The following is a 140,654-nucleotide window of genomic DNA, read 5'->3' as shown; positions in this document are numbered from 1 at the left end:
GTGAGTGGCTGGACAAGTTCTGCTCAGGAAGGATTGATTTCCACTCATTTTGGTCTTGTGGCTGTGAGAGGCTTGCAAAACCTTTCACCTTCTTTCCCTGGAGTCATATATATTTTATGAGAAATTTAAGAATTACCTCTTATTAAAATGGGGATAGTGTAATTACCAATAAAAAGCAGATGTTATGGCACGACTAATGCTCGAAAATGTGTGTGCAGCAAGCACAACGTGCCGGCACATCCAGGCTTTTCACTGAGATAATAAACATTGTCTTTGTTGAAACGAACTGGCCAAGTCTCAGAGGTCTGAAGTCGCAGGGAAATCGCTGTGGAAAATGCTGAAAGGCTCCACAAAGGGCCAGCTTGGCTCCCACTGATCCCAGCACCAAAATGTAACTCCAGAAGGCTGAAGGGGAGACTCCCCATCCCTGTTCACCTTGACCTTGTCAGGAGGGGTCTGGAAAGGTGTCCTGTGAAAGCACCTTGACCCTCTGTGCTGAGAGCATCCTTCCCCTACAGGCTGTAATGAGCCATAATTAGTGATCTCCCTGACACCTCCAGCACCTCTCAAGGGTCCACAACCCACCTGCAGCAGTCAAGATCATTCCCTTGGATCCCTCCCAAGGATTTTGGCAAGGCGTGCCGGGAGCAATCCGCGTAGGCTGACTATTGAAACAGGAACGTGCAAACAGCATGGAAATGGAGTTCAACAAATCTGCTCAGGCAATCCCAGGGTTCACAAACTTCTGCTCAGCTCAAAACTTCCTCTCTCTTCCTTTCCTGAAAATTGCATTTGTTGCTCTCTACAATGAGCTGAAAGGAGGTTGTGGCGAGCTGAGGGTCGGCCTCTTCTCCCGGGGACCCAGACATAGCACAGGGGGATACAGCCTTGAGTTGAACCAGGGGAGGTTCAGGTTGGACATTAGGAAAAACTTCTTCGCTGAAAGAGTGGTTAAACATTGGAACAGGCTGCCCAGGGAGGTGGTGGAGTCACCATTCCCTGGATGTGTTCCAAAAACAAGTAGCCATGGCACTTTGACTGGGGGTATTCAGTCGTTAAGTTGGACTTGATGATCTCGGAGGTCTTTTCCAATCTTAACAATTCTATGACTCTGTTACTTTTTGGCGTAAAAGAATCTTTAAAGACACACTCGATTTGCAAAAGAGCCTTTGCAGCTCAGGAGGAGCGTTTGGACATCGGGGTGTGGGTGTAAATCTGGGGACACAGGGAGGATCTGTGCCTTGGATGGGGGAGGCTGCCAGGGCAGCGGGAGCTGGAGGTGGAAGCTCAACAAGCAGAGGTGCAGGAGGGCATGCAGGGGATGCCTGTGGGACTTCTGTCCCTATTTCTCCTAATTGTTCATGCTCTGCAGAGCAGACCTGCAAAGTCTGTGCACCACAGCCCTTGTGGGTGCTGCTAATGTGCTCAAAAATGGGGAGCTGGTCCTAAAATGGCACGGATGTGGATCCCCCCTCCTGGGTGCAACTGGACCGGAATCACCGTGCGGGGAGTTGTGCAAGATCAGGCCTGAAGTGGGGAACAGTAAAAGTTTGTGGGTTGTTTCCAAGTGTTTCAGACCCTTTAGAATTGCAAATAGGTGTTCAGGAGGGCCTGGGACACCACAGCAGCCACAGGCTGGTGCTCAACCCTGCCTTCTCCTCTTCAAATCCCAAGTTTTGGAGTGTCTGAGTCCTCTTTTGTCCCAAAGCTCATGCCCTGCCCAAAGCCTGGTGGTTCAGAGTGTGCTGGAGGCAGCAGAGGCATCCCCATTTTTTCCTTAAGTCCCTCCCACCTTTCCTCTGCACACAAAATGCCATATTTCAATTTAAAGAGGTAAAAAAAAAAGCAAAGTCTCCAAATCCTCAGACTGTTGTTGGCCCTGTGGGAGTGTGAGCTCGCTGGAGGAAGCTCCAGCCCTGGGCTGGGATGTGCTGCAGGCTGGGGGGGTTTGTTCACTCTGGTTTGTACCAGAATTAGCTCTACCATTCTGAGGAGTGAAACCAAGGCGTGTGCACGAGCAGCCTTGACAGCAATTAGTTCTGGCAGAATCTTTGTGGCAATGAATTTCAATGATGCTGGGGTTTTGGGTGCCTCAACACTTCATTAGCTGCTGGTCTATCACACTGATGCAGCTGAGAAATCACATTATAATAAACCACTTTTTACTGCAGGCAGCAACCAGGATAATAAATGGGATGAATAATAATACAGTCCATTCAAAATTGTTCCTGTGCTTTCGAGCTCTGGAATGTCAGTAAATAGATCAAATACTATGCAGGGATGAATCTTATTCTGAATTTCTCCATTACCCAGGTATTTATGATAATTTTTAATGTACTGTCAGAGGAGCTGCTCCAATCTATTACACTTGCCAGTTAAACTCTGAAATACATACATGTTGAGCCAGTAATAAGAAAAATCATCTATGATTTAGCAAAAAAATATTTTAGGTCTAAATGGAGGAAAATAGATGATAACTATTTCAGTGTGAAATATCACTGTGTCTGTTTCTATAGATTTACAGGATACATTCTTTTTTTTAAAGTATGGAAAGACATTATTTAGAAAATAACTTAAAAATCAGAACAATACATGGCTGAAAAATACCTTAAAAGGCACAACTGAGGCATTCTCATGCTTTCTTCTGTGTTTATGAACCAGAAATGAATTATTATATGGGCAAATATTGGGAGAGCAATTCAACACAAGCTGATAGTGATAGGACAGGGGAAATGGTTTTAAACAAAAAAAAGGAAAGATTCAGATCAGATGTTAGGAAAATGTTCTTTACTCAGAGAGTGGGGAGGCTCTGGCACAGGTTGCCCAGAGAAACTGTGGCTGCCCCATCCCTGGAAGTGTCCAAGAGCAGGTTGGACAGGGCTTGGAACAACCTGGGATAGTGGAAGGTGTCCCTGCCCATGGCAGAGGGTGGAACTGGATGATATTTAAGTTCCCTTCCAGCCCGAACCATTCTGTGATTCTATGATTATGTCACAGCAAAATGGAATGTTCCTTGTCACTGTCTTTGCAGGGTTTGGTATGGAAATGAGAAAATAAGCACGAATCTGATGCTGTTTCTGTTAAAATTTATCCTCTGGAATGTGTCACTTTGGCTGCTGGTCACTTGGTTGGAAGTCCATCTAACAGGCTCTCCCTCACCAGTGAAGGAGGTGGAGGAAGGTGCTCTCTGCTACCAGGGCTGATCTCAGCAGTTCAGTACCTCACTGGCAGGGATAAAAGCAACTGATGCTTCTTTAGAAAGAAGCCAGGCCATCTGTGAGCATCCCAGTAAAGCCTGGATGGCCACAAGCCTGTCCTGGGGAGCAGGAAAGGGTCAGCTCTGCCAGCAGGGAGCTGGGGGTGGGTGGGGTGTTCCCCCTTTGTGATGCTACCCCAGAACCCCATTCCCATGGCAGCCAGAGACACGGGATGATTCTCTCCCCACTGGCTTTCCCTTCTTGGATTCTTCCTGAATATTTGGTAACTATAAAAATGTCTTTTTTCTCACCCTGGTGAACAGGTGGGTGGCATTTATGTCAATGTGGAGATTCAGGACCATTTGAGTGAGATATTTGTAAGATATCCTTTAAATGCGAAAAAAAAGCCCCTTAGAGACAGGGCTTTAGATAAGGAAAAAAAGCAGAAGAAAATAAATGTAGATGGGGAATTAACAGCACCAGAGTGGCAAACAGCCAAGAGCAGACAGTTTCTAGTACAAAAATATTTGTGTGTATTTATCTATAACAGCAAGATGACCTTTTCTTCCCCAGTGAAATAGTGTCTTATGGTTGTGATGATCTGATAAATTAGCCTTTCAAATAAAGACTGACATAAAAGTGGAGTCGAATTGAAACATCAAGTTCAAACTCTTTCAGAGACCTGAATTGCATCTGCCTGTTTTGGTTGTATGGAAAATCAAAAAGAATGTATCTGGAGGAGAGGAAGATTCTACAGTTTGTTTTTTTTTTTTCAGGCTTTACCCAAATTTTAATGTTCTTCCATTTCCAGAACGCTCACAAGCACTGTTGATCTACCAAGATTTTCAGGAGACCATAAATCACCCTAAATAGCCCAAGCCTGTGGGAGTTCCTTGTCTTTGGCCTGGAATCTGCCAAGGCAGCTCATGAAAGCTGATGTAAGTTAAACCTCAAATGAGGTACAAACACTGTCTCTGTGGGCCATGGTTTCATACAGTGCCAAACTAGTAGGCTGTGGAAAATCAGGTAGCAGGGTGTGGAGACTTTGTTTTTCAAGCTTTGTTCTTGCTGCTTTTCATCAACACAGAGAAAACATCAAACATCAATCATATTTTTCTGGTGTGAACTGCTAAATCCTGCTTGAGAGGAACTAACTTGGTATTTACATTTAATTAAAAACCCTACATGAGGAAACATTTTAAGACTGAAGGAGAAAGACAATGTGAAATCCTTGTGATCCTCAGTCCTCTGACTGGCCTCATTCTCCCCCAGCAGTGGCCGAGGTGCCAGGCCCTGGGTGTTCAGCAGAACAGATTAACATTGATGGTTGATTTTGCTTGTGGCTCTTTGCCCATTGACAGCATCATTTTATCATATTTAATTAAATACAAATTCATTTCAGGACCTTCCAGGAGGATAAAACCACATCCCTGTCACCCAGCCCGGGAGTCTCGGATCACATCCTGCTGAGCGCAGAAAGTCCTGAAGGCTTCAGTACCAACCTCCTGCTTTGCAATGAGCCATTCCCAGGTTCCCTGGTGCTGGATCTCGCATACCTGCCCTACTACAGAACATCTGATGTCTGTATCAGCCCATCTTCCTGCTCTGCATCATCACACACCCTCACAGAAGCAGAAGAAAGCTCCGAGGAAGGCAAGGCTGACACCAAGCAGGATGAGAAAGTGAGTTATTCAGCCACCTCCACAGGATATTTTCTGTACTGCAGAACATATGAAGAGCTTCTGGGCCAACCACCCACATGTGGATTAACTGTATGGTTAAATTGGGTTAAACACCTGCAAATTAGGGGAGGTGAACTCTCCTTTAATGTTTCTCACAGGAGTAGGAAGGGAGGAAGAGAGGCAGGCACATCTCACACCACACTGTTCCTCAAAGTTAGGGCCTTAGGAACAAAGTGATGTCTTGTGCCCTGAAAACGTGATGCAGGAGCAGAGCTATCTGCAAGGAGGAGATAACTAGGGCAGCCCTGGCAAGGTCCCTGTCCCTTGAAGCAACTTGTGGACCCCAGACTCCTGCTGTGTGGGACACTGCTGCTCTGATGGGATCTGTCCCACTGCTGTCCCTGCTGTGTCCCCAGGGGCAGTGCAGTTCCCATCTCTTGAGCCCTTAGCTCTTGGTCCTGTACATATTTTTTTCAGAGCATCCCACCAAGTCTGGAGTTGAGCAAGAGGACAGTTTCTCCTCCAACCCACGGAAAGAAACCATCCCAACAGCTCCCATCAGGAGCCAGCAGCTCTGAACTCTGCCCGCCCTCCTCCCCCAGCAGGCTCCCACCCCTGAGCCAGCCCCGTCCCCCCAGCGGGTACTTCCCTTACTACAGGACAGAGGGAGAGATCTGCACTGGCCCAGCTCATGGAAATGGGACCTTCACTGGGACAGAAGGTCCGGAGACCAAGGAGGGAAGGCAGAGGGGAGGAGCAGGTTTTTGGAGTCTCAGTGCCAGCTGCTCGGTGTGCTGAGAAGAAAGCAGGGGTGTTGTGGACAACATGAAAATCTGCATGAATATGAAATATGAGTATTCATGGATTGGATATGAAATAAAAATATTCATTCTCTCTAACAAAACAACAAGTGATAACCCAGACTGTGTAACGACAAGAGAAAGAAGCAGAGCAGGAACTGACTGATCTGGGGAAATCCAAATAGATTTGTTCTAGAGGTGAGGAAGAGAAGTGTTTTACTGTGGCTAATCCCAAAGGAGAGATGCTCACTCAAGGGATGTGTAGCTATGGGAAATGGCTAATGGGGAAAAAAAAAAGAATTATTTAAATCTAAGCTGCTTGGAGGAATTAAGCAGAGACATAATTTCCAGTAGGGATTGGGAAATACATTTCCTTTCCTCCTCGCTACAATCCTTCCATTGTTTTACTGGCATCTGTTAGACCTGGTTACTGTGCACAACAGCCATACACAGGAGAAAAAAAAGCCCAAAACATTTTTATTTAAATTCTTTGTCAATAAGATTTTTTGAACACATTTCCATTATGTCTGTCTTCATTTCACTTGCACAGTCAGTAATGAAAATCCTCCTGATTACTTTAATATGTGCAACTATGAGCTCCTATAAACATCAGTTTTGACTCTGGAAATCTGGGAAACAGCATCCAGACACAATTTGGCTTTGGTGAATCTGGACTGATTTACACCAGATGAGGATTTGACCAAAAAGGTTCAGCTTGGTGTTTCCTTTGCAGTTGTGAAATCTTGCAACATCCTCTCCTTGCTGCCAACTATGTCACCTCTTTGAGACACCACACCAGTTGATGAAACACGGCCCTTTCCCATCCCTGTGCTCTGCACAGGCAATTCCTGCTCAAAACAGAGGAGTTTATTCCAACCATTTAGTAAATCTTGGAGTGCTTCTGTAGGGATGACACTGGTGTGATGGTGTATGGATAGGCTGGATCTAAATGTACCAGTGTCACCTATTTTCTCTTAAGGAACAAAGGAGCAAAACACAGCATTTTTAGTTATTTCACATCTCCATGGTCAGACCAGTTTTCCCTGTGCTGAGTGTGACAGAGACCAGGAATCCTGCAAGGTACATGATGGTTGGGATAATAATTTCTGCCCACACTGCACTTTTGTGAGATTTGACCAGCTGGGAAGGGATTTTAGTTGGGTGCTAAAAACCAGCAAAGCTCCCAGACTGGAGCTTTGATCCCAGTCTCTCTGGGACTGCTCAGGATGAAGTGGTGCCTCACCTCCAGGTTTTTAGAAAACCTGGGTTCAGCCAAACTGGTAAGAATTCATCCCAATGTCCACACACAGCTGCCCCAACTGGAAACAGGAATGCCTTCTGCATCCCTGCATCCCCACAGCACCTCAGCATCATCCTGCCACCTTCCCACTGGAAAACAATCTGACTGGATGAAATAAGTTTGACTCTATGAAACAGCTTCTGGTTTTAAGCACAAAGAAAACTGATTGAAAGAAAGCCATGAAAAATACAGTGAGATTATCCAAACTCAAGGGAGTAGGCAGAGGAGGGAAGGAATTCTCTCTGAAAAGCAGGTGTGGTTTGTTCTGAGAATATTAAATTCAGCATTTCCATAAATTTGGCATATTAAAATAGCTTCAACTCTGGAGCATCAAATCCACAAATCTGCCTGACTTCTACTAGATAGAAAATAGCTGCTTTCTATTGGCTGTACTTGATAATTTATGGGAACAGTGAACATCAAAAATCAAGGATTTGGGAGATGAGTATTACAAGCTTTACGCTTATGGATCAGAGAAGCGTAATTTTAATCAAAAGCTGGCAAATATCATATCATATGTTGCCATCTTGAAGTTGGAGCTGAACCAAATTCGCGATTTTAATATATTTTCCATGCAGAGGTAAAAAGGAAGGGATGGAGGGCAGTGTTGGAAGCTTCTGGGTTTCTCTCCAAGGCTTATGCTGCTTTATTGCTTTTCCACATAGTTAACATCCTGCACACAGGCAGCAAAGGATTTTTCTCGAGCTGCTCTGTGGATCAGGCTCTGCCTCAGTGAGGACATCACGTACCCCCCCTTCAAGAGAGGTCCCTGTCAGCCCAAAGTAACAAACAGTTTGGTTCAGCCTTATGTACTGGTAATGCATTTCCTTTCATCTCTCTGTTTGAAAAAATCCATAATTATTGCTCTAAACCTTCAGTACTTCAATACCAGCAGCCCTCTGGAGTTTGAAAAACAATCTGCAATTACTTTGATGCCTGCTGTGTAGTCGTCATTGATCCCCTTTAAGCTTTTAATCTCATGAATTCACAAACTTGATTCATAAAACAAGCCAAACAAACCACAGCAAAATATCCCCTTTAACAACAAAACTGGTGATGACTGGAGATGTCTTTGGGGACTTCTTATAATGCAGGTTCTCCTTTCTCAAGAGCTGACGTCAGATTTCGTTTGGAAAGGGGGGAAAGGATTTAGTCACACTGTTTGGTAATCTGTGTACCCCTAAGGAAAAACCTACTTCAAAGTAAATAAAAAGACTCACAGAGACATGGCAGGGCATAGAATCTATCTCTGAAATCACACAGAAGATACTTTCTTTAGCAAAGCACTTCAAGCCTTAAGATCTAGACCCAGAGGTTCCTAAAATCAATAAGAAACCTCCCTCAGCCTCACCAAGGTGGATCTTGGGGCTCCAATCTCCCTATCTGGGATAGAGCAGCAGGCTGAAATACTCTTTTTATAAATCTGAACCCCAGAAAATGCTGTTTTAGGGAGAAAACAAGCTCCCCAAGGTTTAAATGTATTGATGTGTCCCCTGCCCCAAGGACTGTGGTTGGCTGAGCTCTCCTTTCTCTCCCAAATCCTTATTGCGTCAATGTATTAATTAATAACTTTACTTTGAACTCCTAGAAACTAGAAATGAAGCTTTTGGCAAGCAGAATTTATCTCAGAGCAGCAGAACTCAGCATTAAACAAAGAAGCTTAAACAGGTCCCTGCCCAGCAACGTGATGGGGAGGAATGGAAGTGAGTCATTAACATGAAACCACCTGGCTTCCTTTCAGAGCTGTATTTATGGACAGTGATTAGAGAACACCTTGAATATAAACCTCTATGCAAATATCAGCACACACACATCCCTGGCTGAGCCCAGGGAGGGGGGAACCACACAGCTCTCCTGCTGGGACAGCCTAATCCAAGATTCTGGGGTTTGCCAGTGCAGTTTAGGAACCACATCAGGGATGAGGGACCGTGTTCTGCCGAGCAGGGAGAGGTTGAAGGTAGTGCCTGAGGGCTGTGCTGAATGCTAATCATGAGCAGGAACACGTGGAAATGCAGAGGAATGAAGAAGCAAGGGATGCAAGCTCCAGGGATCCACAGGGAAGCTGGTGCAACAGGAGGGAAGCAGCTGTGCTTCTGCCACACCTGGACCCTGGAAGGGATCTGATTAGTCTGTCCTGACACACAGACATATATCTGGATCTACCTGGAGCTGTATCCTAATGAATGTGTTTGGACCCCAAGTGAGGCACCTGCCCAGAACAAATGCTCCCCAAAACACAAAGAAAAGGGCTGGGCTGGATGAAGGCACAGGCTGGACTCGTGTGCAATCCTTTCTTGGATACAGGTGGGAAGGGATGATGAAAAAGCAAACAGCCCACTGGCCTCGGTAATCCCCCATAAATCCATCTGTCCCCACCCCAGTGCTACCAGTTCTCATTAACTCCCTCCAGGTTCCCAGCCTGCTGGGGACACTTTTGCCTTTCCCAGGAAGGCAAGTGATGGGATTTGCAGGTGTGGGCAAGGTAGAAATACCTGCACCTGATCCAAGTTATGCAGTCTTTGACTTCTGCAGCAATCATTAGTCTCACACATGGAAAAATGCATGTGCTGTGTGTTTTAGTTAGCAGCCTTTTATCAAGGCTGGTGTTCTTGGGCTGGTTCCTGCTACTGGTAGGTGTAAAGAGGGAAATGCATTCCCCAGGACAGCTGTACTTCAGGATCACCTGAGCTGTGCACTCCTCCAGAATCATGTTTGAAATGCACACACTGTGCAGGGGAATGGCTGTGCTTCTGCTTTTCTGAGTAGCTACCCCTGTGCATGAGGGAGAACTTCTGTACTGGGAGGGTGACTGAGCACTGGAACAGGCTGCCCAGAGAGGCTGTGGAGTCTCCTGGAAATGCCCAAAAGCCTCCTGGACACAGTCCTGAGTAATGTGGTCTAGGGGATCCTGCTTGAGCAGGGAGGTTGGACTAGATGAGTTCCAGTGGTGCCTTCAAACCTGAACCATTCTGTCATTCCTGTGCTTTGGTCACTGTGCTGGGCACGGAACCTGCACCACCATCCCCTGCACTCTGGGGGGAAACTGGGGCACCTTCTGCTGGGTATTGCCTGAGAAAAAGATAATGCCAAAGCCTAGGGTGGCACACAGCTACTTCTGCTGCAATTACACTGAGGAATAAGCACACACTGTGATGGCTTGTAGCAAGCAAAGTTAACAAAGGCAAGCAGATAAAATGGAAATTCTTGTTGGAGCAAGATCGGAAGGAGACTGGTGACAGGAGCAGTGCAAAGGGTGCGTGGTGGAGAGCGAGGAGTTAAGGTTGCCTGGCTGACCAGAGCTGTGAAAAGAGACATCAACCTGCCTGGGAGGAGGCAGTGGCCTCTTTCCCACTCCAAAGCTCTGCAATGGCTGAGACATCAAAACCCCAACACAATATAAACCTGAACAATGGGGTCTGACAGCTGCAGAGTGTTTGAACAACTGCCTCAGAAGGGGAAGCTTGTGAAATCCTCTATATCCCACTGGAGCATGGGAGTTGCAGCTTTTCCTGGTTTCTGGGGCTGCGTTTTCCCTGGACAGCAGAGTTACTGACAGTGTGGGGTGAGATGGGTCCTGTCAGCAGAGGGGAAGCAGAGGGAATCCCCCAGCAATACCAGGCCAGGAGCTGCACCTCCACTTTCTTAAGCCAGAGACTGTGCCCCTGCTCCTCCCTGGTCCCATCACATCCTTCCAGGGACCCAACACACAAATGGGTGCTCTGGGTCAAGGTGACAGGGTCTCACTCCAAGCAGCTGCCCTGTTAGCACCTGTTGCTGGCTAATAATAATGATTAATGAATCTTCATCTTTCTGCCACAATTCCCTTTCATTAATATTAATATCTGGCAGATGTACCCCCACGGGGGAACTTGAGCTGCTAAGTATTAGTCTGCTATGTACAGCTGGTATTTTCTACAGAAACTTTGAGGACATTCTTCTAAACAGCACATTGTGTGCAATTTTATTTCCGGTTGTTAACACTGTCATGTGTCAGCAGAGAGAAGAATGTTTATTTTAGGCCTCCTTACCTGATAAAGTAAAAAAAACTCTTTTAAATACCAACATTTTCAGAGAAAAATAATCTGGTGTAAAGGAATGATTATGCACAAACAAGAGGCATTGTCACAGAGGTCAAGCTCAACCATGAATGCACCACTGAGCCTCCTAATTACAACAGGGTGTAATTTAAGGCATGTTTAGTCAATGATTTTAAGTGTGTGCCATTTGCCAGATAGTTGTATGTGCCATTTGCCAGTTAGATGTATGTGTTCAGCTGCTAAAAAAAAACTCTTGTGAAGCACTTTTGGAAGCATAAACATTCAGTTAAATGATTTAGTTGAGTCCTTATAATTGGGCTGAAGTCTGTTTACAACTAATTCATAGTACAGCATCATTAGCCCAATGATTAATTGGTAATTACTCTATGAAAACAAATTAATCACAGTGTTTCCCAAATCATGATCCTCTTCTTACACTGTTGCAACCATTTGGCTCCGGTCTATGATTGTCTTGATTTATGTCTAGCTATTCATCTATGTCCTGGTTATTAAATTTGGAGGAATCTCCTCCTGGCTCTCAGCAATGCACTGTCAGCTGCAGCAACAGGCAGCATCAAAAACATTTTCCATTTTTTTTATCATTTTATTACCCTCCCCAGACATGCCTGAACCTTGGCTGGCTGGCTGTGATTTCTTTGACGGTGCTCCCACTTGAAAGTAGGAATGTGAATCCTGAGGTTATGTTCATGTAAAGACTGAGAAAATCAGCAGATGAGGATGTGAAATACAGGCAGCCTTTGTGTCTGAAACATTCCTCTGCCCACAGAGGCTTCAACCTTGGAGTCAGAGGCTCCAAAATGATTTGTTAAACCATGTGGGCGCAGGGAAAGCACGAGCAGGTTGTATGCAAAAAAAATAAAAAAAAAATCAAATAGCTGCCTCCACAGTTGGGAGTTTTCTTCAGGAATTGATGGAACTGCTGTAGGATCTGGGAAATATGGCTGGCACCCCATGAAACTATTATTAAAAAAGAAATAAAAATCTGAGCAGGTAAAAATATTCCATCTGTAAAAATGTCTCAACTCTAAAGGGCACCATCACCCTTGGCCTGTTCAGACCAGTCTGTTGGCTGCATCTGTTATCTGGCCCCACTGTGTTCTCACTGAATGGAAAATAATTGCACAGGTGATGAGCCAAATGCTGAAAATCACAGTCCTCAAGGTGGTCTGGAGGTGTGGGAGAGCTGCCACTAGAGAGGCAGGATTAGAGGAAACCCAAGAGTAACCAGGAGCAAAACCATGGCCGGAATTTTAAGGGAAGAAACCAGTTTTTTAAACCATTGTGTAGATGATGATGATGATGAGCAAGGCATATGCATTTAATGCTGAAATGAAACGGATTTAAAAGCTATCAAGAAATAATGATGTCAGCTGCTGAGTGCTGTGACAGCTCCTCAGGATGTCCCATGGTTGGAGAGGGCTCAAAGTCCCCACTGTCACCTGCCACCCACATCCATGTCCTCATCTCTACCCCATCCTGGTGTCCCCTGTGAGCACCACGGTGAAACCTGTGTCATGCTCCCCCCAATCAGAGAAAATCAAGGTAAAGGGCAGAAGGCAGCATTTGGTTTCATCATTATTTATGGCAAGAAGGTGCCTTTGGAAACAGAAAATGAAGTTTTACCAAAGGAGTGAATTACCGGCTCCTGAGATGCAAGGCTGCAGGTCTCAGCCTGAAGGGTAGGACTGACACAGCCTGACTGTGCCTGTACCATTCCCTGTGAACAAAGGGCAAATTTTTAGGTTGGTAAAACAAATAACAACTGGTAATGAAATTAAAATGTTGGGAAGGGGACAAAGATCCTTAGGATGAAAATAAAGCACTATTTTTATACTTCATCAGTGCAGGGAGGCTGAGCTGTGGTTTCCTCATCATCAGAGTAAAAAAAAATAGGGTTATACATCTTTTCTCCAAAGCAAGGAAAATAAATTTGTGTGAAGCTCATTGATCCTTTCTGCTCCAAGAAATCATCCTGGTCTCACCAAACCCCCTCCTCTGGCTTTGTATCCCTCAAACACACTGCTCTGGGGACACTCAGGGTGTGCTGAGACCCTGAAAGGAGCTGCAAGATCCTGTTGTGCTCCATATTGAGACTGGACAGTGTTTTTTCCAAGGTACCAGCTCAGGGTGGGATGTGTAAACCGGGTGGGAAGTGCAAACAGGACACGGATTTTTTCTGTCATGTTCAGTCAAAGTCTTCAGGTGGGATCGCAGAATTAAGGTGTGTGCAGAGCCTGAATTGACATCCCAGCAGGAAAATCCTTTAATATCCCTCTGAACTGCACAGGTTCTCTCCTGCTCTGCAGAGTCCCGAGTACTGCAGGTGAACAGCACCCTCTGCAGCCCCCCTGGCAGCCAAGGCTGGGAAAACACCCTCGGAGCAGCATTGGAATCCATCATCCCCTATAAATGGAGACTGTTATTTTTGCCTTCTTGTAAATTTAGGAGAAACTTGCAGTTGTGATGTCAGCTTGATGTAAAGCTGATGAAGTCCTGACAGATCCAGGCTTCAGCTGGATCTCATCCATGATGAGACCAGGATGCTCCAGCAGCTGTGGCCAGAGCCTGGCCATGGACCAGGATCAAGGCATCCTGGAGCAAAGTCAGCTACAGCAATCAGTACTTTAAAGATCCAGGCAAACTCTAAAATGTTGGGGTTTTTCCCTCTGGTAATGCTTGCTTGGAAACAAACTAATAAAAATATTCCAGTTAACCACAAGCAGGTTGTTTTGCAGGAAATAGCATGTTATCCTAAAACAAAGAGTAAGATTTCTCTGTGTGAATTTAGCATTCAAGTAATTTTATATGATCGTATAGAGCTGGAAAAATCTTTAGGTGCCCTGCTAAAAGAGACTCTCCCTCAGCTGAAGGACTAAAATAGTAATTTCTCTTCCCTGGTGCCTTAGGAGGGCTGTGTGTTCTCCAGATAGAGATGGATGCACTGAACGGGGAGTAAAGCAGAGATCTGGAGGAAGGGCAGGCTGAGAACTGCTCCAAAAACACGGGCAAGAGGCATTTCTAGGCTGGGTAGTTTATCCCATTTCCTTTTGGTGGCACTGTCTGCCCAAATATTACCAATCATCAGCTGCAGGTTGAAATCCCTCCTTGATCTGCCTTCCAGAAATCCAGCTCTTGGTGCCGTGAGAAATATATATTGTAGCAAATTGTTTCTGCTGCTTGCACGGGTTCGGGAGGAAAGGTGGAATGAAGGGATTATTCAGCATTGCAGCTGTGACAAACATCCACCAGGCGAACGCTGGACCAGGCTGGACCTGAGGGGTTTGTGCATCATTTCCTCTTGGTGGTGGTCACATTGATGGGGTATCTGAAATGACAGCAAGGAATGAGCCACTGGCAAAAATAATACATTTTGGAGATAAGTGTTTCCCTGAGCTTTAGAAAGATGCCACAAGAGCAGCACTCAGACCAGATCTGGGCTCTGCTCCACGTTCTCCAAGAGCAAAAAGCTCTAGAACTGTGCACACAAAGACCCAGCTCCTGCTGTAAAGCCCATCAACCTTAGGTATGAGGAGCCAGCATGGGGACATGGGTGCTGAGAAGCCCTGTGTCCCATGGCAGCACCAAAAACCAGCAGGAGATGCTGCCATGCAGGGAGGTGACCCTTTGGGGCACCCAGGCTGCTGACACCCTGCGAGTGTGACCATGTGTGATGAGCAACTGCATTTGCCAGCGTGACCTTGATTTTATTCTTTGAAATACTTGCCACAGGTCCCCTCTGTTGAAGCTCAGCAGAGGGTCTGGCTCTTTGCTTTCCCTGTTTCTCCAGGAGATGGACAACCCTTAATTGCACAGCCCCTCAGTGAGCACCAGGGCAGGTCTCACACGTGTCCCAGGGAAAGGGGACACATCAGTTCTGGAGGCGTTTCTCATCTTCAGTAGCTTGTGGAGCCAAAATGCACAAGGATACATCCAGCCCCAGCTGAAGGTGCAGCATTTTTCCCTTTCCTGGCCTCCAAGGAGCCTCCAGGGGGACCTTTCCAGAGTCCTGTTCATGATGTCAGATAATTGCCATGAAGGGGTTTGCAAAGGGTAAGCTCACAACCACCAGGATTCCTCCAGCACACTCCCACTCTGCTCTCCATTTTCCAGTCTTCACTCTGATGGTTTTTCCCATCCCAGCCCTTCTCAGCTGCTGGCTTGGTTTTTCCCTTCACTACAGTGATGCTGTGAGTCCTTCCAGCAAGGATGAACACAAAATTCTTCCTATAGAGTCCACAGGGAGTTAATGGAGCTTAAATAGGACATTGTGAGCAGGGGATGAGGAGACTGAGCACAAACAAAAGATGTTCCTCCATTAACACAAACGAGAAACTGCCTCACTGTGCCCTTTAATCAAGTCGTTGCCCACAAAGCAGTGGTGTTTGCTTCTCTCATGTAAATTTTCCTCCAGCTTTCAAGCACCTTGATTGGTACTTGCAGCTTCAAAGATCTCCACTTAACTGTCCTGTTTGCCGTTCTTCTTCCTGGTGTCATTGACTGCAGAGATGTTTCCATGCAAATAGGGTGATCACCTTGAAAAATTAGCCTGCTCCTCATTCCCCCAGGAGGAGTTTCTACCCCAGCCCAGCTGGGTCTGGCAATCTAAAAAAAATCCCTTTCCTACAATGGAATAATTGTAAAAAAAGGTGGAAGGATTTTTGGAGGGGTAAACACAGAGGAAACTTTTTAACTGCAGACAATCACGAACACACACGCAAAACTCACAACATTTAAATTGGATCACATTGCTGTTTCAGCAGCACACCTTGGACTGTTAAATTCTCCTCTGGTTGAACATCAACCCATCCCTTGATCTCCTCTTTGGCAGCTCTCTCTGTTCTCTGCCTGTAATAAAACTAATATTAGATGGTGGTGCTGGTGAAAGTGTCCCTGGAGTGTTCCTGAAGGGAACCTGGAAGAGAGATGGGGAGAAACTTTTTACAAGAGTGTGTTTTACATGGGAATGACAGGACAGGGGGGAATGGTTTCCAACTGAGAGAGAGTAGGTTTAATTAGCTGATAGAAAGAAATTCTCCACTGTGAGAGTGGTGAGACACTGGAACATGTTGCCCAGAGAAATTGTGGATGCACCATCCCTGGGAGTGTTCAAGGTAAGTTGGATGGAGCTCTGAGAAACCTGGGATAGTGGAAGGTGTCCCTGCCCATGGCAGGGGGTTGGCACTGGATGATCTTTAAGGTCCCTTCCAGCCCAAATGATTCTGAGATTCTGTGATATGACCACGAAGTCTGGAGGGGCTGAGTTGAGCACAGTGAGCTGGTGGCTGTTGGTGGAACAGTCAAAGCTCAGAAACCTGTTCATGGCTTTGAGCAAAGTGCTCCACCCAGGCTCATTGGCAGTATAACCACATGTTCCTCACCCAGCTGCCTCTGCCAGGGAAACTTACTGTTCTTTCAAGGTCTTATCAATAGCTGCTGTGTGGAAAGTGAACCCGGGGGTTGGGAACAGGGAGCATGACTCACAACTGGCTGTCTCCTGCTGACAGGACAGAGAAAAACACCTTTTCTGCCACACTGTGGCTGGATTTACAGCATTGCTCTCCTCTCAGCTTCAAGCATGTCCCTACTGAGCTGGCTCATCTCTGCCAAAACCTCCTCAGCTTTGCCTGGATGGGAGCGTGGCTGCAGTTCACCAGGCTCCAGATCCTGCTGTTCCTCCTGCTCCCCACAAACTGTGCCAGAGGAAGACCTTGGTGCAGCAGACAGGGCTGCTCGTGGCTCTCAAGCAAAGATCTTGGATGGTGCTTGGGAGCTGCTCATGGAATGCTTGCCCTGACTGCTGGTGCTCAGCCAGGCTGGGCTCTGGGGGGATATGTTGGATGCAACTGGGAAGTGTCCTGGTCCTTTAGGCTGAAGGCAGCCAGTCTCAGGAGGTCCAGCACTATGGAACTGCATCCTGTAAGTTTGGAGATAAATCTTCTCACGGGACATGAGCTACTGCAGGCATTTGTCAGAAGTGCTACCTTTATAAAAAAAAAAAAAGATAGATATGATATAGATAGATACAGATTAGATATAGATGTAGATTAGATATAGATAAATAGATATTAAAAGACCAGAGGATTCCCTTCACTGCCTAATTCTTCCTGGAATGCTGCTCCTCCAGTAAAACCTACCCAGGTCCTGGGCAAGGAGGGGCAGAGAAGAGCTTTGCAGCAATTCATAGTGGGGCCCTCCATGCCTGTTTCTGGTGTGTGTGTGTGTGTGTGTAGCCTCTAATTCATCTTCCACACACATTCCTGCAGAGCAGCACTCATGTTTTGCTACCCACAGAAACAGGCTTCTTTGGTAGCTCCTGGAGGGGAAAACTATTTCTGCTATGTGGCCCCTGACATGTCTTCCCACAGCCTGGGTGGATCTGTCTCTTTGCTGTAGCCATGAAGTTGACCTCTCATCACCACTCACCCATTGCTTCAGGCTGTTCGTACATTGCTTTTTAATTTATTGGGCTCTGCTCGTGTGACTCAGCCTCTCAAAGACACACCATGCATTAGACCCTGATGACCAGTGACTCTGGCTGCAGCAGTGAGGTTTAATGTCCTTTTACTTGTATCTTGTACAGCAGGTTAAGACATTATATGTCACTAACAGGTTAATATTTAAAGGGATTTTATCCCTGGATCAGCTGTATTTCCAGTGAAATGCATCCTAGCCCAGAAATTGTTTACAGATGGATAAGAAATTCATAACCCCTTTTTATCTCTAACATGCTCTGTCCCTGCTGAGTCGATTCTTTAATTCCCAGAGTGGTTAAGGGGGAATCTACCATGAGTTCCTGAGCCTGCCCCAATTCCTGTACTGCAATGCTCTCCCAGAGAAAATATAAAGCTCTGGGTGAGACAGTGGGAAATTTCTTCCCTTTTATCAGTAGCATTATAAACCTGCTGTGGAAAAGATGTAAACTGGTCAAAGGAGTGTGGCACTGAGAAAGACAATGGGTTTGTTGGAGTGGAGGAGGCAGAACCAAGAGTGTCCAAGATGACACAATTTCCCTGTTCCCCCTCTTGGCAGCAGGAAGAGGATTCCTCATCCATAATCTAAACCACACTCATCTTCCTCTGACCAGCACCTGTGAGTGGCTGCAAGCCCAGGCTGGGATTCAGAGCAGCAGGAAGCACGGATCCCTTCCCAGTTTTCCATATGGCACTGCTGCCTGTTAGCAGTAAGAGGAGATCCCCTGTCAGCTGGGAGGTCTATGCACAGGTCTCCACAAACAGCACCGTACCTGGCAGTGCCAGGGGGAGGTGAGAGCCACGAGCCTCTCAGCCCGTGGGCAGGACGTGGCACCGGGCTGGAAACTACTTTTGAGTGCAGAGATGCTCCTGCTTGTGCCACTGCCCCAAAGTAGCTTTGCTTCAGTGGTCCCAGCTCACTCCAGTATAACAGCAGTTTGGCAAAATCACGTCCAGTATTCCCCCTGACTCAGCAGATGTTCTGAATTTGGCATGGAAATGTGTTACTCACAGTTAAAGAGAATTCATATAATTCATGATTAATGCTGCTATGTGAATAATTACCTCATTCAGCCAGCTTTTCTTCTGGCTTTGCAAGAAAACGTGCATGAAAAATGAGGACAACATCCTTTCTCTGTGTTACTGCCTACGTGGAATAACATTCCCTCTAAAAAGGAGAAAGAGATTTTATTTGGGAAAACAAATAACTGACAAGTTTCCTCAGTGCCTGTGTGCCCATGTTCTCTCCAACATTTATCCAGGATCACAGTCCCCCCCAAAATCCATTAGAGACCTGGTGCTTGAGGAAAACTCCCCTCACGGAGAATGCACATCGTTGTATGCATTGAAAAATCTAAAGTTTCAGGTGTAGATTATCTGAGCTGATAACCATGCAGGCAATATCGAATTTCTATAAGCAATTTCTAGACAAAAGCTCCCTTCAGCCAACTCGGTGATCAGGTTTCCTGCGTGTAAGCGCAGGCACATAATGGAACATTGTTTCAAGGTCTTTTTGTGCAACGTATTAACTTATCCATGGAAATTAAGATATCAGTTTTAAATCTCGAATTTTAAGGAAAAAAAAATTCAAGTATTTCTATTTGCAGCCAGAATTTTGGCACTCGGGATTTCTTGTTCACAAACTGCCATTTTTTGTAGTTATCAGAATATGCAGACAAAATACATTTTCACAAAACCCAGTCAAGATGACTTTTCTGGAGCTGGTGAGCACAAGTTAAGGACCAGATCACTGCATTGAGTGACTGGGTGCTATTCAGGTGTAAACCATTAGAATTGCTATTTGAAAGTGCCACATAGGAGGCACAGCAGCCAGGTTGGGCTCAAGATCAGGTATTCACCATTCCAGGAGCCCAGCCTTCAGTGTCAATCAGAAAGGCGTGTTAGGAATTCCCAGAAAAGGGTTTGAGGTCAAAACTGAAAGTATATTTATGCTGCTGAGTGTCTGGTTCTTCCCTATCACTTGTGGTCCTGGCTGCACAGTTCAAAGGCTTCAACAAAAATAATTGAGGAGGGTAAAAAGCAGCAACTTGCACGAAAGGGGAATAAAAGAGAAGTGAGGTCTTGACTCTGGGAAAGACAGGACAGAGGGAGAAGTGGGTAATAGTTGTAGAAGAAAATTGTGAATGCTATGTAGAGGTAATGGGGTAGGGAGCAATTGTTCACTGCTTGCCAAAAAAAGAAATGGGGGGGAGTATTTCCCAAAAGAAATTGAGAGTATGTCCTGAAATGATGAGGCAGTGTGACTTCAACAAAGCAAACAGAGATTCTTTTTCAGTCGATTAAGGCTGGTACACTCTTTACCTCTGGACTTACATCTTTAATTTGTGAATTTGCTTCACACTCCTCAAATCCTTGTGTTTTTCACGTTGAAGTCGCCTGCCCACGGAGCGATGCTGCCCCTCGGTGCGACCACCCCCGGCGCGACAAGCATCCCTCTCTGTCCCCATTCCTCTCTGCCCCTCATCCCTCTCTGTCCCTCATCCCTCTCTGCCCCCATCCCTCTCTGTCCCCATCCCTCTCTGTCCCCATCCCTCTCTGTCCCCATTCCTCTCTGCCCCCATCCCTCTCTGTCCTCATCCCTCTCTGCCCCTCATCCCTCTCTGCCCCTCATCCCTCTCTGGCCCCCATTCCCGGACGGCTCCCGCGTTCCCCCCGGGCAGAGCGGCCCCTCCCCGCCGGGCCGGGCGGTGTCTCCGCGGCGCCTTTAACTGCGCCCCGTGATGTCACAGCGGTGGAAGCCTCGGGCGGGCGCGGAGCGGCGGCACCGCCGGGGACCCCCTGAGCGCTGGGGACCCCCCGAGGGGCGGGCCGGGTCTGGCGGGGCAGAATGGGGAGCCTCCAGCTGCAGGACTTCGTGGCCGGCTTGGTGGGAGGTGAGCGATGCCGCGGGCTCGGGGTGCGGGCAGCGGGGGGACAGAGAGGGGGCACGGCGGCCGTGCCTCGGGATACGATCCCCCCGTGTCACCCACGGTCTGCGCCTTCTCCGCCCGGGCTCTCCCGCTGTTTGCTTTGCTTTGCTTTGGCTCGGAAGTGCCGTTTTAATCCCATTTCCACGGGCGGGATACTTAAAATTGAAGTTTAGGAGAGTGCGGTGCTGCGGAGCGGGGGCGACTTCCAGAGCCCCCCGCACACCCCCAGCCCCCGGCGGCTCTGCCGTCCGTGCCCCCACGGCTGGAAGAGCCGCTGGGCTCGCAGCACAACCCGGGGTTCCCCTGCCCCATCCACTGCCGGGCTCTATCCCAGCCGTCCCGCCGCAGCCACCGGGCTGATGGCCAGGGCAGGGATCGACCCTGTCTGCTGGGAATGCCGATGGCAAACACCGGGAAAGAGATACCAAAAAGAACAGGAAACACAATGACCCGTAGAGGCGTCAGTAACGGCACACTGTTTATGGCACTGAGAGATGCCCACTGAGCTTCCCAGCTGAGAGATGCCCTCCGGGTTTGACAACTGAGGGGGTGCCCAGCTCTGCTGCCAGGCTGCAGCAGGACAGAGTGTCCATCGTGGCATCAGCCACCCCAGAGCAAACCTCTGCCCAGGTGACCCCTCATCCAGAGGGTGTGAGGTGGCTCACGGGTGACCTGCCAGACGTGGTTAATAAGTGAGCTGACTCTGGAAGACCCAGAACCTCTGCCAAAAGCTTAGGTGAGCAGCTGATTTTTTTGGATCTCTGTAGCCTGCATCAGTCTGCACCACTGACCTGTGCTGTTGCTGCACATCCCCAGGAGTGGGACAGGATGTCCTGGGGGTTGAAGAGCCACCAGCGCTCAGCAGTGGTGGCAGCTGACAGTTTTCATGTGTAGCACAAGACCACAGGTGGTCTCAGGTCCAGGAGGAGAGGGGACATTTTAGAACACATTTTTGAGCAAAGTCATAATGTGTTGACCAAGGACATGATGCTCTTCTCAGTACTAATCCACTGCGGGTGAGAAATCTCATGTAGTCTCCAGAGCACTCCTGGGCACTGGTTTGCACAGAGTTCCTGATGAGGAAGCATCACAAACTACCCACCATCTCCACAAACCCTATAAACTGCCAGTGCTGTTTGCAATCAGCACACACACCCATATCCTGGCCATGGCACACAGGTTGTTCCATTCTCCTGGAGAAGAGGGAAATGAAACTGTGCTCTGTCCTGCCACGAGAGCTCCTGGCAGTGAATGTGTGGGTAGGTGGGCAGATGGTAAGAGAGAATGGGCCAGTTTCTCCCCAGAGAACCATGGGGAGTGAGGCTGAATGGGACTGTAGAGATCTATACAGAGGAAGATCCTCTTTATCTGAATCATTTCTGACAGATATCTCTATAAACTTCTCTTAAAACAGCAAAGGAGGAGGGGTTCACAGGTCCCATCAACAGACAGCTCTAGGACATCTTTCTCTGAGCCAGGAGAAAACATTTCTTTATGTCTAACTGGAATCTCACCATTCTGAGGCTAAAAATTTGTGTGAGCCTACAGGAATGCGAGAGGGGCTGGTCATGGACAGGACACACAAGCACAACACCTCCTTCTCTTGCTCAGATGCCTTTGAGATGTAAAGCTGATGGAGTCCAGGAGAGCATCCACAGAAGGATGTGGAAGTGTCTCTGCCCTGCTTTTGCCTGTTGCCAGGGACAGGGCACTATGCTGGCCATTACAACTGTGCCTATGGAAATCTCTTCTCCTCTCCTCTGAACCCATCACACCCTGTCCTGTCACAAAAGCTTCTTCAATGTTTTGTGTAATATTTTGTTTCCGTCCCCAGGAATTGCCAGTGTGGTTGTGGGCCATCCCCTGGACACAGTCAAGGTAAAACAATTTGAACTGTGCTCTTCTGTCACCACTGACTCTCTCTCTCTCTAGTTGATGCTTCAAAGGACCTTCACTTACCCCAAGGAGGAATTTAGCCAGGGTAGAAATGTTCTCAGAGACTCTCCTCCTCTCCAATGCTCATTTTGAATGAGAAACTAAAAGAACTGGCTGATATGGGCAAGTTCCTGTGTGGAGGATTAACACTGAAAATTAAACCTGGCCTTCCTTAATGTGTGGTTCACTGAACAGTTCTGCCAATGTTTTATTGAACTTTACCACAGACAACTATTCAAAGGGCAATGAGGGAACTCTATTTGTTTTGCTGCAGGCACATTTTTGTGTGTTTTCCTGGTGCTGGCAATGCTGGAAGAACAGAGTGCTGAAATTCTTATCCCAGGGCTGTGATACAGTATTTACAATTCCTACAAGACAATTATTCCTCAGAGGGAAGGGTTTAGAGAAGTAAGAAGATATTTGTCTGCATGGTGCAGACAAGTCCCTGCACACAGCAGTGCATCATGAGTCAACCACGTTGACCATCCCTACTGATGCAGAGATAGAGAGGAAGATGCTGTTCCTTTCTTGTTTTGTACAGGCATTTCTGGGCAGCTTTCATCACTTCAGCTACTCTGCCCAGGCTCAGCCTAGAGAATAGAAGGCTCCGAAGAGATCTTATTGTAGCCTTCCAGTACTTGAAGGGGGCCTACAAGAAAGACACTTTTTAGCAGGGCCTGTTGTGATAGGACAAGGGGTAACGCTTGTAAACTGAAAGAGAATGGGTTTAGATTCTATATAAGGAAGAAGTTTTATGCAGTGAGGGTGGTAAAACACTGGCACAGGCTGTCCAGAAAGGTGAGGGGATGCCCCATCCCTGGAAGCATTCAAGGGCTGGTTGGAGAGGGCTCTGAGTAACCTGGTCAGGTTGGAGATTTCCCTGCTCACTGCAGGGAGGTTGGACTAGATGGCCTTAAAGGGTCCCTTCCAACCCCAGCTATTCTATGATTCCCTGATGCTGCATGCCCTGATCTACTTCCAGCCTGGTTGATGGCACCAGGCAGGGCTACCACTTGTGGCAAACCCAAACCCCACTGTTCCTGTTTGCACCTTAAAGCCCTTTGGAGGGTGATGGGGGCGAGGCAGGGTCCAGCACAGCCCACACCACATCCCTTCCCCAGCCATTCCAGCCATCCCCTTGCACACAGCTGGCTCTCCTGGGCTCAGCTGGCCAGCCCTCTCCTTCCTGAGCTTCTGAGGTGACACCAGCCCCAGGAGCATCACCCTGCACAGACGGGTGCAGACCCCACCCAGGAGGAGCCACAGGGCTGCTCACACGCCCCAGCCACAGGCAGGGCACAGGCAGGCTCTGCCCAGGGCTGCCAAGGCAATGCCCATCTCAGGCTGGTGGTCAGGGTGTCATGGCCAGATTTGGGGGAGTTTGGCAACAAAGATCTTGCTGGGAAACACTGAGTTTCTGCATGCCAAGAAAGAGCAAGCCCATCCTTCAAGTGTTTATAAAGGCAACTGTCAGGTTGCCTGCCCTGTTGCTGTGCCCTGGGAATACCAAGCAGGCAGACTTACAATCTTTCCAAATTTGGGGGAAGGAAAGTGGAAAGGAGAGTTTTTACACAGCACCAAGCCAGCAGAGGGATTGCTCAGTAGCATCTACAGCCTCCAGGGGATGTAGGGGTTCCTTCCCCACCTGGGAGAGGAGGCAGGACTAAATATGAGGCTGGGAGGGGTACGTGGTACCCCCACCAGAGCTCCCATCAAGCAGGCTTCCTCCTTCAGCCTCCCCTTCCCAGCTTTGCAGCTTCCATCAAACCCCAGGAGCTCTGGTTTTCCCACAGCCTTGCAAAACTCTGAAAGTTCTGCCTCTACTTACTTTTCATTCTCCCCATTGCATTCATTTCCCCAGAACTTTCTTCAGTTTCTAGGTGTCACCCAAGAGCCCTATCAAATCAAAACATAACAAAAAAAGAGAATTTTCCAGAGGGACATCTATACTGGTAGCAGTTGACTTTATCAGAGATGCCAGCAGGGATTTCAGCACTGGGTGTTAACAGATTAGCTAAGGAGTTTGTGTGCAAGAAACAGATTGTGAGGACAGTCAGTTGCCCTCAGTTACTCAAAAAATATATTAACTTGAACCTCTAAACACCTCGTTACTGTGTAAGAGAAAAAGCCCAAGCCCATGGAGGCAAAAAGGCAATGTCTGAGCTGAGCATTCAGGTGAAGCGGGGAAGGAGTTCAGGGCTGGGCACTGCAGTCACTCTGTCCTGGGGTGCAGCCCCTCCCTAATGTTCCCCCCAGCCCCCTTAGCCCCAGTGTGAGTCACAGAGTGCACAGTCTGCACCCCTGGCCCGGGCCTGCCTGTGTTGCACAACGTGTGCTGTGTGAGCTGCGGCAGCATCTTCATGTACCAGCTTGTTCCTGAGGGCTCAGTAAATATCCTGCTGCCTTTCCCGTGGCCTCTGGCCATGCAGGAGCAGAGCACTGATGCTCCATGTGTGCAAACAGCTGCATGGAGCCGTGCCAGGGTGAGTGGTGAGCCTGGGGTGAGGGGTCACCCCAGACTTTGGTCCCTCCTGCTCGTGCCAAGGTCCCACTGCAGCCCCGGCCAGCCTCTGGCAGGGCTCTGGGCCAAATGATTGTGCCATTCAACCTGCTATTTGGCATGCAAAAGGTCTCTCCAGGTGTGAACTCTGAAGGACACACACTTTGGGCTTTAAATTCTCAGAAAATTTCCTGCTTCACCCTGGTGTAAGTCAGGGCTGAGCCAACAGAGGGGACTGGGCACTGTCCCTCCAGATTTCATCTCAGCATTGCAATTCTGATGGATATGGTCAGAAATGCTGTCCCCATTCCCTAAAAACATCCCTGACAGAGCATGTGTGAGTGTCTTCCTATAAAAAAATGAGCTCTGGCCTCAACCAAGAAGAGTTGCTGAAGCCCCAGGTCCTGTGAAGTGATCGGTGTTTCCATTTCCTTGCACACCTCTAAGGCCAAAAAATGCATCCTTCCTTAGGATGTTTTTGGTGCAAATTTGTGAGCTGCTCGAGTGAAAGATGATCTAAATATACATGTGTGTGTGTAGATATATAAATATATATATATATATATTTATATATGTGTGAGAAGGGGAAAGTATGTCAAATCCTACAGGCCTTGGCCATTTCTTACAGCTGTTGGAAGGCACACAACCAAACTGCTGTCCAGAAATAAGATGCCTTTGTTGGAAATTATGTGAAAATGTATTTTTGAGTGAAGCATGGAGAATTCCCGAGATCATGCTGAATTATTTTGGCTCCATTTAGTATTTCAATGCCTTAAAAGCCACCTTGGATCAGAAGGGCCCCTGGGGTCTCCCAGGGGATCTCACCTCTCCACTCTTCAGCAGCACATCCCAGCCTTCCCTGAGAGTCTCCAAACAGAGGAGACCACACCACTCTCTAATTTCCACATAAATTAGGCCCTTGCCAGTGACAGCCCTGCACACCAGCAGCCTGCTGTGCTGGGTCAGGGTGGCTGGTCCAGGCTGGAGAGCAATTTGACAGTCATCGATTCCAGATGTTGCCGAGAGCTTCAGACCTGGGAGATCCCTCTTAGCCTGGATTCTGGCAAAGTTCAAGAGGGTTAATGCACATGTATCTTATTTTATTGCTCTTTTCTCTTTATGACTAAGGAGGGACATGCTCTCAAAGCAAAGTGCACATTGTTTACAGAGCATGAGCTGTTGTTGGGCTGGAAACGGGGGATTTTAATGGCCTTTTATGAATGTCTTTTGCAGACTCGTTTGCAAGCTGGACAAGGATATGGAAATACACTCAAGTGTTTTCTCACTGTGTACAGAAATGAGTCTGTAAGTGCTTTATCTTACTTTAAATGTGCTGGTAGAAAGTGCAAGTCAATAAATAGATAAACACATAGAGCAATTACACAAAATCGCTGTTGGTACCAACAGTTATATGAAGACCAATAAAGTTGGTGCCATTGAGCTGCAAATCCCTGCAGCCTTCTCTTGCTTACCTCTAAGGTAACCCTCTTGGTTATTCCTGTAGGGAAAAAACATATCCTTGGCATGGCACGATCAGGGTCTCCACATGGCTTTAACATCCACAGTGGCTCTTTTGCCTGATCCTGCTGGAAAAGGTCTCCCAAAGGGATCCTGCTGGAAAAGGCCTCCCAGAGGGATTCTGATGGCGAAGGTCTCCCAGAGGGATTCTGCTGACTCTGGTGAAGCCAGGACAGAAGCTGTCCATGAGAGGGATTTTTACCTGGGTTCCTGTGCTTTCACCATGTCCTGTGTTCTGCACAGTCTTTATAAGTCTTTAGCAGCATGAACTAGTTTCCTTTGCTCAGCATGTGCAAACAGTTGGTTCCAGGAGACATCTGCTGCTTGGATGTGCATTTCAGCCCTGTTTATGGCAGGGCTTAGAACGAGATGACTTTCAAGGTCCCTTCCAAGCCAAGCCATTCTAGGATCCCACGATTCCCGGCCCGACAGACAAGTTGGGGCTTACACTGCTCAGTGCCGCTCACTCCCCTAACCCCTGCTCCCTTCCCTGGCTAGGTGACTGGCTTCTTCAAGGGCATGTCCTTCCCCATGGCCACCACAGGCCTGTACAGCTCGGTGGTGTTCGGGGTGTTCAGCAGCACGCAGCGGTTCCTGGGCCAGCTCCGCCACGGGGACGCGGCCGCCGCGCCCTCGCTCGCCGACATGACCGTGGCCAGCTCGGTGGCAGGGTTTGTCTCCGTGGCCATTGGCACTCCCGTGGACCTGGTAAAGATCAGGCTGCAGATGCAAACACAGCCCTACAGCAAAGGTAGGAAGCAGGAGTTTCTCCTTCCTTCCTCTGCCAGTCCTTGGTGCTTCAGGAGAGCTTTGCTCCAAGGCCCGGCTCCCTGCTGCCCTGTGCTGGTGCAGTGGGGCTAAAAATTCCCCCTTTCATCTCCCCACCCTGTTCAGCTCAAGGGGAGAGTTTTTTTCAGTGGCATTTCCAGCCAGCTGGGATCTCTGAGGAGCATGGGACAGGTGTGCTCAGGACCAGGAGCTGCAGGAACTGCGAGTCCCTGGGCTGTGGGGTCCCCTGGAGATGCCAGCAGCAGCACCACAGCCGCCAGCAGCAATGCCAGCTCCCCATCTCTGCGTGCTCTCAGTCCCACATTTGTCTGCCCATAAACCCCTCTCTGGTACTCCACCTCCTCTGTTCAACAGCAAAATTGTCCCACGTGCATTTGCAAACCACTGACTTATTTGGGGCAGGGTGCCAGGCAGCCCAGGCGTGGGCAGGATGGGTCAGGAGGGGGCACTGGCAGGATGGCAGGGGGTGGCTCTACCCCCGTCCACCAGCTGCAGGCAGAAGGAGCTGCTTCTGCTCTAGACAGCAGCTGAATTCCATTGCAGGCTGGAATGTCCATTTTTAAAACCTCCATGCAACTTAGTAACCTAGTGCCTTTTACAAAAGCAACTTGGTCTGCATGGGAAGGGCCAGACTCTGAAGACATCAAGGCTTTCAGTGATGCCACTTGGCACCAGATGTGGTTAAAATCCATGAAAACCAGGCACACAGCCTTAAAATAATTTAGAAATCTCACTGGGCACACACCTATTGGGAGGTATGCCACACATCTAAGAAAAATCTGACCTGAAGTGTCTAAACACCTTTTGAAAATGGACTTAAGTACTCTTTCCTAAAACTTTTTTCCCATGCTACATATTGATCCCAGGAGAAAAAAACGTGATGGCAGCAAGTTCTAACCAATGGCAGTGGGCTTTGGGGATGAGTTCTGTGGCAATGTATCTGTTCTAAATGTTGTGGTTTTTCTTTGCAGCGGACGTTAAACTAAAGCCCACAGCTCCTGGATCTCCTGTGTACCGAGGCCCAATCCACTGCTTTTGGACAATCCTACAGAAAGAGGGGATAGCAGGAATCTACCGAGGCACAGTGGCAATGCTCCTGAGGGATGTTCCTGGGTACTGCGTCTACTTCATCCCTTATGCAGTTTTCTGCGACTGGGCAACTCCTGAGGGATGCATTTCTCCCAGTCCCTTCTCTGTCTGGCTGGCAGGGGGTGTAGCAGGTAAGCACCTTTACTTCCTCACAACACTGGCACAGCAAGGTTCTTGGAGTGATTCCGAAAGTGCCTCAAGGGCCACCACATCCTCCTGAATGCCAGGAGGGGACATGGGACTGAACGACCTTCCTCCCCAGGGCCAGGTCCCCTGGCACCACAGCTGCATTTCAGGGCTTGGCAAATTTTATGGAAGTGTTATCAGACCTTCATCAGGCTCAGTGTCAGTGAGGAGGAAAAAAAAAAACCGGTGCCCTCATCTCCCTGGATGCCTCAGGCTGGCTGTAACACTGCCAGTGACACGGCAGCCAAGATGCCACCAGAAGAGGACTTCAACCTGTTGGCTGCCCACCAGGAGGGTGTGCACCTCCCCACATGTAGCAGAAGCCAAGTTGGCTGTTACTGATCTTCTTCTTCTCCTTTTTAACGTGTGTACACCTGCCAGTAAGACTGGCTTGTCTGTGCCTCACCACGCAGGAGGTCACCCCCACATCCACTCCCCATTTCTTGGCCCTTTCTAAATTGCAGAACCACAAAGGCAAGTCAATCCTTAGCTCAGGTAATGGTAACAAAATGCCTTCTCCATTTCTCCTCAAACAAAGAGGCCCCTGGCCCATCTGGACAGCTTTTCTAGAGTGCCCCAGCACTCATGTGGGTCCAAACAAACTCCTGTCTGTCCAACTGGGCCATGGATTGTGGTCATGTGCTGATCTTTCCAGAGGCAAACCACCCCACTCAGCAGCAGGCTAATCAATGCACACAGATGTTTCTTTAGAGCACTGACAAGGTATCTGAGCTGTGTGGAGCCCAGTCCTGGCAGCCCCAGATAGACTTGCCTCTTATTGGCATTCTCAGCTCAAACTTTGCTTTGCAATTACCAGAATTATCAGAAGACTCTGTTTTTTCTGAATTTGCCCCAAGTGGCAGTTCAGGCTCTTCCCACTGCATGTCCACGTTCCACCAGAGGCACAGCAGAAGATGTGTTTTCACCTGGAGGAGCCCCTCCTGGGCTGCCTGTATCTGACTGGCAGCATAACCTCCAAAATTTCCATGCATCTTCCAGAAAGAGGGACCTTTGCCCCCAGAAATGCTGTTTCTGTGCCTGAGCAGGGTGAATGCCCTGAAATGAAAATTGCATGAATATGATGTTGTAGATGAGAGGTGAATTTTTGAGTTCACTGACCTGCAGCCAAGCAAATATAAAGAGGGAATGATTCAAATACTTCTGCATTTTTCTAGGAGCCATTTCCTGGGGATTATGCACTCCAATGGATGTTGTGAAAAGTCGACTTCAGGCAGATGGAGTTTATTTAAATCAGTACAAAGGGACCCTTGACTGCATCTTGCAGAGCTACCAGAATGAGGGCTTAAAAGTAAGTGATATTTGAAGTAAAATCTGGTTATTAGGCATTTAATTGTCAATTGGAAAATACCATGGCTGTTACAAACCTATCTGCAGGGTTGAGAGACAGCTAAAGCCAGTTACTGCTAAATTATTATAATGGCAGGAGGTAATTATAGTGCAGAACCTATCAAAATAGTGAGTAATAAGTGCAATAGTGTGCCTTACACAATGAAGAAATGAATGACTGGGGGTCACACACTGCTGGTGTAATTAACCTCAAATAACACTTCATGTCAGCTCACTTAATCATGAATATGATTTGACTTATCAGAAATCAGAGGTAGGAAATCTCACCTCAGTGTTTGCTTCTGCAAAATGCAGAGGTCAAATGTTCCCCACTGACCTCGGTGCCAATGAACCGACTCTGGTGGGACTGTGCTGGCACCCCGGGGGTGTGTGCTCACCTTGGGCAATGCTCTGCTGGAACTTTGGCTTTGCACTGCTCACCCTCATTTTGCACCAAGACAGAGCTGATTGAAAACGTTCTTAAATCAGAATTGCTTCAGTTTCAAAGAGGAAGAAGGGCTGCGTGCCAAAAAACTTCTCTCCTTTTTCTGACTTTGTTGGTGTAATAAAAGATACCTGTTCTGCCAGCAAACTTTGCTTCAGTCAAACATGAATGGCAGAGAACAAGGATTTGCAACTTTATTGCGTTGCTGAGAGAAACATCTTCTGACATTGAAATAAATCTGTATTTATCATCGGAACATCATGTGGGCTCTTAGCTCCAAAGTGTTGATTTTCACGTTCTGAGAGAAGCTTAACAAGTTACAAACAGAAAAACAACCTGCAAAATCACAAGTCAGTGTGATTTCAATATTTGCCAACATGCCTCTGTGTTATGCCAGCTGTCACAGGAGCCTGTGGTCTGGTTCAGTTTTTGCCACTGGGTGAAGAAAGTCACACTGATGTGAAGCACAAGTGCCTGGAGAGATGCTGAGGACTGTGCTTGGACAGTGCATGGAGGGACAGGGTGCCCAGGCTCTTCATTCCATTTGGTGTGCACTTACACAGTAAACACAGGGTGGCTTAAAAGGGCCTTTCCATGTGTTTTCCCTTCTCTCTCCATCCTCATCACCTCCTTGTCCTGCCTGAATATTAACAGCCACGGTGCTTGGGGGTTTTGGCTGAGGTCTGAACTGCTTGCAGATTTTGTGCTGCCACACCTGGCACCCACATCAAAGCCAACAATAGGATTGAGTAATAGCTGATGGCAAGACTGGATCCTGCTCTCGTGATGAAAACCTTTTGAAATGTTGGGAGCCACACAGCTGACAAACAGCCAACGCAGAGCTGGATGTTTTCATTCTGGGACAAAGGAACACCACTCACAGTGCTCCAAATAATTGCCTGATGTACACAAAGAAATGTAAATATAACACTTGTCTTTTTCCATAGCCAAGTGTGTTCATTCTGAGGAGAGAAATTTATGCCTCTGGGCTTTTCATCCTAAATCTTCATTATTATTTAACTTGGTTCTCTTTTGTTACTTTATGGATAATTCCAAAAAATTGAATTTCCTCCCAGAAAATTCTCTCTCCTAGCAAAATAAAACACCCCAACAAATCGAATAATATCCTACATATCCCAGTGCTGCAATTTCACATTGCAAGGTCCATCCTAAACTATGTGAACACATTTTGATCCTGCCTCAAACAAGTCAGCACTGTGCTCTGGACTAATTGGATACAAGATATGATGGTGTTTAGTAGAGCTCAGTAATTTCAGGGGAAAGACTGGTTAGACTCTTAAATCCATGGGCTCCTGGTTTTGGAGCCAAGATCTTCCACAGTTCTTTACAGTAGCTGTGGGAACTTTGCTGTTGTAAAGCCTGGAAAGGGGCTGGATTGCTGATGTTCCTTTTCATGTCCATTCTGAACTTGTGATGTTTAGATCAGTGACCAGGGTGATGAGCCTGGGTGGTGATTGGAGTGATCTGTGAGAAACAGGCCAGCAGAGATACCATCATTTTGTGACCAGGCTCACCCCAAAGTGGGCTGTGCACACACCAGGGAATGGTGTTTGTGGTGAGGGGGGTTCAAAGGGAGATGAGTCAAGGCCAGGAGTCAGGAGTGACAAGACCTCTCTCCGCTTTCCAAAGGCACTTTACTGTTCAAGATCTTAAAAGCTGCAGGGTCTTTCTCTCTTGTACATGCCAGCATCTTTTAAAAAGTCATATATTGAGCAGAATGAGGAAATCTGACCGATGGTATTTATTACCTTGATGAGAGAAAGCACTGGGCTGTGTATGGGTACCAAAGGTTTACCTTAGGAACACTCCTGTGAAAATATCAGCTTCTACTGAACATTTTTCCCCAAGGTGGTGAGAGCTGGTTCTCAGTAAGGTACAGAGTGAGTCTAGTTTTCTGCTGATTGAGAAATTCCTTCTATGCTCAAAGGTGAAACCTGAAAACCAGTCCCCGTGGCTCAATGCCCACATCAGCAGGGCTGGCCCACAGCCACACTGCTCCCTCTGCACCTGCCAAACACCTTCTGTGCCCACAGACCCGGCCCTGGGGGTCAGAGAATTCCCTGCAGGAAAACAACAGCCTTCTTTAACCCTGGGCTTTGCATGACCCCCACATGCAAAGGGAAGGAAGGCCAGGCTGGACAAGGCTTGGAGCAACGTGGTCTAGTGGAAGGTGTCCCTGTCCATGGCAGGGGGCAGGAACATGATAAACTTTAAGGTAGGTCCCTTCCAACCCAAACCAGTCCATGATTTTATCATTCTGTGACTGTACCAAGGTGGGACAATGCTGGAAGACGTTTTAGACTTCTTGCTTTCTGTTCTACACCAGTGGCATTTTGTCACCCTTCACCACTTGTAGATCTTGCTGGCATGTACAGATGGGTGGGGAGCAGAGAGAACAATGACACCAAACCAGGGACTTTTGCCGTTGCATTTCCACTCTCCAGTGCAGATTTCAGCCAGGACCAGCAGTGAGAGCGCATCTTCCAAGCAAACCAAGATGTGGTGCTTCAGAATCTCACCGTGACTTCATTCAGTGTTTTCTTCCCCTTCTTAAAATAGCCAGTTTGTTCCTATGCTCTAACCTTTCTCCATCCCCAACAGGTGTTTTTTAGGGGCCTCACGGTCAATACAGTGCGAGGATTCCCATCGAGTGCAGCCATGTTTCTTGGCTATGAACTTTCCCTCAAAGCAATGAAAAGAGGCCAAACTGAGACCAATCCCTAACTTCCAGGTCAGCACATAAAGACCCTCTAGCTTTGTTAAAATCACAGAATTAATCTTTGAATCAAATAGAGTTGCAATTGCATAGATCCTCTGACAGTCAGATGACACGTGGGTACCGACACCCGAATAGCCACTTCTCTAACTTGGGTCTGTGGGATTCAGGGCAGACAACAGATGTGCTGATGGATTTTAGTTTCAGTCCAGTTCCCCTGGAATTTCACTGCAATATGTTCTGATTGTCATGATTGTTTTGATTAATGTCAATCAGAAATGAAAATATGAAGGGAAGGGAAATTTTTCTCTAACACTTTATATGTTTTGAAATATTCTCACCACAGTCCCTGAACAGTGTTCTTTCCTCCTTCGTTCCATCCACAAAGACCTGAAATTAAGCCCTTTCAAAGTGTCCTGACTATCAAGTCACTGTGTCACTGTGTCACTCTTTCCCTCATCAACCTAGGGTTGCACAAAGGAGCAGCATTAAAAATATCTGATTTAAGAAACTTTTTTTAGCAGATTAAAAGAAAACTGATTAAAGAAACTTTTTTTATTCACGATTATTCTTGGCGGTCTTTGCTGTTTTCTGCAGTACTTCATAAATCTCCTTCTTTCTTATTTCAAAAGTGTTGCCAAGAAGAACCAGAAAGTCCCCTGCTTTCCTGAGCCAAATCAGCAGTGTGGTGTTGGTGTGGGCTCAGCTGCTCTGACTGAAGATTCCCATCCTGCACCTACAGCACCCGCTGGGACTGAGTCTGTGCAGGACTCTGAAAATGGCACCAGCTCAGTCAAACCCAAAGACCACTTTCTTATCAAATCTTTCACTCTGTTGATTAAGAACATCTCAATAATTGGTGGGCTTTTTCACCAATGACATTTTTTCTGTTGAGCCAGGAAAACAACTCACCTCCCTTTCCCAAGGGATGTGTCCAAACCCAGCCCATCTGACATCACCGAGGGAGTGTCTTTTGTACAACACTGCAAATAATGCTCATCTTTTGTGTGAACAAGGAGAGGAGGAGGTGTGGTGGGTACACAGGTGCTTTTCCTGTAGGAAGGTCTGGATTCCTATCAAATCCTAGCTTGCTTTCAGGTTTAAAGAAACAGATGATTCCTCCTGTACAAATACACACTCGTGTTTTCCATCACAGTTTGCCACAATGCAACACATTATTATGAAAAAACATGAAGGGCTTCAACAACTTCAGTCTGTTATCCAAGTTTATATATTAAATTGGAAAACAGGAGGATGTTACATTCAGAGAACTAAGCTGCTTTTTTTATTCAGGAAACAATAAATCAAGTCTGGATTTCATGTAGAAGGCTGACTATTGATTTACACAGCTTGCCTGGTGCAGGCCTCCAGGGACCTGCTGGAGTTATCTCAAAAGACCTTCTGAGCTCCCTGACATGATGGTCCAGCTTGGCAACCGCCAAATCCTGCAGACATCACTTCCCAGCCTTGAAGAGACCATCACCAAAGGAAGTCTCTTTAATGCACAGAACACCTTTGGACCTCCAGCTCTTCACTGCAATCCCACTGAGAGCACTGGGGCAGACCCAGGTCTCTCATTGGTCTACCTCAGCCTTTCAACTATTCCAAGATCTTTTACACCATGATTATTCCTGTTTATGCTGTTGAATATCTCTGTGATTTATTTCCTAACCATGGAGTTTTTGATGCCAAAACCCAAGAAGAGCCAGCTTTGCTGGGAGAAGAGGGCTCTGGTAGCACTGGCAGAGGGACACATGGTGTGGGGAACAATCAAGGACAGCACTGTCCTTCAGGAAATGTTGTAGAAGGACAGCTCTTCCTCTGGAGAAGGACTCTGGGGGAAAAGCCCAACGATTGTAGTTTTAGCAGATGCCTTCCATAAAGGTTTCTGAAGACAATGTGGAGCAGCCTCCATGAAAGGAGGAGAAGGAAAAAGAAACTCCTACGTCTTCTTCCCTGGATAAATGGAGGAATTGATGACCAGACTTGAAGGTTTCAGCAAAAAGTGCCTTAAACTTTGGGTCTGGAGCAGCACTCAGAAATGGAGTCACCTACATTGGGCTTCTCATCACTGGGGCCCAAATTAAAAACAGAGTGTTGGTGCCCCCAGAACTGGCCTTAAAAAGTGGAAGAACCAGCAACAGCTGGTGTTGCTTCATCTCAGGGCTCGCAGGCAAGGAGGTTCACAGTGCCTTTGACCTTGGTGAGAACTGTTTTTGATAAACAATACGGATAAAATTGATGAGCCTTCACACAAGTATTTGTTGCTGGCTGCATTTAATGATTCAACCTTTCCATGTTGTCTATTTTTATGCACGCATGTAAAACATGTTTTTTAGATGGATAATATCATGTGTCTCCAGGGATAATACTTGGGGAGACCGTTTTTTCAATGCAAATAAATGGTGCTGTTTATGTGCCTATATCACGTAAAAATGGCCCATGAATTAATTAAACTGATCAGGTTCACGACAAGCTGTGTGACAAGCTGTGTGTCTGCACAATCCTGCCCTCGTGGTGCCCACATTCAGTCTGTTCAGTGCCCCCTGGGCATAAAGCCCTGAGACCCACGTTGGAGCTACATGGTGATCTTTCCTGTTATTATTCATTCAATTAAACCAGTTGTGAGATGGGTGCCCAGGACTTACTTGGACAAAGCTCTGGTGTAACATACACCTGCCAGAAGGAGCTGTCAGGGAGAGCTGTGGGCAACCTGGTGTGGAAAGGGAGCAGAGGACAGAAAGCTATTTGATATATTATAAATATATATGATAGAGATATAGGATAAAAACCAGGAAGAGCAAGTGGGAATTGAATATAAAGCTTTGGCCACTTGATGGCATCCTCATCCCTGTCAGGGCATGGCATGTGCTGCTCACTGGAGCTGCCAGGCCTCCTCTCTGTGTCTTGCTCTGTTCGACCCCAAGCCCAGGTTTGCTGGCAGACCAGCACACACTCCCTTCCCCATGGGCACACTGGACAGCCTCTGGGTGATTTTGGGGTGACTCTGCCCTGCCAGTGGCTGCCCTGGTCCAGCAGCATGGGAGACAAGCCTTGGACACACTGGTTAATCAGTGCATCACCCCATCCCTGTTCACAGAGTGAGGCAAAGCAACACCAGGCTAGAGCACGAAGGTTCCAAGGGGATGGCAGCCCTGGCCACTGTGCAGGAGATTGAGCTGCCTCTGGGTCACAGTTGGTGACCAAGGACACCTTAGGGTTGGGCCAAGCAGTTTTTTGGGCACAGCACTTTGTGGCACCCATTGCTGTGACCGATCCCATCCCTAGAAGTGTCCAAGCCCAGGTTGGACAGGCCCTGGTCTAGTGGGAGGTGTCCCTGCCATGGCAGGGGGGCTGGAAGGGGGGAAGCTTTAAGGTCCCTTCCAACCCAAACCATTCCATGGTTCTATGATCCCTGCCTATGGAGCCCCACAGATAGTTTGGTCTTGCTTTTGCAGTAGGGAGTGTGTGGCTGTGTCACCAGTGAAAGAGGTGGTGGGGTGGGGTGACAGCACAGGGGGCCAGCCCCATGTCCCAAAGATGAGGGATGGCCATCACAATTTATGCACACAGACACTTGACAGGTCTGTGTCCTGTGAATGATCTTCTCCATGATTCATGCAAATGCATTAATTTTTAGAGCTTATATCAGTATCATTATCCATGGGTAGAAATTAGGATCTCTAAGGAATTTTTGGGGGACCTGGTGCTGTGAGTTTAAAGCAGAGCCTTGCCTGGCAGGCAGGCAGACATACATACAGCTGGTTCAACGGGGCACTGAGTGCATATGTTGGTGATTTTGTCCCTGAGCTACACGAAAGATAATTCCCCTATGTCAGGTCATGGATCAGCTCCTCTGCCAGTGCTGTGTCCGTAGTGACCTGCCATCAGTGACACATTCCACTCACATGCTGGAGTGGACAGAGCCACCTGCTTGATAGCTTGTTCAAGGTCCTTACAGAGCCACTCGTTTCTAAGATAAAAACAGTAAATCCTGAAATTGTCAAAAAAATGAGAAGGGAGACCAGAAGGCCCAGGGATACCCACTTCTGGTTTTGTTGCCTGGATTATGAAAGCATACTCAGACCTGTCATCCCTCTAATACGTCTGTAATTGCCCAACTTTCATGTCTCTGGTGGCATTCCAGCTCTTACAACAGCTCTTATTTAATGAGATGCTGGCTGTGTAGCTGTTTTTAACAGTTTATACACTATTTAGTGCTATGAAAGGAAAAAAAGGTAACAGCAGCTGATTTCCCCGTTTGAAATAAACTGACCAACCAGGAACCAAGTGAAAAGCTGTTTTTCTAGAAAACAGCCCTGACCTGGAGGAAGGTCTCTGGGGCTGGGAGAAGCTTCATGATGCCCATGGGGCATGGGGTGGGAGAAGGCTGGGGCTGCCCAGCAGTTTTAGCACTGACTGAAGCCCTGCCTGTAAAGGTCTTTTCCAACCTAAATGATTTTGGGATGGCTCTGAGCCAGGCTGAGATTTCCTCATGCCTTGGGAGTCCCTGCCTGGCGTGTTCCCACCACAGGTGAAGGCAAGATCACAGTCCCCATCTCAGTTTCTCTTTTTCTGCTGTACTCTGAGACAGAGGAGTAGCGTGACGTCTTCACAGGCATTAAGATACATCTCCTTGGTTTAATCTGAAGTTCTTGCTTTGTCATAGAGATTCCTCTCCTACACATGGCAGTCATGTCAGCCAAGAAGGTCAAAGCCTGTCTTGTACCTGTGAAGAAAAAAGGTGAACTGTGGAGTTGGAAGAAATGGTGAGATCCAAGAAGACAAGTGGGAAGAAATTCAAGTGCTAAAATGAATGTAAACTGCACAACAGCTCCCTCCCTCTAAAGACATCATCTTCCTATATATGGTCCCTTAGTGATGCATAGACTGATCACTGCCAACCTAGATAAGCAGTATACAGAGTATCCTTCCAGACACAGGTTCCAAAAGGAATGAAACCACGCAGAGAGGGGAAATTTAAGTTGTCACACTGATTTTCAAGGCAGTTCTCTCAAACTGTGGAACCTGTGACAGCTCCAGAGTCAGACCCTAGTGGAACAACCAGCCTGTTAGGAGCCATACATGCAGCAGAAGGAGAGTGTCTTTCTAAGGAGGTCTCAGAGGTCCCAAATGGAGTTTCACTGTAAAATATAAAATGCTGGTTACATCAAGAAATCTTTTCTTAGTATGGGTGAAATTCTAAGGCTACAGGGCTGTAGAACACATAAACTCCAAAAAGAATATGAAGGTCCTCTTGAATGATGGAGAAAGCAATGGATCCCAAGAGGAAACATTTGGGGAAACCAGAACCTTGCCAGTGTGGAAGGACACGCTGAGACTGCCCTGCCACCGGCACCTGCGTGGCCTCACCTGCTGCAGAAGCACCGGCACTTATGGAGCTCATCTCCCATGTTTCAAAACATTTTAGCACTAATGTAGCCTGCTTCACACACAGAAGAGAAAATGCTGCCAATTCTCATGGAAAAGGGCCAGCCTGTTCTTACTCATACAGCTAGGTGGGAACCGGCCTCATTATTGAGTGACGACTGCCGTGCTCCTAGCGAGCGCTCCGCAGGTGGATTCTCAGTGCTTCCAGCAGGAAAAGTGAGCTGTGGAGCAGGGCTGGCTGGTGAGGAGCTCTAGCCCAGCCACAGAGTGAATGCCTTGTGCTGTCTGCGCGTCCTGAGTGTGCAACCTCTCTCTACGAGCCGTGCTGAGTGGGAAATCCAGCCCGCGGGATCATCGCACAGCAGGACAGGCAAGGAAGGGTGAGTGGACTTGTGATGTGAGAGAGCTCAGTGTTTCTCTTTCCTGATGAAAGCAGTCAGCATACAAAAGAAGACACTGAAGTGAGAGCAATGGCATCAGGAGAAAACTTAAAATACAAGAGAGCTGGTGACCCTTTTGGTCAATTCCTGCCTTCTTCTGTCTCCTTCTGGAGATGGTTGGTTGTGGGAAGCACTTGCACTGTGCATGACACCCAGAGTGGCTGGAATGTTGCTGTCAGGGCTTTTTTGCTGCAGATACCTCAGCTCTTGCTAAATATCACTGCAACATGGAGACCTTGGGACAACCCAGGAAAGCTCCAGTGACTGTCCTATTGCATGAAACAAGGAGGACTTGCAGCTCTGAAGGTCTCTCTCTTGTGTGCTCTCCCCTCTCCTGAGTGCCGCTAGTTTTTGTTAGTAAGCTTAAATGATGTCAAATTAATTAATATTTCTGAAAATAATGAGAGCTTAATTATCTACACTCCTGAGGACATCCCCTGGTCCATCTGCTAGGGCAGAGCACAGGGTGTGGCTCTCAGGGGGTGCCACTACCCTCTTCAAGCTGGCATATGAAATGTTCCCTGAGTTCATCAGGATTTGATGCCTTTCTGTCATAGGCAATATTGGTATTGCTGTGCTATGGTTTACCCTTTCACAAAGGAATTAGAATGCCCCTACTTTCGTTCATTTCTACATTAGTATATGTCATCTTTATCTAAAAGAAAGGGGAAGAAAAATACTCCAAGCCGCCTTATCTCTGGAAAATGAAACTATGAATAGCATCTCTTCATTTGTGGTCTTTGCAGCTCTTCTATCTTGATCAGTGCACACAGCAAATGTAAAGCAGTCTGCATTTGTTATCTGGGTGTTTTTCCTCTACAGGGAGTCTTTTTTTTTACATTAGAAAACCCAAACTGAGCAGGGTTTCCTGGAAACTCTACACTGGGATGCAAATTCTCTCACGAGAACTCAGATCTGGAGGTTTAGGCAAATGATGTTAAAATATCGATCTGGAAATTGGATGTTTGTGCAGCATTTTCCATCATTCAACCTATCATCAAAGTAAGTGCATTGAAAGAAAATATATCCTAAAGTATTTACACATAAACCAAAAATGTATAGGACATTAGATGAGGATTTCCAAAGCAGCCAGAGCAAAGTGCCTGTAACAGATCATAGAAATATCTTGGAGAGTTTTGTGTGTTCATCTTTTCCAATTATCTGTTCTGGGTTAAAATCCTGTCACTTGAAAATTGTTGGGCTGCCCTGGTGCTGGCATTACCCCTGGTGATGGAGCTCTCTGCCCCTTCCTTATTCTGCTCCTCCACTGCACCCTGTCAGTGGGTAGGGAAGCAGTAGGATATATAGGGATATGCCATCATTTCCTCTCCACATTTTGGTCTGTGTTGCTGAAAGAGAGATTAAGGGAGCAGAACAGAGGATGATCAGCCACCTAGACATGAGGACAGAAAATTACCCCACAAACAATAACCTATTTGTCAAAATACATTGCTGCATCTCGTCATCAGAATGAAGAGTTTTAAAATATCAAAGCTAAATGTTTGAAGATTCTATTAAAAAGTTGGTCTTTCTGCTGGGATGGCATCAGATATTAATTTCTACACTCCTTGGATCAGCCTCTAAATGCCAGAACAGAGCCTAAGCTCTCTAAAGAGAAGCTGCAACTGGTGCCACTCGCTCCTGCACCTCATCCATCTCTGCTTTAACCAAGACAGGGAAAGTTCTTTTGCTGCCAGTTTGACTTCTGGTGATTTCTGTTTCACTCTAAATTGAATGCAGCTTCTCTGACGACCCATTTGCCCTGCAGCAACAACAGTGTGAGTGAGATCTCAGTAAGCAATCAAAGAGAAAGGCAGAGATGTGGAGATAGCGCTGGCACTGCTGGCAGGGAGTGACTGCCAGGAGGAACCAGGGCTGGGAGCAGCTCCAGAGAAGCTCTGGAAGCTCTGCCACTCTGATTTTCAATTAGAAACAAAAACACAGATCTTGCTTTTGGGCTGTAGGCTTGGGAAGAAGTTATCTAAACTGCTCACTGCCCGTAATTACACTGTCCATAATTACATCTCATGTATGGAAAGGTCTTAATTATGTATCTTGCATATGATTTACACCCCCAATTGCTTTATGCCATCAATTGTTTTTACTTATAGAGCATGGCAGCTACACTGAGACATCATTCCTTAGGTGATGAGGCCCTAGAGACCCTGCTAAGTATATCAGATTTTCTAACACCCCTGCCAAGACAGTGTGGCAGTTCCAGGGAAAAACTGAATCTCTAATGAGCATAATTTCCTTAAAAACAGACACAGTAGAACCTCCTGGCTGTTATGAAGAACATCTTGCCCCTCTCTGCCATTGTTACCATATTCCTTGTACAACCTTGGCTAAATCAAAGATACTTGTGAATTCTTTCCTTTAAAAGAATGCAATATCATTTTTTTTCAAGCTTCTGAGAAAAAAAAGTGTTTCACAAATGTTACACGTAATTTATTTCCTTCAGGGATTTGTGCTTTGGACTAATTGCTCTCACTCTTGCTGTGGCTTTACTGGCTGGAGAAACAGAGAGCAGCCTGCCCATTGCTCTGAAGGAGATGTACCTGTAAGTGAAGTCTCTTTTCAGGGAATCCCAGGCTCTGAATTGCTAATCAATGATTTTAGTCCTTCTCTAACCATCCAGTGCCTTGAAAGGCGCCCCTGCCCTGCTTCTGGATGCCAGCCACCCCCACAGTGTGTTTGTGCATCTGTTGATCATAACACAACCTGCTGCCATCAGCTTTAGCTGCCAAGGGAGGGTCTCTGGCTTTTTCTAGGTGTTCCCTGGGGCCTGTGTGTGAGCTGTACTTGCCTAATGGGATGTGTACACCTTCCACACCAAATCCCCTACGGGCAAATTTAAAAAAAAAAAAAAAAAGGCAGGAAACGTCCACTCCAGAGTGGAGGTGGTGCTGGGTGTGCAGGCAGGGAGGCAGGGGCAGGAGCAGCAGGCAGGTCCTCCTTCATTCCCCTTGCTGGCAAGCAAAGCCATTCTCATCCAGATGAATCCCTTGCTGGTACACTTATGCCAGAGAAAAAACAGCTAATTGCAACCCAATGTTTTCTCTTTCCAGGACAGTTTCCAGAGGGATCTCACTCATTCTTCAGCCAGACTGACCAGAAAAAGGCTCAAGCTTTCAGAGAAGACCTTTGAGGCATAATGGGACTTAAACAGGAGGGAAGCTTAGAAGTCAACACTGGGGATTTAAAAGGAATCTGAAGGGCTACCACTTGCTTTGGCAAGGTGTGCAACTTGAAAGAAGGAAACCTCTGTGGCCAGGGAGGGCTCTAGCCAACATTCACCTCATCTGGAGACGCCATCTGAGAGGATTTCCAAGTTAATCCCATTTTGGTTACCTAGGACTACTTTTGCATCCAGTCCCCTCTTCTCCAGAGGGAGCAGGTGTGTTGCGACGCTGTTGGCACCCTGAGGGCCCCACCCTGAGCTGCACCCTGGGGCACCTGCTCTCAGCAGAGGTGGGATCACACTTCAGGACCATGGGATCACTCCTTGAATGCAGCAGCTGTAATTCAGTGTGACAGCTTGTCCAGGCACTGCCCCACCACTGTCCATCCATCTTTCTGCCCCACAGACCCCTGCAGTGTCACCCGCTTTCTCTGAACAAGGTCCTGCCCTGAATCCAGGGGGAAGCCACCCTGCAGCACATCAGTTGGCTTTCTCAGGGACTCTGGCAATGCTGAACATTATCATCACTTTGCTTTCATGGAACTATAACTTACACGAGTGCAGGGGACAAAACCCACATCTGAAAAAAAAGAAACGCTTTCGTAGATTTTTAACCATTGTTTCCTGCTGGGGTGTGATATCATAATGTTCAAATTAATCACTTCTGAGGAGCATTTGTGAATTTCCAGAGTGCTGAAGAAAAGTCACTGCAGTAGGTGACTCAATTCCACGTTTGATTTCGTTAAAATGCTGTCCAAGATAGCGGGAAAAAATAGTGGGCACCTGGTATCAGTTTTATAATTGGGTTTTTCCATATTAGAATGGGAATTTCGTGCAGACTCAATTAAAAGGAGCGTCCTCCCGTTCTTCTGTCACCCATCAGACCGAGTTGACATGACTGCCAGCATGCTGTCATACATGCTCTTCTCTTGCCTGCTGCTCTCTGTGCAAGCAGAGCACTATTGCGGGGGCCGGGAAATTATCCGCTACACAAAGCGGCTGCTTGTAAGTGGCTCTTTAGCACCTTCCTTCTGTCAAAGCTGCACGTTTGTGCAGGAGATGGGCATAAATCCTGACTTCTCACTTGCTGTTCTTCCAGGATGATAGTTCCCTGAGTTGCCCCTGTAGGCAGACAGCTGGCAGCGTGAGTACATGGCTTTTGAGAATATCAGACTTAGACAAATCTGTATTTGTACATTGAACGCTGGGTTTTAACCCTCACTCTTTTCATTTTCAGTCATGTTCGTGTCTTCCCATTCCTGAGGTGAGTATATTTTTTGTACCTTCTGTAGATGTCAAAGAAGTTTGGTATTAACTGAGTTTGCTAAATTTACTCACTTTGCTCCTTACACAACGTTTGCTTTCAGTTATGAGGAAGATTTTAAATGCACCAGTAGCAGTAAAATTTATCTTGATGGACAGTGGTGGGGAGGGAAGCAGAAGCCCTCCCATTATAGTGAAATCAGGAGCAAGCTCAGAGGCAAAAGTCCTCTGTGGGCTTGATTTACATATCAAGAGATACAGGCTCTTGCTTTGAAAATCTCTGCAAGCCTTTGTTTTATGGTTGGGTGCTTAAATACTGAAAGAACCTGGGCCAGAGATGTCACCCTCAGACTTAGCTCTAGGTGTACCCAGCACTATGAAATTCTTTTAAGCCTCATCAGATACAGTGAAGCCCCAGTATCAGCTGAAATTATACTTCAAAGAGGTTCCTTTTACAGTTTGAGGTTTTCTGAGAGATGGGACAGGTGTTTCTCATGGCACACATGAGGATTCTGTGTTTCACAATCCCCCCAGAGTTCTTGCAGCAGTTTCCAATATATTGCAAAATCATTGCATTTAACTGTGACGTGCTGCCATATTGAGGAATACAGATTTCTTCTTTCTGTAGACAAACACAAAATGCATTCTAGCTTTTTCTAATTCCTTCTTCATTTACCAGCCTGGCCACGAACTGACATGCTTTGTGGAAGGAACCAAACACATGCTGAAAACCAACAGGTCTTCCAAATCAGTACTTGCAAGGCTTTACCAGACCTTCCAGGCTCAGCTGGATAGAAACCTCTGTGAAGTAAGACTTCCTTACTTTTCTACAGATCTTTATCTGTCTTTTACAGAAAAGATATAATACATGTAATGTCTAATTTAAACATTTGTAGAGAAGTGTTTAATTAATTTCAGATGTGTTTTAAAAGCCCATTTTGTGCAGGTATGATAACTGCAACAGTGGAAAGCTGTTACAGTTGGCAGAGGGAGGAGGGAGATGGGCTCTTTCTTCCCTGCTCCAAACCCTTTTAGCATGAGGACCTTTAAACAAAGATCTCTGGGAGAGGAGCGGTATTTAAATTGCTTTTCTACTCTCCTTTCTCCAAATGTGTTTAGATATTAAGTAAAAACTGCAGAGTGGCTGTGCAGAAGCTGCAGGGCTGGGGCCAGGTGGGCAGAGCATCCTTCCCTCTGCAGCATAAATTCCAACTAAGTTGCAGCTTCTTCAACAGTTCTTGGACATGAACTACTGCTGTGATTGCATCTTTGAGTTCGTGGTGATGCTCTCTGGGGGCCCCAGGTGCCTTTTCTGAGGCAGTGAAACATCCTTTTTGGTTGAATAATTCCACGAGGCACAGAAGATGCTGACAATGCAGTGTTTCCAGCTCCTTTAAGCTGGCTTCAAATTTGCAAGGAAGGAATATTGTCAGGATGGCCTTGCAACCCCAAGCAGACCAGTCTTACCCAGCTTCTCACACCATCTGCCCTGTTTGCTGGCTTGGAACAGTCTGGTTTAAATGACTTCAGCTACAAGGATATGACAATCCAACTGTCACCTTCTTAGTCACCATGAAAAGCCACTCTTACACTCACTGCTTGAGGAACAAGTCTTTAACAATTGCTTTTTGAATTCTTGTGTAGCTCCAAATAACGTATATCTTTACTGTTTCACCTGAATTCTTTACTTTATCATAAAATCTTTTGCTAATCCAGTCTTTGTTCTTCCTATCCCAGAGCCTGCCACGTGGGGATCAATGCCAGTACAAGACCAAGGGAACTGTGACAGAATTTCTGAATACAATCCTGACAACCTATCAAGCAATTAATAAATCCAGTCCTTAGTTTAAAAAAAAAAAAAAGCTTTAAAAAAACCCCAAACCCTTTAAAAAAGAAAAGGGAACAGAAAAGTTATTTATTGTATTTATTGTCCTCCTGAAATATATAAGGTAGAAATAACAACTGATAAACCAATAAAATTATAATTTACCTGAGCACCAAAAGTATTTAAGTGTCTTCATTTTATGTTTTGTTCTTGGTGAAAAGTTGGAACATCCTGCTTTCATACCAGTTGGTATCAAAATGCATATAATTCCATTTCTTGTTTTCATTGGTGGGATGAGCATGTTTCTGGGATCAAAAGGATGATGGAAATGCTCAACAACTACACTGTTGTTCTGAAGCTTTCCATTCATGGGCTTGGGGGAAAGACAGAACTAGATGATAGAAAATGCATCTGATACAATTATATAAAAGGAATGAAACTCGTGTAATATATCATTGTGTTTCTGCCATCTGATTAAAATATGATAAGGAAATAATAAATATTAAAATAGAAAAGATTATTTCTGCGGTAACACCTACGAAGATGAAGCCAAGAAATAAAACACCTATTTCACCTTTCTCGCATTTTTGTGTCTCCCTACATTTTCTACTCCACATTCAGCTCTCCTAAACAACCTTTTTTTTTTTTTTTTTTTGCATTCTAGTGCAAAGAAAAATCAGCCACATTTCTGATGTATCAGCAGAATGCTTACACATGCTCCTGGCCCTGAGCAGAAGAAAAAGGTTCATTAACATCCATCCATCTTACTGAATCTATCATGTCAGACCTCAAATTTCTAAATATCAACTCACCAAATTAATATTCAGTTTTGTTAATATTTTCCAAGTGCAAATCCAAGCTATTTCAGTCTTTCCATGATGTATTGCTCATTATATCTTTGTGTGTGCAGCTCACCAGCACTGTGTCCAGCCATAATCTGCAGTAAGTGTAAAATCTGAAAAAAACCTGATTAATTTTTATAGGTAAGCACAAGACTTCCCAGATCATAGGACTGCAGACAGCAAGGAGATAGAAAATTCTTTGCCTAATACTTTTATCCCCAAAAATTACTTCATTAATTTTATGAAACAAATAAATGGTGAATTCATGACATGAGCAGAAGACACATCATAAATTCCATTCTGTCCAACAGAAGTAGTCAGTCAGCTTCCAGTCAAATCACTTCTACAAGACAGCAACAGGAAACTCCTGCAGAGAATTTGAATAAACAACCAAAGTTAGTAAAGTGCAGAAGAAAGGTCTGCAAATATCTCCTCATCTGATGCCTCGATTTGCATCCGCGTGAGAGAAATGATTGTTGTGTGCTCAAACCATCCAGTGCCGGGTTGTGTAGCCCGAAATAACTCCCTCCACTGCCAACTGCCATCAAGCCCTTGCACCTCTGAGCTCATGCAAAGTGTTTGCTTGCACTGGTGACCTCCCCAGACCCTTCGATGCAGAGTCCAGGAATGTGGCAGTCCTCCATCCTCAGGTTTTGCACTCCCCGCCTCTCCACAGGCACATCCAGGCCTTCCCCGGGGGACTCTCATGCCCTGCAAGGCTTTGCAAGCCCCAGGGCAGCCTGTGGCAAGGGTTGGATGCCTCTTGGCAAGGTCAGAACATCCCTTCAGCCAGCCCTGGGCCAGTCCCTGAGCAGATGGGGGAAGTTTGGTTCACTATAGAACTGGGAAATTGTCAGATGAAAACAAAAGGCAACTAATCCGTGGAGTTACTTAATTACCGTAACAAGTACCTTCTTCTGTTATCTCAATTATCTTTTTCTTCTGTTATCTCAATTATCTTTTTTTAACAGCTCTCTACCACAATGAGTCATCTCACACTGATGGAGAGGATGTGGCACAGGGCAGGGGGACAGGGGAGGTCAGATGTTCAGTGTACAGATAACCTGTCTGCACAAGTCAATTGTACTGTGGAATAGCTTTACAGTGGCTAATTGATAATCAGCAGTGACTAATTGATAATCAGCAGTGACTTCAGAAAAAGGCCTGTCTTTCAGCCATTCAGATCTGCCCAGGAGTCCATGGCAAGGTGCATGTTTGTTTTCAAGTACACCCAGTCCCACACCTGCCTTGCTCCTACACCTCACGTCAGGAGGCCTGAACGATCTCTGCTTTATGATTTCAGAAACAGAAACCCTCAATAACTGGGGATGCAGGGCAGGAGTGGCTGCTTTCTGCAAAGTAACACTGTTGTCTCTTTACATAGCACCTCTTTCTTCAGGAATGCCTGTCTCAGGAGAGTCAAGCGTTGGGAATGTGCACACAATTCCATATCACAGACCACCACCACTCATTAGCACTCATTTCCTCATTAGCACGAAGCAATGCTAAACTGTATGTTATGAATGACCCAAAGGCACTGAGAAGTTACTTTACTCCTCAGCAAAGAAGAATTCTCCCTTTCTTTGAAAGTTTTGCTGCTGACAGCAGTCAGCCAGAAACCCATTCAGAAAATCTGTGGTTCCATAGTAGGATTTTCTCAGTTCAGGTATCCACTGTGCAGTGTGAATATCACATAACTTGTAATGTTGTCTTCAGAAACCTGGCTAGAGCAGCTTCATGTGTTGGAGTCTCTGCTATGTTACTCAGCAGGGCAGAAGTACAGCAGCAGAGCCAAAGCTCTTGTGCTCCAGTCTGTTATCTTTGATTTTACCTTGGACAAACCAAGCCCTGAGCAGTGCCAATGGTCTAATAAGAAGCTGTCTGTGATGACAAATAAGTGGACATTCTTTTTAAAGATATTTTTGAGGGACAAGAACTGCCCCAGTGCATCCACTATGTTGTTGTTTTTCCCTTAATCTCTTGCACCCCTGTAAGAACAAGTCACCTGGTAAATGCCGAGCTATGGGAAGGAGAGGCACAGTTCAAATGCTTCCCAGACATAAATCACACTTGGTAGATAAATGCAGCTTTATGTGCTCATTAAAGAAAGCTGATTTTATCTGGCTAATACTCACAACACCCTCCTGAGGCATGTGGACAAGTCTCACTCTCCTAGTTTTACAAAAAGTAAGGAAACAAGAGTTTAGGGAGATGGAGAACTCATTTCTCCCAAAACTCTGGGTTTTACAATTGTCTGAAGGCTGATAGCGTAAACCAGGGTTTGACACTGCAAAGGTTGAACTTAATAATATCACATAAATAATATCATATTAATACTCTCAGGTGGTGCTACTGGGAATCCTAAAGCCAAAGTAACTACCATTTCCAGTCCCAGAAGAGCTTATACCTGCCCGACAGTTGGTTACAGCTCCCTTCCCATCTTCTCTATTGGGCTCACACTTTTGATTCAATCAACTGAAAAATCTCCAAAAGTTAGAACTAAAGATTCCCAGGACTTGTATGTGCAGTCTCTCATGGAAGCAACCATGGTGGTCTATAAATTACAGCATCTTCATGGACACACGTTCTATAGCATAAGCTGGACATGTTCAAACAGTAAATCTTTTGTTGTCTTACATGAACTTCTGTAAACAACCCTGAATGTTCACACCACTGTTATGAGATACAAGATAACTCCTGTCTTCTTCCTGTTGAGACACAGAGTGGATTGTGCTCCTCAGCAGCACAACTCAGGCAACAAAGGAGTGAAAGGACTGAAGGAAGAAGGCAAAAAGCTTCACTAACACAATGCTGTGAGTGCCATAATTTTTGTTTGGTTTTTTTTTTCGTGAGTCACATATGAAAAATCAAACGAGCAATGTGTCTGAATTGCTTCTGCTATCTTAAATCTAGTAGTGAAGTAATACATGAAACAATCCTAAATTTATATCAGGTTTTAATCTAGAAAAAGGATCAACGGGTAAGAAATTACATCAAGACATTTATCCATGTAAAATACCAGTGAGATTTCTTTCTACCCATGTCAGAAACAGCATCATCAAGAGATGTTTGGAACATGAAAACAGATACCTTGATTTGTTTATTGCATTCATATTGCTAGTTTTTAGTTTGATAACTTTCAGACTAAATTTTTCTCAATAAGTCAACAAAAAGCCCAGGAGTGAAGGGAGTTTCCCCCGACTTCCCACAAAATTGGAATTGTAAAAGAGCAAAATAAGAGGGAAATCATGACTTGAGAGATGCAGATAATGATCAGCCTAGTTCTGACTTTACAAGCAGCCTGTGGGAGAGGAGAGAGATGTTCTGTCTGACAACTTCAGGCAGGATATCAATCAGCCATTGTGATATAAGATTGTTCCACAGTGGCAGAAAGTTTCTCACTCTCATTTTGCCATGCTTCCCTACCACTGACATCATGTGGGTAAGTAAAGTGCAACAGAAAAGAAAGCACAAAGACTGAAGATCCCTTGTGACCAAAAGGTATTTTCAGTAATATAGTGCAATTAGAGGCTGTGGCATTCACAGGGAAGGAAAAGTACAAAAATGCATTTAATTGTTATCACTTATTTAGAAGAAAGCACCCTAAAGACTAGTTGCTCTAGCACATCTCACAAGGATTTAAGAGAACAGGCCAAATGAACCCTTCAGTGGTGGCCGACTGAGGCAGCAAAAGTTGTACAACACGTTTGGGGGAAGAGGGAATGGAGATTTAAGAGTTTTAAAGTACAGTCTTCCTGCTCCTTGCAAACTTTGTGATATTGGTGGGCCAGAGAGGGCAAGATGGGCCAGTGAAGGACAGTTTAATGCAGCTTTCACCACTCCAATAATCCTCTTACTGATCTATGTGCAATTAAGAAAAGCTCTGAGTATATAGAATATATTCTGTATATTTCAATATAATGTCCTCATTTACATAGAACAGAAAGATGAGAAAGAAAAGAAGGAAAAAAAGAAGTGGTAAGAGCCAAAGAATCATAGAACTGTTTGGGTTGGAAGGAACTTCACAGATCATCTTGTTCCACCCTCTGCCATGGGCAGGGACACCTTCCACTAGATCAGGGTGCTCAAGGCCCCATCCAACCTGGCCTTGGACACTTCCAGAAAGGAATCCGTCAGACTTCTTGTGTTAGGTGGGAGGTGCTACTCAGTGCTGCTGCTGGAGCTGTTCTTGCCACCCTGCCCCAGCTCAGCTGTGTCAAACCTTGGGACAGACCAGAAGGCCAGAGGGTCCTGCAAGCTGCTGAAGCCTTTGTTCACTGCTCATTGACTCCTGCAGAGGTCCAGCAGGTAGAAAATGCTTGGGCTCTGGGACAACCTGGCTATGGGGAGCTATGTCCTCTTGTCCTATCGCTGGTTGCCTGGGAGAAGAAGCTGCCCCTCACCTGGCCACAGCTTCCTTTCAGGGAGTTGTAGGGAGCAATAAGGTCACCCCTGAGCCTCCTTTTCTCCAGGCTAAAAAATGGAGTAAGTCTTAACAGCATGAGACATGTTCTGGACTGTAACACCTGGCTTGAGGTCTAACCTCATTAGTTCTAATTTTCTTGGACTAATCTCAGACTTTCAAGATCTTCAGAATTAGGTTGTGCAAACTCTGTTATCCCACAAAGGCAAACGGAGAGGGTAATGGTACGCAGGTGTGGTGCAGTTAAATGAATAATTAAATTGTTTAATAAATCAGATGTGCAGATTTTAGATGATGATTAGTTATACAATCCTGTTCTGGGGGGCACCAGGCACAGCATCACCAGCCAGGCAAGGGAGGTGATTGTCCTGCCCTGCTCTGCACTGGGGTGGCCTCACCTGGAATACTGGGGCAGTTTGGGGCACCACAATATAAAAAAGACATTAAGCTATAAGACATTAAGCCTCCAAAGGAGGGCCATGAGGATGGTGAAGGGTCTGGAGGGGAAGCCTTGTGAGGAGTGGTTGAACACACTTGGTTTGTTCACCCTAGAAAAGAGGAGAATGAGGGAAGACCTCATTGTGGTCTTCAACATCCTCACAGGGGGAAGTGGAGTGAAGCTGAGTAGGGGGAGGTTGAGGCTGGATATCAGGGAAAAGTGTTTCACTCAGAGCACAGCTGGGCACTGGAAAAGGCTCCTCATGTCACAGCACGGGTATATACATAAATATAGAATTATACACGCACACTTACATATCTGGCACACACGCATACACTAATATGTCTTTATTAGTCTGCAGAGTCCTCAGAGTTTAATATAAAAATAAATCACAGAGACTGATATGTGAGTTCCCTCTTGTGACCGAGCGATGTTATAGCAACACCTGAAAGTACACACAGCCTAAGTGTTTACAAAACCAGACCTTTAGAGAGCAAAGAAACAATTCAAACGGTAGAGAATCCATCAGTTTTGCATTTTTTTGTTCATCAGCCATTGGTCTAATATTTAAAAAAAATAAAAATTACATCATCTGTGCATAATACAGAAAAGAATTAACAAGAATATGTCTGTGAAGAAGACTATCAGAAAAATGAATCAAAAAGGAAGATGAGGTTGCTAAGGCTAAAATATTATTTTATCTATACAGGGATCCTAGGCCCCATGGATAAAATCCAAAGAGGGTGGAGAAAACTGGTCGAAATCCCTTTTACAAGCTTTAATGGTGTTAGAATTTTCCTTCCTGGCAGAGGAACTGCAGCAAATCCACTTTTTTCCCCTGCCAAGTGGGTGAATAGATTTCCTCAAATCTGTGAAAAAAACCCCAGCACTTGGCAGTGACAGAAAAAGGAGATATGGACATAAATAGAGTGTGAATGATCAAAATATAGGATTGAAGGGGAACTTAGAGCATTGTTGAATCCTTTGCTTTGATCTGACCATTCTGTATATCCAGACCATCCTTGCCCAACATTTTGCTTGCCTGATCTGAAATCTTACAAAGAAGATTCTGGAGGCTCCAGAGGCAGCCTTTCCAAGCCATAACTCAGCTACAAAACTACAAAGCTTTTTCTAGTATTAAAGCTCAAAATTCTTGCTCCTGCTTCAAGTGCTAACTTATTATCAGGTATTTCTACTACCAGCTATTTTTCTGATCAAATCAAATCTTCAGCTGCCTGCTTTGGACAGCCTCACCCCTCTAAGGTTTGTGTTTTCTCAGTGTGGAGGCCACTATTTGCTAAAGCAAGTAAACAAACCCAAGAGTATTACAGATGGCATCCTAAAGGCAATTTGTTGTGTGCTCAACTGCAAGACATTTATCAGAACCCAAGTGGCTACGGCCATTTCAGAGGATTTCATTACCCAGGTCAGCCACACTGGGATCCACATATCAACACCAGTAAACAGAAGCTGGATTAGCTGCCGAGTTATTTTTAACCCTGCTCAGATAATATTGAGTCAGAGGATCAAATAACCTGTATTTTAGGGATTAGTGGGCAGACGTACCTATCGAAAGTGTCAGGGCACTAAGACATTAATAACCTAATAGGCATTAACAGCCCTGAGCAGCCTGGGGCCTCCCCCCCACCCTGTCCCCAGGGCCTGAGGTGCCCATTTAAGCTCAGCCCTGCTCTGGCAATCCCTCCCTGAGCAAAGCAGGAGCTGTGCTGGACTGCAGCCACTGCCACCCCTGAGCCTGGCTTGGCTTGACCTTGGACCTGCCTCATCCCCAGGGACCTGCCCCGTGCCATGGGCTCGTGGGTGAACCCGGTGCCCCCCCTGGTGACCCCTGCTCAGCCAGGGCAGCACCCCCTGGCTCCCAGCCAGCCCTCAGTGTGCCTCAGCTGAAATCTTATTCAGGAATTTAATGACTGAAAAACTGATCTTTGCCAGACAGAGATGTGTATATTTAAATTAGAGATGAAAACACGTTGGCCCAGCGGGGTTTGAATAACGTGCCTACAGGAACACAGCATCTCCACATAGTTTATTTTCAGACAAGTTATAAACTATTAATACAGCTTTGTGGTGGTTTTTTCCACAGAAAGTACAAAGAGCACCTGTATCAGTAATTTTTCTTGTACTTCTTTTGCAGTTTGATGGGCACTGTTAACTGTTAACTGTACCTATTAACAATTTTGTCTAAAATATACATGTCTAGTATATATACAAGCCAACTGTAATATACCTTCTTATAGAATCACAGAACTAAACAAAGGGATTGGATTGCAACATACTTGGAGTTACTTCCTTTAGTGACTCAGGCTTATTTATGGAGAGACAACATTAGACTGTTTTTGCACTTCTAAAAGCTCATCTCATAAAGATTTGTCCATTTAAACCCACATTTTGACTCATTCTTATAAAGGAAAGTATTTGCAAACAGGATGTAAATAAGCCATTGTTCTCCTTTATTGTATTTCAGATTCAGTGTGGGCACTAGAAAATTTTACAAAGGAGTTTGGGTGATGTCTAATGCTAAGACAGGTTGTTCCCTGCTGCCTGCCTGGCAGCAGCTGGTGTCTAACAGAGCAGCACACAAGCCTCCAGCTCACACGACATACTAACCCACTTTCTGGGCATGAGGGTCATTCACTGCTCCAGCCTGCTCAGCTAAGTTTAAATTGTTAAAGCTGCAGAGTTTGATCACAAAGTTTGAGTCTTTGGGGTTTAAATTTAGATTGACAATTAAGCTTTTAAAACGAGAGGCTACATACAAAATAGGAGGCCCCTGGCTTAGCACATGGATACAAATGCAACACTAGATTGAGCCTGAACATCCTTCAGCTTGGAAATGATGGTGCCCGTGTGAAATTCCAGCCGAAGTCCAGCACCGTGGCCTCCACTGGGATCTTTCAGGAGTTCAGGACAGCAAACATACAACCAAGAGTATCCTTTGGTCATGTGGATTTGTCAGAATCACTGGTATGGTGACAACAAAGCAGAGATCGCATTAAAATGTGTAAGTCCTGCTATGAAATTCAGCTATGCCAAAGCTGGCATGATAAAAAAAGCTGGCGGTGATTTTTTTTTGAGAAGTCTCTGTATGAACTGGCTTTGAACACTACAATACTGCATAGTTTCTAACTTGATCTGACAATAAACATCCTTGACTTTATCTCCTTAGATTTTTTTTCCAGCTCTCTCGTCTCATTTTTTGAGTACTTTGTTAAAAACTGGTTAAGAAAAGGTCAATAACCAAGACTTTTCACACATTTTTTGTAAAAGTTTCAAGTGCATGGCATACTGATTCTGAAGCAACACATGTTCATTCTTTGGTTTCAAGGAAATTCTGATTTCCTGAAAGCTTTTTTATTCTAATTAACTCGTGGTTTTACTCAAATTGTTTTTCTTGATTATTACTTCAAAGCCCAATGATAAAAAATTTGAATATCACACTTGATCAAAGTACAGAAGGAGTATATGTTACGAAAGCTATGTGAAATAGTATGCAAAGTATTCCTGTAATCACCATAAACATGAGAAATGAGTAGAATATATCTTTCTGTAAATCTGGCTCCAGGAGAGACAACCACAGGAGGAAGGCTAAGCTTGGCTTTGAGTGTCTGGATGACGTGGGCAGCAATGGCTTGGATAAGCAGGGGGTGTATAAAGTATCCTGGCCTGTATCAAGGCCAAGCTGGTGGGGCTCTGAGTGACGTGGTCTAGTGGAAGGTGTCCCTGTCTGTGGCAGGAGGTTGGAACAAGGTGACCTTTAAGGTCCTTTCCAACCCAAACCATCCTGTGATTCTATGATCCAGTGCAGCAGTTTGCTTTCACCTTTGCATCTTGTGCGTGAGAGGGTGGATTTGGAGACACAAGCAGCAGCTCTGTGCCAGGCACCTGGAAGATGAGTAGAAGACAGAACCTCCTGTGTGTGCCCATGTTTGTGCCTTTTTCCTTCCAGCACTGTCAAATCCACAACTGACCTTTCTTTTATTAATATACAGCTGAAAGCATTTGAGCAATAATGAGTACAGCTATAAAATGCATAGGATCCTTCTATGCTATTCTATACTTGTCCACTTAGGTGTAAAATATGCCTCTGCTAGACTAGATCAAAACAGGAAACTCTTCTATACAGAGATTAGCCTATATGAATCTTTCTAAAGTACATCTGAACCTGCTCTTGCACAGCAGCCCAAAGGTTATTGGCAATGCACCAAAGAAACCCATGACTGGCGGATTTAGATACTAGCTGCAAATCTGCATTAATCTCTGTTTACAATCTATCCTCTATTACCATCTGCAGAGTGTAACTCCTAAGTTAAAGATGTTTTTTGTAGCAGCATTGACTAAGAAAAAACCAGTCTAAAACCATATACCAGGAATAAAATGCTTGAAAAAAACCCCTGGAATTTGATCTCCTATTTCCTGTAAGCTCTGAATAAAGCGGTCGAGAACCACATAGGTAAGAGTGATTTTGGTAGATTTTCTAAATTATATTGATTTTAAATGTGCAGTGTATTTTGTCTCTCTTTCTGAGGAAATCGTGTACTTTGAAGATGTCACAGTCACTGTATGATAAATATTCTTTCCATTAGCCCTTCAACATGCTAATTTTCCATTTTTTTCAGATGGATTTGAAGAAACTGTATTTTGACATCACACAAATGCTTAGTCACATTTTGCCAGCTTTGGTTTTATGTAGGGCAGATGTAAACTACCTCAGAAATGCTGCTCATGTTTAGCATTACCTCTTGATAAAAAGATGACATAAAGGTTTGTTGTTGGTTAATAATTGCCATACACCAAGGCCAGGAAATCCGTGGCTGCAAGTGTTTTGTAGCAATTGGTAATAAAAATTCCATTGTTCAGACATAACCAGAGTAATAAAGCAGCACTGACTAGTCACGAGCTGTTGTGCAGTGAGTCTGCATAGATAAAATCTGAAAGGTTTTTAAAAATTACGCTTTTGGTGGTAAATTAAAAGATATAGTTTTGGCATCTGCAGTTTGGACACGATGCAGCACTCAGCCCTCTCTCCCTGGTGGGGTGCTTTGGGGAGGCAGGCAGTGGGGATACACACAGCAAGCAGAGAAAGCCTTGCTGTTCAGAATTTTTGGCCAACAGATAGCTAAAAATCAGTAAGAGCTGCTTGTCCCCCATCTTCTTTTGAGGTGTCAGCTGGGGGCTGAGCAGCCTGGGCTGGCTGAGGCTGCCCTTGAGGGGGGAAAATGCAAGGGTACTGAGAGAATGCTGCTCCTGCATCGGTTCTGAGCCTCCTGTCTGAAAGGACAGAGCAGGGCCCACGGAGCTGCTTCCCAAAGGCCTTTCTTGTCCTCAGCACCAGAAGAACATGGACCTGTTAGAGCAGGCCCAGAGGAGGGCATGAAGATGATCCAAGGGCTGAAGCACCTCTGCTCTGGAGACAAGCTAAGAGAGCTGTGGGTGTTCAGCCTGGAGAAGAGAAGGCTCCGGGGAGACCTTGGAGCCCCTTCCAGTGCATAAATGGGATTTATAAAAAGGAGGGAGAGGGACTTTTTATTTGGGTAGATAGTGACAGGACAATGGTTTCAAACTAAAAGAGGGTAGGTTTAGGCTAGATAGTAAGAAGAGATTCTTTACTCAGAGGGTGTTGAGGCCCTGGCACAGGTTGCCCAGAGAAGATGTGGCTGCCCATCCCTGGAAGTGTCCAAGGCCAGGTTGGATGAGGCCCTGAGCAATGTGATCTAGTGAGTGGCATTCCTCCCACGGCAGAGGGGTTGGAACTGGGTGATCTTTAAGGTCCCTTCCAACCTAAACCAGTCTATGATTCTATGCCTAGCTCCCGTGGGAGGAGCAGGGGATGGTCGTGCCTGAAGGGAATGGCCTGGAAGAGGCTCGTGGGCTGTTTCCAAAGGCCAGGGCTGTCCCAGCTCAAGGATGACAAGGGCTTACAGGCACTTCCTGTCAGGAAATGATGGAAAATACATGAGGCAGGAAATGAGCAGGAGATTAATGTGAGCCAGCAGTGTGTCCAGGTGGCCAAGAAGGCAAGTGGCATCTTTGGCTTGTATCAGCAATAATGTGGCCAGCAGGACTGGGGTAGGGATTGTCCCTCTGTACTTGGCACTGGTGAAGACACACCTCAAATACTGTGTCCAGTTCTGGGTCCCTCAATCTGGGAAGAACACTGAGGTGCTGGAACATGTCCAGAGAAAGGCAATGGAGCTGGGGAAGGGGCTGGAGCACAAGTTTGATGAGGAGCAGCTGAGGGAGCTGGGGGGGCTCAGCCTGGAGAAAAGGAGGGTCAAGAGGGACCTTCTGACTCTGCAACCCCCTGACAAGAGGGGGAGTCAGGGCGGGGGGGGGGGGATCAGCCTCTTTTCCCGGGCAACCAGCGACAGGAGGAGAGGGCACAGTGTTAAGCTACACGAGGGGAGGTTTAGGTTGGACATTAGGAAGAATTTCTTCACAGAGGAGGGTGACCAGATATTGGAATGGAGCATTAGACACTGGAACTCCACACAGGGAGGTGGTGGAGTCCTTGTTCCTGGAGGTGTTTAAACAGTGGACGTGGCACTCGGTGCCATGGTCTAGTTGACAAGGGTGATGTTCACTCATAGGTTGGACTCGACCATCTCAGAAATCTTTCCCACCCTAATCGATCCGGTGACTCCGAGGCCTTCTGGGGGGGGGAAGCACCATTCCGTGCTGCTCCGGAGGGGGGGTGGACACAGATCCGGCAGGGAGCAGGGGCAGGACTCGTCCCTGAGTGCCCGGGGGTCACCGCCGGCCCCACATCCCCCACACGCCCACCACGCCCCATTTTCTCCGCGGGCCGAGCCCGGCCCGGCGCGAAATGGCGCCTCCGTCACGTGCCGCCGCCCCGGGGCCCTCCCGGCGCCTGCGCTCGCCCGGCGGGGCCGCGGCTCCTCCCTCGGGCCGCGGCGAGTGCGGGGCGGCAGCGGCGGCGGAGCCTCAGCGCGGTCCTGCCCCTGCTCTGCCCCTGCTCTGCGCTGGGCACGGCCTGACTCTGCGAGGGAGCCGCGCCGAGGCGGCGGTGAGCGGGGGGACCCCGGGGTGGGGTGGGGGAGCGGCCGCGGGGGCGGCCTGGGCTGCGGGACCGGCGGGCAGACAGGCGGACACTCAGAGGGACAGACAGGCGGACACGCACAGGGACAGCCAGCCAGTCGCCCTCCGCTCCCGGAGTCTCCAATCCACCACCCCCAGCTCCAAACCTCGGGAGGGGCTCGGCGCGTTGTGCCCCCCCCATCCCCCCTTTGCTCCGGAGCTGGGGGAGCACCCGGGAGTCGATTTTATGGTGTCAGGAGCTCTTAAACGGCTCGTTAAAGTCGGGTAGGAACGTTTCCAGAGAAGCTGGGAGAGTAACGATTTTTTAAAAATTTATTTATTTATTTATATTCCCGGTGTGTGGGAGAACCCTCGAGAGAGCTTTTCCGTGTGCAGCAGCTTCAGGTGCGGCCCTGGGAAGGACCGAGGGGTCCCGGGTGTTCGGGCACGGTCTAAAGGCTGTTTCCTTCTAAAAATAGTGCGTTGGTGGAGCACCAGTATCTAAATTTCATCCCTGAAAGCGCAGTGCGTTTGGGTAAAGTTAAAACTAGCGCAGCTGAGCGTGGTTTATTTTTAGGTCTCTTGAGGATGTGTCATAAGCATGCTAAAAATGCGATAAATCCCTTGAGAGGGAGGCTCAGAGGCGCAGTTTTGGGAAAAACGAGGACTGGTTAAAATAAAATAATAATCCGCTTCAGAAGCAAAAATGCCGCCCCTTAGAAGTCTGCTGTGTCCTAGATGAAGAAAAAGCTTAATCTTGGAGCTCATCGCTCTGCAGGAGGAGATCTTCTGAGATTTAGGCTTAAAATGTATTTTTTACCTAATTTTTGAAACGCGCTCAGCGATTGGATTTGAGGTGGTAGCAGCTTTCCGGGGCTGCCTGCCTTGGGTGCAGTGTCTGCTGCTCCTGTTCCCCAGACAGACTGAATTCCGAATTCCTTACTCCCTGGACTGGGATTTCTTAAAGACACTGCGACTAATGGGACCGGTATTTCAGCTGTTAAAGGCACGTCCCTAAACATTCATTTCCAAGTGTTAGAAAGTTAAAGCTTAATTACCAAGATGCCTGCTTTATCCCAGAGGATTTCCAAGCTTGGTTGTTTGAAATGGTTTTTAATATCTCAGGAATTGCGTTTAGTTTTGGTGGTGTTACTTCAGTGGTTTTTTTTTTTTTTTTAACACTGTCTCTACTCGAAACCTGTTTTTGTGGTGTTTTATTAATTCCTGCTGACTCCTGCTGTTGAGAAGTGAAAGGGAAATCTAGAAGTCGGAGGAAGCAGTTATTTCTTTGGGGCTTGAATCTGTCATATGTTGGGTTATAGTAGTAAAACCTCTTTTTTTTGGAGCTGATACTGTAACGAGGGAAGCGGTGAATAGCTGCTTGCTTAACAGAGCCACTGCTGACCAATTCTCACATCCCCCACCGACCCTCCCCCTGCCATGGGAGAGGTTTTTTAATGGCTTAATTTTAGCAGAAGTTTATGGTTCTATTACCAGGATAAGTTGCAGAGTTATTTAACCTGATTTTTCTCTGAATCCCTGTTGTTTTTTGTGGATTTGAGGTGGTTTGAGTAGGATAATGTGCAGCTGTGCAAAGTACCTGATCACAGGACGTTTAGGTCAAAGAGCTTGTAGAGGAAAAGAGCTGGATGGGTAAAATTGTTGATACTTTGCTTTACACTAATGAGGATATGAATAGATTTGATGAACCTCATCAGTCACTGAAGTGTTTCATTTCAATGACTGTGTTGCTGCTGTTTATCTTCGATAACTACCTTAGATAACAATTCACTGTCATTTGCATAACAAGCTTGTATTTGATTGCATCTCTGATAACTAGGGCTTTTTAAATATTATAAAAATTACTACTTGCATAAATTAACATGATTTAAGGTGCTTTGGATGGTTCTTGTAGCCCAGGACACTCAGATGTACATTAGGTATACACCTGATTATATATATATATATATTTTTTTTTTTTGCTAACAAGAATTTTTTGCTACCCTTTTTTCTAATGTAGTGTCTAAAATTTGCTACTTTTTATCTACAGTGTAAAAGTAGGAACTTCCTTCTGTACTGAGGGTCTTAGGACAGGTCTCTGCAAGAGCAGCTCCCTTCCTCTTGGGGGTAGTCTGTGGTTATTCAACTGTTACAGGTAACCAGTCCAACATTTGTGACATTCAGAAGCCTACTGAGCACTGTAGGCAGTCTTTATTGATTATCTATATTTGATACATTTATTACTATAAATGGCTATTGCTGTCCTATTCTTAATTTTCAGGTGTGACTTTACTGTTAATAATTACTTTTGCTCGCAGCCACACTGAGAAGTGTTGGGAAGAATACTGAATTTAGGACAGGTGGAAGGGTTCCCCCACTCCTGTGATAGGCTTGTAAAGTTTATCCCAACAAAGATTTCGGTTATTTGGCGTGTTTTTATAAAAGAAAACTTAGTGATACATTTGAGGGTAAAGCTTGGAGTGATTGCTTATGCTGGAAGACAGCGAGACACAAACTCATTTGTAATGTAGTATTAAAATAGTGCAGAGGGACGTGGGGGATTTTAACGCGAAGCCCTTGCTGCGGTGCCTTGTGATCCTTCTTCCCAGATGGTTCAAGCTGCTCTGGGAGCTCGTAAACAGGGAGGAGGCTGCGGTGGGTGGGTTGTTGTTGCAGCTCCTGCCATGTGACTGCAGCCAGAGCCGGGGCAGGTGCTGAGTGAAGGCTGCGGCACGTTTGGTGGCAGCAGCCTGTGCCATGTGGCCTCTGTGTGCTCATCATCTCTCACAGCTCCCCTGGCCAAGGAGGAAAATAATTATTTTTTTTTAATCTATGTTTTTTATTACTCCTAGATTACATTAGTAGTTACAGTGTCGTTTACCAAATTTCACCACTAGTGGTGATGATAATGCAAATACTGAATAACTTACTGTTTGCCTTGTGCTGTTGGCAAGTACAATGTAAATGCAGTTGCAACACTTGTTTCCCATCGGTTTTATGCTTAATCTGATCTCACAGTTCTGTCAGTGTGGGATGAGCTGCCTTGTGTTAAGATGGTGCCCTCAAGCTCCTTTACTAAAGCAAGAAAATGTATAAATTGATGCCAACGTACTTTCCTGTAATTTTTGCATTGTGTGTAGTATGAGGATTATTTTTTTCAAAACTAATAAAGGTTTTTGTGGCATTTTACCTGGACAGGAGGGGAAAGCAGACAGATGCATGTGAGTGCCCCATGGCTGCAGCTGCCTCAGTTCATTCACTTACTGCCAAGTGTAACTTGGAAGCATTCTTTAGGTAAGGAAGTTGCTTCAAAATACGTGGTTTATAAACTTAATACACTTCTGTGTTGGATCTTTAAATTGCATCTCAGTGTTTTGTACTCTCAATCATAATATTATTTATGTATTCTGTTTATATGTGTCCTAAGCCTACCTTCTATTTGTTAGACACTGACAGTACTTGTGACAATGAGTTCTGTGTCCTGCACAGACTCTGCTCCCTTCCCAGGAGAGAGAACACGTGGCACTTGTGGACTGTGCAGTGCAAGGCCACCATAAGTGACAGATTTCTTCAGGTGCCACCCACGAACAGAGCTGCTAATGAATATCAACTTTCTCATGCTAGACAAGCATGACTGTTCAGCTCTTAAATTCCCTGGTGTGTGAGCTGAGCAGCAGCATTCCTTGCACAGGTTGCAGGGCTTGAGTTGGGTTTTGCAGAGGAGGTGGGAGCTGCTTCTCCCGTGTTCATAAATAACACATGTACTCCAACAGTGTTAAACTTTACAGCTATAAAGCTGATATTAACTGAGTAGTTTTCCATAAGGTGATGATATGATCTGGGAGAATATTAAAGCCTCGTGTCCCATCTTTTAAAGAAAAATAAAGAAGTTCAGCGTTGGAAGGTTTCTAAAGATGTTATTACTGGTTGAACACAGTACTTGGTAAACATCTTGCATTTCTAAATCTACTTTTAAAATCTGTCATGATTTAGTGAGGTGTGTGTTGCTGTTCCTGTAGCTTTCCATTAAAACATCTTCAAATAATGTAAAATGGGGAACTGAATGTGGAGGTTTTGGGTGTATTTTCTTATAGCAGACCAAGATACTCTTTCATAGTAAGATACAGGGTAGTTTTTCCATATTAGTATATGGGAGGATATTCATATATATGAATCTTTTTTCCAGAAAGAATTTAATTGACCAAAGTAGTTTTTTCACTTTTAAGATTATCATGATGCAGTAAACATACTTTTGGAGTAAGACTGAGTAAAGTTGAAAGCCAAGAGTCTTTACATTTCAAAGTATTAGAACTCATATCTTTAACTCTTCTGATTCATGTGGTTTTGGTATAGAGCAAGCTGAAAAAATAAACACTTCTTACCCAGGTTTGTAATTTCTTTAGGTAATATTCAAGAATCCAGAGGTGTATCTGTGTTGCATAAGAGTGCTCATGTGACTAAAATTGTGGTTCAAAACTAGATTTTTGCCAACAATGACACCTTCCCATTAGTTAAATGATATTTTTCAGACAGTGTTTGGTAAAACTAATCTGCTTGGCACATACTGTTGTTCTGCTTCCACATCTGCCCTGCAGAGCAGTGTATCCTACTCATCTCTGTTCCAGAATTGATTTTAATCCTTCCTGGGGGTTTCCCAGACACTGCAGAACAGTTTTAATTTGGTTGATGGCTTCACAGGTTGGTTCATCTTCTGGAACCCGTCCCTGCCTTCTGGTTAAGGACTCCATGCACACACACAGGATGACTCAACAGTGGGATGGATGTTCAGATACCAGAAAGGTGCTGGTAACTTGACAGGAACCTCCACATTCTTTGGGGTATGTGTGCCTGTAAACCTCTCAGTGAATAGTGCCTGGATTGTATCACGTGGAACTATAATTCAGTGAACTTCAGTCGTGTTTTCAAATATATACTGCTTATAGTTTCAGTATTCAGAAGGAAATAAGCATTCATATTTCACAGTAAATACTGGGGCTTCATGTTTGGTACAAAACTTTGATGCATAACCAAGGGAACCTTTTTCTGGCTTTGCATCCCACAGCAAGTAAAATGAACTCATTTTGGTAGATTTAAAGGACTGCAGTATAAGATATTAAACATAAAAATTTTGGACATAACCAGTTGCTAAAGGATGTAGCAACAAGAACAAGTTCTGGCCATGTTCCTTCAGGTCTTCATCCATCTGGAGGGGATGTGCTGCTTGTGGGCTGTAGCCTGACCTGTGGTTTAGGGGAATTCCCTTTCTGGTTGTTCTCAGATGCCAGAACTTCTTTGTGGGAGCCAAATCAGCACCCAAGTAAGTTTTGAATAAGGTAGCAAAAATTTCCATTTTTATCAGAAACTTATCTTTAACCAAGATGTTGCAGATCTGCACGAGAACAGCAGTAGCAAAGAGAAGCTTCTCAGCCAACAGAATTTGTTAAATTTCATTTTTTAATCTGGACTTCAGATTTAGCGAACAGCTAAATTTGTAGTTCCTCTGGAGGAGGGAGGAGGAAAAACAAACAACAGGTATTTGACTCAAAAGGTGTTTAACCTTTGCTAAATTTAGCAAGGCTATGAGCAACTCTAAGAGTTGTGCAATGGTTAATTACTACATCCACACTTAATGCTTTGGAATGCCCATTCACTGTGTGACTTAAAGCACTCAAAAGTCATAAAACATGGTTGTGTGGGTGATAATTTGATGGTCTAGTAGCAAAATGTTTATTCATGCTGAGATTGCATCTTCATTCCATTAGTAACAAGCCACGTGTCTATTCAGGGAAGAAAACCTGTTATTTAATATCATTTAAAGAGTGTTGGTAGCTTAGCTTCATATATTGCTGATTCCAGTCACTGATGGAACTCTGAGTAGACTGAGTGAAGATTTGTAACAACTGCTGAAATAAATTTCTTGGTGGTTGAGATAATTTGTCAGGAGGTTAAACAGTGGTGAAGCTGGTCATGTGAACAGCTCTTAATTAATTGGGTAGGTTGTTCTTTCCCACTTCTCAAAGAATGCACATGCTTTCTTTTCATGCAGGTGTGGCTTTGGTGTCAGACACCTCCTCAGCCAGACAGGTCAGGTTTTATAAGTTGGGAAAAAGGCCAGGGAAGTTTTTGATAGGATACTGTGTATTTTGGCAGCTGTTTCTGCAGTATTGGGGATTGGGAGGGGTGGATTTTTTTTTTCCCCATAATGAGGATACTTTGGAAAATTTTCAGATCAGAAAAAGCATTCTGTGAGAGTTGCCATGGAAGTTTGTTCAGTAAAAAACTAGATAATGTGCTCTGTTTGTTCTTGAAACACGCATTGGAAAATCCTTCAGACTGGTTGGGAAGAGAGAAGGTCTGGCTGAACATCTGATTAGTGGGACAGTTGAGAAAGGGCCTCAGCCTGCTGTGAAATGAAGTGGCACTTGAAACAAAGATTGTTACTGAGAATTGAGTGAATCACAGAATTCAGTCCAGAATGTCTTGGGTAGGTTGCACTGCTTCAGCCTGGCAAAGTGGAGCTTTTCCTTAGGCTGCTCTTTCCTGAGCTCTGACTCATGTGGCAGTTGGCCCTCAGTGAAGCAGATCCATGCAGTTTGCTGAATTCCAAGGTCACTGTCCTTTCTCTTGCTGAAAACCAGCATGTGAACCTCACTTACTTTGCCCTGCTCTGATAAGTGGCCTCTGAAGTTTTTTGTTGTTAGTTGTACAAACATTTTTCCCCTGCCTGACATGATTTAAAAGAAAAAAAAAAAAAAGCAAAGGGAAAGTGGGCAAAACTTTTCAGTCTGACTCTGACATACCTGTCCCAGGTTTATTTGTTTAAATAGAGTTTATGAATTAGGTTCTGTAGTTGATAAACTTTTTAGAAATCATTAGTAGATTCCGTAGTTTGTCTACTGAGTTTAAATTTAAACTGAAACAGTTTTTTACTGCTAAATTAAATTGCTGTTATACTTCTTTTTCCCTACAAAGTGCTTTATGTACTGTGAAGTACTAACACATGAAACTACACCTGGTAAATTAACAAACCCAAGTTCTCCAGATTCAAATCAGGTTGTACAAAATAAAAGGTACTGAGAGAGAAGGTCCTTGCCAACATCTGTGCACTGGATATGGACATATGGCCATGCTTCTTTTCAGAGTAACATGCTGTATTTAAACTTTATTACCTTGTTATCTCTTCCTGTGTTTCCACTGCCCTGTCTGCCTTCCTCCCCTAATATCCTGTATTTTTCTAGAGCCCTGTGCTGTGCGTGAGCCCTTCCAGGAAACTGCGGTTTGAACACATCGGATCGTTACAGCCCCTGAAACTTCCACGATGAAGAGAGCTGGGCAGAGAGTTGGGGTTGGAACTGAAGCTCCTCACACATCACAGACAAGCAAAAAACAGAAAACTAGTTCATATGGCTCAGTGTTTGGTGACTCTGCCCTGTGCAACTCGATGGACTGGAGCAGCCTCCCCCACCACGTGATCCTGCGTGTTTTCCAGTTCCTCACTCTGGTGGATCGAGCCAGGGCGTCTTCTGTTTGCCGAAGGTGGAATGAGGTTTTTCACATCCCAGATCTCTGGAGGAGATTTGAATTTGAACTCAGCCAGCCAGCCACTTCTTACTTAAAGTCTACCCACCCAGACCTCATTCAGCAGATTATCAAGAGGCACGCTGATCACCTGCAGTACGTCAGCTTCAAGGTAAGCCTGGAGCTGGATCTGCTGTGTCACCTTGCTGTGTGCAGGGCTCTGTGCCAGCTGCATTAAGGGTTGGACCTGGGAAGTCTTGTTCTTGCAGCAATTTATTTCCACATGTGCAGGCAGCTTCCTTCAGTTTTCCACACTCTAATCTCTACAAAGTAAAGAAAGAGCTGTTGTCGTGCAAGGCAGAGGAGGGAAGGTGAGATGAAACAGAGACTTGTCCAAAGTCACTCTTCAGGCTAAGGAATTGAGAACCAGTTCATTATTTAAGATGCAAAGGTGTTGTCCATGCAGATAAAATGGATTAAATCTAGACTTTGTCGAGTCTTTTTTGGGCTCCAAGAGTTTGGCATTTTAAAAAAAATATGTATCACTGCCTGTTGTAGCACCACTACTGTTACAGTACTGTAATAACATGAGGTTATTTGAAGAGAAGACTCAGATTTGAGGTCTCTGTTCATACTAGAAATGCCCAGCAGTCATACTCAGGAAAATTTTCCTGAACTTTCCCTGAACTTGTTCTTATCTTGAAATTTCTGATTAACGCTGCACTTTGTCCCTGTGGTAATTGCAGGCTGGAGCAGCACAGCTGACCAGGTGTGGAACTTGCAGTCTTGGGTATCCATGGTGCTGTTTTTTCAATAATACTGAAGAATGACTTCATTATTTTAAAATTGCTTTTACAGGTTGATAGTAGTACTGAGTCAGCAGAAGCAGCTTGTGACATCCTTTCTCAGCTGGTGAATTGTTCAATCAAGACACTGGGTTTAATCTCTACAGCAAAGCCAAGCTTCATGAATGTCTCTAAGGTAATGTTCTACAAACTGTAACTAAGTACTTTGGGCTCATCACTGTGTCCACTTATCCCTGTTTTATTACAGGGAAACAATAAATCAGAGTGGATGAGTTAATTACTGAGTGTAAAGTTGACTTCTGTCATGTGCAGCAGCATGTTTTTAAACAAAGATCCCCCATGTTCATGTTCAAATAAGCCTTTCTTTGTTGCACAAGAAAAGGGAGTGACTGAGAAGTGATTATTTTTCTACTTTCTGTGTGTGCAGAATGTGAGGTTGGGAAACTGAAGTTCTGCCCATCTTTTCATAAGATTTTTTTTCCTTCCTTCCATTTCTCCAAACAGGCTCATTTTGCTTCAGCACTGACAGTAGTTTTTGTAAACTCCAAGTCATTATCATCAATCAAGATAGATGACACACCAGTTGATGATCCTTCCCTGAAGGTTCTTGTTGCTAACAACAGTGACACTCTGAAACTCCTAAAAATGAGCAGCTGTCCTCACGTTTCACCTGCTGGTGAGTAGTGAATATATGTGAAAAACGGAGTCATAAAGTATCAAAACAATAATGGGAACACACACACAAAATCCCTGATCCATGAATCAGCTACTGCTTGGTGGGATAAAGGAGATTAAAGCAGTGTCAGTAATGGCTTTGCAAGGTGCTGAGTGTGTACAAATTGCACAAACTAGTGGTTAAGACTGGGAGTGTTTTCAGTTTCTGTAGGGCCCTCGTGTGTCCGGATCTGGATCTGAACTCACTGGTTGGTGAAGGGCTCACTGCCTTTGGAATACTCCCTTGCTAGAAAGTTCAGAGGGCTTTTGCATCCCACTTTCCTTTCTCCTGAAACCCTAATGCTAGGAAAAGGGAATCTGGGACTGGTCTATCTCCTGTGTTCTTTTCTGGAGTCCACAAAAGGTGATTTAATCTGTGTACTTTGTATTCCAGCAGATAAAGAGTAGTTATGTTGTTTATGTCTTAATTCTTGAAAGGCTCTACTTTAACTGTTAAACAAGGTTGTTGGTGGTGATTTAAACAGTGTAGATGTAAGTTGAAGGAAGAAGGGAATAGTGTCAACTTCAGCTGCATCTGAGCTCGTTTCAGTTGCTGCTTCAAAGCTGACTAGATGTGTCATAGGGAAGGGCAAAGAGGAAGATAAGCAGATCCAATATGAGTGTGACTAGTTAGACTTGGGTCTTTTACTAATAAGTGTTGATGGCCAAAACCCTGTAAAATGCTGTGGATATCTAGAACTTCAGTATTTCAGGGGTTTTGGATATAAGCATGAAAACTCAAACCAATAGTACTTGCTTGAGCTTTACAGCGAACAATTGTGGTTATATTTGCTTTTCATTTTACAGACTAATTTTTCTTGTTCCTCAGGCATTCTTTGTGTCGCTGATCAGTGCCACGGACTTAAGGAGCTGGCTTTGAACTACTACATCTTAAGCGATGAGCTTCTACTGGCTCTGTCGAGCGAGAAGCACGTCGACCTCGAGCACCTTCGCATCGACGTCGTGAGCGAGAACCCCGGGCAGGCGGAATTCCACACCATCAAAAAGCAAAGCTGGGACGCTCTGGTCAAGCACTCCCCCAAAGTCAACATCGTGATGTACTTCTTCCTGTATGAGGACGAGTTCGATGTGTTCTTCCGGGAGGAGACGCCGGTCACACACCTGTACTTCGGGCGCGCCGTCAGCAAAGCGCTGCTGGGCCGCATCGGCATCAACTGCCCGCGGCTCATCGAGCTGGTCGTGTGCGCCAACGGGCTGCAGCCCCTGGATGCTGAGCTCATCCAGATCGCCCAGCGCTGCAAGAACCTCACGGCCATGGGCCTGGGGGAGTGCGAGGTGACCTGCAGGGGCTTCGTGGAGTTTGTGAAGATGTGTGGGGGCAGGCTGACCCAGCTGTCCATCATGGAGGAGGTGCTGATCCCAGACAGCGATTACAGCTTGGATCGGCTGCATTTGGAGGTCTCCAAGCACCTCGGCAGAATGTGGTTTCCTGATATGATGCCAACGTGGTAAATTCTCTCTCCGTTTGTGGATAAAGGGGTGAAATCAGGGTGTTGCTTTCTATGCAAATAAGGAATTTCAAAAGGAAATGTGAAAACTTACTTCCAGATTTGAGTTTTTCTACCTTGAGAACCTCTGGTAGACTAACAGCAAAACACTCTAGAATATAAATTGTATACTGAAATAGAAGATAGATTAAAGTGTACTTAACAGTTCTGTGGTTTACAGGTGCTTCAAACTTCAGTGAACTTGGGCTTCTCTGAACTTCAGTTTAAATGTTCTGTTCACTTTAAAGTGGTTTGGGGTTTTTTCTCATGTCTTTGTTTAATCTTTCTGATGTAGTCAGAAGAGGAATAGGGTAACTTTTTCCTTTAGGAAATCAATCTTTATGGAAAGCTGTATACAACTTGGAGTACAGTATTATTTGTCATGATGTTTTATATAGCTTTTTTTTATAAATATCCTTGTTTTAATTGTAAAAGCTTGTACATTAAAATACACTAGCCCAGGTTAATCAGATGTAATCTAGTTTAAACTCACGGTATTATATTAAAATTTTAATAAGCTGAAACTGTAAAGTTTTTTTGTAAGCATTAAATTGCACTTTAAATAATTCTGTCACAGTAGTGAAGCTGTTGAGACTGCATTGTACAGTATGTTGGTTTTGTCCTATGCATTAAAAGGGTAGGAAAGAGACTTTGTTAAAATTAATGAATGTAGAAGTTTGTAGCTGGATTGACTGCTTGAGTGAGTAATAAGGCACTTTGGAAACTGTTGGGATATAAGGAATAGCTTTGGATTTGGATTTGGTCTTTCAGACTGTCTGAAATGCTGTTCCATGCTTTCATAATTGAGACGTAAGAAGGATTTCATGAATGTGGCTGGTGAGAAGGAAGGAACAAATGGAATACAGTTGTCTTTGATCCCTCTCTGTGTGGAAGCCAGGATTTAGAGCACTTAAATTACTTGTCACTGACAGACCAGGATGGCCTGTAGTGATCTTGGCTGTGCTGTAAGCCCTGATTTCTAGAGAAAGGATTGCTGGAAGTGATCCTGAAATATTTAATTCAGGACTGTTTAATACTTCTTGCTACTAATTGTTTTTTAAGAAAGAAGATTTTAATATATTTATTTTCTTAAAAGGGGAGAGGCACGGTGAGTTGATGTAAATTAGAGTCTGTATTTTTGTGTTGACATTTTGCTCACTGTAAACTAAAACTCATTGTATATAAATTTTGCTGTAATCACTTTCACGCTGTACTTGGTTTGTCTTCCTGTTGATAGTGGGAATTCTACATTAATTAGCTGGTGGTGTTTGTCACTGTCGTGGTTTAACCCTGGCTGGCAGTTCAGCCCCACACACCCAGTGGGGTGGGGGAGAGACTGGAAGGGGTAAAAGTGAGAACTCGTGGGTGGATATGAAGACAGTTTAATAGGTAATGCAAGAGCCACACATGCAAACAACCCCAAAAAAGGGAATTAATTAACCACATCCCATGGGCAGGCAGGTGCTCAGCCATCTCCAGCTCCCAGTTGGAAGCCAAAGGATTGAAGGTAACACACAATACCTGAATCAGTTATTTTCTTTTAAGAGACTGAAATATTTCCAAACAGTATTTGGTTTAAGATATATTGATTTGCTTTAAATGGAAATGTAACAAAGTGATTTAATCCATGCACTGATTAATTAGACTCTTATCCATCTGATGCCCTGTGTCCTGTTAGGATTCTGTCCTGGAAGAAACCATAAATGTGACAAACCTTGGGAGAGGCCAAAGGAATGTTTAACTCTTAGATTATGGCAAATGAGTCATTGTCACGTTCATGCCTGAAACCTGAGGGTTTCTGACATGGAAACTGTAAAATGGAATGTGGACAAATTGTGTGTGTGGTTGGGGAGTCGTGGAGTCCTTTTTGTCTCTCCAGCCATCAGAACAGTGTTAGTGAATAACCAAACACTAGTGACTGTAAATAGAGAGTTCAGGGGGAAGTTGCTAAAATGCTGCTTTGAATATTGTCCCTTTTCAATCCCTCTCACTGAAGCAGCTTTTCTGTGAAGCCATGAAACATAGAACTGCTAAGGCTGGAAAAGGCCTTTAAGCTCACCAGGTCCAACCGTGGAACATTGGCTTGCTCCAGCTCCAAGCTTCCAGAGAAGCAGGTCTGCATTTATCAATACTGTGATTTTTGACGCACTGATTTTTTTGGAGCATTTGCTCTGCTGGCTGATCTTAACAAGTGAGGCTGGCTGGTACTTGAGGGGGAAGCTGGCGGTCATGCACCTTCTCTGCCACATGAGGGGGTAGCTAGTTGGCATTTTAGCTGATTTTTCAGACTCTTTGAGAAAGCTTATAACTAATCATTGCTAATTCCCCAATTCCCTCCAACAAAAACAAATCTTTTTCCCTTGTGTGAGCCTCCACTAGAGACACTGCTTGTGTAACACTCAAAGTAGTGAATCAGTAATAGCATAGAGTTTTTCATGAGAATCAAAAACAACTGTTGGATGCTGAGATGAATTTATTTAGAATTTGCTGCATTTCCATTTCACTCTCTTTGCCCTTTCCCCCTTTCGAGATTGCTTGTAGGATCCGAGTGATCGCAGTTCTCAATGTGGATGTGAGATGTGATGCCAGGAAATACTCTTTGCATTGGCAACATTTTCCCAAGGACTTGTCCCTTGGAAATTGCCCCGTTGTATCTTATGGGATGGATACAGAGTAGTTTTACACAGAACCCTGGTGAAAGCAAGGAGGGAAAACATCAGATGACTGATGAAGCGTTTGTTTTTCTCTACTAACTCTGTTTCAGAAATATTAACAATTTCTGTCTTATCCTTTCCACTGAGATAGCAATAGTGAAAATACCAAAATAGCAGAGGCATTACGGTCATAAAAAATGGTTGCAGTCATTGACTTGGTGGAAGAGGGAAGATGGAAGGCAGGGAAAAGGTGGGAATTCCTTCTTTAGTAAAGGGAAGAGCTCAAAGACACTCTGGCGTTGTAGCAGGAGCAAAAAGTTCTGCAAGTAGGTGGATAGAAGAAAACATTTACCTTGCTGAAGTGCTTGGTAGCTGCAAGGTCACGCATCCTGTGTGACCTCAAAGACATTAAATGAAGAGCAGCCATTTACCTGAGCCTCGGATTTGGACTCCATCATCGATGGCATTTCCGTTGTGGAAGAATTTGACAGGCCCGGAGAGCTGCCCGGAGAAGGGAGCGTACACCGTGGCTCCATCAGCACAGATCACATCCACTGCCCTGTGCTTCCCTTTGCCATTGCGCCTGGAAACAAGGACGGAATGAGAGACATCTCTTGTTATAGAGGGAGATCAGGCAGCATGGGGTGAAGCCTGGAAATGGGTTGTTAGGAGGGAAATAGTGTCAGACTGGCTGAAGGGTCTGTAAAGGATTTTTTGATGTGGGTGGTTTAATAGGGTGGGCAACCTGTTAGGGCTGGAGAAAAAGCCTTTCTTCCAAGTCTTAAATAGGGCTGTAGAGTCACAGAAAGTTTGGTTGTGTGAAGGACATCAAGTCCAGCTTTCCCCTCGAGTCAGGACTGTTCCCAACACCAGGTCAGGCACAGCTTAGTCGGAGTGATAAAACCCTCCAAGCAGAGAAGTGTCCTCAACAATGTGTGTGGCCTAGAAGTTTGCTCATGTCCAACCCAAACCTTCAAAGCTGTGATTCTTAAGTGACTTAAACAGCGCTCAACTCTTATTTCAGTGGAGGAACGACAAAACCCCACGTGTTCCCATGGCACGGTACCTCGGAGCTCCGTAGTATCCGCAGCCGTACTTATCACAGCCCCTTATCTCGTTGGTGGGATTCCCAGCACACACCGTGGCCCAGCGGCTGTCTTGTTGTGGCAGTGGTGGGACATCTTTGAAACACAGAAACACAGCCCATCAAAGTTAGCTTTCTGATTGTTTTAAGCCTGGCATGTTTGTGACTGCTGTGTTTTAATACAGTTGGGTGAGAACATGTTGGAATTACATCCCACGCGTGCGGTCGGATTTCCCTCCACAGGATTTGTCATCTTTACAGGAAATGTAAATAGAATGTACAACTAAGGTGGATAGTAATATCTCAGACAAGAAACATGCCTTAGAGACAAAAATTCAAAGAGAGAATCACAGGTCCTTGAGTGCAACTCTACTCCTATTCTGGGCTGCTTTTTTTGTTGTTTGGGGTGTTTTTACCGGGCGTAAGCAGGTGGGTAGGATCGGAGTGGTCGCAGTTCTCGACGTGGATATGAGAAATAATGCCAGGAAATACTTTCTGCATGGGCAGCATTCTCCCAAGCTGTTGCCCCCTGCGGATCTGGCCGTGGTACCGGATGGGGTGAATGCAGACGAGCTTCACGCAGTAACCTGGAGGAGACGGGAGAGGAAGCGAGGTCAGGAAACATCAGCTGCCTCTGCTCCTTGGGAAGGCCAGAAGCATTCCCTGCCAGCCTCTTACTGGAGACTGTAAGGATGAAGCAGAAATGTCGTCAAGGTACCAGCAATCGTGAAATCAAAATTACTGGATTTGCTGTGGAAAAGAGGAAAAAAGGGAGCTGGAAAACAGGGACAGGAAAACATCCTCTCAGCAAAGCTGAGGGTGTACTTGCGATGCTTTATTTTTACTGTTTCCTTTTTGTTATTATTATTTGGGGTTGTCGTTTTCCTGCTACATGTTTTCCAACTCCTTTCTTCCCTCCTATCCCGGAAAAGCTTAGGAAAGGACTGCATCCTGCTGGTGCTGCCTTCCAAAATTTCAGCGTGCTAGAGAGGGTGTGACACTAATCAGCACTGTGCTTCAACTGAAGAAACCCTACTCAAGGAAATGGAGTGATTACTTGTGTGCACACCTCACAGCATTACCCGGTATTCATTACTTGCCTGATCCGCTGATTTGGACTCCATCATCGATGGCATTCCCATTATGGAAGAACCGGATGGGTCCGGAGAGCTGCCCGCTGAACGGAGCGTACACGGTGGCTCCATCCCGGCAGATGACATCCACCCCCCCGTGCTTTCCTTTGCCACTGTCCCTGGAAGCATAAATCCATCCTTAGAGTCATCTGTCAGCGTTAATGTTATGTATCAATATCAGATACACATCTATCAGGGTTAATGTTATGTATCAATATCAGATACACATCTGTCAGGGTTAATGTTATGTATCCTTATCAGATACACATCTGTCAGGGTTAACCTTATGTATCCTTATCAGATAACTGAAGCTTGTCTAACAAAATTTTTGTACCTGCAATCAAATTAGAAAACAGCAGCTTTGGTCCATTTTTTTTTTTTTTTTTAAAAATTGCAAAATGTTCACATTACTCTGGCCTTCTTTAAATATCAAATTTAAGCTTATTTTTAGTTTTCCCAAGTTCATGGGGTATTTCAAGGTGTTACAGTGAAGTAGCCTTATTCTACCCCAAAATACATCTGTGCCCATGTGAAATGGAATCTTATGTTTGGCATTTTCTCATTTAGAAGTTTGGAAGTGACATGATGAGGATGGAAACTTCTTACAGAGCCTGGGGAGAGGAGACAGCAGGAAAATGCAGGGAAGGCAGGAGACTTATACTTATAAAAGCATTTTTCAGGGACATATAACTTGCTATGTTGTCAGGTCTCTCTTTGCTGACAGACTTTTAGTTTGTGTGAATGAAACTACTGGGCTGCTGCTGAATGTTAGTTGAATACCTTGTTAAATAACAAGAATGACACAAATCCTTTAAATACTTTCATTTCCTTTGGCTGTGTGTCATGTAATGGTCTCCCTGCTTCACCCCTACATTGGCTGCCAGCAGTGGCATCACTGCACTTCTGGGAGATTGCCGAGGAATATCCCAAAAACGGGTAAGAGGTCCTGCCAACAACAGTCTTCTCTCATTCTGAGTGTCAGCTCTATTTAACTGTACTCTCTCCTGCCTGAAAATTTCCTTTAGGAAAGCACCAGTGAACCCCAGAGTCCCAGAGTCCCAGTGTCCACGGTGTTACCTGTCAGCGCCGAAATTCCCGCAGCCGTATCTGTCGCAGCCCCGGATTTGGTTGGTGGGATTCCCACTGCAGATCGGGGCCCAGTGTCTGTGCTGCTGTTGGGGTGGGTGTCCATCCAGCTGCTTGGCAAAAACTTCACGTGGAAGAGAGAAAAAAAACCAGGGAAAATTCAACCATCTTCTGCCCAGTGCAACAGAAAGCGTTAAGGTGCAAAAAAGGGTGTTTAAAGTCGGAGACCTGAACTCACAGGAGTTTGGAATCTCTGAAGCTGTAGGTAAAAGGACATTATACAACCTGCTGTACAGATGTGATCCACTTTTCCTTGAGGTCTTACTTTAAGGTATATATACTAAAAACAAAGCAAAGCTATAGATATTAAGATATAGGTTTTAAAAAGTAGTTTTGGAAGTAAATCAAACCAGTGGTGCCTGGTTGATGGTTGGACTCAAAGGATCTTAGAGGTCTTTTCCAGCCGTAACAATTCTATGATTCTTCATGGCACCTCTGATCACTTCAATATATGACTCTTAGTGCCCACCTAATTCCATATTTTATATTAGTCATAACTGTACAAACCACCGTAATCCTTCATACAATTGGATTGAAAAAAAATTAGCATTATTTGCAGTGGAGTGAGTTTCAGTAATTCATTAGTGTCTGCCTAAACCCAGTCAAGACAAGCTGTAACAGAGCAATCCCAACTCACCAGTGGACACCAAGCTGACCAGAGCCACCAGACTGAGAGCTGGCATTTTGGGGCTGCTTCACCCGTGTTCTTTGATCCAGTCAAAGACGTTGCACAGAAGCCACCCGGGGTATTTATGTGGTTTTGAACAAGTCTGTTGTCTTGACCAATCAGTCTTGAGCAAAGTGTTACATCTCTGGGCTTGTGGTGTTGCCATATTCAGCACTGGGGGTGTCCATGGGCTCTGCAGTTGTTGGAGCTGGTTGTGAAAGGCAGATAAAATCATCGGGCTCTTGGCACACAGGAACAGATGGAAACGGGCAATCCCACAGTGCAGGAAACTCTGGTTGAACCGTTTCTTATAACACCTTTTCTTCCCCTTCCTGAAGTGAGGACACACTCAGGCCAAAAATGGTGAGAACTCAAAGGACTCGGAGGGAAAAGGTGGGCAAAGCTCCAGGGTGGATGTAACCAGTTTGTCCTTCGCTGCTCATTCCAGTGCCTCCTCCCAGGTGTTTGTGCCAACCAGGAGCACATGGAGCTGTAGTGTTGGGCACAGCATGAGCATTCACTTAGGCTAAGAAATACAGATGCTTTTGCATGGAAGCATGTCTTTTGTTCTTGTTCAGCTGAAATTGTCAATTATGTCACTTAAATCCATGGAGTCTTTTCACTGAAACCCTAGTTTTTGACAGTAAAATTCTTATTTAAACATATTCAAGTTCTGAAACAAGTGTTGCAAACCCAAGTTCCGTGGGCAACACTGATGTGGAGTTCAGAAATTCTAGGTTTTAAGATGTTTCATTTAGTACCTGCTTGATTTCAGGTGTTGTGCTCAGGCTCCTTGGTGCCTCTTGTAATTCTTTAATTTGATTTTTTCTGCTCTAGTTACAGAAAAGCATTAGATTTTTCTTTACAAACCTGTCTTGGTTAATATGAAATTTAAATAAGTCATGGCACTTTGACATAAACTATCTGATATTCCAAGGTACAGGAATCTCTGAAAGTCCTGCAGATTTTATTCAGAGGATAAGCAGATGTGTCTCTGCCCCATTTCTAGTTTGCAGATAGCATCTGTACATCATGTTTTCTGAAAACCTCCATGGAACAACGAGTTGGAGACAAATTTTTCACTCGTGGTTCCAAGCATTTTATTTTTTTTTCCCCCAGACAATATTTAATCCTCAAACAATTTTTTAGCCCTCCCTGGAGTTATGAAAAGTGGTTTGGCTGGTTTTATCCCTGCTGCTTTCTCCCTCATCCTGCCAGGAAGAACTGCTGGTTTCCACACTTGCAGCCACCAAACAGATATTTATGAAAGTGTTATGTCCTTGCAGTCTAGTTTTGGTGGGGCTTTTGGTTGTAATTTGCTCAGTATGACAGAGTCCAGGCTGATAAATGATACAATGTGCTGGTGAGAGCTCTCAGTGGATATTCAGGGTTTGGGGATGGTGGTTACCCTGGGACTGAAATACAGGATATGTGGCTTTGTGTGACCCTTGCCAGAAACCACTTTGGTTGCTTATTCACCTTCATTTGGCACACACTGTCAGCAAAACCCCTCAACTCTCCTTAGCAGAGAGACTCAGCAGGGGAGGTGCCATGGGTGGCATTTTCAACAAAGATTTCATAGCAGAGAGGTAGGAAAGTATTTCCAAGCTTGGATAACTCAAGAGTAGCTGCTGGAAGCTTTTTCCTACTGTAATCAAACCCATTGGAAAATAAAGACTCTTTTGGGTGGTGCCCTTCCCAGCTGAGGGGTCTCCAGTGGGATTTCTGCAATAATGGTCTCAACCAGGTTTTATTTCTGATTTATTTCTGACTGCCAGTTTGGATTAGTAGAGTTTTAAATATCTCGCTAGATAACTTTTGCCTGAGGAGGACCTGAAAAAACTGATGATTTTTATAGACTTCTGTGAACTCATATGCTCCAAATTTTACCAAGCCAGGAATTGCAGCACTTCAATCCACCCTATGAAGTCTTGGGAAGGAAAAGCTCAGTGCAAAGCCAAGCTGGTGGGCACGACAAGGGAAATACAACCATGTTACAGGTGCACAGACACTGAAGAAACTTTTCCTTGAGTCCTGTTTTGCAGTCTGGCACTTTGTAAAATGGCTCTAAGCTCCCTGTTCTTTGCAATTTCTTCCCCTGTCTCATCTGTGTGCAGAGCTGACTCCAAATTGCTCAGAGCTGTGTACAGTTATTTTTACCCCCCCCCCCTCCCCCAAGAGATCTTAACAGCCTTGTTCATGTAAAACACATCAGAATGTCATTGCCACTGTAATGTTTCTAATGCACTTCTGGTACAGTACTCTTAAGAATAATGCAGTTGAGGTGCAGCAGTGCATGCCCCACCTTTCCTGGGTGAGCTGGCAGCTGCAGATTCCCTCCCCTTGGGCAGGAGGAAGCTCTGAGCCGAAGTTGGTGGGATCCTGTGTTGGGCAACAAGCTGTTCATGGACAGTTGGGAGGTGCAGTTGTGAAAGTCCTGAATTGGCTGCTTGGCACACGCCAACAGCAGGATATGGAACAACCCCCTGGCATTGCAGTCCCGGGAGCTGCAGTTGCACCATTTCCTTCCCTGTGCAGGGGAGAGGGTGAGGATGTGGAGAGGAGCCAGGGTGCAGAGCTGCAGGGAGCTCATGAGAGCAGGGGGGCTGAGCTGGGAACTGCTGGCTCCTTTCTCCTGCAGGATTGATGTGAGGTCCCCATTCTTTCCCTTTTATGTCAGTAGTAACTTACCTGGCTGTGTAAGGAGACCCTTCAGGGTCTTCTCATGGACTGAGCAACTGCTCAGAGGGCAAATGGGAGTGTTTGGGCTGATGGCATTGAATCCTTGAATCATAGACTGGTTGGGGTTGGAAAGGAACTCAGAGACTATCTCATTCCAAGTTCCCCACCATGGGCAGGGACATCAACCACCAAGTTGCTCCAGGCCCTGTCCAACCTTGCCTGGAACATTTCCAGGGATACAGAGGCAGCCACAGCTTCTCTTGACAACCTGTGCCAGGGCCTCCCCACCCTCACAGGGAAGAATTCCTGCCCAGTATCCCATCTAACCCTGCACTCTGGCAGTGGGAAGCCATTCCCCCTTGTCCTCTCACTCCAGTCCCTCTCCAACACTCTTGGAACCCCTTTAGGCCCTGGAAGGGGCTCTAAGGTCTCCCCAGAGCCTTCTCTTCTCCAGATTGAACATCTCCAACTCTCTCAGCCTCCAGAGCAGAGCTGCTCCAGCCCTCAGAGCATCTTCATGGCCTCCTCTGGACTTGTTCCAACAGGTCCACGTCCTTCTCATGTTGAGAGCCCCACCAAGCAGTGAAGGAGCCAAGCCTGATGCTGTCTGTGTGGGAACAAGTCGGTGCCGAGCACTCCCCTCCCAGCTGAGCTGTGACAACAGGTTACTGAACACCCTAAGAGCTATTCCTCTGAAAAATGAATAATATTCTTTGAGCTAATCATTACAAAATGAAATGTGTTTCAAGAACCGACTGCAGAAGAATTCACTTGTGCCACCAGCAGTGCAGGCTTTTGTGGGGAAAATCCAGTGTAATCCAAAGTGCACTGGCGAATAATTCCGGGTGCTGATCATTGAAATAAGGGGGATTTTGCCCCAGAGATTAACTAAGCCTCGCGTACAGGGCTGAGATTGTAGTTCCGGTGGGATATCAGCAGGTCGCGCTCGCTGACCAGCCAAAAAGCAGGGCTGGGAACGTCATTTTGAGCAGCTCCCAGGCTGTGGGAGGCATGAGTATCCTGCCTTTCTTCCTTGCTACGTGTGAGCTGAAGAGGAAGCTGCAGTTGTGCTAGTGCACAATTCCGAGTGAAGGCTCTGTCTCAAATTTACTTTGCCTTTATCAACAAACATCCTTGCTAAGCCTGACCTGGGCGGGTTTCATAAGGAGGATCGAGGAACACAAAATATCTTTTTGCTGCCCACGTCCTGTCTCATGGGGAGGACAAAGCTTTGGATGAATCATCCAGAAGTCCTCCAAGGCTTGGGGAAATAGGAGGGCATGGTGTAGATGTGGGTTGCAGCTTTAGGCACTTAGACCTTGTGATGTGAACTTGTAAAATAAAAGGGAGAGAAGGAAAAGAATCTCTGCAGAAGTGGTGCAGAAATGAAGCAACGCTGCATGGCTGAGTTTACTGGCTCTTTCCTTAAAAGCCTAGTTGTCCCTGTTTCTTCCCCCCCCAAAAAAAAATATTTCCAAAACTGTGTATTTTACCAGCCTTTTATTTCCCTCCCAGAGTCAGCTGCAAATTGTACCTTCCCTTCCTCTACACCCAGTTAATTTTTAATAGACTGAAAAGATAAAGCTGGATTTACTCATCCTGTTTGCCCCAACTCCTCTGTAATCTGAAATAGAAAAGTGATATTTGCTTGTTCTCCTCTGCTCCTGGGTGACAGCCCCAGATAAAACTGGAAGGATTTTATGCAGGAGCATCCCACACCCCCGTGCTGCTGGAAAAACTCTGATTAAATAAGACATCCCTGAAGAGGTTTGTGAAACCCACCTGTGGGACACACCAGAAAAGTGCTGAGCTTTGTCACTGATGGACAGGGGACAATGTAACTTGTAGAGGAGCAAAGCTGGGGTGTTGCTGGAGGCTCAGAGCCCTGAGCAAGGTCAGCTCAGTCTTCAGTATATTTGCATGGAGAGGTGGGGGCTTGATTGGCATCTTCCCTTTTCAAATATAAGCTGATAACTGGGTTAGAGCCTGGGATTTTAACCAAGTCAATCTTAGGTTGGAGTCTTCCTTTCCTGGGGGCAACAACTTTATGACAAAAATTAAAAAAAAAAAATTGGTCAAAACTGGAGAACACTGGGGAATTTTGCTGTGATATTTCTTCTTTCAGTGTAAAAAAAAATGAAGGAAAAGTGTTTTTTTTTCTCCAAGAGATTTTCACACCTCCATGGTATTGACTTGTTTTCAACATCTGGTCATATCTGCCCCTGCAGGTAGGGCTGATTTTTAAATTCACAGCAAAACTAAAGTGGTTCCTGGGGCAGGTGAATGGGACACAGCGGGTTAAGCACCTCTAACAGGTGCAGCAAACACATTTCTGTAGTTTTTTAGAAGAAAAAAATCATGTCAAGCCACACACAGCCCTCACTGAAGCAGCTTCCCTGCTTCTCCAGGTTTGGAGTTGCACTAGGAAACCCGTGAGCCTGCAGCACTTCCAGAGCACTTTAGCCCTGGACACTCCCAGTAGCACATTGGCAGCCTTGGCCCGAGAAACCCTGTCCTATTAACAAGAGCTTGTTGTCCCAGGAAAGTCTTCAGCTGATTTACTAATGGAAAGAAATGCCTCACTTGGATGAAGAGAAACCCGGGTGTGCCAAGGCAATCCTGAGGCAGGAGCCTGGGGAAAAGGAATGAGTTACTTCATCACTGTTGTTTTATGGCTTTGCTGATGGGCCCTCGGGAAGATTTGGGTTTCAGCTTTATACAGGTTTTTTTCTCCCCAGCTGCCTTAAAAAAAGCAGAACCCAGCCCAAACCCTATGACAGCACCAAAGAAATTCAAAGCAATTTGTAGCGAGGCAGCCCTTTATTAATGTGATTTTCCATGTTCAGGCACAAGTGAAATTCCTGGCTTGTTGAAGAAATCTTGTGGTTTGCTGCAAGGAGAGCAGGGCAGTCTGAAGAGGAGTGAGCTGCAGCAGGGCTGCTGGGCTTGGAGGATCCATCCCCTCTGCCACTCTCCATCCCCTCACCCACCAGGGCACGATGTGCAGGGTGTGGGAACAGCTTTAAAGGGGGTGTTACACCTCACACACGCTGCACTCTCCTTTCCCCTTCGCTCGGTGAAAGGTCATCCCACAATGTCACTTATGATTGTCACACAGAAACAGTGACAGGGCAATGGTGTGGCTGGGACAGAGCCAAGCCCTGAATCCAGCTGACACCAGCCTGGAGTGGACTTCAGAGCCTGGTGCAGACCAGGGGAGGTGTTTCAGCTCCAGACAACCCACTGCAGACCAGCAGAACAAGGAGGGGAATCATGCTGGTCCTGCTACATAAGGGGTTTTAAGCCCTTAATCCCTGTGGGATTTTCTTCTCCAGAAGAAATGTTCTTGGTTTCCTGTTTTCCTGCTCATCGGGTGTCACACGTAGAGAGGGGAAAATCTATTTGATGGGAAAATTTTGAAACAGTATATTCAGACAGACTATGTAGGCGAAAAAAATGGCAGCAGCTACCTCTGTGTGATGCTTCTCGTGCCCAGGGCTCAGCTAAACCAAGTCAGATAAAATTGCATCAGCTCAAATTCCTTTTGTTAATTACTGATTTTATTAGAGAGGTCCAAAAGGAGAAGAGAGGAAGCAAAGTAATTTTGTACATTTCTTCAGAAGCTCAGAAAATGAGCTTTTTTTTTACCTAATTCTGTCACTAATAAATACCCTGAGGGCCAAATACTCTCTGTTTCAAGTTGCATGCTGGGTTTAGAGCAGTGATAATGATCAGGGAGGTAAAGAGTGATTCATGAAGCCTTTGTGTGAACTGGGCAGGAGCAGTGGGTGCTTTGCTCGCCTTCTCTGCACCCACCAGGCTGCATTTCATGGGGGTCACAGCCTTATTCTGGGTCTGAACAACATCCCAAGGGCTGAAGCAATGCCCAAAACCAACCAACTCTTTCACATTTTGCTTGTGGCTTGCTGGATTCAAAGGTGTTCCTTTTTTAATTTGCAGGAAAACCGATTGCAGGAAGGTGGCAGCAATTGGCAATTGATTTTGTATTGATGGCAGGAGTGTAGAAGACATAAAGCAGGACAAGGGGAGTAAAAGCAAGGGCAGAGTGTGTCTGATGCTGGCAGTGAAGGGTCCCTCACCGAGGAGGAGATGGGGGAACTGCGTGGGAGGTAAGTGAGGCAGGATGGGTCTTTTCCTCCTCTCACGTAGTGCTGGGAGGCACTGAGATAGAGGGAAGGTGTCTGTGAGGGAAAGGTAATTCCCTTTAGCTGTGGCTGCAGAGCCTGGAGAGTGTGTGTGTCTGGAGGGGGGGAAAAATCACAAAAAATATACCAAAATCACAAAAAATACCCCAAACAGTTCAGCTCTGGAGGCTTTGCAGGACACCCCGTGCTGTGGGAATTCCCACTGCTCTGTATTTGGGGGATCACACCAGGAAAGGTGGCTGTCTTGCTTGCAAAGGGGTGAATAAGTAGCAGAACTGCAAACTCCTCATATGCAAGCAAGCACCACAGAACAATCAAATTAAACGTAATTGGAGTAAGATTAAATTTAAAAGACAATGACATTAAGTTCTAGCTCTAAAACTCATAAAACTGTCTAAAAGCTGTTTCCAAAGCTGTAACCATGCTGAGATCTAATAAAGTTTTCATTAAAGAGGAAGTGTTTGACTCAGCCTGTCCCTTAGCAATAGGAGGGTTGTTTGCCCCTGTTATGGAAGGGATGCAAGTAGCTATAATAGTTTCCTTTCTGTTTTACCAAGTACCAAGGCATGACTGAAGTGGTTGGCAATGCTCTAAGAGCTGTGAATGCTCAGCCTATGCAAAAAAATGCTCTTTTCTCTGCCACCCACCCCTTGGATGTTGAGCTTTTGGTGACCCAGGTGTGCTGAAGCTCCCACCCTGCTCTGGGGTTTGCTGCACCAGCACAGCCCCAACACATAAACCCAACAAAAAAGATCCTTCTTGTTTTCTACCAGTTAGTGCAACCTCATAGACCCCAATATGCCTAAAAGACCCTTGGAGTCAGAGAGAAATCCCTGGGTATGGGTGGATTGCAGTGAGGGAGAGAGGGCGGTTTGATTACCTAAATGTCAGGTTTTGGAAATATCCCGATTTTGCAAGACTCTAGTTTAAATTCTAACGTGAATTTAAGGGAAGTAAGCCCTGAGTCACAGTACTGCAGATGCCTATTATCAATGTCTGATTTTCCCTCTTTCTTGTTTTTGTTTCTGATGGTGGCAAATGCCACATGAGCCACATGAGGAGATGATGAGCTGTAATCCCACGTGCCAGCACACTTTCCCTGAGTTGTGTTGTCCATATTTCCTAGAGGTTGCAGAGCAGAGGGCCTGAATTAGAAAAAAAAATCTGTCTATGGGGATAACAACTTATTGCTTCTGTTAATTATGCCTATAAAAATAATAATTTGGATGAACTAGAGGGCACTGTGATGTCCAAAGGCATCTATTCCATCTGCCCCCCCCCTTCTCTGTTAACACTTCAGACCTCCAAACAAATAAGAACTAGTTTAACACCAAAAAGTCATCTTTAAATTTTTTTTTTAAAGGAAACGTTGTTGTTGTTATCATATAATGGATTCCTGAAATGCAGCATCCAGCTTGTGTGATGGGCTCTGAAGGGAAGGATGGTAATGAAACCCAATTTAACTAATGACTGTAATTACTGCGGAGTTTCACAGGAAATAATTTAGAAACATTCTGCCTGTGGAAAAGAGGAGGGTTGTGGTTCTGCAAAAAACCTTGCCTCAATCTGCAGAAACACACAGTGGGTTTTATCAGTTAATGTGAGCAAGGGAAGGTGCTGTATGTGACCATGGCACTGCACTTGTCTCTCCTGTTCTGCCCTGGATGAGGCAGAGCTGCCCCAGCAGGATGTCCCACAGAATGTCCCTCCAAACCCAGCAATGGGCCATTTGTGACTCTCTGCACCCCTTTGTTAATTCAGTCCATCATCAGCTCAAAATCCTGCAGTTTCCTGTGCAGGTCTGGCTGTTGGCTCTTGCAGAAAGAACTTTCTCTGGGGTCCTGGGTCCCTGTCAGTGTGGCAGGGACAAATTGCACAGCCATGTGTCCCCCTGTCCTGCTGTGGTACATCAGCCCCAAGATGCCCCTCGTGTCCCACCAGGATAAAGGCCACTGCCTGTGTTCTCCATCAGTGGTCTTGTCTCTGCCCTTGTCCTGTTGCTGGGTTTGGGAGTATTTTGGGCTGGTTTTTTTGCTTTCAAAATACATATTGAGCAAGATTTCATCTCAGCACAGCTGGGCTCATCCAGGAGAAGCCTGTGGAAACCTGGTGCCAGCCAGATCTTAGCCTTGGAGAACCAGGGATGGGCAGCACTTGTGCTCCAGGGCCTGGAGGTGTTGGTGGGATGAACTGGGCTGTGCAGGGACAGTGGGAATGGCTGGAATGCCACTGGCCTCTGATGGAAAGCAGGTGAAGGCAGCCCCACTGAGCAGCCCATCCTAATCTTCCTGGATCCTCCTACCTGTGTATTTAGGGAGAGATAAAATGTCTGTTTCTATACATAGATATTTGCCCCCTTTACTGCTCCTTCCCTGATTAAGGGAAGCTCATCCCCAGAGCTGGGATTTGTAGGGATGCTCATCAGCATCTGCCCACGGGGTTGAACTGGACTGTGCAGCCACTGGTTGCTCAGATACCCTGTGACTTTTGTCTTTCCTGGTCTGCTTTGCGTGTTCTGTAGTGCAGAATGAGTCCCTTGCCTCCTCTGAGGACATGCTCTTTTTGTGACATGAAATGATGACCTGGTGCCTGCTCATAGCAGAGGTCTGGGGGCAAAATAGAAAAGATGCTTTGCTTTTCCTTTCTTTTTCAACATCTGTTTGTCCCTGTACCACCTGCCACCCAAGGTTGAGCTCTGGCACCTTTGCTTTCACTTGGAAGAAGGAAGAGACATTTATCTTACCTCAGATAATTTACATCAAAATCCTCAAACTGGTCTTGTGGTGCCCAGGATCCCAAATCTCCCCTGTCCAGGTGCCTCAGCTTCCAGGGTCAGTCCACAAACTCCTCAGTGCTTTGGCATTAGCAGGGTGGATGGCTGCAATAGACTGGATATCTAATGATGAAAACACATAAAGAGGGCTATAAAAATAAGTGACATAGCTGGCTTGGTGACTGCTACTCTTTTGTGTTCAGCAGATTTTCTTTTTAAGAGGAGCTGCTGATGGATTTAAAAAAGCTGCAGACAGAAACGTGGGGCAGGAGTTGAGCTGGTTTTGCTGATAAGCAAAGGCAGATGGCACCTCTGCCCCTCACCTTTGGGCTGGCAGAGCCTTGTCCTCACTAAAACACAGCCTGTGTGGGGATGGCCTCTTGGCAGGTCTCTGAGAGGAAACCGTATAATTATAAACCACTGTCTAGCCTGAAGTGCTGTAAGTGTTTAAGTTATCACGTTTCCACGGCTCAGTCAAGGGTATTTTTAGTGTTGGTGGAGTAAGTTGCTGACTCTGGGTCAAGTATTCCCTCCTAAAGTTTGTGGTCCTGATTCGGGGAAAATTAACCATTTGTTTAAATGTTTGTTATGGTGAACCTTTTCTCCCTTCCTCTACCCAAGCCTTTCTATGGATTGGAGACATGAAGAAGACCAGTTTGCTTTGACACTCAAAGTAGAAAAGTCTGATACTGTTAAAATGTAGACAGCTGTCTAAATATCCCCTCTGAGTGAGGAGACATTAAAACCACAAGCACTGGAGCCACAGAGGATTATTGAAGTCACCCAAACTCTGATTTAATTAAAAATTAATTCTAGAAAAACCATCCCATTTAATTTTAACCTGCCAATGGGTATTCAGAAGCAACTCTTTTTTCAGGGCAACCAACCTCAGAGTCAAGGACACGAGCAGGGTTTCCCTCTATGCATTTGAGGGGGTACAGCTGCCTTGTGATACCTCAAATGCTCCTTCAGTGGCATCAGGCCCCTGCTGCTGAGCATGTACAGGTTTGATAACTACACTGTACCATTAAGAGAGGGTTTTTAAATAACTCCTCCTTGTACCATTAAACTCACTGTTCATTCCTTGTGCTTTTATTACTTTTGTGCTGATAACTTTCCTGTATGGCTTCTCTCTGAAAATATTCCTTCCTGCTAAGATTTTCTTTCCACTGGTGCACGAGGATTAATTAAAACATCCTCAGGATTTGGTGCTTTGATGCAATGAGTGCTAGGGCAGCTTTTTTTTTTTTCCTTTTAAGAAATAATCAAGTGTCTGCAGGTAGTCTACATGTTCCTGCAGCTCTGATCAGAGACTCTGACTCATTTGCAAGGTCCTTCTTGGATACACAGCTTTGGATTAGTCGGTTGTGTTGTGAAATGGGGGAGACCTGTGGCTCTAGAAAACCTCATGGGCTAATGGTTTGATAGGGAAACCTGGAGTCCTCTGTCTCAGGCCATGGTTATCCAGCTCTGGAGCTGGGTGATGCCTCTGTGTTGCTTGGTTGCTCCTCAGAAGTGTGGACCATGTCCCACCAAGAGCTGTGAGATGTGTCCAGCTCCCACAGGGCTGAGGATCCCCAAAACCTGCTGCACTGGGGAGAATGCCCTGGGCTGTTTTGGCTGCCTGGTGGGTGCTCCTTGGGCAGCAAGGGGTGCTTGGCCCTTCTCCAGCATTTCTGACCCTCACAAACCCAGACCAGTGGTTTTGGATCTCCCCCATTTGCCCCCGGGTGCTGCTGCAAGGCTGTCCCAGAGCTGCTCTGCAAACACAGGCTAAAAAGGTGTTTAGCTTTAATTATTGCTGAAAGCAAACTTGTCTGCTGCCCAGTTCACTTGTAGCCATGGCTGATGCTGGATTTATCATTCCTGATCCCCAGAGCACTGTTTGCTCCACTGGTCATTTCTAACTTGGCTGAGAACTGCTTTGGGGCTTGTTGTGCTTTCATCTGTGCTGCACAACTGGAAAGACACAGTCAGGAGAAATTAATTTCTCTTGTCCAGGACAAACATAACGTTTGCAGCTTGCCTGAAGTCAGTCTCGAGGGCTCCCCTGGGAAGGCTCCAGCAGAGGGTGCAGTGGCTTTTTCTGTCTGCCCAGCTGGCTTCTAGGAAAGGTTGTCGTCCTCCCTCACTTCTCTTTATTCTATTTTTTTTTTAAGGGAAAAAGAGCTTGTAAGGCCCCTCTGCTGTCTGAAGACTCAAGTTGTTTAATGCCCATATCAAAAACAATCTCTACTCGATTTTAGGAAGAATTATAGCAGTGTTATAGTTCATTCAACAAGCTCTCTGATATCCAACTGTGTGAAACCTTTGTCAACAAGCAACAGATGGGAGGCTTAAAGTGAGCTTTTATATTTAGTTTTATATGTTTCTATGAAGCCTTTATGTATTAATTGTGTTGGGGCTGTTAAAATTTCGTGCTGCTTTTTGGGGTGTGCCATTCCTAGTATTTGTAGCGAGGGAAGGACGCTGCTTCCCTCATGTTACCAGTTCTCTGTGTCACAGATACCACAGCAGAGCGTTACCCAGTGGATCATTTGAGCCTTTAGACTCCTGCTTTCAAAATACACATACTGTGGAAAACTGGCTGTCCTTGAAATCAAGTAGGAAACCTCTTTTAGTGCTCAATGGCTGCTCCTTCCAGTGTCTGCATAGACTGACATGAGCTTTTTTCCTTGGAATAACAAGTTTTAAATGGTGCCTATCCAATACTTGCAGCTGGACAGGAGGAACCCGACACCACAGTGATGAAGCCCTCCTTTGTGGCACTGGTTATGATTCTTATCTCAACCAGTTGTGAATGATTCCTCTGCCACCAAGGGTCAGCCAGAGCATGCTGGAGAATTGCTGAGCTTTGGTCAGAAAAGTCTGGTTGGGTGCTTTTTATTTAAAAAAAATTAAAAAGAAAGAACAATCTCCCCTCAAACACTGGTCCTGCAAAGGGCCAGCAGGTATTTTGCCCCTGGCCAGGCAGGACCAGCATGGTGAGAGCTGGGCAGACTCACCACACGCTTGCCCAGTTTCGGTGCTGCCCCTGAGTACCCATACCTGGTGAGAAGGGGCAGAGGATAACTTCCCCAGATTACAGAGCAGGGTTTAATGCTGCAGACTGAGCTGATCAAGGCCTTGACATTCTCATAGCAATGAGTTGTTGTGCCAAGTTCCCCCAGTGCCGAGCACCAAGTCCCCAGAAGGTCCCTGACCCTCTGCAGCAGTGTGGGGGATCATTTATTTTATAGTGCCAGTTCTGATTGACAGGAATTGGCATGGGGATAATGAGGACTGCTGCAGAAATGATCTGTGGGTCTGCAAAACCTGCCCTTTGAACACCCAGCTTGCAAACTGTACATCTCCAGTGGGATGGGGCTTTTGGGGGCTCTTTAAGACTCAGTGCAGCCTAATTGGATTCAGCCTCCTAATTCAAGTCTGTGTTCTCCCCATAATGAGCTACAGATCTTACAGAGATTATTGGTGGGACATCAGTGAGTTGTTGTGAGCAAGGCACCAAATTTATTCTTCTTGCAAAGGAAGAGAGAGCCAAGGCCTCCACGATGCTGCTGGTGCACCCCAGCAGAGCCCCCCTCCCTGCCTGGCTGCTCTAACAGCTCTGTGCATTGATCTAAAGAGGGCCAAAAAGTGATCTAATTCCTGCAGGAGCCACACTGAGCCATTCAGTTTCCATACTCAGACCTGCTACTCCCTCTGAAATCTTAGGGCTATGCCAAGGACATCAGCTCAGGCCTGGGTATAGCCTGGGACCACGTGCTGTCCTGCTTGTGGCCATTTAATTCATCTATTTGCCTTGAGCTGTCTCTAGACATCACTAAACATCTTGCTAATGTGTTTGAAAAGCCTATGGTTTCTCTAAATTCCCTCATTTCAAGGTGACTTTTTTTTATGTTTGTATGTGCCAATGTGATCCCTGTTGTTACACCAGGGTTGGAAAGTTTCCACTCAACCTGCTCGGATGTGTTGGGCTCAGATGATTTGGCTACAAGTAAGGGGCACAAATTCAGCAGCTCCCTGACACAGTTCTCCTGGTAGAAAGAGAAAATGAGTAATTCCCACTTCCTCCTTTTCCTTCCTGATGAATGGTCTGAGAAATTGGGTGAACTTCCCACATCTCTCAGAGGAAAGCAGCCAGATGCTGGTCAGTGTTCCAGCTTCCCCATTACTTGTGCTGTGAGTCAAAGCTGATGCAGGTGAAGGCGTAACATTTTCATTTCTGGAGGCCCTTTCTCAGAGGAAGAGCTGTAAGCCCCCATTTGCTGTTGAGGGTGCCCTAGAACGCAATAGCAGATGATCCCTCTGAGAGAGTGGTGTCAGAGCAGGGTGGGATGAATTGTCATGGAGGGCAAGATGAGATTATTTCACCCATTCCTTAAATTAAATCATAGAATGGTTTGGGTTGGAAGGGAACTTGAAACTCATCTTGTTCCACCCCTCTGCCATGGGCAGGGACGCCTTCCACCAGCCCAGGTTGCTCCGAGCCCTGTCCAACCTGGCCTTGGACATTTCCAGGGATCCAGAGGCAACCACAGCTTCTCTGGGCAACCTATGCCAGGGCCTCCCCACCCTCACAGAGAAGGATTTCTTCCTAATATCTGATGTAACCCTGCCTCTGGCAGTTTAAAGCCATTCCCTGTGCCTCCTGTGGCTCTTGGTTCAGCTCCACTCTGGGGGGGACTCAGTGACTGTTTCAGTAAATGACTATGAGATGCTCTGTGTGATTTGAGCTTCCATGGTAAAAAGGAACCAAAACCAGTATGAATGCCCCTGAGAAACCTTCCTGTGCACTTCATACAGCCTTGAGTAAACTCAAAATCTTATTCAGTCATGGGGGGAAGAGGAGGGGAGTTGCCAAGGCCCTTTGCAATGAACAGGAGGTGTGAGCTTGCCCCAGGCAAAGGCTGCCCACTGCTCTGCTCTGCTGATAAACAGTCCTGAAAAGCCCTCAGCCAGCTCTAGCTGGTAATTAATAGGTGACTGATTAGTTGGAGTCCATAATGGGTGTTTCCGTTTGGGTATTTAGTCCATTAGGGTGTTTCCCTAATGACCAAAGCAAGCTGAAGCCGTGGTGTGCAAGCTGAGCTGCATCCTGTGCTCTGCATCCCTTCAGGGAAGGCAGCCTTGCTCCCCCAGCTCCCTGTGCTTCCTAGCAAAAAGTTCCAACCCTAACCTAGCTGTGTATATATATATATATATACACACATATTCTTCAAAAACCATGAGGCAATATTTTCCCACTGAAAAGTTACTCCACCCCTCACTTCCAGTGAGCCTTCATATTCATTCTCCTTGAAAAAAGTACATCTTGTTTCAGCTCTGTCCTGGTCTCATTTTCTTTTTTGCATTTGCAGTTAATTTCCTACTTCAAAGAAAAAACCAGAAAAGTCTTTGATTTACTAGATTGGCTAAATTCAATATCTTTCCCAGAAACAGTGGCTCAGTGTTTCCTAACAATGAAGTTCAAACGTTGGAATGATATAATTTCCTCGCTTCTGACACTCTTCAAAAAATCATATTGCATCCAGTTTGGGCTCCTTCATATCCCTGTGGCATGCTTAGCATAAATTTTATCCACTTTAAACAATAGCTGTGTTTGCCACACGGTGTCCTAAAACTGCAAGGGCTGATTCGTGATACGAATAACACACACAGTTGGATACCTACATTAAGTATGGATGATGAGATCACTTCCAGTAAAATCTTGAAATGCAGTAATGTGAAAAACATCTGGTTGTTGTGCATTTGATTTAAAGTTGGAAGCCTGGGACAAAGAGACTATACATTTATTAATGAGTTCTCTGCTTTATGGAGGTTTCCGTGCAATTTACTCGTTAAAGACTTCAAAAGCAGGAAATTATACCACCTCTTGATTGAAATTAGCTTATTGGACATCAAAAGAAGGAAAATATATGATCTCTTGGTGGAAAATAATTATTGCATTGGGGTTTTTTTTTTAAATAATAATCTGAATTTAACATAGTAATTTCCTCCTGTGAACCCTCCACTGATGCAATATGTCTGTGTTTGTTTATGTACACATGTGCCAAAAAAAAATTAAAAAAAGGGGGAAAAAAATTTGGAATTCTGGGAGCTGGCCACCCTCAGCCATGCTGATTCCTTAGCTGGAGGTGCTGGTGCATGCACAAGGGGAAGCCCAGAGCAGGGACTCAGGGGCTCCCCTGGCACAATCCTGTGGCCTTTGCCAAATGTTTAAAGCCACGTGAGGTGGCTACATGATGTCTCTTCTCCAGAACAAAGAGAGGAAGGGATGCAGCACCATCTCTCCATCACTTCTCCCCTGGATTAGTGCCCGACATCCCCTTTGTGCCCTGGGCAAGGCTCTTGAGGGGCTCAGCCCACTCCTCTGGGAGGTTGTGTCTGTGTCCCCCCAGCAAAAATATACCAAAAAGGTTTGAGCAAGCTGTGGTAACCATGGAAATCCTACTGTTTAGCAAATTGGAGAGAGGAAAATTCAACAGGGATGGCCAAGGGGATGAATTAGAGCTGCCCCTTGGCAAGCACACCAGAGAAACTAGTGGGGTTTGGTTGTTTTTCTTTTTAAAAAGCATGTACACCTATGAAATTTCTAATTTTTCATTCACTGCTGACTGTCTGCTCTGAGAAGTGGAAAATATTTGCAGAGGCATTGCAACTTCTGCCACGTTTCACTTGAAGTCCTGTCTCACCCTCGCCCCGTGGCTCCTCTTTGCTCCCTGGGTGCCCTTCTGCACCCTCCATCTCCCAGGAACGTGCTCTTGACATCCCCAAGTCCACATGCCCTGAGGTGGGATCCCCAGGGATGTAGGAAAAGTTGCTGGAAATGTTACCAAGGACCAAACTGGCACGCAGAGAGGCTGACATTTGCCCACCACCTCTCTTTCTATACATAAATCTTCATGTTTGACTTCTCTGTTTGTCTCCTGTTGTGCCCAATTCCTCACAAATGCCCAGTTCTGGTGACTTTTTGACCATTTTTCAAATGTGGGAGCTCTGATGGCAGATGAACTCTAGACTGGAAAAATCTAAGACGTGTAGATTGTGAGATATTTAATGTTTATAAAATGGTTTTGAGCTGTAGTCTTTCTGATGCTGCCCAAAGGTGCATTTGCTTCTGTATTTGCCACTGCTGAGGATTTTGCTGCATCAATCCTTAGTTTCTTATAAATTTTTATATATCTACAGAGAGAATTATGATTTAGTCCCTTTAACCTCTGGAGAGAAACACAAATGGCAAAGTGATACATCTCTGCAGCAGTCACTGTGTTATCCTTAGGAATGTGTGCAGCCAACCAAGCAGAGTTTAAGCAGTTTATTCAGGAAAAAAAAGTGGTTTTGCTCTTCCCTCAGGCTTTCTTTTGGGGATGCAGATACACAAATCCTTTGACTTGGGCACAGTGGGGATAAACAGGACCAGTTTCCACTTGATGTGCAGTTCCCTGCGAGAGAGAAAGATGTGAATGTCAGGATTTTTTGGAAACCTTTTTCTGCCCAGTCATTTTTAACCCCTTCTGTCCTGGCTGTTCATTTTTTGGGTCCAGCAGTGTTTCAAACCCTGGTTGGCTGCATCCCTGTGCATGGGCTGGGGAAGTGGTTGAGGAAACCTGTCCCCTGGATGTGCAGACCATTACAAACGACCAGTGACTGGAAAATATTCTTCTCGTGGAACAGTCTGTCCACAGTCTGACTCATCTAAAAGCTGGCTAAGAAGACAAGTCACCTCTGGTGTTTAAAAAACTAGGTTAGCCCCATGTATAAATATCCTTTTCCAGTAGCCCATTACTACATTCATCAGGCATGTTCTGCTGAGCCCACAGTGGGTCAGTTCCCAGGAAAGCACAACCAAGGCATGACAACCCCCTAGTACAGAACATCTGCTCTAGGTTGTCACATGATTTATGGGAACATGTTGCAAACATATATACACACACACATATATATATGAAAGAATAATACCTTAGCACTGATCAAAAATCCTGTTTATTGCTCTAATGCCAACAACAGTATTTCTTACACTTCACAAATCACTCGCTGTCCAAATTCCTGCCTGGCATATTTACATAATGAAATAAGAAGAAAACAGCAAATCCACTGATTTTTCAAAAGCAACGGTGCTTCATTTGTTCTGTGTGAAAAGGTCATGGAGAGATTTATATATGATATTTCTTTATTCCTACAGTTACTGAAGACTAAGGTACTCAGTGGTTCAGCTTTGGACTGTATGGAATCATTTATCTTCATGTAATACCAATGAAGGTCTCTATTTAAGAGCTTACTGGGTTTATAACATTAGCTCACATTCCTCTCATTAGGTTCTTCATTTGCTTTTTATTCAAAAAAAAAAGGTGGTAGCCTTTGGAAGAAAGGGAAATGTGGTTTTCTTCTAGATAAAGAGAAATCTGAGCTATGACTTGGCAGGAAATTTTCTTGAGGACTTTCTTATGGACTAGATTTCACTACTTTCATACATTTGAGTTTGCTTGCACCTCACCATGCCTTTTCCTTTTTCCTTTTTTCCTTTTTTCCTTTTTTCCTTTTTTCCTTTTTTCCTTTTTTCCTTTTTTCCTTTTTTCCTTTTTCCTTTTTCTTCTTTTCCTTTTTCTTCTTTTCCTTTTTCTTCTTTTCCTTTTTCTTAAATGGGAAAGACTTTTCTCGCTCCTTTTCTGCGTTTTACAGTCTAAACAGAACACGAGGCAACAGAACTGGGGGACTAATGTCAGTGCCTGAGTTTTCCCAGCAGGCAGACGAAATGGGAAAAGTCAAATTCTAGCTGCAAAAGAATGAAAAATCCTCAGTGAGGATGCCCGAGGGCCTGAGGCAGTGCTTGGGCCAGGCACCGAGCTGCCACCAGCGAGTGTGGATCCGGGAGCATCTCCACTCGTTAGTGCTGGGATTACCCCGGGATTTACAGTCTGGTGAACCCTTGGCAGGGAGCACAGGCTTGGCCGGTGCTCGCAGGTGACAATTTGATGGACTGGGTTAATTCCAGATGTTCGTAGCAAGGAGCAGCTGGGATGTTTTCCCCTCTCGTGCTGACTGGGGTGAGTTCATCCCCCCAGAGCTGCAGCCTCGGGTCCCCTCCACACCTTTTCCGACAGCTGGGAATGCAAAGGAGCCCTTGAAAGCAGTGAGGAGCCTCCTGTAGGTAGCAGGGTGGGATGAATCACAGCCTGGGATTGTGTCAGACCCTGCAATATGTTTCTCATTTGCTGAACTAAGGCTTTTACGGGACAATAGTGCACTGTGTGCTGTGTAGAAGGCAGGGGAGCTGAAGGATAGCAGGGAAGCCAGAGCAATGGGAAATAAATACCTCATGGCAGGTATGGACCCTGCTGCCTTCCCTGATTTATGGTTTAAACTCAGTCACTTCAATGGCATTGGACTCACCCTCCTACTCAAATCAGCATTGCCCCACATCCTGCTTTTTTCCTTTAGGTTACTTAGAGCCTTCTAACCTTGAGGGAAGGCAAATATTTAATTAATCATCGTTAAAAAATAATAATTGGCAATTATTTAATGGAGCGGTTGATTAATCCATTAGTCAGGATCTATGAGGCTCTTCCTGCTACGATCCAAACCCTTTGCCTGGTGGGGGTTATCAGCCCTGTTTTCAGTGCTGGGCATGTGCTGAGGTGTGGTGCAAATCTGGGGGGCCGTGGTCAGGGCCCCCCCAGGGCTGCCACTGCTGGTGACAGAGGTCCCCGTTCCCAGGCTGTCCCCAGCCCGTGGGGCAATCACAGCCCCCACAGGGCTCCCCACACATGGGTGCTCTGACTTAAACTCTTCATGTAAATCCTCAAGAGCTCATAATGCCATTTTTTTTGCACTGACTATTTTGGCCAAGAGTACTATAAACTTACTGGAAAATGAATAACCACTGTGACAAGTGTCAAAACTAAACATTTTCACTGCTTCCTGCTTTCAACTATTTCCTTTTTCACTCAGATTTTCCATCCTTCCATTCCACCTCACTCCCCAGACTAGAGCCATTCCTGGGGGGTGCTGTATTTTCTGGATCAGTTGTATCACTTACTGGAAAAGAATTGTGTGGTTTTGTGCTTCATAGGGAGGAATAAGGTGACACTTGTGGTTTCCACCATACTTGTCTGCAGCCCAGAAGAAAACTGGGCTGCATTCAGAGTCTGAGTTCTTAGCTCTCCATCACTGTGGGAGGAAGAGGAGGAGGAGGAGGAGGAGCAGGTGATAGGAGGGAGCAACTGGGAGGCAGGAGCTGACAGGTCTGGTGGTGTAGGTTTGGGATACACAGGACTCCAGAGAAAGGAGCCATGCTGTTCTATTAGCACAGGGGATCCCAATTTTCCAGGTTTCCGGGGTTTTGGTGAGATTTCCTGTGTGCCAATTTGCTTTAAGGAACAATCTCTGTGAGAGGCATCTCCCCAGGGCACTGGGGAAGGGAACAGGGAGCATGGGGCAGGGAGGGGGATGGAGAAATGAACCCACCTCCCAGGTGGGGAGAGGAGGAGGAGAGCTTTGGAGGATAGGTTTCTCCTAATTTCCTAGGGGGAATCATGAAGCACCCCAATTCTGAGTGCCCAGCAGATGTGTGCTGATGTGCTGGGAAAGATAGACAGGTCTTGCTTTGGAGAGAGCTAGAAGTCCTCTCCTAGGGCCAAGGATGTGATAGCAGTGGAGAAAACAGGAAATAAATCATCACTGGGAACTGTGGGAGAGCAACGAGCTGAGTCAGCACTTGTGGGCTCACTGTCACACAGGCACATCTTGTAGTGGTTTCATCTGGAGAAATTTGGAGAACTGGTTCCAAGTAATGCTGGCCATGGAGGACTCCCATGGCTGACCTGAATCTGGGAAAGGTTTAGCCTCCAGCTGCTTTTCAAATGGATGTGATGTCAGCAACCTTCTGCAAAACTCAGTGGGTTTGACTTAAAACGAGGCACTGACGTCTCTGAGGAGGAATCTGTGTGTTCTTTGACAGCACATGGTTTGTGCTGTTTTGCAACCAAAGCTCTTTGCTTGGGGTTTTTGCTGAGCTGCTCTATTTTCTGCAGCACTCATTTATGGTACGTTGCTGTGAAAGTGATGCTGAGGGTGAAGCTGGTTTTCCACCAGGAACATCTCCACCCACAACAGCTCTGAGGCACAAAGAGGTGAGCAAGGGCTGAGCAACAGAGCAGATCACTGAGGGTCCTGTTGAGCTCCAACCCAGGCTGTGGGCTGGACCCTGCACAGGTCAGCACTGAACCCCTAACCAAGGAATAAAGCTCCAGGAGTTGAACATTTCATCCTGTCAACCTGGGAGAGATTTGCCCAGATGACTTACATTAATTTTAATGGAAACTGTGTGTAGAAACCACAAGCTTAAATCAAGAAGATTATGTCAAAGGAGCAGACTTCATATTCATAAATCCAAATGACAGACTCCAAGTGGGTTTTTCTGCTCACTGCAAAGAGCCTGTCACTATTTTCAGCTCCTTAAAGCTGACACAATGCCTGGCCTTCATGGGGATCAAGTTTTGGAATGGTTTTTGTAATTCAAAGGATAAAGGAAGAAATCTCCCCAAGTAGGGTCATGTTAATAAGCAGCTGCACTAAAAAAGCAGTTCTCAGAGACTTCAGCACAAGTTTTGGCTTGGCATCTCACTACAGTCTCTGTGCCAAGGTGGGATGAGCAGCTGAATAACATTTCCTTGTGGTGGTGTGGTTGGGAGCATGGCAAAGGATGTTGCATCAGTCCAGCCTGCCTGCCCATCCCAGCATGGAGACTGGCACTTTCCACGGAAGAAACAGCCTTTCCTGGCCAACTGTGCTTTCAGAATTCTATCCATTGACTGAGATGAAAGGAGAGGAAAATACAACCAACAGGAATCTCCACAATGGATACTATTAATTTTTCTGAGGATGATTTAGCTTGGCAAATCACCCCCTGAGCTTGTGTGGAGATGGGGGGGGGTCTGAGACAAATCCAACCCAGCAATCCCAGACTGATCAAAATGCAGTTGAAGAAGGGTGTGAAATTTAACGTACTGCAATGAGTTGAGGAAATCATGGCATGTCTTTGGGCAAGCAGAAAGGAAAGGACCTGGCTGCCAGGCTTGGAGCTGAAATCCTGTTGCATCCCGTGCCTGGGAGAGCCCCTCAGCTCCCAGTCTGCTCCATTAGCCACACAGGAACATCACCACAGGGCTCTCCTTGCTTAGGTAGAAGAAACAGCAAAATGGTTTCCCTCTTTCCTACCCTGAGCTGCTCAGACAGCCTCCTACCTGCTCATTTACTCCAAAGCCATCCTGACCTGGGTGTGTGCCTGAGTTCATTCCTGGCTCCTGGCAATGCCAACATGGAAGCTAAACTGCCTAATGCTTCCAAACTCGTGGAGAACCTCCCAGCCTGGGATTGTCAAACCCCACTGGCTGCACACAGATCCTAAAAAGCCTGTGCAATGCTGTGCCTTGTGCCTGGGGTGTTCCAGTGGCAGCTCTGGAGGGGCTGAGAGCAGTTCTCAACCCCAGTTTGGATGGGAAACCTCCTCATGAGCCATCAGATATCAGCCCTGTTTCTGGGAAAGGAAGAAAAAACCCTCCCTGCAAAACCTGCTTGAGGAGGGGGAAAGAAAAAGCTTTTCAGCCAGGAAACAGTAGCCATTGCTAATGAACAGGGAGCAACTTGTCATTAGGCTCTTGTCAGTGACTGACATGTTTGTGGCCCCGGACATCTGGAAGGGATTTAGCAGGAAGGTCTGGTTCCTGTGACACTGCTAATCTCCCTGGCTGATGGATTCAAAGGGAATGAGGGAGAAGGAGAAAAGAAAACTGAAGATCCAAGGGCTGATTCTTGCCACATGTGAAATAAATAAAGGACCTGCTCAGGAAAGAGGGTAAACAATCCCGTTCTGCAGCATCAACCGCTTTCTCTTGCTGTTCCCTTCTCCTGTTATTTATTGGAGTTGAGTACAATGTGCTGAAGGCAAAACACCCTCAGACCTGCAGGGTCTGGGTTTCTACAGGGTGGTGGAGGCTCAGGGACTTTGCCCTGCCTGGCTCCCCAGCCACCTTCCCCTCTTGGACTGAGTGTTTGGGGCTCAGTGATCCTCAGGGGCGGTGAGCTGAGCTTGAACTAAACCCCAGGTCACCACCTCACACAAACTCTCACCCAAGTTTTGTGAGTGCAGTTGAGGGTCTGTGACCCTGCCTTTGGCCCAGCAACCTTCTGCATCTGCTCAACAGCACGACCCAAGCAGAGCCCATCAGTGACCTGAGACAAAGGTGGGAGTCCTCCCCCTGCTGCAGACCTGGGGCAGAGACACAGGAACCCAGAGTTTTTAACTGTTGGATTCATTTTGGTGTGACATAAGAAAGAAGAGTTCTGGAAAAAAACTGGCAGGGAAAGAGAGATTTCCCAAAGCCAAATCTGGTGGTTGGGGCTCTCCTGGTCTGAGAGAGGCCTGAACTCCCCCCTTGGGAAGTGCTTGGCTGCAGGTAAATGAGCTGCTCTGGGTTAGTGATGAAACCACTCAATCCCACAGAAAACTCCACACCTAAAGGCAGGTTCCAGGGGACATGATCTGCCTTGCCAATCTCCTTGGCTATTGGCTTCTTCTGGGAGTGACCCAAATTTCATCTTGTCCGAGGTTTGGGAAACCTTCCAGCTGAAAATGCAGCACACAAAGTATTGGTTTTGTCCTTTCCCTTGGTTCAGTCCTGCCCAAGATAACCTCGTGGTGCTGCTATACATTGTGTACTGATGAGCAACATATTTGAAGTTGTTTCACTCAACATGACACAATATTTGGACTATTATCCTAAGCATGGCATGCCTAAAATATGCCATTGGATGTCTCATGGTTTTGAGATGGTCTTTTTTTAGTACCATACAGGCTAAAATAATAAGGGTCTGTCCGGGACCCATGAGCTCAGACCTTGGTAGGATTCACATACAATTCCTAATTTGGACAATTCCTGATCCAAACAGTCACTGGAGGAAAATGGCAAGGGAATTCCCTGGTTCTGCAGTTTAAAGTGTAAATCACCAAAGGCCAGTGAAATCTAATGAGCAAACCAAAGATACCTCAACAACCTAAAAAATTATTCCCAGCAGTAATCAGCTCAGAAGGCCTTTAAATGACCCGTAAAAAAAAAGTTTTATCATATTATTATTTTTTTTTTTTTACTTTTGAAAAGAGTTTTTGTTTAAAAGAGCTTTCAGGGAGTTGGACAACTGGATTTCGACAAGTTCTGAAAACTCAGAGCAACAGGTGCCCGGAGTCAGTACTGGAAATTTAACATTGGCAGCCCTGCTGTGCTGTGGAGAAAGTCTTGGTGAGTGTTTGTGGGTGTGTATTTGCCCATCACGTCCCTAAACCCCTGCAGATTGTTCCCAGCCAGCTCCAGGCAGGGAGAAGCTCACTCCAATCTTCCACCTACCTGGCCTGGCCTCTAGAAAAAAAAAGGAGAGTTTGGGATTCAACAACCATGACCTCATCCAGGGAGTTTCACGTTCCTGCAAGGATTAGGACCATATGACTGGAAAGCCCTTCTGATAAATGTTTGTTCCTGCTCTTGGCCGAGGCATTTCTCCTGCAGCAGCTGGAGGAGGGAAGGTTTTCTTCCTTCTTCTCCCCACTCCCGGTGTAAATTAGCCCTTCCCTGTGCTATGATAAAAGAAACAAATGTGCCCTGTTGCCAGGTTGGGAGTCAGAGAGAGATGAGGGTGAATAGTGCCAAACCATTGTGAAAAGCAGACCTGAAAGAATTAAAAACTAATAACGAAGAAATTAGTCGGTCTTGATTGTGCTACAGCTGCCAGACTAATCCTGCTGGAATCCTTCCAGGCCAGAGCACCACTGACTCACTTTCTCAGTAGCTGGCAACTCTACTTTTTAAAATTAGTGGTGGAAACTACATTGGTTTTAAGAAACTATTTGTAGTGGGGTTTTGCTTCATTTGAATTCCAGATTCCCAGGCACTTGGGGCTCATGGAACTACAGACTCCTATTGTATCACACCAAAGAAATCACTTCTCTGGTTCTTCCTGTAAATGCCCAAAGCTGAGTTTCGGTTGACGCTGCCTGAGTGGGAAGCACCACCAAAACCAGAGCTCAGTTTGCCTAAAGAAGAGGAACTGGATTTAGCCCAAGATATCTTGCTTTACAACGTGCTATGTCTCCTATAAAAATCCACGTCTCCAGTTTCTCTCTGCTCTGCCCATGCCAAAGTCCTGGTGCATGTTCAGACATCCTCTGTGAGACCTATTCCCTGCACCTCTTGTAAAAAGCAATAACCCTACGTGCCTGTGAGCCTCAGAAATGTGTGTGTGCTTCCCAGGATGAAACAGCGTGTGCCTGCTCCAAATATTGACTGAGACCTGAACAAAATGCTGCTCCTCATATTTTGTGGAAAATAAGCGACGTGGACCTGGCTGGTCATGGAATTGTTTTATCCAGGAACATGTGTCTGTACATTGAACTTGCATAAGGAAGGTAGTTATTTTCCATTCCACCCTCCTGCCACATATTGCAACATTCGTTCTCAGCAGCGGTGAGGAAACAGATCCAAACCATCCCAGCTCTGCCTGGCCCTTTATAAAGGAGCCTCTGCAAGTGCTGTAGATTATATTATTAAATCATTCCCTCCTACAAACAATCACTAGCCTTGTCATGTTATCTACTCAGCTGTAACTAGAAAACCACTGCAACTAAATTAAGCCATATGTCCCCTATAATTCCTCATGGTGGTGATGGCCTCACAGTCCCTAATGGGGCAGTGTGTGTCTGTATGGGTTAGGGGTTTCTAGGGGCTTGTGCATCAGGGACTGGGGTGAAGTTCTGCTTGGCAGACAGCAGAGAATGGCAGGTCTCTGTCCGAGGAAGCAGAAGGAAAAGGTGAAATCCAGACATGAAGGAAGTGATGAGTTATAAAATCACCTTCACTGTGCAGGGTCTCAAAACTGAAGGAAAGCCTGAGGAGGTGTTTTGCTGCTGATGGTGTGATGCTGGGCAGGAGAGCATGTTGTGGGGTTGTTTTGCTCTTGTACCATCACAGTCCAGCCCTGTGGGGATCAGTGTGGGAGAGCTGGGGCAGGCAGAGCCTGTGCACAGGTCCCAGCTACTGCTGACATCTCTCACTTCCCAGTGGAGTCCTGCCCATCCTGCTGTGCCTCCAGAAATGATCATACTGATGGTGATGCTGGATCCCACAGATCCAGCAGGAAGCTGGACCTGCCAAGAGGGTCCCACTGTGCTGGGGGAAAAGGAGCCGCTTGTGAGCACTGGGCTGAGTGAAGCAGGAGAGGAGCAGGCATTTGGGAGAAGGAGGAGGATTCTTTTTGGAGAAAGTCAGCTGTAATGTCAAGCTTTACCCAGCAGAAACTGGTGTTTGCTGTGTAAGTGGATTCTAACACACGTTCAGGTCACCTTGCCCATCTCCCTGTGCCAGGGCTGGCTCAGCACTGGTTTTCCCCTCCTAGCAGACATCTTTCTGAGCTGTTATTGAAACCAAGAGAGGAGGTTGCTCAGTTTTCTCCCTCCCAGCTGTGCAGTCCCTCTCTGGTGTCAGGTCTGCATCACACAGAAGGAAGGGGGTTGCTTGCTCTGATGCACAGTGGGAGAGGCTGTGCTTGCTTGGTGGTGGCCTGACAGGAGACAGGACTGGGTGTGTTGTGAGATGTCCCTCTAATGTCTTTGAAATTTGCTCCCTCTTCATTAAAAGGAGAGACTTTCTTTATTAGGACCTAGTTTTCCTAAAGTTCATTGCTGCTTGTTTGGTCCTCTGCCCTGTGTTTTATTTTCTATCTGCTTCACTTTGGGTTGAGGAGGCCACTGTCTGAAGAATGGAGTAACCAGAAAAAAACTCCCTGAACTTCATAGAATCACAGATATTTAGGTTGGAAAAGACCTTTAAAATCATCACTTCCACCCTTTAACCTGGCACTGCCAAGCCCACCACCAATCCATGTCCCTAAAGTGCCACAGTGCCACATCTACCTGTTGTTTGAACACTTAGATAACCTTACAGAACTGGGATATCAGTGATGTGCAAATACTACATGAAACAGATACCAATAATTTTAAAATTTTCATTCTATGATTTAAAGGTCTTTCTCTTCTCTCAGATGCAGCATCTCTTCCTGCTGGTGCAGGTGTGACTCAAACAAGGCATTGCAGCCTTGAGAAACACTCTGCTGTTCTCCAAACAGTTTCTTGACTTCCCAGCACTTAGTGATTCTAAATATTTTTAATACTCTCCTAACTGCAAGAGCCCAGGGGGGTTTGTATAAACTCTGGGGATTACTGCAGAGGTATGGATAATGTGCTGGAAAATGTACAGTCATGAATGTTCTGGCACTTCCCTGCTTTAATGTCTTTTTTTCTCTGCTTCATCATCACAAGAAGTGCATTTGGGGAGGCTTGTGCACAGGCCACACTGCTCTATTTCACTGGAATTAATGAGTGTCTTGGGTTTTGTTGGGGTGTTTTGTCTTTTTTTTTTAAGGAAGTTCCAATATATCCTAATAAACGAAATGAATTCAGATTTCAAAGCTTAGCATCCCAAAATAACAGTCAGCTGTAATTTGGCTCAGGATGCTCCAAGGTTTGCTCTCTTCCTGCATTACAATGTGGCCCAGAGCCAGCCTCAGCAGATTACTGTGCTGACGCTGGGCGTCTGTCAGACCTTTAAATCAGTTGAATTGCACCAGAAAAAACTTGCTTTTATCCATTTTAAGGTCTGTAGACTCTGCTCATCGAGTGGTTTGCTCTCCAGCAATGGCACAGACTTTTCCATGGCTTATGCAGCTATGCATGGAAATGAATACTCCCCAGAAAGATACGTCAGAATAAGATTTCTTAGGGTTTTTCTACTTCATTGCTGGCTTGCTGAAAACAAGAAGATAAATTGCAGGATAAGGAATAAAATGAGAACATGCAAGAGCTCCCTGTGGGAGCTGTTTTCTGTCTCTCTTTTTTCTTTTTTGTATCTGGACCATATGACTAAGTGGCACTGAATTATTCCCTGAAAGTTCAATTGCTACATCTTGTGACTTCCTGCTCTGCAATTTTACTGTATCGTATATCTGCAATATTGGGCAGGGGGAAGGAGGGGAAAATAGGAAACAGATGAGGGGATATCAGCTTGGCCCACAGCACTCCTCCTGAGACCCAGTGGGTTTGTTTTGTGCGTGTGCCTGTCAGCGTATGAGAGAGCAACAGCACCAAAGAGGAGTTCTTAGAAAGATTTATCTCCAAGTATAGAATGTGGGAAGATAATTACAAGCTTATACAATGAAGTAAGAGAATTGTTTTGTTTATATGAGAGGAGATAAAGCACATATTTCTCCCATCACAGTGATATAATAAAAGGAAGCAGAATATTGTGTGTAATTGCCTTTTTGGCCAGCGCTCCCCGAGGCCCCTGAGGACAGGACGAGGGTGCCTTTCCCAGCTCAGGAGATAACTCAGGGCAGCAACCCTGCTTAAATACTTGTGGGGAGGCACTTCAGCATCACTCACTGTAGATTAATTTCACCAGACCTAACAAGACCTACAGTGATAACTCCAATTTAATCAGAAAAGAGAGGCCAAACAAACGTGTAAAAGGGCGTGGAGTGACAGGACAAGGGGGAATGGTTTTAAACAGACAGTGGGCAGGGTTAGATTGGATATGAGGAATAAGTTCTTCCCTGTGAGACTGGTGAGGTCCTGGCACAGGTTGCCCAGAGAAGCTGTGACTGCCCCATCCTTGGAAGTGTCCAAGGCCAGGTTGGAGCAATCTGAGGTAGGATAATCTCATCCCAACCCACCTGTCATGGGCGGGGACACCTTCCACTAGACCAGGTTGCTCAGAGCCTGGCCTATTATGTTGCTGCATGTTACTGCACAAAGTATATGTATTTTACTATTTTATGACTATATTACTGTGTGTAATAATAACACTTTACACACATAGAGGGCCTTTTGGACACAGTTTTGAGCGGAGCTGGAACATAAATCCCATGAATCCTCCGCTGTGTGTGGTGAAGGCAAGTGGGATTAGTTCTCTTCCTTTTCCAGCAGGCTCTGGACACATCAGATGGAGTTGTCTGCAAAGGGAAATGAGGAGGATTATGTGATCTTTATCAGGATCCTTTTACAAGACTGATGTGTGAAATCAAGGGCGTGATGTGAAGGAGCATCATTAACACATGGGACAGGGAGAGCAGACCCAGAAGGCAAGTGAGGGAGCATTCGGGGTGAAGAAGTTGTTCCAAAAAGACCTGAAAAGACAGAGAAGGGAAATATATTCCCCTGATGTTAGAACAGACAGTGAAAGCAGGGAACCAAGTGAGGATGTGGGATGAGATGGGATGTATTTCACAGCAATACATGGACAGGCTTGTGGTTAAAGTCATTTCCCACCAGTTAACTGACTCCTCTGCTGAGCTGCCAACCCAGGCCAGGCTGTCAGCACTGCTGTCACCAGGGAATATTGTTCTGTGATGCTCTGATTCCATCTATCTGCATCATTTGCTGTTTGCTTCAGCCCCATTTGTGCTGGAGCTGCTCCAATCCCTGGGTGTCCCACACAGGACTGTGTCTCCTGCCACGGCACCGACCCGAAGGCTGGGCACTTCATAAACACCCGAGTGTAAAGTGAATGAAGGATCACTTATTTATTCTTCTGAATAAATTCTGTTAAGTTTGAGAAAAAAGGAAAATGAAGATGCTCATTTTCAGCGGTTTTTCTCAGTCTGTGAAAACGAGAGCAGAGGTTACTCCAGGGGAAAAAAATCCAACCTGAAATCACCATTAGCTACAGCTCGGAATAAAACGGGCTTTCAGCCTGTTGCAGGAATGTGGGTTTTACCAAGCATCACTATAACTTTTTATTTTGGGAATTATAGCATATATATATTATAGCTCATACTATGAGGATAGTAGAAATTTAATATGACAGACAAATACAAAAGAACCCACTTTTAATTCTATGCTGTTGATTATTTCCCCTAAAACTATTACTGAAAAGTTGGAAAGGTTTTTTTTTTTTCCTCCAGAAGCTCTCCTTCTGGCCTTTCTGTGCAGCTCACAGAGCAAAGTGAAAAATATTTATGATCTTAATGATTCGGTTATTTCAGCCTTCAGTTTTGTTTATACAGGAAAAAGCTTTTTCAATAATAAATGTTTATTATTGCTGAAGATCTCTTCGTTTGCCTTGGGGTGTGTCTTGCGATTCCTCCCTTTTGGGGGAGCAGCTGTTGTGTCTGAAATGTGTGCAGAGAAGGGTCTAGTTGTGTGAGTGCAGTTTTCTACGTGATTGATTTTGGAGTATTTGTATGAGTGTGCACAGAGTCCACTGCCCATGGATTTCATTTCAAACCAAACATCCGTCTGGAAGCAGAGGTTAAAACCAGTGCAAACCAAAGCAGTGGTTCTTCACAAATGGGTTTGTCACAGTCTGATAGCCAAGTGCATTTGAATATTCCTTTGCAACACTTGAACTGCTCTCAGACAGATTCACAGAAGCTAATTGAAGGCTTAGGCAGTACAGAAAGTCCTGCTGGAGAGGAATAATGAATAGGGATGCACTGGAGAAGAACGAGGAGGCAGCAGGACTGGGAGGGATGGGATGGGAAGGAAGTAAAGCAGCAGTGGTAGATAAAAACAGTGAATTTGCCTGCGTGACACTCAGGGGACCCAGGACACGTGTCAGTGCTGGGCACAGGGTGGCAGTGGGGCTGTCCCAACCCTCCCCATGCTCAGGCCTGACCCCTCACAGCTGGATGTCCCTCCTCACTCCCTGTTTGTTCAGTCTCCAGGGAAACGCTCCACTGGGAAAAAACTCTGTCAAGTTCATTTCCAGCATTTTGGGGTCAACAAACTTCTGGTGGACGCAGTGTGGGGTTTGGTGTCTCGAGGATGTCAACCCTCATTTTGGAAGATTATGATGGGAACGTGGTGATCCTGGTGAGCACTTCCCAGGACAGGAAGCCCTGTGCTCCTGGGGGAAGATACTCTTTTGGGGATCTGGGGTTCCTGTTCCTTGGGGGTATCCAGGGAGAAGCTTGTACATCTATAAACCAGCTGTGTGAATGAAAGGCACCTTGCCATTCCCAAAATGGCATCTGGCACGTGGAGACAAGGCAGGAGCCTATGTCCAGGTGCTTGGCCCTGCCATCATGTGGGATCTTCACTGTTCTTCTTCACAGACAAACTAGAACTGGGTGCTGCTTTCAGAGGACTCAGCAGTTGGCAGTACCTTTGCTTGATCTCCCTCCTCTTTTTGTTCCATTTTTTAAGCCTTCCTCTGGCAAAAAAATTATGATAGTTGATGGAGGAGGAGTTAGGTCAAGGGGTCTGACTCCGGCCTGGAAAAATGCACAACTATCAGATCAGGCTTCACAGCCCTAAATTTTTGCCCAGAGCCAGGGAACCAAGGCACCCCTTTCTGGGCAGAGTATAGATCACTCCTTCCTTTTAAACAGAGCATTGGAGGCTCATAAAATGCTTCCACTTTACAGAGGTGCAGCTGAGAAAGGCTTGGGTTAGGCAATACCTGAGAGGGCTTAAAATCTTACCTTTTCCTCAGGAACACGTGAAATCTCTTTTTCTTGTCTTTTAGGCTGGAGGCATGAGCCTTTGCAGGTAAGATTTCATGATTTACCTACTTAGAAGGAGGCAGTAATGAAACACTCCCTGGGGAGAGGAAGCCTGACCAAGGAATGGTTTTGTGTATTTTATCCAATAAGCATTAACGTTGTTTACACAGATCAGATTTATTTACGGGTGAGGGGGGGAATCTTTGTAAATTCAAAGTGTTTATTATTGCTAAAGACTTCTTCTGTTTGGCTCAATGTCTGCTCCTTGGATATGTTTCAATTCCCATCCCTTGCTGAGCAGCTGCCCTTGCTGGCCACTGCCCAGTCTGCAAAGCTGCAGGAGGGATTTGCAGAGGTCTGTCCCTAAGGGCAAGAGGCCTCAAAGGACCCCTTCTGCTTCCCAGGAGGATTTAGGGAGGAAAGAGCCCTTCAACTTTGATGTCAGTCCAATCAGAGCAAATCCTTTACAAACTCTGGGATGCTGTGGTGAGTCACAGAATTGCAGAAAGCTTCGGGTTGGAAGGGATCTTAAAGCCCATCCAGTTCTATGGCAGGGACACCTTCCACTAGCCCAGGTTGCTCCAAGCCCCATCCAACCTGGCCTTGGACACTTCCAGGGATGGGGCAGCCACAGCTTCTCTGGGTAACCTGTGCCAGGGCCTCCCCACCCTCACAGGGAAGAATTTTTTCCTAATATTCAATATAAATCTCTTCTCTTTGAGTTTAAAACCATTCTCTTTTGTCCTCACACTATCAGCACTTGTAAAAGGTTGCTCTCTTTCCTTATTATAAGCCCCCCTTAGGTACTGGAAGAGGATCTAAGGTCTCCCCAGAGACTTCCCTCCTCCAGACTGAACACCCTCTCAGCCTCAGAGCTCCTGCTTTAGTTGTTTGGTTTTAAAGCAACAGGAAACCTCTGGCCAGGGGTGACCCCTGGCAGTGCTGGGAGCGACTGGGAGGGGGTTGACAGCAGCAGGCACTGGGGGTGCCTGGGGAAGCAATGCAGGGTGACATCCCCCCCCCGGGTGCAGACTGAGCTGGGCTGGGCTGGGCTGGGCTGGGCTGGGCTGCCTGTGCGGAGCCCCCGGGGTGGGGGGTCAGAGAGGGGCTGGCGGGACACCCGGAATTCTGGGTCCTGACTGGGAGGAGGATGGAGGAAAAAAGTCCAGACGAAGAAGAAGTTGAGGATGAAGAAGAAATTGAGGATGAAACGCTTGGGCTGGGAAGGGGGCTAGAGGACACCCCTGGGGGGACACGGGACACCTCTGGGGGGACACTGGACACCTCTGGGGGGACACTGGACACCCCTGGCTCCCGCAGCGGCGGGGCTGCGGGGCACGGCCGGACAGACGGAGGGATGGAGGGGCGGGTGTGCGGACGGAGAGACGGATGGATGGATGCCCTCCCCGGGGGGCGGCCCCTCTCCCCTCCCTCCCCTCCCCTCCCTCCGGGCCGGGCCGGGCGGCTCCGCTCCCCCCGCGGGGCCGCTCCCGCCCCCGCTCCGCCGCCGCATTTAACGGGCCGTCCTGCCCCATCCCATCCCCGTCCCGGCCCAGCCCATCCCCGTCCCGCCGGCCCGGCCATGGCGCGGGTGCCGCTGCTGCTGCTGGCGCTGGGCCTCGCCGCCGCCGCCAAGTCCCCGTACCAGCAGGTCCTGCAGCACAGCCGGCTCCGCGGCCGCCAGCACGGGTAAGAGGGGGAGCGCCGAGGGGAGGGAAAGGGGGGAAACACCTTCTTTTCCCCCCAAATCCCGGCGGGAGCGGGCGCGCCGCGGGGGATGCGCTCGGTGCCGGCTCCGCCGCGGGCTCTTTGTGCGGGAGCGGAGGCGGCGCCGAGCCGGGGAACCGCTTCTGTCCCTCGGGGAACCGCTTCTGTCCCTCGGGGAACCGCTTCTTGTATCGCTTTCTCTTCCTCTTTCATCCTCGAGTAACTTTTTTTCTTTCTTCTTTCCGTAACTCTCCTCCTTTCCATAACTTCCCCCCTTTTCTGTCACGATGCTTCTTAGTATCGCAGATGTCACTTCAGACTCCTCAATGCTTCTTTATCAGTCAATTCACGTTAAGGAAATAGCCCATAAGAATCCCTGGATTTTGCACCATTAAATGTTTTGTGGAAGGAATTCTTGTTGTCGTGAATTTATAGGAAAAGAAAGAAAATTGCTTCGATGTGTCTGTGAAGTCAGCACCAGCTCACTCTTTGAATGGAACCCCCAGTCAGTCTTGAAAGTTTTCTTGACAAATATAATCACTTATTTACTCATAAATAGTGCAAGATAAGACCTGTAGAAAAATGCATGTAGACCTGTCTTGCTTGATACACAATATTTCACAGAGTGAGCAGTTGAGCCTTTATTGATAGGCAGAAAACTAACCCGATGTTAATAGTTGTTCCCACCAGTTTTTAAATTTATTGGGAATTAGGAAGGGTGAGAGGATGACAGACCTTTCAGCTGGTTTCCATCTCTCAGCGTGGTGACAGTGATTGAGCCGAAGCTTCTGTTTAAATGGGTTGCTGGAAGCAGGGTCATGAAATGCTTTAAATAAAAAAAAAACAAAACACCAAACAAAACTTAAATGTTGCAATTTGATACATTCTCTGGCATGGATCCAGGTCAGAATTTATGACAGTGGAGGTGTCATTTGTGTCTGATCAGGTACACAATCCAACAGGCAAATTCTGAGCTGATGTCTACTTGTAAAAGCTCAATAATGCCAGAATTACAGTGATTTATGTACATATAAAGTGGGTCTTGTTCATCATCTCTACGTGATTTGAAACTAAGTAAATACCCAGTTCTGCTGATAGCCCTGAGGCCAAAGTTTGCTCAGGCTGGCTGAGTTAGGGCAGTCCTGGGATAAATCAGTGCACTAATGTCTACAGAGAGAAGCTTGTGTTCCTCCCTGGACAATTAACAGAGGCACAGGGTAAGATGTGATTGAGGTCCACGCTGGTGCCAGAGATCTTTGGAAGACACAGGGAATTTGTGTGCCAGGGTTTCCATCTGTTGCTGAGATAAACCCAGTTGACCACAGCACTTCGCTCCCTGGTCCCATTCTGATGGAGAGAGTGATTTACACCAAGCTAATTTTTGAACATACACTGAATTTTGAGCATTTATTAATGGTGTGCCAAGGAGATACAGAAAAGCAAAACCAGCCAAAAACATCTTGGATGTGAGGTGTGTTGTGTTGCTTGCAGGAGGGAGCTCTGGAGGGATGTGCAACCAGGATTGCCACCCTTTGCTGTGAGCATCCCCCACACCATCAATGCCCCTATTGAGCCCAGAGCGAGCTGGGAGGCAGAGCTTGGCTCTGCAGCAGGAACTTGTACATCTTAATTAACTTTTTAAAAAGTGAGTCAGCTCGAGTCAGTGAGAGGAGCTGAAAAGTATATAAGGAATGTTAGCATTTGAAGGTGAAAATGTAGGAGTGCTCTCCCCAAACCCACCCAGCCTTGCGGGCACTACAGGGTGCTGGGGAGGTTCGTGGCCACAGTCATTGCAGGTAGCTGGGGCTGTACCAAGTCCTGCTCTTCTCAGCCTCTTCCCAGGGGCAGCCCCTGTCCCAGCAGCTCCCAGCTGCTGCTGCCAAGTGAAAGGCTTTGGCTGAAGGGGAACAATAGGCAGTTTTATCCTGGAGTCAGCGTGGCTGGCTGGGAACGGCATGGCAGAGGTGATGAACTCCAACGAGGAGAGGGAAGAGTGTTGACAAATTCATTTTAAGCCAGACTGGGCAAAGCACCAGAACATGCAATGCAGGGAGCCGCTACTACAGCCTGCCTGCAGGAATCATTGATAGCACGGCCCTGAGGGGGGATTTTTCCACACTGAGTTAAAACTGGGAAGAAGTTTTCCCCCATAAGTCAGGGAGGGAGCAGCAACCCCAGAGAGCCGCAGTCCTGGGCAGGGAGGAGGGAGCAAGGCAGTTCATTGCTGTCCTGGAGGCACAAGGGTTTTCTTGGCAGGCTGCTCCCGGGGATACAGGGGAAGTGATCAAACAAGTCCTTCAGTAGCCAGGCTTGTCAAGATGAATATTAGAGGGATTGTCCACTGCCGTCAGCCAGACGCTGAAATCGAGGCAAGGCTTGGAATTTCCATGTAATTGGAACCACATTTCTGCTCGGCGGGGCTGGGTGGCCAAGGTGGGCTGAGTCAGAGCACAGACGTCTCTCTAAGCGATGATCCGGCGTGGAAGTTGCTGAACCTGGGCCAGTTTGCACCAGCTGAAAGTTTGGCTTTGTGATTTCTAACTTTTTTTTTTTCCTCAGTAGATTCTTGCTCCTTGTGCCCCGCTTTATATAGGGAAAGGGAATGAAATGCTTTCATGTGGAAACAAACTGCCTTTGCTGGGTATGGCAGTAACGAGGGCAACGATGAGCTGAGTCCCCTCAGGTCCCACAGGCCCTCTCTGTGCCCTCGGGGCAGGACAGAGGTGCCAGGGCTGTGCGGGGTCAGCTCTGCCCCTGCAGGACCCGCGGCAGCAGCACCAACAAAGGCTCATTGAAGGCAGGCCAGGCTCCTGCAGGGGCTGGCACTGGAGTCAGCCAGCACAGGGGAGACCCTCAGGTTAATTCATGCTAATGATGGGCAGGCTGGCCTGGGCTGGGATGCCAGGGAAAAGAGAGCATGGTTGCTGGAGGACTCGGTGCTTGGGCTGCAAACTCCGCTTTTGTTAGTTTTGGGGGGCAAGGGGCAGCGCCTCGGTCAGACTCAGCGTGAGACAGGCTGCTCTCTGTTCTCCTGAGCACATCAACAAGGCCTTCACAAGAGCATCTCCAGGCCCCATCCTGAGTTTCATTTGTGCAAGTGAAAACTCTGCCTTGGGTGGCACAGAGCACTTCTGATGGGCTGAAGGGATGATTTATGTGTTTCGCTTAATTATTTGTTTTCCCTTTGTCTGCTTGGCAGCCAGTGCTGCACATACTTTTGGTGCTGCTGCTCCAACTGGGACATGATGTTGGTGGGAACATGGTAGGGAATCCAGCCTTAGTTGGGCTGAGCATCCTCAGCTTGCTTGGGTGTTTGCTACACCTCTGCTCAAGCCTAAAGAGAGTCAATGGCCTTGCAACCCAGATCCATAAACCACATCTTAGACTCTGATGTGTGTTGCCCAGTGGCCAGGGCTACTGGCCACAAACCACAGAGATGGTGAACCAGGCAGAGCAGGGAAATGCTGTGCTGGCCAAACCAGCAGCAAGTAAACTCCCAGCTCCTGCTTGACCACATCTTTGCTCGCAGTGATACCACTTCTTAGAAAGCTGAAAGGCTGCTGTCAGCTCTCAGCAGGGTTAGTCACATGTGGAACACCAACCATCAGCTTTTCTGGGTCAGCAGGAGCTCTGGGGACCTCCTGGGCTGATACAGCCACTCTTGAGCTGTGCTGTCATACCTGGTGTGTTGAAACAGGGGAGGGCACTGCTCATTGTCCCCTCATTCACCTCAGCATACTTGGCCAGAATCTGCTGAGTCTATCACACAGCAAAAGAACTCATTCTGGTTCTGGTGCAAGTCTGTAGGCTGATAAATATCTGTGCTTTCTTGTATCCTAAACAATAAAGTAATGGTTTCTTTCGGAAGGATTTGAGTTATTGCATAACTTGCTCAGGTTTTAGCTGAGATCCCAAATTGCAAGTAGCTGTTCAGCATGGAAACACTTTTAATTTACTTTATGTTTTGGTGAGAGATGGAACATGGGGAAAAAAAAGTCAAGAATTTGCACTTATTGAAGAAGAAGATGCTGTGATAGGGTGAGGAAATATCTCTTTTCCTGCTTCCCCCATCTCATGGTAGTCATTATATGCTCAAATCGAGTTGACTTACAGCTCTCGAAGTTTCCTGCCTTGCAAGGCTTTTTGGGCACTGTCGGGTGGGGGGTGGCTCCATGTTGGGGGTCAGCACTGAGAGGAGGGAGGCTCACGGGACCCTCTTGTGCTCTGTCCTCCCCCGCAGCCCCAACGTGTGCGCGGTGCAGAAGCTGATTGGCACCAACAGGAAATACTTCACCAACTGCAAGCAGTGGTACCAGAGGAAGATCTGTGGGAAGTCAACGTAAGTACCTGGGTGCCAAGCCAGGGTGTCCCCAGATACACCCCTGTGGAGGTGGGTGCTGGGTGGGGGAAGCAGCTGGTGTGGATGTCACAGCCCACAGGGTGGGTTTCACGTGCTTTCATGAGCTTTTTACTCCTTAAGAAATATTTATGTTTTTCTCCAATGGATCCTGAAACGCTTTGATGTTAAGAGTGGAAAGTACCATGTAAACACAAACGCTGGTGGTTTGTTCTAATTGCATTTCTATATATATTTCTATAGCTCTCAGTGCTGTAATGAAGTGTGTACCAGATGTTTTCTAGTGCTTAGCCCTGTCCCTCTCCATGCTAGGCTCAGTGCTGCCTAGATTTAAGAAATAAAAAATGAGGAAAAAAGACAAGCCAGAGCTGATGGATATTGGAGGGAGCGTAAAATTCATCTCCATCTGTTTGCTTTGGAAGGGAAAACAGAAATAAGGGGAAAGAAGTGTCAGCTTTAGCCAGCACTCTCTGATGACTCCACCAGGAAAGTTAATCAGACTTGCAGGCCAATTCCACATCTAAAATTGCAAACAATAATATTCAAGTAGCTGTTGCATAAAGTATCTGTGTAAGCAGCCTCGGGACATTCTTTTGAAAGATGCAGTCAGCAGATAATTAAGGCTATGCATGCTTGACTGTCTGCCAGGCTGGAGAGCAGGAGCTGAGAGTCTTTTTCCTTGCTATAGTCCAAACAGGGCTTTCAGAGGCGTTTGCTGGCCCCACACTCCAGCAGGGACCACCACAATAGCCAGGGTTGGTGCAGAGATGCCCTGAGCAGTCCTGGCCTTGAGGATCAGAGCTGTGGGCCAGGTCTGGTCCTGGATCTGCAGGGTCAAGAGCAGAGAGCAGAAAATCATCTCATGTGTTTCTGTTGTGGTCCACTGTAAATTGCAATTAGATCTATAGGAACCTGTTATTCTTTACTGCAGAATTTGGTTGCCATCATCAGTTAAGCTGTGATGCTTGGCCATTGGGATTCATTTCAGGTGCCTGCAAACCAGATCTTGTCACTGTTCAGAGCTGTTGGTCTTTCACCGTACTCACCATGAATTTGTCCTAAGAAGGAAAATTCTGTACTTCAGGAGGGCATATTGCTGGATGTACCATGTATCATGCTTTTCCCTATGCCCAATTGTCTTTACAGCAGAAAAAAAAAAGAACAAAAAAGAGAGGCAATATTGTAAAATCACCCTCCCTTTGATTCTACAAACTCAACAAAGCTGGGAAGGCTTAACTTGAGTGCTTAGAGTTCAGGCTGTCAACTTGGCTGAATAATGGTGCTTTTTTTGACAGAAAATGGACAAGATTATGGCATGGCAATGTGGTATCATCACTGCCTCTCCTGATAACAGAGTAGCCTAGCATGTCTCCAAAGAAAACATGGCTCAGCTGTGGATGTGGGATAGCTTTGCTGCTCTCAGCACTGAAAGGCAAAGCTCTCCAGCCATGGATTCCTTCAGCTCTAAAGCAAATGAGAAACTAATCTCATGTAACCCAAGTGTGCAGCTGGATTTGGCAGAGACAAACTCACCCACTTATCTCCAGAAGGAGGTGTAACCACTGGCATCTGGCAGCATTTTATGATTTCATTTGAGGAGATGGGGTAACCCCTTCTGCTTCCTTTTCTCTGCTTTTACCCAAGTGTCTGATCCAGTGATGTCTCACTGAGAGAAAAGCACACAGAGCATTAACCTGCCTGTTAACCTATGAGATAATCTTTCCATTACCCATGGAATTTGCTCACTACTCTTTGCTTTGCATCACCTCCACAATGGGTGTTATTGTCTTCTCTCTTCCTAGTCATTCTTGAGCCTGGGCCCTACTTTTCCCTTTAGCAGTGCTGGTGCAGAACAAAAGACATGTGCCTTGACTCAGATTTTCCGGAGGACCCCGGGACAGCTCTGATTACACAAGTTTGCTGGTGATGGCTCCCACTGGACGTGGTGAGCCTGGCGTATGGAAGCAATCAGGAGTCATTTGGGCTATAAAGGACGTGATGCATTCTGCTGCAGCACTCCAATTCCTGCACCAGTGCCAGGGGCCTGATGCTCAGTGCCTCAGCACCCATCACAGTAGGTGGGCACAGCTAATGCTGCCCAGCAGGAACCCTCGAAACCGGCTCATTGTGTAGGACTGAGCTGGTACATGAGAGGTTTTGAGAATACCACATGCTTTTAAATCCCATAAAAATCAGGATTTGGCATGTTTGTCAGCATAACTGGGTGGATCCAGCCTTTGCTGGAGATCTGCAGTCAGCAGCTCATGCTTGGTCCTCCAGCTCATGCTTGGTTCCTCCTGTTGGCAGAGGGATCTGCTCCATCAGCCCTGGGGAGGTGCTGGAGCTGGAGAAGCGTGGTCATTTCTCTCCTCCTCCTAACAAGTTTTTCCCACCTGTGAGAACAGCAGTCCTGGGGTAGGAGACACTTGGCCCATCTCACCTACTTCCCCTTGGACCTGCCTGTTGTCCTCCCTGCTTGCTCAGAGGGTCGGTGGTGCCACAGGTTGTAGGTGTGCAGCAGCTGCAAATACCTGGCTCTAGGAAGATTGTTTTGGCTGCTTTGCTTTCTTTCTTTCCCTTCTCTGAGCACTGTTTCAAACAGGTAGTGGGGAGGGAGGTCAGTGAGAGACCAGGTATTGCTGAGAATCAAAGCTCCATGGGGGTGGAGTGCTGGAAATTTCAGCTCATGCATCAGAAGAAGATGACTCCTACCTCTTTATCTGCCTTTTTTTTTCTTTTTTCTCTTTGTTTTTCTCCTCTTTGCTGAAGTGTTGGCTCGCACAGTTAAGGAGAAATTAGATAGAGGATTTATGTAGAGGTTTTATCATTGCTGATGACGTGAGACAAGACAGTTGGCAAGAAGTCTGACACTGCTTTGATTTTAATGAGCACTGAAACAAGATTGTTTTGGTAATTAGGTAATTTTCCACTGCTGGTGATTCCAAACTCAAAGAAACAGTTTATTTAGAGTATATTCTCACCGCTGTGCCTCTGTGTTTTATATTTTTCTACCTCCCTTATGCACTGGGCTCATTCTTCCAGAATTGGGCTTGCAATGGAACACATCCCCACACACTTTTTTGTCTTGAGAATGAAAAGACAACTTATACATTTTGGATTTTGATTATTTTTTGAGGAATAACCTGTTCATAATTTCCTTTTTTTTTTTTCCTTTAAAATTCACTTTCCTTTTCATGTCCGATGTACTTTCTTCATTTTAGGAAAAAAAATTACTCTCTGGCACTTCTTTTACAAAAACAAACCATATGGGCTTTATTACAGGAATTTATTACGAATGGATCTTTATTCACTAATGTATGCTTAAGCTTATTTTTATTACCTCGAAGAATGCACTTAAAATTTAATTTCAGCTCCCAAAAATGCAACAGCAGTGAAACAATGACTGATAAAAGCCAGGCAGCTTGCTTCTGCAGGCAGACACTGATAGACAGTTCAGAAGTGCAATGTTTCAAAACCGGAGGCTGAAAAACTGTAGATTTGACTTGCAGTTACTCAAGGAGGTCAGGAAACCGTGGTCAGAGTGGGTGACAAATGCTCTTTGTGAGAGGGCAGTGCTGATTAACCCACACCCTTGGCATCCTCTGTGTCCCAGTGTAGTGGTTTGTAGCCACTGAGCAGACACCAGAAACTGGGATGGACTGGGCAATTCCAAAGGCTTCTGTGCAGAACTCACTGCATGGGGCAGTGGTTGGGGGGTGTTCAGGAGAAATCCTCCTCCCTGGGCAGCAGAGTGTGGCTCTGACCCAGCTGGAGAAGGACAGATAAGAAGAGCAGCCCTCCTCCCATATGGATGTAGGGTCAGGTAGCACTGGGGTGCAGAGTAACCTTCAGCCACAGCCGTGCTGCTCCTCCCTGGGGGCTGGAGGTGGTAGCAGCATCAGCTGGAGGGTGCCCTGTGCCCACCCCAGCGATGCCTTTGGGTGGGCTGGGTGGTCCTGTGCTTCCACCGAGTCCACCAGCCACGGGAGGCCAAATGTCTGGAGCTGAAGTCGTGTATTACAACGCTCATCTCTGGCTCCTTGTGGGTGCCATCCCTTGGCTGAGCATCTCTGTGGTCACCTGGCCCTTTGCATTAGTTTTCTGGTGCTGGGGATGGTGGCAGGACATACTGGAGGTGATGCTGAGGGTCCCCTTCAGTGGGCACATGAAGGGGGGATGTGAAGGAACCCCTGCACAAGTGGAGCTGGCCCTGCTACTGCCTTGGTGCTTCTGGCCATCAGCTTCCCTCTGTTCTGGAGATGCCACAAACCCACTGAGAAGCAGTCATAGGATCACAGAAGGCTTTGGGCAGGAAGGGACCTGAAACACCATCCCCTTGCCATGGGCAGGGATACCTTCCACTAGACCAGCTCCCTCCATCCCTTCCTGGCAGAAACCTGGGGGCTGGGGCAGCCCTGAGCTGGTGTGCCACAGGCTGTGTGCATCAACATCCTGCCCCTTCAGTGCAGCTCATTAATCTCCAACTGGTCTATAAATAAGGCTTTTAAAACATATGTCAGCACTTGGGAATTATTTATGCTGAACTTTGGAGTGATTTCTCTTTAATCAGCTCTTCATCTTTGATTACAGGTCTGAACCAAGGGAACTGTCTAGACTGGATTTAGTTTCTAGGGTGAAATAAAGAAAAATTGGAGGTAGAGGAGGGAAGTGGTTGGGGGGAGAAAGTGTGTGTTTCCAATGAACACGAGACAGGGGGGCTGGGGAAAGCAGAGCAGCAGGGTGTTAAGATCTCCAGTAGTCAAAGGAAGGGATTGCTTTAGGCAAGCTCTTTCCCACATGGAATATATAATGTCTAGACAATCAGTCTGGGTTTGCTTTGTAATTCTCTTAGGAAACCATGACACAGAATTTATTTGCTTCTGTCACAGCAAAGCAGGTATTTGTTTCACTTACTGGCTCTTAATTACCCTGAAGAATTCCCTCTTAAAACCCAGGCATTTCCACTGTTTGTTAACAGTGTTAAAATGATGACAAATATCTGAAGCTGGAGGATTTTCCCTTCTCTTTGAGCTGGTGTGCTGAGCCTGGGCGATACAGCATCCTGCTTGCCTCAAATCCAAGAGGGAGCAGAGAGGAAATGCTTGCCTTTGGGAGGAACACCTATTCCCTCACTCTCTCAGCCCATCAATCAGATGGCCTTGCTCCTTTCACACCGAGCATGGAGCAATGGGTGAAAGAACCCCCTGTGAGAAATAAACTGGCAACTTCTGGATTGATTCTTTTTTTCCCCTCCTTTTCTTTTTTTTCTTTTCCCTGTTAATATCAAGCCATATTCCCTCCAATGACCAGCTTTGAGAATCAGGTGACTTCTGTTTCCCGTTGAGATGCAGATGATGGATGCAGTTTTCAGGCAACTCTTCCTTATTTAGGGTCTGCAAATCTGTGGGACAGCCTTGAGTCCCCAGGAGGGTGTCTGTGACCCCTTTGGTTTTACTGGGGGAAAGTGTTTAATCAGGGCAACAGTTTGGTGGCAGCCAGAAGGAAATGCTGCCCTGAGGGCACTCACGTGGCTGTAGTTGTGCTGTGGCACTGCCCCAGGTGCCCATGGATGCACTTGGATGCCACCACTGGTGAAGTTTCTCCCTGCAGGGCTTTTCCCAAGTCCTTGTGCCAAGTGCATGCATCCAACTCCGGGGCTGTCCTTTCCCTCCAAGTCTGTCCTGTGGATTTTGCCATAAGTAAGCAAATAATTTCTGGTGGTGGACAAGAACAGGGTGAAATGAGGGGGAAAGCTTGGTTTGGTCAAACAGCCACATTGGAGTTCCCCAAACAGTGATGAGATGTGACAGCAGCAGTGAGCCGAGAAGATCCCCAAATCCCATGGGAAACGTGCCCAGATGAACCAGCACTGGCAGCCTTGCACAGGTTATCTCCTGGCACTGTGGAATCACTTTCCATCCACTGTTTGTACAAAGTCTCCTGGAAAGTGTGGTTTTGAAAAGAAATTGGGTCTGCTTTTGTTCTGTGGAGGGACTGGCAACACGCAGCCCTGAAGGAGATAAAAACTGTAGTTTGTCTTTGGTTCAAGTCTGTATTTCTAATGAAGAGTCTGCTTGGAAACAGCCCCAGATATGGCTGGACCCAGAACTGCAGCAAATAGAGAAAAAGCAGTGAGACACTGTTGGTTAATCTGCTGTATCCATCTCTTATTCCAGAGTCATCAGTTACGAGTGCTGTCCTGGATATGAAAAAGTTCCTGGAGAAAAAGGCTGCCCAGCTGGTAAAAATATGTTTGACATTTTTTAGTCTCCTTAAAATTACACAGCTGCCTAGTAAAGGGAAATATTAGAAAATTGCTCGAAGTGGATTTGATTTTTGCAATTTGTGCACAATATTGCCATGAACAAACCCAAAATGGACCCAGAGGAGCACCGGCCCAGGGCCAGATCAGCTCCAAAGCTTGCTAAATGTTCCAGACAGCTCAGAACCTTGGATATAATTAAACTTAATCAAGCATGGGAGGGCCATAGGGAACTACTTATTGCAGCAAGTGATATAGCTCTGTTGGAAATGCAATGCAAAGGAATGACAGAGTAGCAGACAGCCCTGCCAATCTCTGCTCATTTTTAGTTTTTATTTGCATAGAATTTTACACTGGTTTGGTTTGGAAAGAAGCCTTAAAGATAATCTAGTTCCAAACCCCAGCCATGGGCAGGGACACCTTCCACTAGACCAGATTGCTCCAAGCCCTGTCCAACCTGGCCTTGGACATTTTGGCAAGCTTGGGGTTGTCAAAATTGCATTTAGGAGGAAATTAAGTTCAGCCACTGGTGAGGGTTGGGAGGGAGTTAACTGGGTTTACTGAAGAAAGCCATACTCTGCTTTTGCTTTCTGAACACTTCCTTCCACAAAAGCTGGATGCTGCCCAGTTAACCACGTGGGCTGGTGCAGATGGGTCAGTGGGGACTGGGACCAGCAGTGTCCAACAGCAAATCCCAAAAGCCTGAGTGCAAACAAGGATTGGGTGAAAGCAATTAATATCTTTGTTTGCCTCAAATCCCATCTGTATAAATGCAGTGTAAGTCCATTCAAACCTGCAGAGATGCTGTTAGTCCTGGATTACCCTGCTGGAACTGAGAGTGAAGCTGCCAGGCTGTGATTATTTATTGTCTAATTGATGAGCAGATCCCAGTCCCTGATGTGCTTCTCTTCCCTGAGCACTCTCCCCAGCAGCTCTCCTTGAATTCAGCCAGAGGGAGGAATGATGTGTTGGGAACATAACTTTCTCTTCTTTCAGCGCTGCCTCTTTCCAACATCTACGAGACCCTGGGGGTGGTTGGTTCTGCCACCACACAGCTCTACTCCGACCGCTCCAACCTGAGGCCAGAAATCGAAGGGCCGGGAAGTTTTACAATTTTTGCTCCCAGTAATGAGGCCTGGGCATCACTGTCTGCTGTAAGATGTAATTCCTCTGCTTTCCCCTCTTTCCCCTGGCTTTCTGTAATGGGGACCCAGCTCTGTAGGGGTCTGGATCCAGCCCCATCTGGCAGAATAGGCACGGTCCTGATAGAGGAGGGACTCTGCATTTCCAAGATGGGTATCACTGTACTGGTCCAGAAGCTCCAGAGATTTGCTTTTGAAGGATTCCAGCACTGGGGAGATGTGGATGCCATGGAAGGCTTTCCATCCCTTTCAGTGTTTCATTTTGACCATTACTTTGCCACTCTGGTTGTTCTCAGTCTGTTCAAAAAGCCAGTCCCAATTAGAGCCTCAGTGACTCCCACATCAGTGTGTCCCATCCTCAATTACATATTTCCTTTATATTCGTTCTGATTTTCTCACTCTGTGTCTTGTGACATTTCCACTCCTGAAATGGTCACTGCTGTCCTGCTGGTGCTCCCATTCCAGTGGAGCATTCCTGTGAGCAAGGGAGTCACAACTGTACAACCCCCTCTTTACAGCTACATCCCAAGTTGGGAACATTTTATTTGGCTCTCCCCACTGCTAAGCCCTTACCCCAAACCTGCACCAGCAGAGCCCCTTGGAGGGATGCTGCTGCTGGGAAAGGTCTTTTTGTGTATTTGCCCTTGGCCCTGTTGCTTTACAGTGCAAAGATCCCAGATTGGAGCTGCCATCATCCCTTTGTCTGCTGAGGATGGAGGGTGCCAGAGCTGTTAGCTGCACTTTTAAGGCAAAAGATAAAGATTTGTGAAAGCTGAGCTCTTAATTTGCACAGATGGTGTAAGGCTGAATGAATCACTTAGTATTCATGCACACCCGCCCACATACTTTAGAAGCACCCTGGGTGCAGCCAGACCTCCTGGCCCTCTCTAAGCACTTAGGACTGAAAAGTTTATTTTCCTGATTTTCAGGAAACTCTGGATTCCTTGGTCAGTAATGTCAACATTGAGTTGCTCAACGCCCTGCGCTACCACATGGTGGACAAACGAGTCCTCACGGATGACCTGAAACACGGGACAACACTCAACTCCATGTACCAGAACCTGCCCATCCAGATTCACCACTATCCCAACGGGGTGAGGCATTCCCAGGGTCACAGCGTGGGTCGGCCTGGGAGGGATCACAGGGGGACCATTTGCTCAAGCAGGGTCATCCCAGAGCACAGGGCTGTGTCCTTGTGGTTCTGGAATATCCCCAGTGAGGGAGACCTCACACCCTCTCTGGGCAACCTGTTCAGTGCTCGGTCACTGCACAGCAAAGAAGTTCTTGTGTTAAACCTGTTCACAGCAGGCTTGTTTCTTGGATGCCTTGCAGCTCCTACACTGTCCTTGGGCCTCCAGGACTCTGTAATCATTAGGTTGACAACTACTGATTGAAGATACATGTTTTGAAGGAGTTTGAAAAGAATATTTATAGTTTCCTCGATGCTGTTGCAGGGCAGTTACTCACGTTGCTGTCTACCTGCTTACCCAAGTATTGGTTCTTAGTCAAGTATTTTCTTAGTCTTGATGAATGAGGGTCAACAAAACCACTCATGATTTTCAGAGCTCTTTAAACATGAAATGTTTCAAACATTCTCGATAGAACATTCCTGCTCTTTCCGTGTTTTCTCAGCTCTTGCTGATTCAATATTAAAGCACTCACTGTGTTTGAAACAGAAATGAAAAAGCAGCAGAGGCTGCTTTATCTTCTCGTTTCAGTGCACATAACACCCCGTGGCTCTTTCCCTCTGCAGATTGTGACTGTGAACTGTGCCAGGCTGCTCAAAGCTGACCACCACGCCACCAACGGGGTGGTTCATGTCATCGACAAGGTCATTGCTACCACCACAAACACCATCCAGCAGATCATTGAGACTGAGGACAGCCTGGAAACCCTCCGGGTGAGTCAACCCACGGCTGCCCCAGGGCTCCTGAAAAATGCTCAGTCATCCCACTCCTGTGTCCAGAGGCTGTGGCCCCACAGCTGCTGGTGAAATCCTTGTACCAACATTGCTCATTTTGCTTTAGGAAGGGAAGTGTTTGATATCAGTGCAAGTAGGATTTTATGGGAATAATTGTCACCCTGCTATGGCTGTTCAGAAAAGAGATGTAGACTGAGTGTGTCTCCTCATTCTTGTATGGGAGTCTTGGCCTTAGGAGACATTAACTGTCCCAATTTGATGTGTAGCAATTTAGTTGCCTTGGTATTTGTCAAGTTAAGGAATAACTCAAAATGTGCAGGGGATTTGCAGTTAGCCAGCTGTGGGTTCTGATCTGAAATATTCCCTGGAATATTTCTGATCTGAAATATTCCCTGTGACCCTTTCCAGGCATATCAGGGTATTTGAACTAGCTCTCAGTCTTGCCAAAAAAAAAAAAAAAAGGCTCTTGTAATCAAATTTCTGGAACACGAGAGAACCATGGGGCTGGGTCAAATTTATAAAGAGACCAAAGTGCTGAAAGAAGCTATTCAGGATTTTTTGTGAGTCCTCTGAAATTTTGAAGTACTCGATAAGTCTGGCCCTTAGTATGTGCCTGGACAAAGCTTCTGACCTTTGTGCTTTGTCTGAATGTGTTTTACCCTCTCTCCTTGTTTCTCCCAAGGCTGCTGTGGCTGCATCCGACCTCAACAGTCTGCTGGAAAGCGAAGGCCAGTACACACTCTTGGCTCCAACCAATGAAGCCTTTGAGAAGATCCCACGAGAAACACTGAACAGGATCCTGGGGGACCCAGAAGCCCTGAGGGGTGAGTGCTTGTTTACTGAGTGCATTGAGAGGCTGAAGAGTGGTTTTGAGATCTTCTAAATTCCTTCTCAAGGACCTCTGAACAGCTCCTTGATACACTCTGACAGCAGCTGCACTAAACAGATGTGACAGACTCCACCTTTTTTAACTGGGCAGCCCAGACCTCTCTGGTTGTAGATGTGTAGATGTGGCAGAGAGAGTGGCAGCCAGATATGGAGGAGGGAGCTGAAGCAGTCCCTTTTCTGAGTTTTCTTTTAGCACTCCTCTGTTATGGTGATTTCTATTGACCCAGCAAGATGCAAGGAAAGTAGTATCTAATCAGTGTAACTTCCCCTGACAAATGAGTCGAATACCAACATGAAGACTTGAAGTTGGTAAAGGTGTTTAAAAATGACTCTTTTTAGACACTTTACTTCATGGGCTGCTGAACAAAAATGTCACATTTTAAAATGACTGCATTTTATGGAGTGGAGCCCTGTGCAGTGCACCCTGGCCACTGAACGGGATCCCTAAAAGCTGCAATGCTTTCACAGCTGATTTTTGCAACTCACTGAGACATTTTCCTCTCCCACAGACCTGCTGAACCATCACATCCTGAAGTCAGCCATGTGTGCTGAGGCCATCATCGCTGGCCTGACCATGGAGACTCTGGAAGGAACCACCTTGGATGTGGGCTGCAGTGGGGAAGAGCTGACCCTCAATGGGAAGCCCATCATTGCCAACAAGGACATCCTGGCCACCAACGGCGTCGTGCATTTCGTCAACGAGCTGCTGATCCCAGACTCGGGTACTGGGGACTCTGCATCCCTCTTTCTGCTGCCTTTCTTCTGTCTGTTCTGCCAAGGAAATGCTGGGTTTAGAGGGCATAGCAATGGGTGGGTTGCCTTTAGTGCAAGGTTACTATGTGTTGCTTTTTTTTTCAGCCAAGACTCTGTTTGAGTTGGCACAAGAATCTGAAGTTTCCAAGTCAACAGAGTTTTTCAGACAAGCTGGTCTCAGTTCTCATCTAACTGGCAGTGAGCGAGTGACCCTCCTTGCCCCAGTGAACGATGTGTTCAAAGGTAAGCCAGGGATTAAATCCCTTTCTTCCAAGTGCTTGGGCCACAGACCTCCTTCAAACTGTCTTCAGCCAAGTTTCAAGTATGCAAATCCTCTCTCAAATGCCACAGCCACAGGCAGTGGCATCTAGCTTTACAGTTTAAAACTGGTGTGGGTAATACTCTGTATTTCAATGGGTTTTAGTGTCTCAATAGTAACATTAAGTGAATCACTGGTTCTTTCCACACTTTTTGCTGCAGATGGACTCCCAGTTATTGACAGCAACATGAGAAACCTGCTTCTGAACCACATTGTTAAAGACCAGCTCTCCTCTAAGTATCTGTATCACGGGCAGAAGCTGCAGACTCTGGGGGACAAGGAGCTGAGAGTGTTTGTGTACCGCAATGTGAGTCCTCCCAGTGTGTGCTCTGTGTGCCTGAGGGATGAAGGGAGTTCTGATCTCACAGCTGTCACATAAAAAGTGTGAATGAACATCAGGGAAAGTACAAAAATCCCTCTTTGGAAGCAAATGCTAATAAAGTGGGCTTTTTTCTGCCATTGTGTCTGTAGAACCTTTGCATTGAAAATGCCTGCATTGCTGCCCATGACAAGAGGGGAAGGTTTGGGACCCTGTTCAGTGTGGACAAAATGTTGACTCCACCAACCGGCTCAGTGATGGATGTTCTCAAGGCAGACCATCGCTTCAGGTGACCTTTCTGCTCTTCCCAGGTGCTAGTTAGGAGAAGAAGAGCTGCCAGAGCAGTTTCTATTTGTTATGGGTTGTAACCATGATGATATAGATGTTTTTTTAACACAGAAAGAGCATCCAAAACCATGGTCTCCCTAAATTATAGGGAGTGAAACTTCAAATAACCCTCAATGAATTGTGAGCCAAGATTGTGTGGTTCCCTAGCACAGTAAGAAGCTGGCTCTGAATCCATCTCTACCCATCAGAGCCCCTGTGGCCAGACCTCTCTGTCTCCACCACTACCACTTGGTCCCCAAGGAGTCAGCATCCCCAGGTTGCTTTGCCATTTCTCAGATGTTCTGGTCGGACCTCACAGACTCATTTCCTAACCTAAACCTAACCAACCTTTTGATTAATTGATTTCCTGGATCCCAGCAGGATTTTGCCGTTGTAACCCGCCCCCCCCCAGCTCTCTCAGAGCACAGTTTGTGCAACTGCTCAAAGAGCACCAGAGGAGTGTTTGCAGTGAAGCCTTTGCTGTGTGTTTGTCTTGCAGCACCCTGGTGGCTGCAATCCAGTCTGCAGGGCTGACAGAGAACCTCAACAGGCCGGGGACCTTCACGGTGTTCGCTCCGACCAACGAAGCTTTTCGAGCCCTGCCCCAGGGGGAGCTCAACAAACTCATGGGTGAGCATTTGGAGAGCATTCAGGTGAACTGCTGCTCTCATCTCTTAGCGTGGTATGGGCAGGAATGGCCAGATATCTCTGCTGGATCTCATTCTTTGACCCTGTCTGTTGGAAGGGTGAGCTTCCTGCTCAACCGATTCAGAGAAGCAAAAAGCTGAGGATGCACAGAGTGACACTGAATTCCCAAAGTGGGGTTTATACTGCCTGTGTTCTTGGAAGATGTGTTTGTAGTTTGTGCCACAAACTCACTCTGACTTTAATTTGGCTGTGCTGGTCCTGTAAGCAAGATAATTCTCAGGTGTTTCTAAAGGAACCCGTGAGGTCTCTGCTTTTCTCGAGGCTGAGAGAAGTGAGAATTTCTTCTCAACCATGCAGGATCAGGGTGTCTGAAGTAAATTTTGCAAAGAGAAGACAGTGGTCCACGCACAGCCTCAGGTTACACTGTATGACATTCACGTAGCAAAAGGCTTGGGCTGTTTCTCCTTTGATTTATACATAGACAAAGCAGGAGGTTCAGTTTGATCCTGGGAAGACAACAAATATTCCAGCCTAGTTCAGATTAAGACCAGTCTCCTGAAAAGCACAGGCATGCAGGCTGGGTGTGGAAAACAGCACAGGAATGTTCAATAATGCCCTCCTGGAAAAGCAGGACCATCTTTTACTTTCTTCATGTTCAAAACTGGCTGTGGTTGGAAACAACGTCAGGTATTTGAGAGTAATGTCTTCTGGTCATTAAACCCAACCAAACATTGACATCATAATTTGGGAAGCTTCTGCCCATGGTAGCTGGTTATCCTTTTAAGTGCAGGGATGAGGGACCTGTAACATCAGACTGCACATCCAGTCTAGCACTTAACAGATAAATATTTCAGAACTGTTTTGCAGCTCTGGTAAATGGCTGCAGGAATGAAGATTCCCAGATGTGGACACTTGAGATGTTCTTTTCTCACGCAAATATTTAGCTTATGCCTCTGATGAAGGAGTGAATCACGCTGGGGAGGACGTGCAGCGTGAACTGCGGCCACCCTAAAAACCATCATGGAAAAAAGCTGAAATACAAGCTCTGGAAGCACCGAAAGAAAAGGGAGCTGAGGGAGTTGCTCTGGTTCTGTACATGGAGCCACCTTTTGCACTAGTGGGGCTTGTCAGGGACACTGCATCCTCTGAAGTAGAAGCAGGAGAAGGGCTGCTGGCCCATGTTCCTCTTCTGGAAAATAGATGGTGAAGGGGAAGCATCTTATCTTCCTCAAATCTGCTTCAAAGCATGACTAGATGAGTAGAGACGCAGTGGAGTGGAGATCAGGGCACCAATCCCTGAGCCAGTAGTGACATTTCTCCTGCACTTTTCCCCTTCCTACCCAGCTGTGAGAATTATTGCCAAGTGACACTGGCCTTGGTGACATTTGTAAATACCAGAGTGCTTCATCTGCTTCCTTATTTCACATGGATCTTTGCCCTGCCATCTCAGACTTCCTTGGGAAGTGAAAGCAGGAGCTGGTTTATGCTGTGCACAGTGAGAGAATGAGGGATGAAACCCCAAGAAATAGGAATTTCATGTGCTGGGCAGGTTTGGTAGGTACTGAGGTGGGTCACTGGAAGAGCATCCTTTTGGACTTGCCGAGATCCTGACCTGCCCAGGCAGGAATGCCCTCGATGTCCTCAGCAGCTCCAACCTGGGTTTTATTTTGTTTTGGTTTTTTTTTTTTTGGGGTGGTGGTTTTTTTTTTTGTGGTTTTTTTTTGTTTGTTTGTTTTTGTTTTTGTTTTTGTTTTTCAATTTTACATTGTTTCTTTGCACTTTCAGAAAACGATGGTATTTTCCACGTAACTCCACTCCAGCACATGAAATATGGGAAGCGAGTGCTGATGTTGTTTTCTCCCCCCCTCCCAGGTAATGCCAAGGAACTTGCCAACATCCTCAAGTTCCACGTGGCCGACGAGATCCTGGTGAGCGGCGCCGTCAATGCCCTCGTGAGGCTCAAATCCATGCAGGGAGACAAACTGGAAGTCAGCATGGTGAGTCCTCTGGGATGGGGTTCTGAGCTCAGCAGGGCCATGAGTGTGTCTGTGTCTGTGTGGGAATCTCCCCTAAATGAGCTCACAGTCCCACCAAAGAGAGTTCTCCGGGCTGCAGCAGAGGGACTGTTGCCATGTGTTCAATCCAACAAGCTGGAAGAATGAAATGTGGTTTGCTTCAGTTTTCCCCCCAGAAGGCCAGTTGTAAATGATTTCCAGGAGCTGTTATAAATGTAACCCTGAGTCATGGGGGAAAAAGCATAAATAAACGAAATGAATAGCTTGTTCAGCTAACACATCTCTTTTTGTGTAACCAAAATGATCTCTGCATGGGCTCCCTTAAAGCAGCAGGATTTATTTAGATATATAATTTCATTTCACAAACTCTGCGCTGCATTAAGAGATCATAGGATCCTCTATTGAGGAAAAGAAAAAAAAAACATTTCAGAAAATAAATAACCATGCATAAAAAAATGCAGGACAAAAATGGAAGGAACAGTGTTTCCAAGTGCATTGAGTTGGCCAAAGTGCATGATAGACTCTTCCCCTGTCCAGTCCTGCTCTGCCCTCTCCTGATCCCATCTCCACAGCCATCCCCCTTGGCATGAGTGGCAGTGCCTGCTGCCACCAGGTTGCTGGTGGATGTGCTCTGCTGCCACGGGACAGCATTCCCAGCCAGAGCACTGAGAGAGCCTAAAGCCTGCCAGCCATCCCAGGGCAAACTGCTCAGGCTTTAATTTGTTTTTATATCCTCCTTAATTGGCAAGAGGAATGAAAAGAGCCTTCAGCCATCCAGTAAAGGAATGAATGCAAAGTGAGGGCTTTTTTTAACAACATTGGAAATGACAAAAAGTTTCTCATTTTCTTGTTTTTATTTTTTCCTTCCCTGAACAGAAAAACAACGTGATACACATCAACAAGGAGCCCGTTGCTGAGAGCGATATCATGGCCACGAATGGGGTGATTTATGCCCTGAACTCTGTCCTACAGCCACAGGGTAGGTGAGAAACATCTGAGCCACCCTGTGACAGCAAAGCTGCTTCAGGAGGGGGTGGGGACACGTGGCAATGGGCAATGGCTTCGGTTTGGTGAGGAGGGTTGGGCTGCTCTGGGGTTTCCACCAGCAAATAGAGGAAGGAAGCAGCCCGTGTGCTTCGGGTGCTTCAGTGCTCTCCATGTCCCACCCTCAGCTTCAAGGCCCCAGGAAAGAGGGGATGAGCCTGCAGACCCTGCACTGGAAATCTTCAAACAGGCGTCTGCGCTATCCAAGGTAAAAAAAACTCTCACTGAAATCACACTTGGGTAAGAGCGATTGCAAGATAACATCTCATTCACATGCTGACTTCCAAAATTGCCTGAAGTTGCCATTTCAGGCAATGATCCATCCTCTCTCCTTGCATGATTTAATTATATAAGAAGTAATACATTTTTCAACATGAAGCCTCAGTTTGCAGCAGGCAACCTTGGCATAGTGCTAGATATGTCAGCTTCCAGAATGAAGAGTCATTACTCCATAGATTTTGGTTACTATTGACTATGTCAATAAATATATTGACATAATAGTAAATTATAGTCATAATAGTCATAACAATCAATAGTCATAATAGTCAATATATTGACATAATAGTGAATTATAGTCATAGTAGTCATAAGTCTAAGTTGTAATAGTCAATATACTGACATAATTGTCAATATATTTTTATAATATATTTAGTATATTTAATATATTATATAAATATATAAACAACACATTTGAATATATATTTATATTATTACATTATTTATAATATAAATGAATATGTAATATATTTTTATATGTTAAATATATTTTATATAACAGACAATATATAATTATAGGCGCATGTATATATGTGTATGTATATTTATACATATATATATTTTATATATATACATATACATGTTTATATATTTTAATATATATATTATTTATATATAAATAAATAGACAAATATAAATATAAATAGACAAATATATTGACATGCTGACTGCTCTTATGACTGTCAGAGATCTGTTGTATTAATTATCTGATCTATTCCACGCAGGTTTCTCAGAGGAATCCTCGACTAGGTAAAAACCCAACTTCTCCAACTCGTTTTTAATTTCCATTGTATGTCCCCGTCCCTCAAAAGATGTATTCTGTTGTCTTACCCTAAGCATGGCAGGGAGGGGAGGGGACAGGGAGGTGCTTTGTGTCTGTGCCACCCAACCTGCCCCTTCCCTTGGCAGCTCCCGTCTACTCCCGGCTACTGGCGAGGATGAAGGAGAACTCGGGGGGGGTCTGAGCCTCGTCGTGAGCACCCACACATCAGGGCCTGCATCCCCCCAGCTCTGGCTGACACCTAAAGAGAAGGACAGGATCGTTTTCAAAAACCAAATATCACCCTTAAGTTTATTTTTGTCTCCAGCGAAATGGATAGGAAAAGTGGAAAGCCATATATATATATATATATGTATATATATTTTAAGACAGTTTTTTATTTGGTTTTGCCTTCAAAGTTCCCAGACTGAGGAAATGTTTTGGGGTTTTTAATTTCTGGGGTTTTGTTGGGGTTTTTTGTTTGTTTTATTTTGTTGTTTGTTTTTTTTTAAATAAAAACTATTCACTACTTTGCAATTTTTAACATACCCAGTTTTGGGCTTGTTAAGTACATCCAAGAGCAGGTGCTCTTTTTTTTTTTTTTTAAACAAGTATGTGCTTCCTTGTTCCCTTGGGTTTTAAAAGTCTTCCATGAAATTCTGAACTGAAGGTTTTTAACAAAAGCCTCTCTATGGACAATGGGAAAATTGCATAGCTATAAACTATGGTTTGAAACATTCTCTTTTTGTAAACCTTTTTTTTTTAAGCCTCTGGGTAATAACTGTGCTGCCTTTTGTTCACGAGATTGAAATGAGAGTTGTCCCTGGCTGAAGCCTTCCAGTAAATGGTTCATTTTTGATAATGGTTGTTTTTTAATAAAAATTAAAAATAAAATCAAAAATATAAATAAGTGAAGCGATGACAATGCTTGGTTGGTCTTTTGGTTGGTTTGAGTTGCCTTGTGGCATCATTTGCCCTCCTGAGCTCGGGGAAGGAGGGGGGATCAGATTTGGCTGGGTCCATGTTAACGGGTTGAATAGTTACAGGGGTGGAATGGCAAAGCATTTCTCCCCTCTGATCCCGGCCTGGCATCATTTTTTGGTGGTGCTTTCATGAGCAGTCACTGTCACACAATTCCAGGAGCACAGGGCAGCCACCCTCCCACTGCACATCCCTCCTGCTGCATCCACAGCCACCTCCCCTGGCAGCTGGAGCTCAGCTCTCCATTCCGTGGTGCCAACAGCACTAACTCACCCACCAGGGCTTTATATCCACTCCCAGTTAGTTATCACCTTGGTGAAACCCAGGATTATGAGGCAAAAAACAAGAAGGAGAGTATCAGGGGCAGAAGAGAAAAAACCCCCAGATTGTTTTGTCTGCTCTGGCTGAGGAACACCCTGATAGTTTTCCTTCTATTAAAAGCCCAAATTGAAATCCCACAAGCTCAGAGCCATCTGCACAACTCAAATGTGTGAAAAAATAACCAAGCCCTTCTTTTATTTCCCTTCTTCATCTTCCCATTTCATTTTCCTTTATTATTTTTCTGGCATGATGTGGTCCTGGTGTTTAAGGCTGGGGAGGTGATGGGGAACCCTTGGAGACCCCTATTCCCAAGGCAGATGAGTCCTATCAGGGAACTGGATTCTGGAGGAGGCTCAGCTTTTTGTCATTAGGGTCATTAATTATTCTTCCTTCAAAAGCCTGAGAGAGAGGGAAGCTGCCTCACCTCTTGCTCTGTTACAGCACATGCAATTGCAAGGGCTTTTTTTTGTTTTTCTGTTTGTTTTCCTCCTTGAAGCTTCATAATTAAGGGATATAAAGTCCTTTGCAACGTGGAAAGGTTGAAAGTAGATCTGCTCCTCATCTCAGTGAGTACCCCTTGCTTGTACTTTCTTGGTGTCTGGCCTGGTGACCAATTAATTGTTTCATGGTAAAATGAAGCCACTGGAGTTGATGGGAGCAGAGGAAACTTTGCTTAGATGAGTTTAATAACTACAAGAAGCCCGATATACTGAGACAGGAGTTTTCATCTCCCAGGAATACAGCCTTGGCTTCCCACCCCATGGTTTCTGGGCAGGCATTAGGACTGGTGGTGATGATCTTTGTGTTTTGCTAGGCAGGGTCATGGAGTTTCTGAGTCCCTCTGGAGTTCCTAGTAGCTAGAGGTGTGTTAACCTTTCAAACCAATTCCCTTTTTGCTCTCTTCCATTGCTTTTCTGGCTGGTTCTCTGGCAGTGCTCCTTCCTTTACTCCTCCTGCTTCTGCTCCATCCTCTGAGCTGCTGTGGGGTGCCAGCAGCAGCTCCCCATGGGGCTGTGGGTGCAGGGCTGCTGTCCCTGCTGTGTTGACTCTGTAATTTCCCTGGGATCCCACATCCTGGGAAGCCATCCCAGGGTGCCTTCCCACAGGCTCTCTGCTTGGAACCCCCCCTGGTTTTTGGTTTTTCCAGACGACAGCTCATGTTGGTGGAAACCCTTGAGATTACATAATTCCCTCTCTTTCCCTGCTCCCAGTTGGTTTCTCATCCCTCTGTGCTCAGGGAGGGATGCTCAGCTGGATCAGATCAATGGCAGTGGTTGAGCTGCTCGAGTTGATCAGCAGGGACTGCATCCCCCACTTTGACTCAGTGACTCAGTTTTTCCCCATGGATGTTCATCCATGAGCCTTATCCTGTGAAGTGGGTGCTGGCAGCCCTCCCAGCAAGGGGAGTCAGATGTTAATGCCTCAGCCTTCAAGGGGTGCACAGGGATGAAGCAAGAAGAGAGGAGCTGGAAGATGGGGAAATGAGGAGTGCTGAGATGATGGCAACAAAAACTTTTTTGTCATTTTCTAAAGAAATATTTTTAATTTTCTTTTTTTTTTTTATGTGACAAAAGGTGGAAGTGAAAGGAAGAAGGAAGTTTCTGGTGCTGAGGCAAAACATAACTCCCCTGGGGAAGTGCTGGCTGAGGGGCACAGAGCTCCTATGGGCCCAGTTGGGTGTGGGAACCTGGGGGATGTCCCAGCCGAGGGCTGTGGTGGGATGGAGGACTGGGAGATCCCCTATGTACCAATCCCATCCCACCCCACAGCTGCAGGAGTCCAGACAGCAGCACTTGGGGAAGGGAAGAAGTAAAGCCTGATTTAGGAACTGCTGAGGGAGGGTTTGGGCAGCTGCAGAGCCCCTGGGGCAGCCTTGGGATGGGCAGCTTTAGGGATGAGCCTTCTTGTGGCAAACAGCACTGGGGTGCTCAGCACACAGCCCTGTGGCACTAGAGGGTTTTGGTGTCTCATGTCAGAGTATTTCCACCTGAAACCCAGAGTGGGGGTGAATATCATCATGAGCCTGCACCAGGACTGGGGAAAAAGGAGCTAAGCTGAGAGCAGATAAGAGCCTTTTGGAGGAGAATCTTGCTTTTTCCTTCCTTTGAAGTCAAGAGTGTTTTTCTAATGAAAATTTGCAGGGATGTGCAGCTGCCCTTGTTTACTTTTTTTTAGAATAATGATCCCTTCCCTCGAAGTGGCTCCAGTTCAGCAAAATAATTAAATGTATGCAGAAATGCATTTAGAAAAAATACAGCTTTTAAGTGTGTGCTCTAAGTTCTGAAATGATGCCATCATGTCTGGGCTGCTTGTGAGTCTCTTCTGTGCCTGTGGAGCCCCAGTGCTCCTCGGGGTTGGAGCAGGGAATACAAAGTGGTGCCTCTGAAGGGCTGGAAAAGCAGATGTTGAATGTGAAGTTCTGTGTTTCGGGAAGCCTCACATGGTGGTTTTGCTTATTTACATCTTGAGATGTGAACCAGAGTTGCTTTTCTTCTAGAAGGTTCTTTTCCTTTCTGGTGGCCTTCTGCAGAGATATTTAAAGCAAGAGGAAAAGCAGGGCTGGGCTTTGCCCTGGGAGAGATCTCACATGAAGTGCTGGGGTGGAAAACACGTGCTCTTCCAATGCCATGGGAACCTTGGAGCGCTGTTTGCTCGACTTAGGAGGGAGGTTTGGAGCTGAGCTGCCCCGAGTGCTGGGGTGTTGGGGGGGTCAGGCTGGGGGGTGGGTGATGGCAGCTCCCTCTGCCTCAGGACGTGAGGGGTGAAAAGGCAAAGCCTTTGCCACTGTCAAAGGCCAGGCTTGAGTGAAGCCAAGGCATCTCAGCCAGATGTGCTGCAGAAGGATGACCCCTGGAAGGGGTCACCTGGACACAGGGGTGAAGCCACCCACGTGCCCAGGCTGGAAAACTGTACTGACTCCCTGCTTTTCTGCTGCAGGCAAATTCTTGTTTGTACACGTGATTTACTGGGAAGTTGTTGCACTGTTAGCTGGGGTCCCAGGAGGAGCAGAAAGCAAAACTAAGGGTAGTATTAGTGTTGGTGAAAGACAGGCTTGAAGGAGCAGTTGGGATCAGAGGCATTCAGCTGTGGCTCAGGCAACTTTTGAATTATTATTTTTGTTTGTTTTGACTCCTTTACAGTGACACATTTGAGATACTTTGTAGAAATCTGTAACTTCTCCAAATAAAAATATTTAAGAGAGACTTTCTTTCCAACAACAAACGATGCCTTACTGTTTTGTAATACTTTCATGATCAAACACTTTGCAAAAGCTCAGCCCATTTCCCAGGAGGGGTCAGGGGTGCAGGAGCAGAGGGGCAGCAGTGCCTGGTGAGCCATGCAGCACACTGTGAGGGCATCCTCCTGCCAAGGCAGAATAACCCTCCTAATGGTTTGTTTTCATCTCCTGGAAAGGAAGGCGGCAGGAAGGGTTGGTTTGTTGAGTGCTGCCATTCGTGATACACTGAAAAATTCTTTCCAGGGTGTCCAGGCACATCTGTCCTGCTACACTTCCCCCTGAATTTCCTGCAGCTTTCCTGGGAGCTTGACTGTTTCTTCAGCTTTTGACTTGCCACCTGTCTCTTCTTTCTCTGTTCAGTCTTTCCCACAGGACTTGATCTGACTTCTGAACTCGCACCTTCATTTCTTTCACATGCAGCTTGTGCATCAAGCCCTATTAGCTGGCAAATGCAAAACTCATTATATTTTAATTGCTGCTTCTGGGAGAAGAATCAACATATCCCGTTTGTAAAATAATAGTGCAGAAGCTGGAAGCCTTCTCAGGGCTTTTGTTGAATTTCTAGTTTTGCAGAGGCAGGAGGATGAATTCCTGGAATTCAGGATTTCCACCAGTGCTGCTGTGTAGCTTTTCTAGCTCTCTGCCTTTGCTTCAAAGCTTGAAGTTGGGATAAATGACCTTTCTCAGTGACCTTCAGGTGGAAATCCCAGGTAACCCCCAAGTGTCACAATACTACCTTTGTCCATGCAGCACTTGGGAAGTTACCAATCTCCATGAAGGAAGAGCCAGGGAAGAAAGGTGAAGCTTCCTGATGACCATGACAGCAGTCATGAAATTATAACTAAGGCTGTTCTTAAAACAGTAGCATGGAGACACATCCATTTGCTATAAACTGTAGGCACCCTAATCCCTGTATTTAGCACCGTGGGTGTTCTCCTGCCAGTGCTGTCAGTGCTTTTCATGGCTTTGGACAACACACAGCCTCCTGTGGAGCTGTGGCTTCCACCTTGGAGCTGGCACCTCAGAGTTCAGGCTGTGAGTCTGGCTCCAAGACCAAGTCTGGTCCTACTCACAGCCAAACAGATCCTCACCTTCTTATCACTCAGAACCCAAAGTGCTCACCCAAATATTTACAGACTCATCCCTGACAGGGGTACATCCATCTTGGTCTAGTGGAAACTGTCTCTGCCCATGGCAGGGGGCCTGGAACTATATGATCTTTAAGGTTCCTTCCAACCCAAACCATTCTGTGATTCCTGCACTGAAGGGCCCCTGATTTTGCAATCCCTGCTCACAGGGATGGCAGTGCCACACCCTGCCATCGCCCCGCAGACGTGCACTGGCACCAGCGGGCGATTAAAGGAGCAAAAGAGGCTGGTTCCTTTCCTCAGCTCGTAACTAGAGAGCAGGAAAAAGTGGAATAAACAAAGCCAAGCTGCAGGACAGTCACGCAAAGCAAAGGGAACTGAGAGGCATCAGCACAAAGTGCTCCAGGACAACACCATCTGCGAGCACTTGAGGCGCAGGAAATGCTGCTCCTTAAGAAGTTGGTGGTGCTGCCCCATAGGGCCGGAAACAGGCCGGGGGTGAGGCAATGGTGCCTTTCATTTGCTCAGCATATTTTGCCTCCTCTTACGTAAAACCAGCAAATGAGGAACTTAAAGTCGCTTCTCCCGTAGAAGTTTTCGATGGTGGAATTTTTCCGTGGGCTTTCTTCTTCTGGGCTGCTCCCACTGTACGTTCTTGCTGGTGTTGACCCTGAAATGTAGGGAAATGGTAATAAAATGACCTGTGCTCTGAACTTCTGTGAAGCTACTGAGGCTTCGAGTGGAGGACCCTAAAGATGGGGCACTGGGGTGGGTCAGCACTGAACTGTGAGCCACAGTGGGGTGGCTCACAATGGTCCTGTGCAGGCTCAGACATGGTCCTGTGCTGCAGAGCTTCTGGTGTAGATTTGGGAGATGCCCTCTATCAGGTGTCCAGACAAGAGAGGCCCAAGGAGGGCAATGAAGATGGGAAAGGGCCTTGATTTGAAGCTGTGTGAGGACACCGAGGACACTTGACGTGTTCAGCTGGAGAAGGGGAGACCTCAGTGCAGTTCCTTGGGAGGGAAGAGGAGGGGCAGGCCCTGAGCTCTGCTCTGGGGGGACCAGAGAATGGTCCAGGGAATGGCTGGAGCTGTGTCAGGGTAGGGTCAGGTTGGATCTCAGGAAAAGGTTCTTCCCTCAGAGGCTGGTTGGGCACTGACCAGGCTGCCCAGGGCAGTGGGCACAGCCCCAAGGCTGCCAGAGCTCCAGGAGGGTTTGGAGGATACTCTCAGGCACGTGGTGTGACTCTTAGGAATGGGCCTGTGCAGAGATAAGGGTTGGACTCGATGATCCTGATGGGTCCCTTCCAACTCAGCATATTTTGTGATCTGAGCTCTTCCTTCTGCACTTTGCTCCAGCTTGCTTATCTTTAGGTCATATTAATGAAAATTAGAGGAAACTGAGCCTGGATATACCCAGGGAGAGGATGCCATGCTGGGATGCTTAGCTTGGAGAGGTGTTTCTGCCCTGCCCTGGGGATGCTGGAGGGGAGCGAGGGCAGTGCAGTGAGCAGTGCTCAGGGTAGGTGGTCCAGGACCTGCTGACCAAACGTTCCTCCCCAGCTACTATATTTGGACACCACAAGCAAGTGATTTCACTTTCCTGTTTAAAAAACAGACCCCCCAAAGCCAGGCTGCTGGCTGCTAAGCCTGGCCTTGCAGCACGCCCAGCTCAGCCAGCAGCAGCCCCTCTCGTCCCGGGGGTCACCTCGGGCAGGGTGGGCTGTGCCTGGGAGTGAAGGCACTGCAGAGCCCCCCCTGCTTAATTGCAACCACATTCCCCCAGAAATGTCTGCTGAAATATTTATAAATACAGCCAGCAGCTGCTAATGCCAAACAGGAAATTTTGAGCTGAACAAACTTTTCCACGTTTCTAAGCGGGGAAAGTAAACTGTAGCTAAGATCTGTATTTAAGAGAGGGGAGGGAAAAAAAAAAATAGTCTAAATAGCAACAGGCTTCCACTGTTCCATATCCTGAGGGAAGTTCATGATTTCTTGAAGCCTTGGTTCTTTCAGCCAGTGTTCTATAAGCAGTACGTCTACACAGTGATATAGGAGGTGGCTTTAAAGAAGAAAATTGGGTTATACCTCAACACAGACATGTTAAATGTAATTTCAAGGGGAAACAAAAATAAAAATACACAACTTGAATGGAAGCCAATGAGCCAGGGATAAGGATGGTGGGAGCCATGGCCACCTGAGGGAATGGAGGCCTGTTTTATGTTGCACTTCATGTTTTGGAACTTCTTTCCCCCCCCCCCCCCACCCTTTTCAAGTTCCTTTCTAGGATTTTCTTGTTTCTGCTCCTTCATTACTTGGTGTTGAGACAATGTTTTGGAGCACTAAAACATGGAAAAAAATATAACATTAAATCTTTGTGGAATTATCTGTTTTAAACAACTTCTGCCATTTATGAATTCATTAAATTCATCTTCAGGCAAGAAGCATTACTAGGCTTTTAAAAACTGATTCATGTCATTTCCTAGTCAATTATATTGAAATAGAGCTGGAATAGAGCAAATGTCCTTAGTGTGCATATGGAATCTGAAACTGTATTCTTCAGTTTAAGCATCTTCAAAATGAAGTGAAATACAGATGGAAAACCTGGAGTCTTTTGAAGAATGAATCCTTACAATAATAACTCAGTCTCTACCATCCCCACAAACACCTCCACATACAGATCTTTTTGAGCTGGTTTTTTTCCAGTTAAATTCTGTTTACTGTGATACCTTAAGGGGAAGAGAAGAGCTTTTTGATGCTGAGAATTTGTTTGTTTGTTTTTGACTCCTGGCCCTTGGTAGCAAATCCTTATCCACTTCCTCTGTGGGAGTTAATTTTCTTTGAAACAGGTCAGTGGTGTGTGGCAAGCTGGGTATGGGGTGCCCAGACTGAATTACATTGCACTGTCTGGGGGGATTTTGGTGAGCAAAATCCACTTTAAGAGGCAACAATATTGTACAAGGAAATGGAGTTTTAAGGATTCTCGTAAATTTGAGAGACTAATGGCAGTAAGATCTCAGGAAGACTTTATTGCAGTATAAAGTGTGGAGTTCAGCAGCACATTTATTCATAGCTTTTCTACTTGAATGGGCTCTACCTGCTTTAATTCTGAGTGGGAAATTAAGCACCTAGGTGGGCAGCCCTGGGAGGACTCGAGTTAATCCTGAGGCTGTGACAATGAAGATCTCAGCCTGGTGTGGGATGAAGGGAGTGTTGTTGGAGGGATGCTCAGAGACACCTGTGGTGCTGAGAAGTCCCTGTCAGCTTCCTTGGGAATGGGATGTGCTACATTAGCTCAGCATCCAGAAATTCATGACATGAGAAAACTGCTGGAGTTTCACCTCTAAAACCCCCCTTTCCTTTCTGCTGATCACCTTTGCAGCTTGGTGTTGGACTCCCAGCTTTTAGCTTTGGTCTTTCTCCCTTGTCATTGGAAGGATGCACATGGGGCCAAGGGAAGGGCTCCATCCCTCCCAGGCAGGTGGTACTGGCAGTAATCCTGCCAGTGCTTTCCCCATCCATGGGAGGAAACATCCCTTTGCCATTTCTTTTTCTTTTTTATACTGTCACTGAAGACACCATGTAGAAAACCAAGCTGAATTTTTCATCAACTGGAAAGACTCCATAGAAGCCAAAAAGAAAGGTGAGGACCTTTGGATAGTATCCTCATAAATGTTCCCAGTCGGGAGGATTTTCAGCAGCACATCTTGTTGGTTGTTTGTCACCACAGAATCAATCCTCCAGCTCCCTTGAATGCTGCCTCTCTCTCAGTTCACAGGTTTGCCAAGGTACAGTCTGTCATACTTGAGTGACCTTTCCCTTGGGAATTGTTCAGAAGTGTGTTTGTCCTGTTGTGGAAAGTGAGTTTCTATCCTAGACCTGCATCACCTGCATCAGGGGCTTGTCTTCTACTCTCAAATCCTGAGTGTACACACGATGTGCAGATCCCTGAGCAGCTCTTGCACTGCAGCACCCTCCTACCATACCCTTTAAAGCATCTCTGGGTTTCCCTTTGCCTGCTTGACAGGAGGGACAAGACTCCCCAGGGCCAGGACAGGTATGACAGAGCCTGAGTCACGAGCTCTCCATTTTTGGGATCTGGAAGAAGTTTGAGTCTAATTTAAACCAGACACTCAGTGCCAAAGAAATGTGCCTCTGAGCCTCTGCAGATGTGTAGGCAGTCAGGGGGGCACATCTTAGCAGAGAGAAATGTTTTGTCTCATTCCTCACTAGGAGTTAAGCAGGACTTACCTGGGAGTTAAGGATTAGGAGCCCCAAGTGTCACCAAGTGAGGCTTGAAAAAGCAGTTAAGGCGTTTTGCTGCCACTGGGTAAGAATCTGTGAGCTTTTTGACATCTATGAGCTCTTTGATGCACCCTAAGATACAGATCTAATGGTGGGGGGCTGGAGTACCCACCTGGCTGCTCTTCCACACACACCTTCCCTCCAAGTGTGGCTTTTTCTACTCCTCAGTGATGGCTTTACCCACGACTGGCCTTGATGTGTGTGCATGAACAAGGAAACACAGACCTGAGGTTGACTTTGTGCTCAGCACTGTTGGAACAGGTTCAACTCTTCCCTGTCTGCTGCCCTGAGACTCTTGTTTAGTCTCAGATGTCTCCATGGTCAGTGTCCACAGGGATTCATCCCAAACAGGCAGATGAAAGACAAAGCAACCGAGCTGTGGTCAGATGCCGTGGCTGTGACAAGGAGATCTATTTACAGTTCCAGTTTGGAAAGGCCGGCAATTAAATCCATTTTCTGCATAATTGATGAGAAAATTCTGGCTGCCTACCACTAGGCTCTAAGTAAGACCATGTCTTAGAAGGAACTTTACTCTTCCCAGGCCAGGGTGCTCTATGGCTTTGGGCTGCAGATTACTTTTCAGTCCCTGCCCATTGCCCTGGATGGGCATTGCCTGATTCCTGCCCATTTTTTGTACTTCTGTCTTAACATAAATAACTACTAAGGTGTTATTCTGATATTTTTTTTCCAACCTCCATGGGATTCACAGGGAATGACAGGAACAGAGCAATGCAAGGGTCTCTTTTGCAGGGTTTGGTGGAGAACACCACACAGGAGTAGATAACCATGTCCTGGAAGGCAGAACTGACTCACTGCAGACCAAGACAAACACTGAACCACGAACACTTTGGCCTTCACCAGCCACCACCAAACACAAGGTTACAGATGGTTCAGAGTGAGAGAACAACAAGATGTGAAAAAAAGGAGCAAGTCACAGATCTAAGCAGAGCTGCCCACTGCAGGTTGGGTTGTTTAAGGTCAAGGCACACTGGGATGTCCATAAGGAGTGAGAGGAGAGCAGCAGCCAAAGTTCTGTGTGCCAGGTCACTGCAGAGATGGCATCACTCCACCTTGCCTCGGGCACTGGAGCTGCAGCACTTGAGGATCTGGCCTGGAATTTTTATTACATTTAGGAGCAAATTAGATCTGGTTTAGGAATTTTCCAGTAAATCCTCCTTTGCTGGGAAGTGTTGATTCACTGAACCCAAAACTTTGACACTATAAGAAAGATTTCTTTCTATATCCTGTGTGGGATTTTTGGTAGGGGAGACAGAGACCATCCCAGTATAGCTCACACCTGAGCTTGAGAAGCTGAGGTTGGTATTTCAGGCTGGATTTGGGCAAGAGGGAGCTCACCCACTCCTCAGGTGCTTTTCCCCACCTGAGGGAGGTCTCCCGGCACCTTGTGTGGACTCAGGCAGAGCTGTGAACTAAATGTTGGGCAGTACTTGAGCTGGGTAGCTTCTTACAAAGCCCAAGGTGGTTTTTGGGGGCTGCAGGAGAGGATATCCCCTAACCAGCCATACAGTGCTCAGTGGGTCGGTCACGAGGCATCCCTTGAGCTCACAGAACTTGCTGGAGACTTACAACAGGAGGAAGTTAATGGGTTCACATCTCCTCTTGGCTCCACAATGCAGAGAACTGACTGACCAGGTTTAAGCATTTGACATCCTTTGCAGTTCCACAGAATCTTTCTGGTTGCAATAGTGGAAGAAGAAATTCAGCCTGATGAAATCCTTCCATG

The 140,654-nt window shown here is 46.2% G+C and overlaps 5 protein-coding genes and 1 long non-coding RNA gene across 12 annotated transcripts in view; 4 read left to right on the top strand and 2 right to left on the bottom strand.

The window, feature by feature from the left end:
- LOC113947325 overlaps positions 1-3,335 on the bottom strand; it is a 6,695-nt gene extending 3,360 nt beyond the window's left edge. The window contains exon 1 of the long non-coding RNA XR_003527674.1: positions 3,221-3,335. This is a non-coding gene — a long non-coding RNA (uncharacterized LOC113947325). The remainder of the gene's footprint in view (positions 1-3,220) is intronic.
- Positions 3,336-3,353: 18 nt separating this feature from the next.
- On the top strand, positions 3,354-5,728 carry LOC113947324 (putative protein FAM47C). The gene is made up of 4 exons (XM_027643754.1): positions 3,354-3,480; positions 4,009-4,135; positions 4,600-4,879; positions 5,357-5,728. Coding segments are annotated over exons 2-4 (603 nt in total). The 5' UTR covers positions 3,354-3,480; positions 4,009-4,133; the 3' UTR covers positions 5,678-5,728.
- A 14,556-nt stretch (positions 5,729-20,284) lies between these two features.
- SLC25A48 (solute carrier family 25 member 48) lies at positions 20,285-34,304 on the top strand. Of its 5 annotated transcripts, none has more exons than XM_027643683.1 (8): positions 20,285-20,401; positions 22,272-22,315; positions 26,106-26,177; positions 26,889-27,141; positions 28,154-28,399; positions 29,630-29,763; positions 32,869-32,998; positions 33,616-34,304. In XM_027643683.1, the coding sequence occupies exons 1-7, from the start codon at positions 20,356-20,358 to the stop codon at positions 32,989-32,991; spliced, it is 918 nt and encodes a 305-aa protein (XP_027499484.1). In that variant the 5' UTR covers positions 20,285-20,355; the 3' UTR covers positions 32,992-32,998; positions 33,616-34,304. The 5 variants fall into 5 exon arrangements, with proteins under 5 accessions (XP_027499484.1, XP_027499482.1, XP_027499483.1 ...); XM_027643681.1 differs by having other exon boundaries at positions 28,151-28,399; XM_027643682.1 differs by having other exon boundaries at positions 28,151-28,399; positions 33,613-34,304.
- Positions 34,305-57,705: 23,401 nt separating this feature from the next.
- LOC113947220 (F-box/LRR-repeat protein 21-like) lies at positions 57,706-69,595 on the top strand. 3 transcript variants are annotated; one of them, XM_027643564.1, is made up of 7 exons: positions 57,706-57,832; positions 61,042-61,137; positions 62,542-62,681; positions 65,082-65,533; positions 66,220-66,342; positions 66,672-66,843; positions 67,711-69,595. In XM_027643564.1, exons 4-7 carry the CDS (start codon positions 65,162-65,164, stop codon positions 68,352-68,354), a joined length of 1,311 nt encoding a protein of 436 aa, XP_027499365.1. In that variant the 5' UTR covers positions 57,706-57,832; positions 61,042-61,137; positions 62,542-62,681; positions 65,082-65,161; the 3' UTR covers positions 68,355-69,595. The 3 variants fall into 3 exon arrangements, with proteins under 3 accessions (XP_027499365.1, XP_027499366.1, XP_027499367.1); XM_027643565.1 differs by lacking the exon at positions 57,706-57,832 and having other exon boundaries at positions 60,699-61,137; XM_027643566.1 differs by lacking the exons at positions 57,706-57,832; positions 61,042-61,137; positions 62,542-62,681 and adding an exon at positions 62,696-64,327.
- A 1,264-nt stretch (positions 69,596-70,859) lies between these two features.
- Positions 70,860-75,131, bottom strand: LECT2 (leukocyte cell derived chemotaxin 2). The gene is made up of 7 exons (XM_027643426.1): positions 75,044-75,131; positions 74,338-74,470; positions 73,228-73,379; positions 72,544-72,714; positions 72,110-72,224; positions 71,475-71,626; positions 70,860-71,080 (listed from the first exon to the last, which is right to left on the bottom strand). Exons 1-7 carry the CDS (start codon positions 75,087-75,089, stop codon positions 70,890-70,892), a joined length of 960 nt encoding a protein of 319 aa, XP_027499227.1. The 5' UTR covers positions 75,090-75,131; the 3' UTR covers positions 70,860-70,889.
- Positions 75,132-107,805: 32,674 nt separating this feature from the next.
- Positions 107,806-129,887, top strand: TGFBI (transforming growth factor beta induced). The gene is made up of 17 exons (XM_027643657.1): positions 107,806-107,929; positions 112,188-112,286; positions 118,481-118,545; positions 119,563-119,720; positions 120,638-120,802; positions 121,462-121,608; positions 122,312-122,453; positions 123,027-123,239; positions 123,376-123,513; positions 123,751-123,896; positions 124,061-124,197; positions 124,735-124,865; positions 126,756-126,880; positions 127,775-127,877; positions 128,071-128,150; positions 128,944-128,968; positions 129,128-129,887. The coding sequence occupies exons 1-17, from the start codon at positions 107,823-107,825 to the stop codon at positions 129,181-129,183; spliced, it is 2,037 nt and encodes a 678-aa protein (XP_027499458.1). The 5' UTR covers positions 107,806-107,822; the 3' UTR covers positions 129,184-129,887.
- The last annotated feature ends 10,767 nt before the right edge of the window (positions 129,888-140,654 follow it).

This window comes from Corapipo altera, unplaced genomic scaffold, assembly GCF_003945725.1.
Source record: "Corapipo altera isolate COAL_440 unplaced genomic scaffold, ASM394572v1 75, whole genome shotgun sequence".
Classification (NCBI taxonomy): Eukaryota; Metazoa; Chordata; class Aves; order Passeriformes; family Pipridae; genus Corapipo; species Corapipo altera.
The sequence above is the reverse complement of the archived record's forward strand: the minus strand, read 5'-3'. Positions and strand labels throughout refer to the sequence as shown.

What these genes read in the sequence shown, in the direction of transcription:
- SLC25A48 (XM_027643681.1), top strand. Translation starts at nt 20,356, where the DNA reads ATGGGGAGCCTCCAGCTGCAGGACTTCGTGGCCGGCTTGGTGGGAG. An exon ending in ATCCCCTGGACACAGTCAAG is followed by an intron (nt 22,316 to 26,105) that starts GTAAAACAATTT and finishes TGTCTTTTGCAG; the next exon opens with ACTCGTTTGCAAGCTGGACA. An exon ending in ACCAGAATGAGGGCTTAAAA is followed by an intron (nt 29,764 to 32,868) that starts GTAAGTGATATT and finishes CATCCCCAACAG; the next exon opens with GTGTTTTTTAGGGGCCTCAC.
- LOC113947324 (XM_027643754.1), top strand. An exon ending in ACACCAAGCAGGATGAGAAA is followed by an intron (nt 4,880 to 5,356) that starts GTGAGTTATTCA and finishes TATTTTTTTCAG; the next exon opens with AGCATCCCACCAAGTCTGGA.
- LOC113947220 (XM_027643564.1), top strand. Translation starts at nt 65,162, where the DNA reads ATGAAGAGAGCTGGGCAGAGAGTTGGGGTTGGAACTGAAGCTCCTCAC. An exon ending in GCTTCATGAATGTCTCTAAG is followed by an intron (nt 66,343 to 66,671) that starts GTAATGTTCTAC and finishes TTCTCCAAACAG; the next exon opens with GCTCATTTTGCTTCAGCACT. An exon ending in TCCTCACGTTTCACCTGCTG is followed by an intron (nt 66,844 to 67,710) that starts GTGAGTAGTGAA and finishes CTTGTTCCTCAG; the next exon opens with GCATTCTTTGTGTCGCTGAT.
- TGFBI (XM_027643657.1), top strand. Translation starts at nt 107,823, where the DNA reads ATGGCGCGGGTGCCGCTGCTGCTGCTGGCGCTGGGCCTCGCCGCCGCC. An exon ending in GGAGCTCAACAAACTCATGG is followed by an intron (nt 124,866 to 126,755) that starts GTGAGCATTTGG and finishes CCCCCCTCCCAG; the next exon opens with GTAATGCCAAGGAACTTGCC. An exon ending in CTCTGTCCTACAGCCACAGG is followed by an intron (nt 127,878 to 128,070) that starts GTAGGTGAGAAA and finishes TCCCACCCTCAG; the next exon opens with CTTCAAGGCCCCAGGAAAGA.
- LECT2 (XM_027643426.1), bottom strand. Translation starts at nt 75,089, where the DNA reads ATGCCAGCTCTCAGTCTGGTGGCTCTGGTCAGCTTGGTGTCCACTG. An exon ending in AGTCCAAATCAGCGGATCAG is followed by an intron (nt 72,715 to 73,227) that starts GCAAGTAATGAA and finishes CGTCTCCTCCAG; the next exon opens with GTTACTGCGTGAAGCTCGTC. An exon ending in TACCCACCTGCTTACGCCCG is followed by an intron (nt 72,225 to 72,543) that starts GTAAAAACACCC and finishes TGTGTTTCAAAG; the next exon opens with ATGTCCCACCACTGCCACAA.